Source organism: Mytilus edulis, chromosome 9, assembly GCF_963676685.1.
Source record: "Mytilus edulis chromosome 9, xbMytEdul2.2, whole genome shotgun sequence".
NCBI classification, from domain to species: Eukaryota; Metazoa; Mollusca; class Bivalvia; order Mytilida; family Mytilidae; genus Mytilus; species Mytilus edulis.
This window is the reverse complement of record NC_092352.1, coordinates 17607998-17752176: the sequence shown is the minus strand read 5'-3', so window position 1 is coordinate 17752176 and position 144179 is coordinate 17607998. Positions and strand designations below refer to the sequence as shown.

The following is a 144179-nucleotide window of genomic DNA, read 5'->3' as shown; positions in this document are numbered from 1 at the left end:
TGCATTGAAGAAAATTTTACTTATGGCCCCTACAGGTAAAGCTGCCTACCACATCAAAGGAAATACAATCCATAGTGCCTTGAAACTCCCTGCAAATCAAAAGCTGCAGCACAAACCGATGTCTTCTAGTGCACTCAATACACTAAGAAACCAAATTGGAGATGTAAAACTAATCTTCATTGATGAGATTTCAATGGTAGGTTTTAACATGTTTAATTGCATTCATCAACGGCTTGTGGAGGTAACTCAGAAGAAGGAACTTTTTGGTGGCATATCGGTCATTGCAGTAGGTGACCTCTTTCAACTCAAACCTGTAATGGATAGTTATATTTTCTCAACTCCTAGGACAGGATATTTACCTTTATCAACTAATCTTTGGACTGAAAGTTTCAAAATGTTTGAACTTCATACAATAATGAGACAAGCAGAAAATAAGTCTTTTGCCGAGCTGTTAAATCGTGTTCGTGAAGGAAAGCAGACTACAGAAGATATAGATGAACTTAAAGGTCAAGGTATAGCTGTGGATTCAGAAGATTATCCATGGGATGCTCCTCATCTTTTCACAACTAATGAGCGAGTTGATTCCTACAACTGTACTATCATTCACAGAAGTCCTAATCCAGTTTACTCCATGAAGGCTAAGGATAAGTTTGTTGGGTCTGCACCACCTTCAATGAAGACAAAAATATTGGAGATATTCAAAAATAGTAAACATCAAACAAAACAGCTCAGCACAATTCTTGAAGTGTCAGTTGGTGTTCATTATGAAATAACAGTTAATTTGGACACATCTGGTGGATTAATAAATGGGGCTTCTTGTAAAATAGTTAAAGTGGAACTTACAGATGCCTCATTCTTTGCTTCTGGCAAACTTTGGGTTCAGTTTAATGATCCAGAAATTGGAAAGCAACTTCGTAAAGACAGCAGAAGATTTTACAAGTCTTGTCACAAAAAAGAATGGACCCCTTTAGAACCTATTGGTAAGACTTTCTGTGCAGGCACAAAAGGCCAATCGCAGATTCAAAGATAGCAGTTCTCATTGAAAGCTGCTTATGCCAAAACAATTCATCGCTGTCAAGGAGATACTATGCAGAGAGCTGTTGTTGATTTAACAACCCAAAGAAAGGTTGACCATATTCACTATGTTGCTATCAGTCGTGTACAAACTCTGAATGGTCTACATATAACAAACTTGCAAGAAGACAAAATTGGCATAGATAAGTCTGTCCGGAAAGAAATGGAACGACTCAGAGAAAACCCGGTTCAACCATCTCTTCAGTTACTATACAAGATTGAACAATCTGACATGAAGCTATGTTTCTTAAATGCATCGTCCATGAGTAAGCATATTGATGACATACGTTGTGACAATAGTGTTTTGGCCACAAATATTGCTTGTTTCGCAGAAACACGATTTCACAAGAAAGATTCCATCAATGAAACAAGTCTGCCATGTTTTAAACAGTATAGACAAGATGAAAATTCTTCTGATGTAACTAATAATACAAACAGGCTTGCATTCCAGAACAACAAACAAAAGGAAAACTCATCTGGTAAAGCTACTCGACCGGTGCATGGTTTAGCTCTTTACAGTAAAGAAGACTTTGTAAAAGAGTATCCTTTGAATAAAACTTACAAAACCATAGAGGTGACTGTTGTGAAGACAGAACTGCTACCAAATGTTGTAATTTTGGTTGTGTACAAACCACCAAAAACAGACGTGAAAGATATTTGCCATGTGCTGCTGTCACTGCACCATCAATATGTCCAAGATTCAGAGGCAATTATTCTTGAGGATTTCAATGTCGACTGGCAAAAACAATCTGCCCAACAAGAACTGAGAAATTTAATGGTTGGTAGATTGAAATACAGGCAAGTGATTACAGGACCAACAAATGACAACAACTCTACAATAGATCTTATTTTCACAAACACGGATCAGGACTTCAAATGTGGAACTATGGAAACATATTATTCTGACCACAAAATCATTTGGATCAGTTTGAATTAGTTATTATATAAATCAGAGCGTCTCAATTGTAGGTAATGTATAATTATTGTAAATTGCATATGAATATAAACTTGACTTGTGATGGAACCTACTTAGTACATAAACTGATGATTCTTTATTATACATTGTACATAGAAACTTGACAAATTTTTGATTTGATATCTACAATTGATATTAATTAAATATTGCCTTCAGGGCTATTCCAGCAAAAAATGTATGGCTGGTTGGGTCACAAAAACCTGCCTTGCAACCCTCCCATCATACATTTATTGATGGAATAGCCATTAGAAAGAACCAGTATAGAGAATTTATTTTAGAGTAACATTATACCGTGAACACTGAAACATGATGTAACATTTTTTGTTTCTCTGTTTCGTCAACTTTCTATTTTATGGAAATTTTCAATGTATGTATTGACATGCAAAATTATGAAAAATAATCAGAACCGTATCATATAAAACAATTTTATTGTGAGCAAATTTTTTTCTTTCTCTTATATTAACTTCCTATGGATCAGGAATAAGGTGTGAGTCACGATATACTTAGCATGACTTCCTGTACAACCCTTATGTTATTCAAAAAACATTTATTATGTTTTTTTCCTTAAGACGACGGGCGTATCATGCGCTCTTGGCTCAGCTGTTTATTCTGCACTTGTAGGCAGGTCACCGCCTCGGACCTTGACCTGACTACTCGTGCAGATAACTATCCAGCGACGGTTGTTAACGGCCTGTTTCTTTGTTACTTTTTTATTTTATCTAATACAAAGGAAATAATTTTGTTGTTCATGGTACGAAGAAGTGAAAAGTATAGTCATATCAAACACTTATCCATACTGTACAAGACTAATCTTGTGACCATAGATTCTTACTCCATCTAATAAATAGGAATGCAATAGTCAAAAGTACCTGTTATACAGTTATTTATCCAAAAAAGGTAAACCATAATTTAAGTAGTATGCTTTGCATATTTAAAGGGATACCACAAGGTTCCATCCTTGGACACATCCTATTTGATATTTTTATAAATGATTTGTTCTTTTTTGTAAAACAAATGTTCTTTATATTATTATGCTGATTACAATTCGTTGTCTCAAAGTCTAGATCTTCCTTACAAAATATAATTTCTGCTCCGAGAAAGACAGCAATTATTTTTGATACAGTAGTTTTCTTCAAATAAAACGTAGGCCAACCCTGAGAAATGTCAAGCCATCTCTTTTAGCAATAAAACACATGATATAAAGATTGTGTTTGATTTAAATGGTATTTTATGTTATGTGAGGATGAAGTCAAACTACATGTTGCAACTGATTTTTACCTGAAAAATAAAGGTAGAAAAAAATACACGAACGAGCGCTTCGTATTAGGCAGCAACCATTTGATTTTCTGGGGGGGGCTATGGTTTTTTTTTCTGGACAAATTTTTTATTTCGCCGGTGGCGAAAAACAATCTATTTTTTTCGCGACAAGTCGAAAACAATTTTTTCCTTTCAATTTTAGCATTACATATAGTGGCAGCTGAGGGTGAAACAAACAATTTTTTTTTCTCAGAATCAAAAACAAATTATTTTTTTCTCCAAAAACTGGAAACAAACTTTTTTTTCCAAAAAAAACCATAGCCCCCCCAGAAAATCAAATGGTTGCTGCCTTATTGATGAAGTTCGTCAGATTTCGTATGAAAAACTCCTGCAGATGTCATACTTTCCATCGTAGAATGGGCTCAACTGCCTTGTACACCTTTAAAATAATTGATAAAAAAAATCCATTTCTTATTCAAGATCTAGTTGTTATAAAAATTCAAAAATAACAATTCATATAGGTTCAGGTATGTGTACGATGCTGACGTACCTCAGGAAAGAGCCTCAAGTTATGGTAACAACAAATTAAATGTTAAATTATTCTTGTGATGTGATATTTTTTTGTATGAGGAACATTATTAAAAATGCAACCTGTCATACTAGAAGTTCTAAACCAACTCGTCTTGATGTTAATTAAACTAACCAAGATAATAAATGTGGTAAAATGTGTAGGATTGATTTATGTTCACAACTTGGGTCAAGATTAAATGTGAGTCACCTAACATCACCTAGTTTCATGCCGAATGTATGCATATGTCCACCCCTGTAAACATGTCTCTAAACAACCGTTAATGGAACTGCCCTAACTGCGGAATGCCAAACTTTACATCCAGTTTATTTGACTCCACAATAATATCTACACACCACATATTTTCAACCTTTGATAGCAGTGACATCAGCGATGTACTTACACACAGTCCTGGGCCACTAACATCCTGTTCTTTACCATCTAAAAACCAACAAAGCAAAATATACCACATAGCTCGCCAATGAAAATTATTCATCAACATTCAAAGCATAAAAAGAAAAAAAGCAGAGGTAAATATGAACCTAATCGAGCAATCAAGTTCAAGTTTCAAGTTTTTTATTTCTCAAAGACCCCAACAGGGGTATGTGAACAATAACAAATACTACATAAGTATTCATAATATAACAAATAACAAAGTATCAAAGTAATGCAGTGAACATTATAAACATTCATTAACATATATACATTTGAAAAAGTAATGCATTTAAAGGAAGACAGTAAACTTCAAACGGACATATTAATGGTTGAAACAATATTAGTTTAATTAACAACAGATAGTACAATTTTACAAAATTTTGCAATTTTAAGAACAACATTGTAAGAGTCGGAATTAAATAATTCATAAAATTTGTCAGTATTATGATTGGTAATAAGATTACAAGGTAATAAAGATTTCCTTTCATTATTGAAAAAAGTACAATTAAATAAATAATGATATTCATCACCTAATTGGTTTTTGTTACAAATGTCACAAATTCTGTCGTCACGTTCTATACCCCAAAAGCGACCCCTTTCAATAGGGAGTCGATGATTTAGACATCTAAAATTGCATAAGGCTTTTTTCAAATCATCTGGTAAATTAAGTAAATAAAATTCTAAACCATGATTATATTTAAAAATTCTGTAGTTAATATATAAGACATTTTGGTGAGTTAAAAATAGTTGTATACCAATTCTGCTTAAATTGATCACATAATCTCTGTTTAACAAGTTTTGATAAATTTATACATTTTGGTACATTTTGTGCAATCCAATATTCAGAAAAACCACAATCATTCAAGATATTTTCAATATATGTTATCCACTTAGAATGGAAAAAATCTTTCTTATGCATATTAAACAACAATTTGTACAACATAGCAGATATCTTGTCTTGTTTATTACATACAAGCCTTTTCCACATACCTATCATTCTGCTCTTTATAAATATGTCAGTAGGATATCTACCTAATTCTCCATATAAAATACAATTAGGAGTAGATTTTTTAACACCAAGTATAATTTTGTAAAATTGTAAAAACAAAGATTCAACAGCAGCATTATTCTCATAACCCCACACTTCACAACCATAAAGTAGAATTGGAGAAACCATAGTATCAAACATTTTAAGTTGGATATCAATAGGTAAACCTAAGGATCTACATTTTCTCAACATACTATACATTGCTTTTCTACCCTGATCCAACAATTTAATTCTGTTTTTGGAAAAAGATCCATTTGACATAAAAATTATACCTAAATACACAAAGTCATCTACAACATTTAAAATTTCACCATTTAAAGTAAATACAGGTTTGTCAATAATTTTACGTTTATTAAATATAACAACTTTTGTCTTTGAAGCATTAATTTCTAAATTCCATGTCTTACAATACAAGTACATTGCGTTAAGAGCAGTTTGTAATTCTACCTTGGATTCAGCTAAAATAACAGTGTCATCAGCATATAACAACAAGTATAATCTTAAATAAACAGAAATTTCATCAGTATCAAGTACTAGGTGAGTTGCATCACATACATCAGATAGACCATCATAAGCTTTGGAAATAAACTCTACCAGGTCATTTAAAAACAGTGAAAAGAGTACAGGAGACAGATTTTCACCTTGACGAACACCAATATTACTTTGAAAATATTCAGATAACTTTGAACCTTGCCTAACACAGGATTTAGCATTTTCATACATAGCATGTATAATAACAAACATATTTCCATCAACACAGTTTTGCAACAATTTACGCCATAATGCTATTCTATTAACAGAGTCAAATGCCTTACGGTAATCAACAAATGCACAATACAATGGTTTTTTACGATACAAATATAGCTCAACTAAGCATTGAAGATTAAAAATGTGATCATAAGTACCATAATTTTTCCTAAAACCTGCCTGTTCTTCGCAGAGAACATTCATATTTTCTAAGTAACAATTTAATCTGTTATTCAATACAGTTGTAAAAAGTTTACCATAACAGCTCAGAATAGTTATACCCCTATAATTATCAGGGTCGGCCATGTCACCTTTACCCTTATAAATTGGACATATAATACCAACTGACCATAGGTCAGGAATTTTTCCAGATTTAAAAACAATGTTAAACATTTTTACATATATATCAATCATTTTCTGACATGAATTTTTCAAAAATTCATTTAATATCAAATCTGTACCACTTGATTTATTATTTTTCAATGACTTAATTGCTTTGACAACCTCGTCTACAGTAATGACAGAATTCAGTTCAAAATTCAAATTAGTTACAGCATTACAATCAATATCATCTGTAAAATCACCATTCTGATCATGTTGTACATTACTCAATTTCTTAAAATGATCATGAAAACATTCAAGTGATATCTTCTCTAGTACATTTGTCTTTGTATTACTTGATTTGTTAAGTAATGACCAATAAGATTTAGGATCACTTTGACTAAGATTTCTTAACTTCTTAATGAAGTTTTTTCTATATTCATTATATTGTAAATTACAAACTTTTTTATACGCTTTACTACATCTAATCAAATTATTCTTGCTCTCTACAGATTTTACCCGCCAATTGTAACTTTTGGCTTTATGATAATCTTTCCTTTTAGTATAACACTCTTGATTAAACCATGGTTTTTTAACCTTACCATTTTTAATATTCCTATTACAATTATTGTTTACAATATTTTTTTCTTTTAACATACCACATTCAGAAGCAGCTTGTATAATAATATTATTACATTCTTCAATTAAACTGTTAATTGAATCTTTACTTACACTTGCAATATCAATGGCATCCAATTTATCATTCAAACATACAATATTTTCATCATTCAAACAATCATTAAAAGACTGAAGATTTTTGCTATCCCAGACTGCTTTTACAATAGTAGTACTGGGTTCACCAGAGTTCATACATTTATTAACATCAATCAATTTACACAATATTTTAACATGCAAGGCATTGTGAACATCACTTATCATTGGGTCAAATGGTAATACTTCAAATTCTGATATATAAGGAAAAAGTTCAGGTGATAAAATACAGTAATCAACAATAGTGGTGTTTTTACAAGTTAAAGCACCTATACCTTTGTCTTTACCTAGTCGTAATCAGAAGACCTAAATATCATCATGGGAATAGAAACATGGCTACTGCCGTCAATATGAAGTGCTGAAATATTCCCACCTAACTATGAAATCATCCACAAAGACAGGAAATATGGCTATGGAGGAGTTCTTTTGGCAATAAAGAAAGAATACATCGCTGACTCTATTGAAACCACAACAACATCTGAGGCAGTATTTGCTAAACTAAATTTTGGCAAAACTTAGTCACTCATTATCGGATCTGTATACAGACCACCATCAAGCGACACCACTTATATGGATCAACTTTGCGAAACTATTTAACATGTACACCAAAGCAATAAAAATTCAGTGTTATAGGTAGGGGGTGATTCAAACCTTCCTGATATTAACTGGAACTCAACATCTATTCAAGGAAATAAAGTAAACTCTGGTATCAACAAAAGATTCACTGGACTTCAAGTTGTTTCTTACAAACCGGCCAAGCCTAATCAATAGACGCTCTCCTTCACTGGTATATCAGATCATGACGAGGTCGTTTTTGAATCATCAGCAACTGTAAAACGAGGGAAACCGGTAAAACAGAAAATACACCTATGGAAAAGAGCAGACAATGAAAAACTAAAAAAAAGAATGTTTAAAATTTAAACAACAATCCCTAAACAAATACACCATTCAGTCGTCTATATCAGAAATGTAGCTAGACATCAGCATCACATTAACGAACATCCTAGATTCCTCAGTACCATCAAAGATGAGCACCAGTCGCTTTAGCCAACCCTGGATCACAAAAGAGATAAAAGCACTATCACGGCGAAAGAAAAGATGCTTTAACAGGGGCAGATCCTAAAACAGATCACGAGACAAGAAAAAGTACCAACAGCAACAAAAACAGCATGCAAAAAGACAATGATTATATCACCAACATAATCTCACCACATTGCACTTCAAATCCAAAACGCTTTTTGAGGTTTATCAACAGTAAAAACAAGGACAGCAGTGGAGTGGCACCCCTTAATGCAGATGGCCTTACATACTCAGAACGAACAGCAAAAGCTAACATCTTGAACAAGCCATTTTTATTTGTATTTAACTCCAACGAACCAGAAGACAACATCAAATCAATTGGTAAACAGACGTTCCCGAATATAAGATACTGGACCAGATGGACGACGTACCATACTAGTACCTTGTCTTTTACATTATGTAGGAATTCTGGAATTGACTTGATAATTATACCAAGATTCTCATTCATCTGATATTAAGTGCTGGTAGCTTAGACTGTTCGAGGAGTGTATCTTAATAATATTTGTAGTCATCATAAATGAATCTGACTTATTTTCTGAGTGCTCTTTCTTTTTCTTTTTCTATTTTCTTTATGTTCTGTTCACTGCAGCAGTGCCATGTAAGTGGAAAATAGCTGAGGATTGACAAGATAAATGAGTGTTACATGTATATTGAAAGTTTAGAAAGGCTGATGAGATGAGTGCCGATTCTTTTTTGTACGTTTAGTTGACGTGCAGCTTGTTACATATATTTGTGAGTGTTGAAATCCAGTTTAAAGTCTATTGTTACATAAAGACGTTTTACCTTGAAAAGCTTTGGTTATGAGGCAGCAAGACAGGAACTCCTTGTCTCATGAGGCAAGAAGCTTTTCAACTTTTTGCCAGTTCAAAAATGTTATCTCTACGTGGTGGATTTTCTGAAAATTGTACCTACAGTTCTTGTTCCAGTAAATAATCTTGAATCCTGTTGTATCTATGATGAGTTTATCTACTATGTGTTGATACTTGGCATTTTTTTTAATATGTATCGTGCCTAGCTTTAATTTGAATGTGCTATCTATGTATCAATACATAATGATACATGTGTGTGTGTGCTGTTTGTCTTTATGTTTGTGTTGTATATGTATCTGATGTTATTACATGTATGTATTGTTTATTAATACCTGTCGGTTCAAGAGCTCTTTAGTGCACATTCCTTCTTAATATGTATATATGCAACCCGACTTTAAAAAGAGTACTTTTCTTTACTTTTAACACAAATTGCGGCTATAGGATTCACCACTATGAATAAAAAATGTTAATTTTCAACTTATTGATCTATAGTCGATTAGTGTCCTGCCAAGGCTAATGTTAAAAATTTAAAACTTTAGTATCGCTGGAATTTATACTCTTGTCATCCCATGCAGACTGTACAAACTATATTTAATATTACCGCCTTCGTATTGTAATGAAGCTTATGAGTTTGAGTTCTTTATCTAGTTACATCATTTGTACGTAGAACTGGAAGAAGAAGGCTACAAGTATAACCATGATATTTCAAATTTACTTTACAATATGTTTCTTCTATGCATTTAAACAGTCATGGATATTCCTTATGCCGACAACATGTTCCAAAACACACAATAATATATACCTACAAGGGTTTTCAATTGATTTATAAGGTACCCCTAAACATAAAATGCAAAAGTGAATCAAACAGATGATACATGTAAATTTTTTGGGTATCAAGGCATACACCCCCTTAAATGGAGAAGACTTCATAAGTCTCATCTATTTGTGTTTGTGAATATAAAATATGTTTAACAGAAAATCAGAAAACCTTGTTAGGCGAAAGTTTCAAACTGGTCGTCGAACGGGTAAGCGTTTTTGTTGTGTGTACTGATTTTGTGTCATGGATGGATGCCTCCTATCCTTTCTTGTGGATTAACATATATTTTATTACATACTTGACTAAACTTTTATTTAAATTGTTTATATAAACATATAATATGTATGTTTCGTATATAAATCAGACATTGCTTTAAGGTATTTTGTCATGGTGAAAATGTATACAAAAGACTTTTAAAGTAATAAAAAATATTTTAAAATACATGAATTTATTTTGATGGTATTGTCTTATCGCGAACAGTCTATATACTCCGATTTTATTTGTTTTTAATTATTTTATTTGTTTTACATTTTAATAAAGTTGAGTAAGCTAAGTAACCAATATATGAAGTCATTTACTTCTGTTGTAGTTTTTAATCATAGTTTATTAATAATACACATCACCTTTACTTCGATCCACTGCCGTTTTGGATTTACAAAACAGGTCTACCATTGTCTTCCAAACTTGTTTCAGAATCTTATATTTGATGTATAAGTATAATTATAAATGTTAATTTTTCATTTTTCTTTAATATTAAAAACTTAAAACGTGACCAAGTGCACAAGAACACGAAAAATTGCTGATATATACTGATAAATCGCACACCAACAAACGGAAGCCCTTAAGGCAAGGGGTAGAATGCCAAACAGGATACCTTTCTACATATGTTTCCTAGTCACCCATTGATGTCATGTTTATCCTTGTATTGTAGCCTTGAGCCACGAGTAAAATTGTCTATTTCCACGTCCGAATTAATAGTCAAAAGTATTTTTATTTTCAATATTAGTTCAATTTGGAAACGACATATATGTTCATCCAAAAAAGTTTACTCTGGACGAAAGATGTTTGTTTCGTTTTTTCGTGTGACCCTTTACAGCTTGCTGTTCGGTGTGAGCCAAAGCTCCATGTTGAAGGCTGTATTTTGAGCTTTAATTGTTTACACATTGTGACTTGGATAGAGAGTTGCTTATTGGCTCTCGTACCACATCTTCTTATTTCTATATAAACATTTCATTACATAAGATGAAGAAATTAGGGATGAAAATACCGTATAAAAATCTTTTAAACAAAGTTCTATTGAAAATAATTCTTTTAGTCCTATACTTATAATCAAGAGATAGATTAGCCTCTTTCGTCTAAAACATCTGTCCCATCAAATTGTTCGTTAAAATTGTTTCTTTTTGTTTTGGATCACATGTTTTCGAATATATTTTGCAATATCCAATCAACGTAGTTGTATACTTTTGTGTAAACTCCTGGTTGAAGTGGTTGTGCGCATTCTGTGTAAGTTATTCCTCCCCAACTTATTATTCCTTCAAAAGAAACTATAAAATGTTAATACTGCTTACTAGTATATCTTTATCACAGATGGTTTCAATACTTTGCGTATGTATTATGGTGAGACATCAACTGTCGAAATGCGCTTCTGGTGCATGGAAATTGGTATCGGTTTTTATAATATAGTATTGGTGAGATATGTCTTGTAAATTGAATATTTATCTCTGATCTTTATTTCGAATTTGTAGTTTCTGAATATCCTGTTATTTTAAATACTTTGATATATATTTATTTTCAAATACTCATACATGAAATGGAAACTTTGTCTTTATCGCGATAACTATTTGAGTGCTAAAAGACAAATTTTATACCTCGAAATATATTCCTGTGTCAGTCCTAGGCCAGGAGTGTCGTCAGTGCTTGTTTGTCATATTTTCATATTTTTTTTTTATGTAAATTTAGTGATAATTCGTTCTATATAGTGCTTGTTAACTGTTTCGCCATTTTTCTAGAATCGAGGTGACATAAAGCTTGAAATATGGTATAGACATTTAACAACACATTTTGTAGAATCCTATATTGATCTCTAGAAGTCTTTGTCATTATACTTCACCATGCATATATCGTCAAATAGTAATGCGTACCTCTTAAGCACCAGCGTCCATCTTCCTGACATTGTAAGGGCCCACCACTGTCACCCTTCAGAGAAAATAATACTGCTTAGTTCAGGAGATTCATTCAAAGTGTTCTGGACTACATATACATTATCAAAGGTTAGTTTTTGTTACTTCGAAAACAAAAGGCAGACATGATACAAATGTTGATTGCTGAACGACTAGTGTCAAATATATTATGTTTTGAAAAATTCAAGAAAAGAAAAGAAACAATGGTAGTGTTTGTATAGTTGAAATTGCTATGAAAAACATCACTTTTTGAAAAATCAAAATATTGACTAGAAAACTTGTCACATTCAATCAATTTCTGTACAAGACGGGCAGATTTTTTATATTCATATTTCAATTAAAAAACATCAAACTTACTTGACATGCGTCGACACCCCCTTGTTCATATCCGGCACAAAACATATTATCTGTGACTTTATTTTTATAGTTTGACATACATATCTCCTGTGGAAGTATTGGAACACGGGTTTGTTGTAACATTTGAGGCCACGCATCTGGGTCCGGTGTCTTTTTGGGTTCTTTAAATAATTAGAAATAAAATCATGTATTTGAAGAAGAAAAAAAGTGCGACTGCCTTAGTAAATTTAAATTATTGCAGCAGACCTCTTAATCAGAAAAAAAATCTCATTACATTTTTTTAAGTATCATGGCTCCCTTTTAACACTGAGTTCTTTTAATAGCACTTTTCAGTTTTGTGAACCTTAACCAGTGAAATTTAGAGCTTAAATGATAAAATGGTGTTAAAGTTGAAAATATATATAAAATAATATTTACATTGTGTGATAGATCAAATTTATTCGTTCAGTGTATGTTCTCTTGTGTTAATATGTCTTTTGATTGAGTGAAGTCATTTCAATTGATATTTTATAGTGTTTCTTTCTATGTCGTGATGTTACACTATTGTTTCAGATAAGGCTGAAGGCTGGTACCTATTAAAACGTGTAAACCCGCTGCATTTCTTTGCACATGTCCTAAGTCAGGAATCTGATGTTCAGTAGTTGTTGTTTGTTGATATGGTTCATAAGTGTTTCTAGTTTTTTAAATAGCTAAGACCGTAGGTTTGAATGGTTTCACACTAGTCATGGTTTACTTTTACAAATTATGACTCGGATGGAGAGTTGTTTCCTTGGCACTCATACCACATATCCTATATCTATTTAGATCACTGTGTATTCAAAAGTATATGTTATGAAAACGATGTCTGTCCATCATTTCTCACCTTTATAACGTCCCCATCCACTGATAGCACATACTGTTTGGTCTATGTTTGCATTATCTGGTAAACACACCGGTCGAACAGCAGAATTGTATGTCACAGTCCGGTCAAGTTTGAGTAAAGCAATATCATTGTTAAATGGAACAGTACTGGCTTCAATTCCTTGGTGTTTTATTACTTTAATAATCTTAAATGCTTGCTCATTCGGATCTTCAGCAAACGCCGAAGCATTGTGCAGGCCTACCCTAGCAGTTATAAACGTTTCGTTGTCAAACATCCTGCAATAAACGTATTAAATAAAACTCATCTATTTACACACCCTGCCAGTGAGTTACATCCTTGCGAGGAGCAACCTTTTCACTGATTAACGGCCGTTGGTGTTATTTTAATTGCCTGGGTTTTTTGTTTATGTGCTGTTGACGTAGAGTTGATTATGGTTTATGGATCTACAGTGGTTAAGTATACTTGTCTTTGTAAAAATCTTGGAGGAGGTTCCTTTTTATGTATGATTCATGACATTTTCATATGTATGTATATTTTTTTTTCAAAGAAGGTATGGCATGAATTGAATTTCGTATGTTTAATATTTTATTTTGACCCCTGTTGACATGAAAACCATTCAAGCAACATTTTGCATAAATAACCTTATAACATACAAATTAAACTCTCAGTTTCTTTCAGATCCCTTAGTTTTCACGGAATCATTCTCAAGGATGTAACAACAGTTTTAGTGAAGTGTCTATTATGTTAATGTAAGATGCCTTTAATAGTCTACTATTCAAGTTTTTTTTTTATTTACATGAAGTAACATTGTAGAAATTAACTCCGAATTGGGTGCTTTCTACCAAAGTTGGTTAATACTTTAAATACAGTGTTATGTTATAATAATAACATTCTATCTAGTTTGAATTATACTTAATATATTAGCATAAACAATATATATAGAATGCAGGTACAAGAGTTCATTACTAGAAAAAGGTTATGCTCAGTCGAAGTATGTAAAATATTTTCAACTTTCTTTAATATGTAACATTTTAGTTATTTTGGAAAGACTTTTAAGATATAAAAGTACCTCGAAAAACAGTGACCTGCTGTTAATGCCCACTGTTCCGATATTAGTACTGCTGCACATGTTGGCTGTCTGAGAAGGTTGTTGAACAAGGAAATCTGTGAAATAATTCGATTTTAGATACTCAGAAAACGATGTAATAGAACCAAGAAGTTTTAACTTTAACTATCTACACATAAAAAGTTTCTGGTTATACGAAAAATCATTATATGGTTAGAAAAATTATTGTATTATAAAACGTACAAATTTTTGTTGGTATGCAATCACTTCTTGCTAATATGTTTGAAACTGATTTTGTGATGTCACAACAAATTGATTTTTCTTTTAAAATATCTAATTGTTCTAAACGTGATTTCGTTTATTTTGGACCGGTGTTTTATTTTGTCCACGTGTTGCTTATGCGCCTAAATAATGGTTCTATGTATAAAGAATGTCTTACAAGCATGTGTTCTGCTCTACATGTTTTTCGTTGGTTGATCAATTATAGAAGAAAACAACTAAACCTTTAACCGAGTAAGTTCTGAATATGTATGGCATTTACATCTTATGTCGGCGTCACACATTGGCGTATAGACTGGCGTGTACCAGACGTATAGAGAAAATTGACCAAGTCGGTATACGTTAGTTGCACGCCAGAGGAACGCTAATATAAGTTATATGGTTCGCTACTGACCCCATACGGATCCATAGAGGGTTAGTAAAATCCATAGGGGGGAGGCCGGAGGCCGAGTCCCCTATGAATTTTATTCACCCTCTATGGATCCGTAGGGGGTCAGTAGTTAACCGTATAACGAATTTATCGGACGCTGGTCTTTTTCTGCGGCGTTTTGTTGAAAAATAAACAATGAAACACAACAACATTAATAGATGACGTCGCCATTAACGCATCATGAACCCCCATATGAAACTTACTAACCCCCTACAGTCTCATAGGGGGTCACCACGTGACGGCGTTTAACCAATCACAACGTGATAATTCATTTGTGGTCCGATAAGCGATCGTTAAACGCGTGTTGCATAAGTTTGAAGGGTATACGCTTGGTAAACTCTATAACTCCAGAAAATTTTTATGCAGCATAAAAATCTTCATCCAGCTCAAGCGTTTGTCAAGCGTATGTCTGTACGCTACACGCACGTAATACACACGCTACAAGCGCGTTGAAAACGCTATAGATAAGTTTGAGACATGTTTAGGGCACGTTGTATACGCTTCAAGATCGTTTGACTTTACTAAAACGTATGCCGGTATGTTTGTAACAAACTGCCCATAGTAAAACGTCCCAGACACGCCGAAAGCACTGATTATCGTCCGAGATACGACCGGGACGCGTCTCGAATACATTCAAGAGACTTTTTTCTTTCGTAGGTTGTTTTCCATCTACGTCAGACAAACGCCAGGCATACTCCAACATACGTTACTTGAACACCCAAAAAAACGCTTAGGTACGCTTCTCGTACGTCCAATACACGCTTAAAGCTCGTTGTGCACACGATACAGAATATGATTGACAGGTTGAATGCATCCAAAATTACTAGCATACTGGCAGCGTACATGAGTTTTTACCCACGCCCGGCGTACGACGCAGCAATACGCTGATGTGTGACGCCGGTATTAAAGCGATTCAAATTAAACCCAAATAAACACCAAACTTAAATTTATTCGGAGGTACTGCGACCCAGAACTGAGCATATGATCGCATGATCTATATTTCAGTTTATTTAATACTTTGTGCTTGCTTTCTTAAAATGTGAGTATTCTTTGAAAGGAAAGATGTATATTGCTTTTCTAGCACCTATAAACTTTATTACATATCCATATTATAAAGCTTAGTGTGTCTTTTTTTGGAACTGACACTCTTTATACATTTTATATCTAATTGAAATTCGAACATTAAGGGGGGTTAAACTGTCAAAAATCTCACTTAACCTACCACATTTAGATATATGCATCTAAAGTCAGGAACCTTTCCATTGGTTGTATTGTTAAGTTATATTGTGTTGTCCTTTAAGGAATTTGATGTTGGTGGAAGAAATTTGGTAGTCTCAGTTAGATTTAAGCACAACTTGTCTAGACTCGAGAAGAGCATGGCATTTGGTATGGTTATGAGTTGAAAAGCTTATGATAACCTCTAAATGTCTTTTAAGTTTTTATTGCTGGGTCGCTAGCTCATTGACTTATATTCCTCATTTATCTATACCACTGGATCAGGACATTGAAAGATGAAGTATGCTAATTTCTGTTTTAAATCATCAATTTAGTAATATGAAAATGCGAAAGGTGTACAGACTACGAGCATACAAATGCAATATCAATGCGTGATGTCAATATATCTTTAGTGCTTACCATCCATGGCCAGCTTCCTTTTATAGCTTCTCTTCCACCTATTATTCTGCTTAATGAAAACCGTGGTTCTACTTCTTGTTTTCCACAGATTTCTGAATGTGCATTCCACCAATTAGATTTCCAACTTTCAAAATGATTTGTGTTTTGCTGATGAAGGTGTCTTTCTGTAGTAATTGACTGTTTAGTTGTTTGGTGGTTTGGTAAATTGTGGTTTAATGGCACATTGTAGCCATTTAGTAGGTGACCGAGGTTTGAGACTTTATGACCATTGATGTGACCATGCCCATGACCATTCGAATTGTGACCTTTGTTATCTTGGTTCTGATTATGACCTTGACCCTGTCCAAATTGCGTATGAGAATGTCCGTGTCCATAACCATGTCCATGTCCATAACCATGTCCATTTCCATTTCCAAAGTTATGTTCTTTTGAACTATGGCGTTTACAATAAGCAATATCTAAAAACAAAGAAAAGTGTTTTAAAACTTTGAATACATAAGTTTTAATAAATTATTTAGGATCAAAGCTAATTTGTTTAAAAAAAAGAAAGATGGAAACAAAAAAAATCATTAAAACACAGACAGTGAAATTATAAAATGTTTTAGACTAAAGACATATATTAATAAATACCTGTTACTGCCACGAGAAATAAAAAAAATATACATAAACATTTTGAGTTTATATTAACCATTGCGTCAGTAGCTCTCGATGATGACCAAAAACCCTAAAGTATGTTATGCCAAAGATTTTGTATGTTTATCTTTACAGTAATTGTAAATAATCGAGGCTAAATTTGAACATAAATACACTCATATTGAAGTTAATAAATATTTCATTATGAATAAATATACAGAATTCAATACTTCTAACTGATAATTAGAATCAGTAATGTTATAAATAGACGTCAGTATACTTGATTAGAAATGAAAATGTTAACAACACTGAAATGTCCACAAAATGTTCCATATGACGTTGTAATCGCGTACCAAAGCTGATTATTCTAATAACTGGTCCAATGTTTGGCCAAAAATAATATCAACATGTTTGAAAATTTCCATAAGTGCATGATAAATATGTTAGCATCAAAATGGAACTAGATATCATTAGTCCATGGTGCATCTCTTTTATTTATTTTTTATGATAAAATGTAAAAATAAATTACTTATATTACTAGATTAGTGGGTCATCCATATGATTTTCTAAGGGAGAGAGGATTTTGAAATAAATAACACAGCACAAGACAGGACAAAAAAATATTCTGTACAATAAATATGTTAATCTTTTTGTTTTATGATTTGATAAATAAAAAAAAATGATTTACGACATATGGTCGAGAAGTTGTATTATTGTTTTGTTTGTTTTACACCATATGGTCAAGAAAGGCAAAGCGGGAAAGGTTTATATTGGTTTTATCCACGAAATAAAGAGAAAAGCTAGTTGGGTCGAGATCATTTCAATTAACTTTGTAGTATGGATGTGGAATGAAAGTTTGAGTTAAGATTTTACGAAAAATCCTTTCATTAAAAATTTTACAATTGTAAAATATTTAATTCTCGTCAGTAATACTATCCAGAGGAGTAAAAGCCGATTATCTTTTATCCCTATCAATGGTAAAATCTTACTCGCCTCATGAACGGTGATCGTGGATTTTCGTTCGTTTCAGACTTGATGTTTAAAAACACCAATTCATTATACCTCTCTAATGCAAGGCAGCTAATTACAAGTAGCTGTCTCTTCTTTTACAATTATGGTGTTGTGAGATTGCCAATGAATCAATAGTTCTCTCAGACTTAAGATCAAGAAAGCAAAATATCTAGTTGCATTCCATTTTTACAGCGGATGACTGTGAGGGCATTCCGGTGTATTGCTATCGCCTAGATTTCCATTACGATACTTTCGTTTTGGGTTTTTAACCAGTCTATAAAAATGATGAATACGTAGGCATCATCAAGTGCAAACTTACATTCCTTATCGCTTGTTATAAAAATGTTTTGTTGTATGTATATACACATAAGTAAAACAAATCATTAATATATATGCACACGCATGCGGAAGAATATCTAAGAACGTTTGCAACCTCAAGGAACGATGACTGTATGGATGATTAAATATTTGTTGCGGGTAAATACGAATGCCTAATCAAATCCATTCTAGTAGAAAAATCAAATTATTACGTCCACCATGCACTGCACTGTACTATTATTGATAAAGTAGAATAGAATGATATACAATTGCATGAACATATATATACATGTAACTGTAATATGCAAGAACTAATATAATATATAGCAATAAACCAGAGTATACTGATTTGTATCACTACAATATAATAGGTATTACGGTGAGGTTGGATTTCCTGTCATTAATTTATCATCCACGCACGAACTTGTACCAGAAAAAAAAATATCTGTACATTAAACTCACTTTCAGGTATAGAGATGTGATTTTTTCTGAGAAAAGTGCTTGTCGGACCATCCACAAGAACTTGCAGTCATCCAATGTTCAGTACTTGAGTAATTTGATTAATTTAGACATACATGGAATAGATTTTGTTTGACAGATAATCTGGGACATATCTGTATAAACATCCATGTCCATATAATGCCCCATGATAGACTAAACGTTCCGTCAAGCTAAACTAAAATAATCTTTCAAACAGTATATGTGATGGGGTGTCATAAGGAAGTTCAAGAATAAGAAAAATCTTGCTGCCCTTTTTGAAGTTTATCTATTCTATTTTTTAACAGTGAGCATTGATGTTTCACCAAAGTGTACAACCGTCAATATTGCAAAAAGAGGAAAAATGTACCCATTTAGTACAATGACCGTGTTTAAAGTGAGAGTGATTTCTGACCATCCCAGATTGTTAAAAGTGAGAGTGATTTCTGTCCATCCCAGATTGTTGTCAATAAACCCATAGAATCTTTTCCCATTTACATCCAATATTTTTTAATTACCAACTCTCTCGCAGAAAAAAAGTAAAATCACAAAAATACTGAACTCCGAGGAAAATTAAAAACGGAAAGTCCCTAATCAAATGGCAAAATTAAAAGCTCAACCACATTAAACAAATGGATAACAACTGTCAAATTCCTGACTTGGTACAACCATTTTCTTATGTAGAAAATGGTGGATTGTACCTGGTTTTATAGTTTTTTGTGTAGCTAAACCTCTCATCTGTAACACAGTCGCATCAAATTCCATTATACTGACAACGATGCTCCATGGAAAAATAAAGATCATTTTTTTTTGTGCTTCCTAAATTCTGTTTATAGAGCCAATAACCATATATGTAGTTTTAGTAAGATTGATATACACAAAAACTTTCTGACGCCTTTCTTCAATTTAACTTAATCACACAAACACACTTGCACACACAATACTGTTCTGTTCTGTATGGCATTGGATTTCGCTACAAAACAACCAAATATAAACCGATTGTAGAAACATCCCAAAATAGTTTATTGTCTCAACTAGGTCGATCACAGATTAATGAAAAGAAGAGAAAACTAAGGATAAAATAAACAATAATCGCTGGATTACATGCTAAAGGAGCAGCAGGGTTAGATACGTTTGTTAGAACTCAATTGTCTCACTTTCTTTGGACAGTAGTGTTACAGGGAACCGAAGAAATATACTAAAAAAATACTTGTTTACCGGATTAGTACTTAGATCAACACTACCACAGGAAATAATATGATACAAATAAACTTTTCAGAGATTCAAGGATAGAAATTTTGTATTTGCGCCAGACTCGCGTTTCGTCAACAAAAGACTCATCAGTGACGCTGGAATAAAAAAAAAGTTAAACAAAGCAAAAGGCGTACTTCTGAAATTAAGCCTCAAGTTAAAATTGTGTATATCGTGTTTAATTTCTTTTACCACCAATGTTGGTTTCGCGATCGACTTTCTTTTCTTCGTGGGTATTTTCCCATGAGTTGCCAAAGAAAAAGAAATATTTTCATCCAAAACTTTTTGTTTCGGAATGTATTCGGGCCATGTTAAAGTAAAGATGCGACTATTTCACTGTGGAGTGTTTAAATCCGTTCTGAATTGGTATGTTAACTCTGTTTTAAGAACGCTTGGTGCAACTCCTTAAGAGTTTGGGTTATGACATGTCACAAGGCACATTTTTGCGCTAACTTACTTGTCCTCATTTTCCGTTGACAGTCCAAATTTTCTGTCCTTTATATTGCTTGTTGCAGAGCATATTCAATGAACTGATTTTAAATCTATTCTTGTCCTTAACAGAAATGCATGAAATACTTGCCACTGTTCATTTAGCAACACACTTTAAATAAATCAAGAGTTGTATGGTTTTGTTTTATGTATGATTAATTTAAATGAGAATTTAGTTAAAATGGAGAAAGTAGCGGCAGTAAATTCGTCAATGTATGGTTTGACGAGAAACAAATACCAATTAAGTACTCGTTAAGGGCATACGATACAGTTACAGGGGAGGTAATGGCGTTGCCAATGTAAATTGTTATTTTCGCGACGTCAAACTATGACTTATCGGTTTCGACTGATTTTTATCACTCCAACTCATTTAACTTGAAAACGAGTTCATGGACCCCTCTTTCTTTAAAATGTCATTGGTTTGATTACGTGAGAAGATTATGTGTTCCAATTTTCATGAAAACGTAAATAGTGCATTTTTTTAAAATATGATAAATATACAGCAAAACATGATGTTTTTTTTCCTACATTCATGAACATTTGATAAATATGAGTTATTTCTGAATAAAAAATGTATAAATGTTTTGGATACTTATAAAATACAGACTGAATTAAAAATTATTTAACAAAAAACAATTTGTGTTTATCTTTTTGAACAAAATAGTTATGTCTTTCTTTCGAAAGGGAAAATGCGGCCACAAATCCGAATTTTGAGCAAATATACAAAATTTCGACCTCATTTTACTCAAAAAGTAGCGCATGAAGGTATATTTTTTATTACATATTTAATTTAATCAGGTAAAAAATAGTCTATATAGAAATTTTTATCAAAATGTAAATACGGGATCAAAACTGTATCGTATGATAACGTCATTCCTTTTAGACATACTACTTTTTGATATAAAGATTAATGTAATCAATTATATAGTACAGTTATTTCACTTATCATAACAATGATAAAAAATAGAATTATCGGGTTTAATTAGTAGAGCGATATATTTTGTTGACAGTTTTTTTAAGATATTTAAAACCAAAGTAATCAATAATTTTAGAAAGTAACATGTCTGAACTAAAATTGTTCTTAAAAGCGTGACATTAAACTCTGTTAATTGAAAAGACTACTATACCTTCTGGTCATTTTCATTAGATAGTATCTATTGAGAAATTAAAATAATTTGTGACCGGCGATGAATTTTACTAGATAAATTGTCCGTCCTCGGACACCTATTGTCAAAAGAACTTCGCATGTTTTTATATTTCACGGTCACTTACTTTGTTCAGTTTGTAACTGTGAAACATGATCGTTTGTGTTTACATTGTAAATATGAAAGTTATAACGTCATCAAGTTTGCACATCCTACAAGCTACTTTATATTATATTGAAGTATTTATTTTAACAATGCTAAAACAAAGTGTGTTAAAACAGTCAGAAAATTTTTACTATTGGGTTTGTTGTTGTTCATACTATATAATCTTTTAGTACAATTAATTACTGTTTAGTCTTTAGTTATTTGATTCTGTATTTAGTTCAGCCTTGCAAGAGGTCAAGAGGAACCTTTAAGATTTTTTAATGTACTTAGGAGCAGTACCATTATATATTTCCGATTTTAACTTAAATTGTTATCGCATGCATGTGTTCTTCGCTTATAGTTTACTAAAACTTACTTTACAGCTATATAATGAATGTGTTATGGCATCTATATATTGTCATTTTCTTTCATGGTATGAATCTACGAAACGGTGATCTTCCAAGTCTACAATCCAGTGCCTTCTGTGCTTTTTCGCTAAGACGTTTCTCCGCTGTTGCATATGAACCATTATAACTGAAAGTTAGTCCTAAATATGGATAAAAATCTATAACTTCAATAGACTGGTTAAATATTTGAAACTTTGTGGTAATGTTCGCGATTTCAGTTTGTAGAACACAACAACCTTTGGCTTCGAAAAATTAACGTTTAACTTTATCTGACACAGTATCTTTCAAAAACAATTAAGGCTTGTTGCGTCGATTCGGCCGTTTCAGATATAATTATAGTGTCATCGGTGTGCAAAAGAACGAATAGTTTTATATAGATATGCAAATAATTGCGGCAAATATGGTCCATCACTTGCAAGTTCTGAACCTCATTTTCAGCAAAGAAAGACTCAAGATCGTTTAGATAATCAGAAAATAAAAAGGGGAATACATCTTCTTCCTGTCTCACCCTAATGTTACAGTTAAAAACGGCCAACACTTCCTTCAATTCCTAATGCACGAACGAAAAATACAGTTGTAAGCAAAATAATATCTATATATATCAGGCTTTACCAAAGCAATATTGTTCAATTTACATAATCCATTTTTCTGTAAATTTGCTAACTTTTCCAGATTCACAGATAAAGTGCGTTTCGATTTATCTTATAAGAACACAAGATCTATAAATAAAATGATTTGCTATGGCTGGTTCCATTCAAATAAAAGCTGTAGGAAAATTTGGAAATCTCGCAAAACACACAAAAAAGTGACTTTAAAGGACGCATGTTATGTACAAACACATTTGACATTAAGCGATTCCGTCAAGTTTGGTTCAATTTCAATATGGATTAAAATTTTGTGGTGACGATTTCTACAAAAAAGGGGCGAAAGATACCGGAGGGTCAGTCAAACTCATTGATCGAAAAACTGACAACGCCATGGCTAAATATGAAAAAAGACTTACTTACTTAAAGATACTTAAAGATGTTTTCCGGTACAGGATCCTCACGGCTCCTCTTCACCAGACTCATATATTAGGTCGTAATTACTGCTGCTTCCGGTTATAACTGCGCGGTAATCAGAATAATATAATTCCTCGTTTTTCCAGTGATTGTCAAGTCTGTTTTTAAAGGCATTAACAGACGGTGCCTTAACCACTTTTTCTGGTAGTTTGTTCCAGGTTTTTGATATTCTCACCGTAAAACTATTTTTCCTAAGATTAGTATTAAACCTTTGATGAACGATTTTACTGCTATTAGTTCTAGTATTGTGCCTATTCTCTGTGCTCGACATCAGTTTTAGGAAAGTACTAGTTTCCGGGTCATATTTATTGTGTATGATCTTATAGGTTTCAATCATGTCCCCTCTTATTCTTCTGTACGCTAGTGTTGGTAATTTTAATTTCTTTAGCCTTTCTTCGTAGCTAAGGTTTTTAAGTCCCGGTATTTGTTTCGTAGCTCTCTTTTGTACACTTTCAATTTTATCGATATATTTTTTCTTAAAAGGTGCCCATACTGATCTAGCATAATCTAGATGTGTTCTTACAAGTGTTTTATATAATGGAATAAAGATTTCTGCATTTAGATTTTTGAATGATCTTCTTAATGCCGCAAAAATTGAATTTGCTTTATTTACTTTCTCACATATATGCTTTTCAAAGGATAATTCTTCATCAATGACTACCCCTATATCCTTCTCTTCTTTGCATCTGCTTATTTCTTTTCCTAGTAGATTATATTTTTCAATATCTTGCTTTGATTTTTTGCTAATGTTTATATGTTTACATTTTTCTGGATGAAACTTGAGTAACCATGTATCACTCCATTTTTCTAGTTTGTCTAAATCCTTTTGTAATGTTTCATGGTCTCCGTCTTCCTTTATTATTTTAAAGATTTTTGTATCATCAGCAAATAAGTAAGCATCTGAGTTAACTCCTTCCGGTAAGTCATTGATGTAGAGTACAAATAAGAGTGGTCCTAGTACCGAGCCTTGCGGTATTCCTGAGGTAACATCCTTCCATTCTGATGCTTTACCATTTATTGAGACTCTTTGTTGTCTATTTGATAGAAAATCTTGTATCCAATCTAGTATAGGGTTTTTTATTCCATAATTTTCAATTTTCTTTAGTAGCCTTTTGTGTGGTACTGTATCAAATGCTTTCATAAAGTCTGTATATACACAATCTACCTCATATCCATCGTCTATCGCCTCTGTCCATTTGTCAATTACCTCTAGTAATTGCAATGGTGTTGATCTCCCCGAGATAAAACCATACTGCTTATTTGAGAATAACCTGTTTAGCTTCATATGCTTTATTATGTGTTCTCTTATGATTTTCTCCAATATCTTACAAACAACTGATGTTAGACTCACTGGGCGGGAATTTTTTGCTTGCGATTTGTTTCCTTTTTTAAATATAGCGCTAACAAGTGCATTCTTCCATTCTTTTGGTACTGTCTTTTCATTCAATGATTGGTTAAAGATCAAGCTCAAGGGTTCAGCTATACTTTCCATTGTTTCCCGAAGCAGTCTGGGGTGTAGTTTATCAGGACCTGGTGATTTATCAATCTTTAGCTTTTTTAAGTGTTTCATTATCATATCTTTGTTGATTTTTAATTCAGTTAATTCATTTGCAATATTTATTGAATTTGGTACAGGGATTTCGCCATCTGGTTCTTGTGTAAATACACTTGCAAAGTATTCTGATAATATTTCCGCTTTTTCTTTATCGTCATCTGTTTTTGGAGATTTAGTATCGTTGGGATCAGTGTGTAAATCACCAATACCTTCCCTTGTCTTGGACTTTGATTTTACGTAACTCCATATAGCTTTTGGGTTTGCTTTTGCATTTTCTGATAATCCCTTCTCAAATTTCTTCTTAAGTTTATTAACTGATGATTTTGTTTTATTCCTTACTCTGTTATACTCAGCTCTAATTTCCGGGTCTTGGTTGGTTACAATTTTCTTTGACAGTATATTTTTCCTCTTAATTAATTCTCTGGTTTTTTTGTCTACTGGGAAAGCGTTTTTCTTCTTTCCAATTTGTGTCATTTTTTTTGTTGGTACGAATCTTTGTTCTAATTCATTTAGAGTGGTTAAAAAGTATTTCCAGTTTGTGTCGACAGAAAAGTCATCTTTAATTTCTTCCTGCCAATTTATCATATCCAATTCTAGTTTAAAATCATGGTAGTTCCCATGGTCATACAGCTTAGCTATTCTTGGTTTGTTCTTAATGTTTATATAACAGTTGTAGTCAAAGGATAATACACAGTGGTCACTTTTCCCTAGAGGGCTCATGTATTCTAGATTACTAATCATTTCTTCTTCGTTCGTCAATATCAAATCAAGATTTGAGTCTATATATAATAGTAGTCCTCTTCCTTCATCCGTTTCTAGATTTTTCTCATACATTTTATAGTTTCCCACCTCTGGTAATGAGTATTCTGCCTTGGATGGTTTGTACCTATTAACCTTTGGTTTAACTTCTGTTATTCCAATTATATTTGGTTTATTATCCCTTGCTCTTACTATTAATTCGGATAATTTGTTGAATAGCTGGTCTGCATTTGTATAAAAACAGTTCAATTTGGGTAGAACTGCAAAACTATTTACATTTTCGCCGTTAAAAACCTTTCCCCTATTTTTTACAGTTTTATTTACATCCTTTGAACCTTTTTTCACTACTTCTTTATTCTTATCACTTTTCTGGCCCAGGGTAGTCCTCTTACTTTGTATTGGTATTCCCCCGATATGCATTGTTCTTGTAGCTTTTTTGCCTCTGCCCATAGTACTTTCTCCTGTTCTCTTTCACTTTGTGTTAGGTCATTACTAACGTTGACTTTCTCATATTTTGGCATACCTCTGATATAATACATATTTTTGAATAGAGTGAGTTTCGAGTCTATGCTTTTAAGATTAACCAATAAGGGTCTACTATCTTTCTTACTATCGTACTTCCCTAGCCTTTTGGTTTTCATTATATTTCCTTCCTCCAGATTTATTTTTGCATCATAAAAAAGTTCATTTATTTTCTCTGTATCATGGTCTATTCTTTCTTGTTTAACCTCGGATTGATTTTCTGTAATGCCAAATATAATCAAGTTTTTCTCTCTTGCTTTTCTTTCATTCATCTCTTCTATCACTGTTGTAACTGTTGCTTTCTTTTGCGGCCCTGTTCCCTTATTTTCAGCTTCCTCCATTTTTTTATGTACAGCGTCCCCTGTTTTAGTAGCTTCATCTTTAGCTATTTCTCTGATCATTTCTTTATCACAGCTATTTTTACTTATTGATTCTTCTACTATTTCCCTAACTCTTGTCTCGTCACATTTAGTGTCAACAGCTAATTCTAAAGATTGTATTCTGTGCTCATAATTTGCCATTATCTCCTTACATCTCGCCTCTATCTTTAGATCAGTAACTATGTGTTCTTCTACTGTTTTCCTACATGGGACGCAGAACCACATTGAGTCTGTTTTGCTTAGTAGGTCATATTCTGGTTTTGATTTGTTAAGGCACTTGATACAAAACAGACAAACAGACAAATAATAGTACACATGACAAAACATAGAAAAGAACAGACTAAGCAACACGAACCCTACCAAAACTGGTGGTGGTGGGGGGGGGGGGGGGGGGGTGATCTCGGGTGCTCCGGAAGGGTCGTCACCACACAATTTAATCTTGAAGTCAAATATGTCACATGAAACTACACATGCATGCAGAAAGTTTTTTCTTCCTCCCTTATCTAAATTGAAGGATGTTGTGTGTGTTGTGGCGGACTGACGGACAGGCAAACATAGGTGTAAAAGCTGATAGTGTTGATATTGATATGATCTTCCCAAAGATGATATAAAGCATTAACTGTAATAATACCCCACAGTGATTGCGCCGAAACATATGCCTAATACAATATTTTGCCATAAATATTTTTTTTAAGAGTCTAATGGTGTATCTTATTTCAGTGAATGTTCTTATGAAAGAGTTGAATTGTTTTATTCAGCTAAATAAAGACACGAAGAATATACAAACATTAATTAAATCATACATATAAATAAGGAAATGTGGTATGAGTGCCCATGAGACAACATTCCATCAGAGTTTAAATGAGGTGAATTTTAGCAATTATATGCAACCGTACGGCTCTCAACAATGAAAAAAAATCATACCGTTAAGTCGCCTATAAAAGACTCCGAAATGAAAATGTGAAACAATTCAAACGATATAACTGTCAGCTTTAATGACAACAAAACAAGATACAAAAACAAATACGACAGACATGAACCAACGAAAATCTCTGAACTACAAGCTCCTGACTTGGTATAGGCAAAGAGTTTGTGAAGGGTTGTTATAAAAAAAGATGTGGTATAACTTTTAACTTTTTTGGATTCGAGCGTCACTGATGAGTCTTTTGTAGACGAAACGGGCGTCTGGCGTTTATACGAAATTTAGTCTTGGTATATATGATGAGTTTATTTCCAATGAGACAACTTTCCACAAGAGACCAAATGGCACAGAAATTAACAGCTATAGGTCACCATACGGCCTTCTACAATGTGCAAAGCCCATACCACACAGTTAGCCATAAAAGGCCCCGAAATGACATTGAAACGAGAAAACTATTTTGTATTCTAATTTTGATTCTTCCCAAATCTTTTTTTATAACACGATCAACGTAATAAAAAAAAGTCCTGAACATGTTTGCAAGATGGTTATAATTAATCGGACAAAGTTTATGTTATACCGTTATTAAAGAGTTAAGTATTTTTTATAGTATTGATTTTGGTCTGTCTTTTGTTACTTTTTATGGTCAATATCAAAAGTTGATGGTTGACTGATCTTTAGATCACACGATCATATACAGAATCGAATAACGTGCAACCAAGACATAATCAGTAGATGTATCTTGTATTATTACATATCCATTGATATATTAGGACAATAAATAATATCAGTTTAATGCGAATAACTTAACACTTTCATATGTTTATACACCAAGATAAGTTCTACAAATCTGTCATTTGTAATTCTATTGTATGCTCCTAGAAAGTAGATACTGCATCTTAGTTGTTCAGAAAACTTGGTTATCTCCCCACCACGTGCGATTGCTCATGTACAAAGAGCAACATTAAGGGTCCTCATTATTTGTTTTTATTATCATATCCTCCTTTTGGGGAGGGGGAGGGTCGTATGTATAGAAAATTTAGGGTTGGTTATGGATCTTTTAATAAAGAGTTGATAACGTTATACGACCAGAAAGTAGAAGATGTAGACAAGTTCACATACCTGGGAGCAGTCATGGACAAAGAGGGAGGAGGCAGTTGTGACATCAAAAACAGAATACAGAAAGCAAGAGGGACATTCCATCGCCTAAGAAATATATGGTATGCAAGAGGAATTGGCCGAAAAACAAAAATACACCTATATAAATCATTAGTTAGACCTGTATTATTGTATGGATGCGAAACATGGAAACTAACAAACATTGAAGAAAAGAAACTAAATACCGTAGAACACCAATGCCTAAGAAAGATCCTAAAAATAAGATGGCAAAGTAAAACATCAAACAAAACAGTAAACGAAATAGCTAACACCAGAAACATCAGTTGTGAAATCAGAAGGAGACGGTGGACATAGATAGGACATACATTAAGACGTGAAAGAGACAACAACAGCTATGTAGCTCTACAATGGGCACCTGAAGGGAAAAGAACTAGAGTAAGGACAAAAACTACATGGAGAAGAACAACAGAGAGAGAAAGGAACCAACAAGGATGGACAAGTTGGAACGTAGCCAGAACAGCGGCAAAACATAGAAAAGGGTGGAAAAGCAGCGTGGAGGTCTTATGCGACTTCTGGCGCGGAGAGAATTAAGGTTAAGGTAAGGTATGGATCTTTTATTGAGATTTTTAACTAATCGGCGCGATTAAGAGTTTGGCATTCTGTTTAGACATATGTCTGTTTTTAAAGATAGAATGAAATTCAAAACAGTGTGGCTGTGGCAATTGATTGACACATTAAATTCATCCGTTGACTTGGACAATTTAGGTGAACGTTTGTATGTAACGACCACTGCTCACTATGTACTTTTTAAAGACACTTAAACTATGGGGTCACCAAAGGTTCTCAACACCTTAATAAAGTAATTCGAAAAATTAATCAGAAATAGCACGATGTTTTGATTTATATCAATTATATAAATCAAAACATAAAGGTTATTCCTGATTAATTTTTCGAATTATTTTATAATTAAAGGCGTTACGAAACCTTTGGTGACCCCACAGTTTAAATGTCTATCGTAGGTACGTCGTGAACAGTGGTCGTTACAGACAAACGTTCACATAAATTGTCCCGGTCAATGGATGAATTTAATGTGTCAATCAATGGCCACAGCCACACTGTTTTGAATTTCATTCTAATATAACCGCTGCAAATTTATAGAGTTTTATATGTGTTGTTGGGTTGCTGTCTCATTGTCCAATATTACCTGATATATTTTTGTCGTTAATATGACCACCTTTAGCCATTTTTCACTGTTTAATTCTTGAAAAGAATTGTCACGAAGTTTTATTTTCTTACCAAAATTGGTTATATCTAGACTCTAATTAGATGTCAATTCAATTGGAAAGCCATTTAATATTATTCACGTCAAGGATAAACAATACGAGATTTTGTTCACGCACGAAATACGTTCCCCAAATCCTTCATATCTTTATAAAACGTGACGTACATTTTATTGTTCTTTAGACTCCCAACACCGAACTATTTTTGCTGAAGGGTCTTAGCGGAAGAATCAGAAAGTATATAAACTAATTTTATGTACCCGTATTCAGAATTGTTCAGTATAGTAAAGATGAAGTATCTTGTTTGCTGTGTGATCTTTGGTGTAGTTGCTGGTGAGTTTGTTATATGTTATGTGTGCATGTATGTTAATTTTATATTCTGTCCATATGCTATGCGTGCAGATGTGTTCATTATATATTCTGTCTATATGCTATGCGTGCAGATGTGTTTATTTTATATTCTTTCTATATGCTATGCGTGCAGATGTGTTGATTTTATATTCTGTCTATATGCTATGCGTGCATGTGTGTTTATTTCTTTCATATTCTGTTCATTTTTTATGCGTGCATGTGTGTTCATTTTATATTCTTTTCATACGTTGCGCGCTACATGACAATCGACGAATCAAAGATATTGTGGTTTTAACTGTCTTAATAAGCTATTGTAAAACAATTGAGTGAAATAGAATAATTAAGTCTGCACTTCATTATCTTACTTTATATACATTAACTAGTCTTCGCCTCATCTAAATAAGTAACATTATCAGGAATATACAAAAATGGAAATACATATTTTAAATATGAATTCATATTTTGACTTCTTACACTGGGAAACTAATAAGTTTATTTTAAAAGTAAATAATATGGCACTGAGGAAAATATATTCACTTGCTATATACAACATCAATTATAAATGTAGGGGCAGTTTTGCATATGATTAAGAAAATGTTTCTAATTCCCGATTTTTCAAATAACTCTTGCTCACTTACTGACTTAGCCAAAATCTTCAATTACTGATACTCGTAGTCCAACCTCGCGTTAAAACAGCTCATTCACTTGTCAAATTGAAAGAAAACAATTACATTTGATTATATAATTTATCACAGATAACCTTGTCTTGATTATTTTGTGTTTGAATTAATCTCATTGCATTGAACCTTAGTACTTTTTATAGTCTTGATTTTTATTCTGCTTGGAGAGTTTTCATTAAGGAAATAAAGATTTAGAATTGTAAATATTATTTTTTGAATGGCAACATGTAATTAAACGGCCTTTAATTAAGATTCATTTAAGGGCGTTTTTCAATAAAAACGTATTTTCTTGTCCTATCCACTTTAAAAAAAAATGTGTTTGATCTTTGCAAGTAATTTTTTTGCAGTCAGTATATTGAATTAGATTTAACATTTTTAAACAAAGAAACAGTTTATTTTTAGAGGGATCGATAAGATATTGACTCCTGAATGGTCCAAAACAACCAAAATGGCATGTCCCTAGACCGCCTGTTCAACATTCATACTCTAAAATATCGTAAAAAATGAAGAAATAAATGGGTTTTTTACTTTACATAAGTTCTTTAATAATTCAAAAGTATGTTCAGAGCTAACATATTCTAATAAACACATTTCAATATAGGTTTTTTTAATTTCAGAAGGTGTGTCCCTCACAAAATGTCCACTACGAAACGAAGTCATTAAAATTTGCCAATAAACAGTTTTATAAAATCAATGTAATTTTTGTTTGCAAGAGATATATACATTAGGGTTTTACAAAAGAAGTGATGCTTTTATAACGGCAATTAAATTGTTGGTAAGAAAAATTGAGCACATCAAATGGACCAGAGTGATACTGTATTTTTGATAATGTCCCCTACGAAACGGGTCAAATCTCCTTCAGTGTCTGGTTTTAAAATTATGAAAAAAATATCAATGTACAGCTTGATAAATGCTTTGATGAATACAATCAGTCTTGTTACTATTTTAATATAGGTATTCAAGGAAAAAATTAAAACATGCGAATACGTCCCTTACGAAACGGTCCCCTACGAAACAAGTATGGGAGAAAAACGTTTCGTAGTGGACACTACCACTACCATGGAGTCTTTTTTTAATCTTTTTTCAATTATATTCGTGCAAAACAAATAACAAGGGCTAGTTTCATGTAATTTTTATTATGTTTTTATTAACATATAATAGGGTTGATGTCAACTACGAAACTTTTTGTCCACTACGAAACGGTTTTGTCCACTACGAAACGCACCAAAATGTCCACTACGAAACGCACCAAAATGTCCACTACGTAACATGAGTTGAGCCTTCATATGTGAAGTACTGTCTAATCTTTATCGATAAAAATGGTTTTCCAATTCAGAAAAAAATTATATTTTCCTAGTATTTAAAGTAAACAAACTGGAATGTCTATAGGAAACATTTAAAATTGCAAAAAATATGTGTGTTTAGAAGAAATTTCGTAGGGGACGAAAGTCGGACTTTTATTTGTTTGTGAGTGAACTGGTCTTTCAAAGGGACTTTTATTTGTTTGTGAGTGAACTGGTCGAGTTTATACACCAATAAATTCCTTTTAAAAGGCGTTTAATCCTATAGTAATAAAGAATTCTATAATATTTTTTCCTGTTTGAACAAATATTTTATTTCCGTTTTGATAAACTTACTGTAACTTTTCTTTCATTGGAAGTAATATTCAATTATAGTTTATCCATTTTGAGTAATTATAATTCAATAATTTAATTTAGGATGTAACGCGTCTTCTGATTGGCTGACGTTATTTTGTTATCAGCCCATAGACATAATTTAGTCATTTGACCGTGACGTCATTAACGTTTTTTCATGGTTTTCTACGGTTTAAAATGGAATTTAGAATTAAAAATTATAAGAAATGACTAATATTTTTTCTGTCTATTCGAAATAACATAAAAAATGTGGTGCACACTGTTGAATAACCCGCTACGCGCGTTATTCAGTGTGCACCACATTTTTTATGTTATTTCTTCATAGACAGAAAAAATATTACAGTTATTCCTAATTAACGACTGAATGTTTCAAAAATAATTTCATTTGTGAATTTGAATTTCCCTTTAGTATCTTTTACCTCTCTTTATACTAAACAATGCTCAGCTATATGTTCTTGACCTTTTTGTGTAAATGCATTCGTAAAATATATTTTTTTAAGAATTTGTTTCGAGCACTATTATAAATGAAAATATTTTATTATCAACTTTGTTTGGTCCAGCTTAAAGTAAGAACATATTTTTCGTATTTGACTTCAAATGTCTTAACTTCACGGGTGTCATTTGGTTTATCGAGAGAAATGGTCGTGAAAGAATATCTAACGGCGGTCAAGTATTGAGAGACGATCGTGAAAGTTCTGGTAACGGATCGTGAAAGACATTTAATCGAGAGGACAAATGAAAGATCAGTAAATATTCTAATTTAATTAATTACACAGACAAATTTACGACAAAATAAAACTGTCTGTCAAAATTGTTTAACATTATGATCAGTATGTGAGAATATCCACTTTCAAAAGTACATAGTTTTTACAAAACAACAAAAGGCAGATTGCTTCTCGACATTTCAATGACATAAAAAATGTAAACAAACACGATTTTTTTCACAAATTCGACTAGATAAACTACTTTTATCCGAGTAAGGGCATTATATTTGAATTAATCAAATGGTTCTCATAGTTATCTTGTATAAATATAATCTGAAACTTAGTAAATAAAGAACTATTTACACAAAATTGATTTTTCGGATCGTGAAAGATGACGTACCGCATTTTTGAAGATCGTGAAAAGGATCGTGAAAGATCTGATGCTACGAAGACGTTCAAATTATTTTTCAATTATATGATAGTTAATATTTGTTATTGGTATTGAGAAAAGCTAGATAGGTCAACATCCTCAATAGGTTTAAGCATTTCAAAGTATTAATATTTTCAGAAAATGAAAAGAAAAAGAAATAACAACACGGCAATAATAAAAGACAATGGGTGACAAAACGCCGAAAAAACAATCCAGTGTTGTTGTTATGATTGCAAGGTGTACATTTTCGACTTCTGCAAGGTTTCAACTAACATCAAACTCATTATCATGCATCATTCGGCAATGTTTGTTTTATGTTGTTTGTCCTTTTGGATATATACCTGAATGCTATAGCGCCAAGGTATTTCGTGTATGGTATACATGTCTATCTGCGTGTTTCATATATGACAATGGTGATGTCAATTGTATTTGATATATTGAATGATAGTAAGATGTCTATGTCTGGCTGTCGGTCAGGGTTCATATACTTTTGACCTTATGTTCCGAATTAATTGGCCAAACATAACTTTTACATTTGTCAGTTTCTTAGGCACTGTAAGGATCGGAACACATTTATTTGGTGAACTGAATATTTGTAGAGATCTGTATGGCATGGTTCATCTGACCTTGACCTCTTTTTATGAACCAATGACAATCTTAAGCGCATTTGACACTTCTAGTAAAACCCTTGATATTATAGACGTTAAACAAATATACTATCATAAGTAAAGCAGACATTACAGCATTTGCGATCTGGTATTCTACAGTCTGTAGTATATAGTTAAAGCAATCCACATCTGCGTTGTATATAAAGAACTTAAGAAAGTACTGTTGCACAAAATGTTGGTTATCGTTCAATCTCAAATTACACATGAAAGATGACGTTTTTGCTGTAATTTTTTGTTTGATGGATAAAATTTTGGTTTAAACGTTGTATATCCTTATTATTGGCTTAATAGTATCGGTCTGCCTGAATTGCACTAGACCGATTTACAGAGCTGAATCTTTCACACTTATTTAGACACGTTTTTAGTTGTTGTTTATTTTTAACTTTCGAGGTAAAGTGTTGAATAGAAAAAAAAATAATAGCTTTAATGTTCATCCTTATCAGAATAGTTACAGGCTTCAACCAGTTGCAGGTTAATCAAATGGTAAAAGAAATACTGATTTCTGATTACTAGTATTAAGTGTGGTCACGCATTTTCTTTCACGATCAAAATAATACGTTGGCTGATCTTTCACGATCAAGTTTGATGGAAATTCAACAAATTCAAGGTTTTCATAAACAAATTAACGCTTTTAAGGGAAGAACATACTTTAATTTTACTGTACTATCAGATACACCAAAGAACAAATTTCAAATATATCATGATATTCTGAAATATGACCATTATAGGTACAAAAAGCGTGTTATTTGTAATTAATTTCATAGACACGCATTGCGCCTTTTGTGTTTTTTCAAAAAGTACTTCATATTTTCTTTATCTTCTTTCACAGTTATGTTGAGGAAGTTAAACCATTTTGACAGACATATTTTTTTGTTCGGATTTTTTCCGCGTTTTGAAAATTAAGCGATTTTTTCAAAGATTCTGAACTAGAATGTAAATTAAATGTCTTTCACGATCCGTTACCAGAACTTTCACGATCGTCTCTCAATACTTGACCGCCGTTAGATATTCTTTCACGATCATTTCCCTCGATAAACCGAATGACACCCGTGAACTTGAGCACACATCCTACAAAAGTTGGCAAGTAAGTAGGTTTGAAAATTTCCAATCGATAATCGTCCAAATTTCTTATTTCGGTATGCATTTCCATACACAACCGACTGCTTCCATAAAAATACCATTAGCTTATATGTAGTACTCACTGCATCTGTATGCATGTAAGGATACAGAGTTTTACATAGTGTTGATATTAATCAGTTCTAAGGATATACTGTTCATATTCAACGCGATAAATTGATTGTACAATTGTATTTCAGCTTCCGGCAATCATGGAGGTCCAATGAGTATAGTTGGTGGAACAAATGCTTCACCCAATCAATATCCTTATCAGGTAGGATATTTATAAAGAGAAAGTTAAACATTTAATTGTTTGTCTACTTAAGGTCAATTTCAATGTCATCAAAGTGGTTGTTGTTTGTTGCTGTATATGTTATTTGTGTTTCGTTCATAATTCAGGCCGTTTGTTTTCTCGTTTCAATTGTTTTGCCTTTGGCATTTCGTGGACTTTAGAGCTGACTGCAGTAAGGATTTACTCATTGTTGAAGGCCGTATGGTAACCGAACGTTATGTCTATGTCATTCGTTCTCTTGTAGAGAGTTGTCTCATTGGCAATCATACAACATCTTCTTTTAAAGACTGATTTTACACGTTTAAACATAAAATCGAATGTGTAATTTGTTATATTAATACAAACATCTGATAAAAACAAAAGTAACTAGATTTTGTACAATGTAAAATTTCATGCATTTTTCGTATCTCATATTGTCAAAACTGATGGTATGCCTAGTGAAAATATCGACATCATGCCTATGGTTTGTGTTTGACGAGTGTTATGAACCTTCAATGGAAGTCATATGCGTACGCCATACCTAAATTACCAACTTAATTCACCTTTAGTATTGCTATTCTAATTTTAGTCAAAAGTGATTGCTGAAGCATTTCTTATTTCTTATTACGTTTTATATTATAGTTAACTGCGTCATACCTATAAGTCCTTCAATATTACATGATGTACGAATATTATGTTGATTATTGTCGATACTCTTCTCTGTATGATCTAGTAAGGGGTTTTGTTAGTTGATATTATATGTTGTTTTTTTTACTTGTGTATACAATTTATTCCAGATTTTGTGTTGCTGATTGTTCATTATCTTCCTGTCAGACACAATCTTTATGTTTTGGACTTGCCAGGCCAGAATTTTCATTTTCAAAATCCTTCTAGGATCCTTTGCCCCTCCGAAAATCAAACGGTTGTCCCCTAATGCAATATTAATATTCACTTAGTGAAAATTTAAAGTCATAGCACATTCTTCAACACGAAGCCTTAGTTCACACCGAACAGCAAGCTGTAAAGGGCCACTCAAATGACTAATGTAAACCCATTCAAACAGGAAAAACAACGGTCTAATCTATATAAAATACGAGAAAACGAGAAACACTTATGAACTACATCAACAAACTATAACCACAGGTTCCTGACTTGGGACAGGAGCACCAAATGCAGCGGTTTGAAACGTTTTAACAGGCACAAATCTTTACCCTAACAAGTACATGTATAATCAATTGGAAACTTAAAATATATATATATGGTAACAACTATGGCTCATAAGTTTCATAGACATTTTAATCATCATTATCACGAATTCTATATTTTTTAGATTTCAATGAAATCAGCAGAATATAACCATTTCTGTGGAGGGTCTCTTGTTCGAACTGGAAGCGGTGAAATAGTTGTAGTGACAGCTGCACATTGCTTAGAGGGGTAAGAGTTATGTCCTGTTCTATTTGCAAAAATCTAACATCGCTAGACAACTCACTATTAACGGTTATTGCGTTTAAGATTGCATCAATAACAAAAGGAACTTTCTTGGTACATTGACAGGGCAGACATCTTCTGCCATGTTATAGTTGTTATTGTAAACTTTACAGTAGAGACAATAACAGCTCAGGGCTAATACATTAAAAAAAATAGTTACGTATTGGATCAAATATCCCGTACTTGTCTCGCGTCGAAAAGCGAGACTAAGGCGTGCTTGTCCGGCATCGGTATTAGTTTGTGATTAGTCCAGTTTATGGGGAACCACTTGTTATAGATAAATGCTATTTAGTATGCAGTTGAAAAAGCATTAGCACATTTCATTTACATGGAGATTATTCGGCCCGACCCTCAGTCATGGTCTTTTGACCTTGACATTTTTCTTAGTTTAAATGCATTATCATAGTTTACAAGTTTGTTTTGTTTTGGGTTTTTTTTGTTAGTTTTAAAGGAACTAATTACGATGAGTCAATGGTATGCAGTTCGAAAAGTATGGGTATTTCTCTTTTCCATAGAAGTTATTTGGCCCCGCAACATAACACATGGTTTAAAAAAATTACTTGATTGATTCACATGGTTTACATGTTTAGATATCGCCTTTCAATATTTAACAATTGCATTATACTATCAAAATTACAAAAAGTAAGATATATCTCTGTGTCGACGGTTTATTCTAAATTTCTTCTCCATATATTTTGCTAATTTTCTGGTTTAAATTACAAATAAAAAATCTCTGAACTGTTTTCTTAGATAATCGTTCATCATATACATTTCCAATTCACGTACCGTTCCATGGAACTTAATGCAGTTAACAGAGGCCATGTATTTATTGTATTGGGGTTTTCCCCTTTGAATTCGTGAAATTATTGTCAATTTTTGGTACGCTTATCACTATGTTCAGATTTGTTGTGCTAGAATTATGAAATGTCGGGGATCGAAATAAGGGGGACATGTCTATCATGTGCTCACGACACAGTTGTTTATATATTCTTTTAGTAGTGAGGAACCTCCCCCTTTTTTCCACACTGGTATATCCCAATGTTGTTTTTAGATTTATCAGCTTTTACTTAGAACGATACTTCCAAGTCCATGTATTTTTCGTATAATGATTTATCCTTTTACATTTTCAGTCTCAGTCACATATGCATGTATGTTCTGAAGTTTTTTTTTATCCATTTGAATTTTGTAGTGAATCGGCACCTAACGTTCAAGTTGTTGTCGGTAGACATACCATTGATGGCAGCTCAGGAAATCAGTATACAAAGGAATATAAAGTTAAGAAAATAATCCTGCATCCTGAATACGATAGCGAATCAGTTAACAATGATGTTGCAATCATGTACCTAGATGGCACTGTGGAAATCAATGCTGGAGTTGAACCAATAGAACTGTCAGATAAACCAACAGTTCACTATTTTAATAAGGAATGCATTATCACTGGATGGGGTGCACTAACTGAAGGTAAGCCGTTCGGAACATATTCGCTCATACAAGTTGCAATGTCGATCGTACCGGATGCAAGTTGATCAGTTCATAGAACACGTGTCAATAGCAATGTAATCAGTATATTACGTTTATATTTAAGTAAGAGTATCACTATAGCGAAACAGATCAGAAACATAGTACTTTGTTTTGAGTCGTAGGATATTTCACAACCTTCACAAAAGTAATCAATCTATTTTGTTTTGCACATACCCATAACCTCTATTACTTTTGTGTTAGTTTTGGTCATTGCCTGCTCATATAAACTTTATATGAGCAGGCAATGACCAAAACTAACACTTTATATGAGCAGGCAATGACCAAAACTAACACACATGTATTAAACCACTACTTTTAAAACATATAAAACGACGCAAACTTTACCTATTGTTGTTTAAATCCTCGTCACTTGGACTCATATGCATATCTGTCTCATTGGCAACTATTCCAAATCTCCTTGTTCTTATAATAAAAGACAAAACTAACAAATTACTATAATAAAAGATACAATATATATGTGTGAAATAATGACAAAAATTCACCAATCACACAGTTAACTTTAAATGATTACAAGATTGAGAGCAACAGTGATGCAATCTGGCGCCAGAGTTGTAGTTTCATTCATTAGTGATTAATGTGCTATGGGTGTCTTTTGCCATCTTGGATTGTAAAAAACAGAGAATTTAAGGTTCATATTTTCAATCAAGTTAGCAAAATTTGATGCAGGAATGAAGAAAACTATGTGAATTTTTATTCAAAAGAACAAGAAAAAGATAATAACTAATAAAATTGAGAAAGGAAATGGTGAATATGTCAAAGCGACAACCACCCGACCATAGAGCAAACAACAGCCGAAGGCAACCACTGGGTCTTCAATGTAGCGAGAATTCCCGCACCCGTAGGTGTCCTTCAGCTGGCCCCTAAAATATGCATAATAGTACAGTGATAATGGACGTATGTACTAAACTCCGAATTATACACAAGAAACTAAAATTTAAAATCATACAAGACTAACAAAGGCCAGAGGCTCCTGACTTGGGACAGGCGCAAAATTGCGGCGGGGTTAAACATGTTTATGAGATCTCAACCCTCCCCCTATACCTCTAGCCAATGTAGAAAAGTAAAAGAATAACAATACGCACATTAAAATTCAGTTCAAGAGAAGTCCGAGTCTGATGTCAAAAGATGTAACAAAAGAAAATAAATAAAATGACAATAATACATAAATAACAACAGACTACTAGCAGTTAACTGACATGCCAGCTCCAGACCTCAATTAAACTGATTGAAAGATTATGTCTTCATCATATGAATATCAGGTACAATCCCTCCCGTTAGGGGTTTAGTATCATACTATCATAAAATATATGAGAAGAACATAATACATATTAATATTTTGACAAATGTATTTTTGCTCGATTTTTAATGTTTTTTTTAAAAAGTGGCATTTTAAGGGTAGGTAACTCTGAAATAGTGCATTTTCTGAAGGAATCTGCATGCAATTTTCATATCTTTTATTTCAGCTGGAACAAATGTACGGTGACCCTATCTTTTCTTTTGATATTCTCAAAGCATTTTCAAAAAGCTATCTTCTCGTATTTTATTTTACAATTCTATCATTTAGTTTAGGTTCTAATAACATAATGATGTTTTTTTCCTGTATAATCAACTTTTTTCAGTAGATCAGCTGCATTTCATTTTTAATATTTTCAGGCGGTGAAAGTCCAAATATACTTCAGCATGCCTCAGTCGATTTCTTCCCTGATGTCAAATGCGCAAAAGATTACGATGATGGTGGCTATAACAAGAAAACAATGCTTTGTGGTGGAAAACGAGCTGGTGGTATTGATGCATGCCAGGTGAATATCTTAATCCAGACTTAAATTATTCGTTCATTGTTTAATCATACGTTTTTTGATTGAGTTAAGTCTGCCAATTGATATTTTATCGTATGTTTTTCTTTGTTGTGATGTTATGCTATTGTTTCAGAAAAAGGGAGAAGGTTTGGATCCATTAAAACGTTTAATCCCGCTGCAAATGTTTGCACCTGTCCTAAGTCAGGAATCTGATGTACAGTAGTTGTCGTTTGTTTATGTAATATATACGTGTTTCTCGTTTCTCGTTTTGTTTATATAGATTAGACCGTTGGTTTTCCCGTTTGAATGGTTTTACACTAGTAATTTTGGGGCCCTTTATAGCTTGTTGTTCGGTGTGAGCCAAGGCTCCGTGTTGAAGGCCGTACTTTAACCTATAATGGTTTACTTTACTTTTTAAATTGTTATTTGTATGGAGAATTGTCTCATTGGCACTCACACCACATCTTCCTATATCTATTGTTAGATTTAGCCTGTCCCTAAGGTATGAGCAAGTTGTACAGTGGTTGTTGTTGGTTTATGTATGGCATACTTTGTCTTTTGCAAATTGTCTTTCTATGAAATAGGCCGTTTTTCGTTTGAATTGTTTTACATTTTTCATGTCGGGACTTTTAATAGCCGACTTGACGGTTTATTCTAATAAATCAGCCGTTATATTTCGCTACTCTGCGACGGCTTTATTAACTGCATACCGAGAACACCGATACGATTAAATGGAGCTATTTAGAAATGATGTGCACTATGTAAAATAGCTTTTCTACTGTTTAATATGTTAATTAAGAAGTCATGTTTAGAAGACTTTATAACAATATTTGATTATGAAAATCCTAAATTTTATATTAAGGGGTGCTCTCCTGATAATTAGCAATTAGACACAAAATTGGTTGTAATCTTACTTTTAATTTTTTTGGGGAGGGGTGGATGGGGATAATGTACACCTGTTTAAATCGCCACATGAAGTCGGATTTCTAAACAAGTCTATTTATGTGTAACAATTCTTCAAAGCTTTTTTGGAAAATGACGCAGTCATTGTTCCATTACTGGCGACCTGAACTTCGTTACATTTCTCTGCCTACCGCGCTTGATTTCATATTTACTATTTTCTATACAAACTGGAATCTGCTTGTGTTATCATTAATTATGCATGAGAGGTCATTGTGTAGTAATCAGCCAGGAACCAGTTTACAAACTAACTGGTTTCTGCTTGTATTCGGACAAAGTGTTGTAGTTTGACGGGAACCAGTTTAGAATTTGTAAACTACAAAACGTAATCGGTTATTGTTCATTCCGTTTTGGTGTTTCATACCGACTTTTATGGTTTGAATAAGCTTAAGACCCTTCAAACATTAATGTGATAGGTATATTAAAGACTGTTTTACAAAAGGATGGAACTGTTTTGCTTTCAAAGTCGTACTATAGTGATATCTGTTATATACGGATTTCCACTCATACCGGTTAATTTCTTTTTTTACACGTGCTTTTGAAACTTCCTGTTTAAACATCGCAAGTTTTAAAATTGTTTTTTGAGTGAATTTAACTTATTTTAACAATCATGAAGCGTTCCAGAATCATTTTCAAGCAGTTTCTTCTTCTCTTTGATGATGGAAAATAGGTTTTTCTCAAGAAAATAACGCAAACGATCGCAGAGGAATTGAAACGTACAAGTCAAGTCGGCACCTGGTTAAATTGGCATCTAGTCAAATCGGCACCTATTTGACGTCAATTCGGCATCCAATAATATTTGTTATAATATTTTCTATTCAATTAATTAATAACTGTTACCAAGTACATAGTGAATATGTTGTTGTGTATTTAGGTAAACAACGAAACCAAAGTGAAATTATGTTGTTGTGTATAAAGGTAAACAACGAAGCCCTTACCCAAGCTGTTGTTTTAACAATTAGACAATTATTAAAAAAAATGGAAAACTATGAGTCCCTTTCAATAAATCAAACTTTCATGCCAAATAATAAGCAAATTTAAGGTGTTTTTTTCAGTAAAGTTTAAAAAGCATTAAACAAACAATCCTGTAAAATGCTCAACTGGTTTAAATAATGCATAAAAATATCCAATATCTCATGTATTAGTCCAAATAATCATGACGTCTGGCAAGGCTATTTTATTTTTTTTCTGTGACGTCTTCCTACGAAGTTCGTAGGAAGGCTTTCTTAGGAAGGCGTCCCAGAAAAAAATTAACATAGCCTTGCGGTCATAGAAAGGTGTCCCAGAATAAAATTAAAAAAGCCTTGCCAGACGTAATAATTATTTTGACTACTCATATATATATCATTAAAAATACACCAAAAATGTCATTTAGTTGAGAAAAATAAATATATACAAAATGTACAATGAACACCCAAAAATGTGAAAGTTAGTATTTAACTCTTTTTGCTTAAATACTGAAAAAAATTCTGGCAACCCCTTACTTATTTTTACTCTTTTTGCTTAAAATACTGTTAAAATATATATTTAACATGGGTGACGAATTGACTATATCAGGTGTCGATTTAACCAGATGCTGATTTGTCCAGGTGCCAATTTAACCAGGTGCCGGTTTGACTAGAATTCTTTGACAAATGTTTGAAATTACCTGAGTTTCATTAGACCTTTGATAACAGTAACAAAAAGATTATTTACTTAATATTTTGTGGTATCAGGTCTGTTCGCGCCCAATACACTTTCGCACCTTGCAGGTTCGCACCTCGCACGTTCGCACCCAAGGTCCGTTCGCACTCTACTCATTCGCGCTCAATTTTAATTCAAATTCAAGTTGAATAATTGGAAAATCATGATTGTTGTTTTAAATTGCTTTGGTGTAAATACTGAATGTATTTATGAGTAAAACATTGAAGATTTTAAAGGAAAAACACAAAAGATAATTGTTTTTAACAGCTTGGTTCCTTTGATCTGAAACAACGAAACAATAAAATATAGGAACCAAAATATAGCAATCCACTATTATAACCAAAACATGATAAAATCTAATCAACACACAGAAAAAAACATAGTCAGAATCTCACTTCATTTTGAAAGAAGTCAATGAAACAAAGTTATAGCAATACACAAACCAAAACATGATTAAGAGTTATTCAACACAAAATAAAACGTTGACAAAATACCACTTTAATTAGAAAGGATTATTATTATTTTTAACAATACGCTATCCAAAACATCATTAAGATTTATTCAACACAAATACAAATGCTGTCTCACTTTATTTTGAGACAATGACAACAATTATACTTATAAGAAAACACTTGCTTACAGAGTTATTAAACACAAAACCAATTAAGATTGGGTGCGAACATTTAGGGTGTGAAAGTGAAAGGGGGCGAACATGAGTGGGCGCGAACGGACCCTGATTCAGACTATGTACCAGTGAGAAATATACAAGCCTTTCTACGGTATTTATTTGTACAATTCAGGTAGTCTTGACCTATTCATTTGTCTTAAAAAAACAGCCAGTTGTCACCTTCACTTCACACACACACATATATACGAATATCAATTATATGCTTACGAGACATGTTGCATTGTTAAACTAATTACGGTATGTGAAAATCAAGATTTGCATAAAAACTATCCCAATATTAGAGACAGTGGCGTCATTTTTCTTCAGAGCTTTCAGCTCTTTGATTAACTTGTGTAATTATGAAAGTACAACAAGAAATGAAATAGTATTCTACATATAGAAATAGGGAGATTTGTTCTGATGCATAATCATAGACAATGTTTCAATAATAAAATAATATTTTGTTTGCAATATTAGAAAAAAGACAATCATCACAATGGTAGACTTGACAAAAGAAATACAAATAAACTCATCATAGATACAAAGAGACCGTCATTAAACTGATTGGTTTTCAACCTTTCCATTCAAAAGTTGTGTTTTGTTTGTTGTTGGTCGTATTGAATTTCTTAAATGAAACTCGATACGGTATGTCACGTGTGATACCTCTACCAATAAAAACTGACTGCTACATCATAGCCAAAAGTGCTGAAAACGGAATAAAGAAACAAGTCATTAAATCGTTCGTGTCCATCTGGAAATGGATAGTCATTGACCATCTTTTGAAATTTACTGAATTTTTGTTTTCCCGTCTTAATAATTACAAGAGTTTTAGTTTTTACTTTATTATTATTATTATTTTTAAATTAGCTGCAAATGTCTAAAAATATTCTTGTATAATTAGTGCTTAAATATATGTTTTTGTATACGCAAGATAGATGTATATGCTAGAGTCAAATGTTGTGCTGTTTTATTACTATTTATTGCATGCTGCATGCCTTGTTTTATTTGTTATTGCATATGTTTTTGTATTCGATGAATTGCTCTTTAGAGCTTATGTTGTAATATGTTTGTCAATATGCCGAATCAAAATAAAGTTGTTCTTACTCACTTAATTAATTACTTATAACTGTTGAAAACTGCTTTACTATAAACGCGTATTCTAAGTTTAGGCAATATTTTTTTGTGGCGAAATTTAAGTACTTACTGGAGATAGAGTATAAAAGTTTGTTTTTCAGCAGAAATCTGATTGTTAATGCATGAAATTATTTCCATGTTGTCACCTTTTGTGTTCAAGCAGATACATAAAACTATAAGAATGTTTATGTATGAAAATAAGAAGTCTTGTATGATTGCCAATGAAGAGCATATGACGTTAAAGTTATAGTTTCTATAAAGTATATTTCTAAATTTAAGTCCGAATACAAAAAAAAATCCAATATTTATCTGTTTAACAGGAACCAAAATTTGAGTGAGACAATAGAGCACAAATTTTAATAAAATACAAAATAACCCATTAAAAGGGAAGTTGATGTGGCATCACGGACTTATACAGATGGAGTATGTAAATAATGTAGTAGCAATCCATTAACTACTAATACCCAATAAATTTGGATGAGGAATCAAATGAGAAAACCGACAATATTAAACGAGGAGTTAACCATCAAGATATATTCATATAATGGTGTTAGTCCTATTTATTATATACAATTGCTGTTTCAATTTGAAAAAATAACGTAAGGGCAGTGTCAGTTAACTTGTTTTCCAATGTTTTAGGGAGATTCTGGTGGACCATTTGCCTGTAAAGAAAATGGAAAACTGGTATTAAGCGGTGAGTACTATCGTTCTTATGTTACTTTAACTTAGGTTTGAAACGCAGCTTTGTTTGCCTTTTTTTAAACATTGCAAACATACATACCTCTACTATTTGTAATAATATTTTTTTCAATTTTGCGCAATTATGACGTTCTTATTTAAGTCTAAAATAAATTGAGAAATGGTGATGGTCATATATATATATACACATGGAAAAAAGTATTGCAACACCTTGATTTTTAAACCTTGAAAAATCAGCCTCTTATTTTTAACCACAATTTTGATAACAAAATGAAGTGTTTTTTGTACCATAAAATGCATTTTACACCTTTTACTGTAGTCGAACTTTACAATATCAGACATTTCAAAATCAATCTTAAGATGATTGTTAACATCATCGTTATACGCCAAAGAATTAGAACTTGGTGCAACCTTCATACAAACGGATAACCGCCTCTTGCCACCAGTCGACCATTCCTGATGAAGGGCATTGTTTATTTTATGACGTGTTTGAACTTGGGTGTCTTTTCGCGCACTTTACGCCCAATAGTGTCCCATAAATGCTCGATATGGTTCAAATCCGGGCTACGATCGGGCCAAGGAAGATAAATCGAATTCCATTGGAACAATGGATCTTCCTCCACGATGCTAATTTCCAACTTTGACAACCTCTGCACTACATTTGATACGGTATGTCTGTTCGTAAGCAGAGGTCCCCGAAATGGTCTTATCGCACGATACCCAGTAGCGATGAGTCGATCTCGAACAGTTATTGTTTAAAATCTCCTGTATGGCAACCACTATCTTTATAGGATTGTATTGTTTGCAATGAGTTTGCTTCTGACCAACCTTGATTATGCTTGATTTTCCCTAGCAGATGTTCTAGGGGGTCTTCTTGATCTCGGAAGTTCTTTTACTAACATCGTGTGTTGCCTGATTTTTATTCTCAAAACGACTTATAGTGGAATGGTGATGACCAACAATACTTGCAATAACATAACTTTATAAACTTGGTTATTTAAAGTGTTGAAAATAATTGAGGATAAAAACATGTTTTATTGTTTACGGGTACAGTAGCTGCATGTGCAGATAAAAACTTATCGAGTCGATATTTATTGATTAAACTCGGATGAGATTTAAATGATGTATATATAACTAGTTCTATTTCAACAAAATATATCACAACAAAATAAAGAGTGTTTTTTTTAAATTTGAATTTCAATTCGGTGTTGCAATACTTTTTTCCATGTATATATATATATATAAGTTCTGTGAACCTTAACTATTACTAATGTCATATAAAAACAACACATCACAGATACGCAAAAATATGTTATAAACATATGATGTAATGACACGTAGATCATATGTCGCATAGAAAATATCATATAATGACACGCAGGTGTTATTAAAATATTGTGTAATGACGAGTAGAATATATGTTGCGTAGAAAAAATTATATAACGACACACGGGTGTTATCAAAATATTGTGAAATGACGCGTAGATCATATGTTGGTAGAAAATATTATATAATGACACGCAGGTGTTATCAAAGTATTGTATAATGACACGTAGATCATATTTTGAGTAGAAAATATTATATAATGACACGCAGGTGTTATAAAAATACTATGACTGTTATGACACGTAGATCATGTCGCATAGAAAATATCTTATAATGTCATGCAGATGTTCTCAAAATATTATATAATGACACGTAGGTGTTATCAAAATATTATGTAATGACACGTAGATCATATGTCGCGTAGAAATTATTATATAATGACAAGCAGGTATTATCAAAATATGATGTAATGACACGAAGATCATATGTCGCGTAAAAAATGTTATATAATGACACGCTGGTGTTATCAAAATATCAAGTAATGACACACAGGTGTTATCAAAATATAAAGTAATGACACATGTATTCCGAGTAGGGGTTGTCCAAATTGCTATTATCCAAGTAGGGTTGTCAAAATGTCATATAGTGACTCGTAGATGTTATACTATAACAATTTACGAACATTTAGGTATGTATTGTTCTATATTCGTTTAATAAAAGGTTGTATAAATTGTAGGAGTTACAAGCTGGGGACAAGGTTGCGCCCAAGCTGGAAAAGCTGGCATCTATACCGATGTATTTATGATGAGAAGATTTCTTGATGGACGACTTGGATTTTAATCTGTCTAGAGAAAGCTGTGGCCTCTCTTATTTTCTATAAATAAATTTTATGTTGCTAATATCGCTATGATGTTTATATTTGTGCATTAATTCATCATAAAAACAATGTACTTGTGGATTTAAATACAAAAAATCATTTGATTTTATATTTCAAATGTTGGCGTCTACAATGTGTTCAAGTCTTGCATAAGCATGCAGTAGACCATCATTTTGAAATTCTTTATACACAAATCAATTAAATGTGTGATGACCATGCAGTATCTTCCAAACCAATTGGCACTAGTTTTTGGTATAAAAAAAATCACAAAAACACTGAACTCTGAGGAAAATTCAGAACGGAAAGTCCCTAATCAAATGGTAAAATCAAAAGCACAAACAAATCAAACTAATGCATGAACAAAAACTGGCATATTCCTGAACAATCTCCGTACAGCGCTTGTTTCCTTTCCGTATACTTAGTACACTACAATACATATTTAGTGTAGTGATACGAAGTAAGTACGGAACGGATGTGAACTCTGCGCCGGAGATTGATTCCTGACTTGGCACAGGCATTTTCTTATGTAAAAAATGGTGGATCGATCCTGGTTTTATAGCTAGCTAAACCTTTCACTTGTATGATCGGTTGCATCAAATTGCATTATATTGACAACGATGCGTGAATTTAACATAAAGACAAAAAAGGTAAAAATGTCAAAAATAGGTACAGCAGTCAACTTTGTGTTATAATCTTAACCAAACAAATATGTAATAAAAGTTTCGAAGCACAAAATGGCCTATGGACCAAGCATATAAACAAATATTAAAGACAAAAATACACACATTTACCATAGTTAAATATCACAATGACGAGATGTATAAGTACAGAGCCACGGCATATATTTATCAAAGAAACATAAAAAGGTATATAGAAAAAGCACGTAAAAAAATGAAAGACTAGCATATACACATGTTTTACAATAACATAATAACGGGATTTATAAGAACAGAGCCACGCTATATGTATCGAAGTATCACAAAGAGGCATAAAGATACATTAGCAAAAATGAAAGATAAAAAGACGAAAATTATCATAAACAATAACATAATGACAGGATGTACAACTACCGCAAATATATATTTAATCATAACAAAAAACAAATATTTAACAAAGAAGCACAAAAAGGAACACATCAAACCAAACAACCCAAACCATTGCTTTCTTATCTTTAAATTTTATTTATGTATGTGAAGGGCATAAGATACAGTTATAGGGGAGGTACTGACGTTGCTAACGTAAATTGTTATTTTCGCGATGTCAAACTGTGACTTATCGGGAAAAGATGCAGTTTTCGACTGATATTTTTCTTATTCAACTTAAAAATGAGTTCATGGACCCCTCTTTTTTAAAATGACATTTGGTTTGATTACGTATGAAGATTATGTGTACTAATTTTCATGAAAAAGTACAATTTTTTTAATTTGAAAAATATGCAACCAAAAATGACGTTTTTTTCTTCATTCATGAACATTTCATAAATGTGAGTTATTTGTTTGTAAAAATGAAATGTAGAAATGTTTAGAAAATTTAAAGTAAGAAAAGAAAATAGTCTAAAGTTCTTTAGACAAATCCACTGAAGAATCTCAACTAGTTTTTTTACCTTTCCTTCTTGCCCCGCTTGTCTAAATTCTTATGAGTATTTCTTCTAAAAAAAAAAGAGAGCCACGTCACTAAGTATAAAAGAAACACAAAAAGGCATATAGAAAAAGTATTAGCAAATACGAAAGACCAGCATACAAAATTATAATAGATCAATAACTCAATAGCGGGATGTTTAAGTACAGAGACACGTCATATGTAACGCAACAAGTGACACGGACAAAGCAAAAATGAAAGATAATACAAACAACACAATGACGGGATGCATACGACGCCATAGTAAAGATTTCCAGTTTACTAGCAACGCTTCTAGTACTATTTCAACACAAGACGGATGAAATATAATACATATTTAAGGTGTGCTTAAAGTCATAAAGAAAAAGACCAATCTCTTTGCACATTCAAAACCTCTTGCAACAATTCTTCAGTGAATTGTTGAATGAAATAAGATTTGTTTTCTTGTCTCACACAAAATTTAATTTTCCATGCATAATGTATACAAAATCTGACAATTTTGCACAGCATTTAGCGTGAAAAAAAGTCCGGTGACCCATACTTTTTAATATATTTTGAAAAAAGCATAATAAAAACTTCATTTTGACAAGTTATCAAAAAGTTCTATAAATTTTAATTAAGACTCCCTAGCCACCATAATGCACTTTGCAGAGCTGATATAAACCTATAAGTTGTAATGTTAATTGTGTATTCAATTGTAGACGAACTTTATGCTTTCCGGTTAACATTGAAGTTATAAACACATTAACTGGAAATTGGTACAAATGTTAATTAGGGCCTACTTGACCCTTTTCAACAAATTAGGATTTTGAAACAGATTTCTCGGTTCATATATTGGAGAAGTTCTGTTGTATGGTAGTTTCAGTTTTGGTTTATGGTAGATAGGGTCCCATCAATTTGAAACTTAGATTATATGAAGAACTTTCAATATATATATATATATATATATGCTTTATAAGTGGTTTTATTCATATTTTGTGGTTCAGTTAACTTAGACTCCTAAAAAGTCTGTTACAATAATATAAATTATATATTATATATAAATTATATAAAAAGTAATTTATAAGACTGCCTCCTATCTTGTTTAAAAATTTACAATGAAGGTTGGATGAGGACAAACTAATATGAATTATCAGTCTGTCTCATATTGACGTACATCAAAAGATTCGCAAGGTATATTGAGAACAATAATAACGACGAAAGATAAATTTCAGCTTCCCGATTGGGAACTTTCCATTTTAATATAGGAACATTCCTGCAGCGCCCGAGGTTATATATCCCAGCTAATACGTTATTCCAGAACTTGTTTTTCTTATAATAACTTCCTTGATAGGTTGCTGCTCAAAAATGGCAAGTTCAAACCATTCCATCAAAAGTTATGTTATAGGACGCCTGATCACGAGCTGGTTGGTCGTTATGGAATATCGTTTTACACATGACGACAAATATGTTCCATTTGTCGTGGCGACACTCCCGTGCTCTTTTATCGAATGTGACATATGAGTTAAGACTTATTACATGATTTGTAATAACACGAACAACACGATGGATACCACATACAAAGCAGGATCCGGATCATCTTAGACCACCCTATATTTTGGTTGGGTTGGGTTCGTGTTGTTCAGTCTTTAGTTTTCTTTGTTTGTTGTTTTGTTATGTACCGTAAAAGGTTGTTTTTCGTTTTTTGGCATGGCGTTGTCGGTTTGTTTTCGACTTATGAGTTTTGATGTTCCTTTTGTAACTCTAGACTCTCATTTGCTAGAGTGTCTAAATAAATAACTTACTTAATAAAAGAAAAGATGTTTATTCAAAACACCAACAACAAATCAGCGCAATAATTATACGTTGACACTTCTGATACAATTTTGCTGATTTTATATTTTATATTTAAAAAAATAATCTGAGTTAAAATGTCAAATTACCTCAATTTGTATCTGTACGACCACCCGTGGATTTGATAAAAAAAAAAAGATATTGGTTAATTCCCATCTTATTTGTGTAATCAAACAATCAAAAATATATTGATATTTGTAATATTGTGAGTTTTGGGTAATGTTTAAGGTACAGGGTAAATTGGTTATGAAGTTATGTTTCCTATGCTGCAAATAGAAAATATATGCAATGATAAACAATAGGAAATGTAATACATACTAATAAATATGAAATTTTATTTTCAGAACCTCGTAACAAAATAAATCTCAAATTCTTCATATTCTATAAAAGGCTTTTTGAAAATGCTATCGGGTAAAATACATTCAGCGGACTTACTAAGATAAAAATTATTGTACGAAAAAGTCGTCATCGCTGCCAATTGAGCGTTTGGTGGTTGATGGTCTCACTAAAACAAGAATGTGTCCAAAGTACACGGATGCCCCACTCGCACTATCATTTTCTATGTTCAGTGGACCGTAAAATTTGGGTAAAAACTCTAATTTGGCATAAAAAATAGAAAGATTATATCATAGGGAACATGTGTACTAAGTTTTAAGGGGATTGGACTACAACTTCATCAAAAACTACCTTGACCAAAAACTTTAACCTGAAGCGGGACGAACGGACGGACGAACAGACGGACGAACGAACGGACCCACAGACCAGAAAACATAATGCCCCTCTACTATCGTAGGGGGGGGCATAAAAATGACAATGAGGTAATGACTTGGAATTACAATGATGACAAATAAACATCAGATGTAGTACATCAACAACAGACCGATCGGATGGAAATTCAAATTTTGTCAATTATAATTGTTTGATCGTTAATTTAAACTTCCTTTTGGACATATATATCTTCAAAAGGGGGGGGAGCGAAAGATACCAAAGGGACAGTCAAACTCATAAATCTAAAACAAGCTGAAAACGCCATGGCTAAAAATGAAAAAGACAAACAAACAACAGCACACATGACACAACATAGAAAACTAAAGAATAAACAGCACGAACCCCACCAAAAAACTGGGGGTGATCTCAGGTGCTCCGGAAGGGTAAGCAGATCCTGCTCCACATGCGGCACCCGTCGTGTTGCTTATGTGATAACAAATCCGGTAAATGGTCTAATTCGGTAGGTCACATTCATGAAAGGGAAGGGGATTGTAGTTTCGACGTAAGGAAAATCTAAAACAAGCTGAAAACGCCATGGCTAAAAATGAAAAAGACAAACAAACAACAGCACACATGACACAACATAGAAAACTAAAGAATAAACAGCACGAACCCCACCAAAAAACTGGGGGTGATCTCAGGTGCTCCGGAAGGGTAAGCAGATCCTGCTCCACATGCGGCACCCGTCGTGTTGCTTATGTGATAACAAATCCGGTAAATGGTCTAATTCGGTAGGTCACATTCATGAAAGGGAAGGGGATTGTAGTTTCGAAGTAAGGAACATATCCGATATCATTTGTGAAACGGTTATTCCATAACGGTCAACCAACTCGTGATGGCGTCCGTAAAATTTACGAAGGGCTGATTTCAACTTCACCATTTGGAACTCTTGGTTTAATAGCTTCCTTGTGAGCAGCAACCCTCTATCAAGAAAATCATGATAGGAAATGCAAGCACGGGAATATCGTATCAATTGGGAGATATATACCCCGTATGCAGGTGCTGCTGGAATGTTGCTACTTATAAATGGAAAGTTCACAATTGGAAAGCTGAAATCATCTCTTTTGTCGTAAAGTTTTGTTTTCAACCGACCCTCATTGTTAATTTCTAGATGTAAGTCAAGATATGAGGCCGACTTAACTGTATCTGTAGTATCCTTTATCTCTAGCTCGATTGGATAGATGCGTTCCACATAGTCACCAAATTTTGAATTATTTAGTGAAAGAACATAATCTATATAACGAAAGGTAGAGTTTAAGGATATTGCTAACTTCTTATCTTTCTTCCTAAGAAGTTCCTGCAAGTATTCAGCTTGTATACAACATTGACTTTCAAATATTTGCATTTAAGAATTTCTGATTCAGAAAAATCTAACGTTAAAGTTTTGAGGAAGCAGAACGAAAAGAAAATTAAGCGTGGAAACTCAAATGACTCATATAAAATAAGTAGTTTAATGTAACGTAACGTATAAAAAAACAAGTCAACAAGGGAACGAACAAAACAGTATTTTTTTTAAAAACACATACCCACTGGACCAATTGATACCATTCAAATCGTATTGTGCTTTTAAACTGAAGTCATAAAACTTAAAGCTGAGTATATAATAGTATGGTTAAAGCTCAATGTAAATGACAAATCAGTATATCTTGAAAATGTAATGATATGTAACTATACATGCAAAATACAGACAATATATATTCATGTTATTTAAAAAAAAATATTTGCATTTAAATTTTTAATAGTTCTGCCGCTATAGTTTTACTCATAACATAACAAATTTCAGAATGCTCTGATTTGTAAATATAAAATATTTTCATTCCAGCATTTTTTCTTAAAGGGACAATAGCTGTCAAATTAGTGTTCAACGATTTGAATCAAATTTTCATATTTCATTTTTTAGTGTAATATTCTTAAACTAGTATTTAAATTATAAAGAGTCTTAAATGAAAAAAAAATATGATGCATGGACTCGATAATATGTATCAGCAATTCGTGTATATTTTAGTCTAGATGCCATCTAAATAAAACATCTATGTGACCGCCAAAGACTATCAACGGTCATATAACCCGATAACAACAAAAACAATGATGTAAATAGACAGCGAACACATGCCATTGGGTCGGTTTGATTTCATAATATAGGTTTAAAAATATGTAGATGATCGTTTTAACCTGTATACAAATGAGTTTTTGTGGATCTAATCATTCAACCAAATGGTTAAATCTTGTTTCACGTTCAATGCTGACATTATTTTCCTATTAATGGATAGTTTATGCATAACCAATCTCTAGCTAAGGAGTAAAATTGAAAATCAAATGCATACGAACTAATCACTTGACAGTGAATGATATAACAGTAATTTTTTTCAGCTTATTTTGTCAAAACTAAAAGCGAATTTATATTTCACGATTTCACTTTTAATTTAACAAAAATCATATTTTTTTTTTATATCTCACAGCTAATGCCCCTTTAAAATTTCTTACACATTAAATTATTATAATAATCGATCATGGATTACTTTTTTCACCATCAGTTTCATAATTCTATATCTGTGAATAGGAGACAATTGTTTCGATGAATTATAATTTCTTTCTAGTTGAAGGATGCAATCTCGCACGATTGCACAGTCTCGTTTCAAGTCTCGAATTTGGCCACGTAAGACTCTATTTTCGTTTGTAATTTCTTCTTTTGTCATTGCTGTAAATAAATAAAAAATATAAGTGTTATAAAACTACATACAAAAGATTACTTTACAGGAAATACAGGACCGTTTTCAATTATAAAGTCCACAAGGGTGACTAGGGAATACCTGAGAAGTATGATCACCATTGGTCTTCCTCCGACCGGCAGCAAAACCCTCGCCAAAGGAGTTTGACTGTGCAGGATGTTTACATTTGCCGTCACGTCCGGTCAAAATGTAGACTTTAATAAAGAAAGTGCCACACTCTTTGCGCGTTAAGATTCCTTGCAACAACTCTTTGATAGGTCCGTATGTGACCTGTTGAAAGGCTGAATTTCTGTCCCTATCCAATATACCCTCATTTCCAGTCTTAATTTCTCCGAACGCCTCTATTACAGAAACTACCTTTTGTATTTATTGTTAATTAGTTCTCGTCCTGAATACGCATGAAATATTTGCCAAAAAATGGGACTCATCTGCCGCAACTTTGCACTTGAAACAAAGTCTTTGACGACGTGGAATATCTTTAATGTCTTCTTGTTTCAAGCGATGGTATACTCACTTATTCTAAATCTTCATATACGTTTTTTTTGTATCCAGATTAAGGTATGTTAAATAATCTTCTTGTTTGTATTCAGTTTTTTCATGTTTGGTTAATAGAAGTTGAATATTTTGTTAAAAAGGTGATATTGTATAGTCATATACTTCTTTATATCTAAATTTGTATACATCTTAAAAATGTAGATTATTTGAGGGAGAATATCCCTCTTTAAATGTATCAGATAACTTTAAGAATGTGGTCCACGTACAAAAGTATTATACGGATTTTTTTTTTATATCTTTCACCTATCACTCATAGTTCATGTTTACAAAAAAAAACTTGTAGTTAAGGTATCATTAGCAAGCTCCAACCTGATCGTACTGTTTTGCTTGTATTTTTTTTCTGAGAAAAAAATGCTAAGAAATTCGATGTCGATATCTTTTTAATACATAGAGTTTAATCTCAACTTTTATTGATATGTCGAGATTGTTACTTTGACTCACCGTGAAGACAAATGTCTTCATTGGAATGGCATTGAATATGAATGAATTTTTATCAATAGACGCTAAGTAAACTCTTAATCCAAAATTAATATTTTGTTGAAAATAGTATATTGAAATCGAAATGTCTTAGCTTCTAAGTTCTATGGTTTTGCTAGAACATTGTATAATTCAAGTATACAATTCATCTCTTTCCATTAAATATTCAATCCAAACCTACTTGCATTGTACTATACGTTAAGGCTGAATTAACTTTTTAGGAGATTTTGCAAATTAAATACTTTTCTAAAACTATGCATCAAGGTCATCCAGTTTATCTAGTTCAAAACTAAACATCATTTATCAGAGGGAGAAAACATAAACAAGATAAACATTCGATAGAATTTTGTGTTTGAGTTGGAATTTCTTATTTTGTATAAGGACCAAAAATGTTAAAATGTGTATCAAAATTATTGCATTGGGTCACGTATATGCAAAGACTAGAGATACTACGAACATTAAATAGTTCTAATGATTCTATATGGCTTTGAAAAGAGATATCAACCCAGTTCTAATAAGAACATTAATTAAATAGTACTGTTGGTACCCTTTCGGACTAACAATAGAGATATCAAACAAGTAGATGGGAGGACTAGATGTACAGCAAATGTTATTTGTGGTTCTCGTTGGGACGAACAATAAAAAAAACATCGAACCAGTGGTAACAAGAATATTGAATTGTACTGGTGGGGTGTTTCTCTGTAGACAATAAAAAACAAACATCGAACCAGTGATAGCAAGATAATGAATTGAACTGGTGGGTGGTACTCTTTGTGAATTACAATGAAAATGTCGAACCAGGGTAGTATGCATACTGAATGGTATTGGTGGTACTCTTTGGGGACTAAAACAGAGATAACTAACGAACTAATAGCAGTGTAACATTTTATGGTACTGGTGATACTATTTGGGGTTTGCGTAATAGTTAATAATTACATTAGATGTATATTTCATAATGATACTTTATTCTGATTGGCTAACTGCACATCACGTGTTATTCCTTAAGCAATTGCATTACTCAATAAAACTTTTCATTCATGATAACACGTGGTCCCACAATAAAGTGCACAGGTGTATTAAATAAAACAATTATAAAATTCGTGTTTTCATGATCATAGCTTAAAAATGTAATTATAAGTATTGAATGCTTCTTTTTGTAACTTCATAGGGTTGTAAAAGCGTTGACCGTGCGCACATTTTAAAATGAACTTCGGTCAACGCTTTTAGACCCCAATGAAGTTACAAAAAGAAGCATTCAATTCTTAATTAAAACAGTGGTAGCGTAAACATTTAATGGTACTGATGTTACTATTCGGGGTTATTAATAGAAATATATAACCAGCATATAATTTGGAGTTTAGTAGGTCGTTCATTATCACTGAACTAGTATATATATATATATTTAGGGACCAGCTGAAGGACGCCTCCGGGAGTGGGAATTTCTTGCTGCATTGAAGACATATTGGTGATCTTCGGCTGTTGTCTGTTCTATGGTCGGGTTGTTGTCTCTTTGACACATTCCCAATTTCCATTTTCAACTTTATTTAGTATGGGTATTAGAAAGAATTGGGATACTATTTTAGGTTAACAATGGGAATAATAATAGAGAAATCGAATCAGTGGTAGATATACCGAACCATGCAGTGGTAGTATGAATATTATATAGTACATGTGGTACTCCTTCATACTGACAATTGTATAGTAAACCAGTGGTAGCATGAACATTTAGTGGTACTGCTGAATTATCCTAAAGGGCTAATATTAATAGTAAGATCGTACTAGTGGTACTATGAACACCAAAGGTACTAACACCGTATGTAAACACCACATGTACAAATCTGCTGTATAAGGAAATTAAAGAACAATCCATAGCAAAGTAGAAGAGTAAAACATTAAAATTAAAGATATCTTCTAGCACAATCCGACGTCTTTCACTATCATCAGATATAGTAATGCAAAACTAATCACTTAATGTCTTATAACAAAACTCGGTTATCAATTTTCGATTGTTGATTGGTATTCCTATAGTCACGTTTTATCCCCTTCTCATTGATTGCTTAAATCATTTTGGAACCGTCACCAAAGTAGTTATCCAAGATTGAATTAAATTCACTGGTTGTGAAAATATTAAATATTTTGTCATATCTGTGTTTAATAATATTTTAAAGTTTTGTGAGCATTTTCTACACCTAGAAAGCTAATCGCTTTGCGTGACGTCATCAAATGAAATGGTGTTGTATTAGCTACTGAGGTGCCGATCGAACTGGACAATTCCTAATAAGTCATCGTCTATCTTGTACTTAGTTTGTTCTTTACACAATATTGAAATGCAAACTGCCAGATTTGTCTTGATTTTGCAATTGAAAATAAAAACCAGTAGTGGACAAGAGGAAGGGGTATAACACGATAGACTTAATCGACAATTGTCTGTCAAACACAAAGTTTTCCAGATATATAGTAAATCTTTAATTTTTATTGTTTTTCTTTGAAATTGATTAATACTATTTTTCCCTCGTTTTTTCTTCTTTAAAGTGTATAATAACTCGACTAAGTCAATATAATCATCCCAACAAACACATGTTTTTGACATTTATGTACGATAGAGAGCGAATTGGATTTAATAATCTTGTCTTATATCTGATATAAATATACGGTGACAGAAATTTACATTTTGTCATGGATGTAATTTGTCAATTCAGATGAAGACAATGATTTAAGCAAAGCAATCAAGCAGAAATCACATTTTGTAACACATCAATCAATATAGAATGTCGTTATAGCCCACTCACTTCATAGCCTTTTAGATGGACGATTTGCAGTTGAAATGAGAATTTTATTAGAACCAAAATTTTCATCATGGTAAGATATAAAGCAGACTTAAGTTATTAACAAGTCCGGACAACATACAATATTACTTCGTCAAATTGACAATTATTATTACTAATTTACACATGTTGAAATGGAAATTGTTCGGTTCAATTTGTTCCAATTGATTACAAAACCTGGTAAAATATGATTCAATGCTATATTCTGTACTTTTTTCCTGACTACCCTTGAAATATATTACCCAAGCTGCATCCGATTAACGAAAGGATAGTATTTAAAGTGCGCTCTAAATAATAAGAAATATGTATGAATATATAACATAATACGAAGTAAAATACACGAAAACTTAGGACGTACGTCGACGATAATCAGGACCTCTATCTGACCCGTGAAGCGGCCTAAAACCTTAAAGTTCCTCAACTTTATCACCAATCCTCAGCAGTGAATGTTAAGTCACCAAGTTATGTACTTTCAGCTTACTTTCAGTTCAGCAAACGCAGGTGAAAAAGAATGGAAGCTAGTATGATTTCTATAGTATATCATCAAGTTAGGCACATTAACAAGCTTTCAGGGGTTTTTTTTGCATTTTTTTCTTAAACTTTAAAAAAAAAAACAGTGCTTTGTCGTTTTTATATGTCGTTTTTATTGAGTCACGTGTTAGTTTGTATTTGATTTTTATTGTACATTCTTCTATATATATTTCACCTGTTATTGTACTTTCGAATTTCTGGTAACCAGTGCGCTCTTTTACACTTACAGTGTAATGTTACTTATTTTTTGAATAACTGAGACATTCATAGAATAATGACAATGCGAATTCAAAAAATATACCTGAATATTTTCCTTCTCTATTTTTGGCTACCTCTAAGTTGTGGGAAAACTCTTTGCTGTTTTGAAGGTCATCACTTGATTCATCTACTTTAATATGAAGATGAAGAACACATCTTTTTACCAAGCCCTTAAGTTCTCTGTATCGTCGGAATGGATCCAACTCCTTCGAATGTTCATATTCATTTGCTAAATGTTCTACTATCTGTTTAAGTCTTTTGTACTCTTTCTGTAATGTTTCAGCTTCTGCTGACAAATGTTCGTTTAATTGTCTCGGGTCATTTTTTGTTGCAACTCGATTACTACACGCTGAAAAAGTAAAATACAAAAAATGCCTTTAAAGTGTTTTTTTTTTTAATTCTTAGTTTTTTACAAGATGTTTTCTATACACTGTTTTAACGCCTCGGTGTTTTCGTGTGAGCGTGTTCGCATTAATGCCAGGTTAAATCAAAGACTTTAAAATGGTGTATTTGCTGCTTCTCTTCCTTAGCACTCGGCATTAAGGTGTACGAGCAAAGATTGCTCATCTCAAAGTCAGAATGTGTCCAGGTAGAGTGACATTTCTGCTTGTGGTTACATTATAAAGCACGTAAAATATGGCTTAGTGTGTCGGTTAAGTACAAAGCAGTGTCAATACTCATAGTAAATTAACATGTTCCTGTCCTGAATATGCATTTGATTTGCCGCAGGTTGTGCAATCATTTTTTATCACTCACTGCTGAAAATATCAAAATTGTGTGTTAACTGATGTAAAGTATTTATTTTTTTAACAATAATCGTATGATATCTTTACAAATAGTTTGTTAATCGTATTAATTGAGACGAACCAAATGATTTTTAAGAATAATCATCTTACTGATAAAATCGCAGTTAACCATCAAATCTCGACCAAATGGGTTAGCGAGAAAAATACTTTACTGAAACTTTCTGTTGAGATTTTCTGGTATAAAATATAAAAATTATAGGTAGTGAAGGTAGAATTTTCATCAATTGATTGTCAATCTTTGATTGTTTTGTTTTATAGGAGAATGTCATGCCATAGATAACTAAATGGCAGCTTAAAATTGTCTAGTCTATTACTATTTTAAATTTTTATTTAAGATGACATCGGAATGACTTTCCTCCTGCAGGTTAGTACGACCAGCACAGTCAGTTATTGACAAAATTATAGTAGCTAACATTTATATAAGTTTATTGGTATTCTGTTTAATCAATAGTCTTTTTTTCTATTTCTTTTTCTATCATTTTGTAATTTTTTAGGAATCACTACTTTCAAAAATGATATCGGTGCAACTTATAAAAACATACCATTTCATCTATATTCCTGAGCCACATTTAGTGACACTGAAGATAGTAGATATGGTATGATTGCCGAAGTAATCCATCAGATTTCAAATGAAGTTGATGTAAGCAATTATAGGCCACGTACCCAGTCAGTCATAAATTATGTGAACGTCACTTTCTTACTGTTTTTTTCTCTCTCTGTTGATATGTATTTATTTCCTGACAGAAAAATAATTCAATTAAGAAATTCTTCCTAAAGGCCTTGTATGTGTCACTTATCTAAGTCAATATAATTGACAGACGCAAGACAGATTTGTTGTCACGCGGGAAAAAACAGGAGACAATCAGATTTTCTCTTGAAACCAATTATTGCTCCTTAGCAAAATTGATAGATTGTCAACAATCAATGTGTAATAAGTTCGATTAATGAGAACGTCATATTTACGATTCAATGATGACCTATGATGCAAATAATACTTGGGTTCCGGCATACTCACAGACAGATAGAAATAAACCTTGCCAAAATTTGAATGCTTCGTTATTGGTATGATTTCAAATAAAACATATATGACTGCAATTGTGAAGATTATGTAAATAAGAAATTGAACGAAAACTAAATTATGGCGACAATAGTTGTTTACCCATGTTCAAATCTTGTAAATCGATCAATAAAATACAGACCAAGGTAAAAAAAAAACAACAAAAAAAACTGAGTGAAACGCACTAAGACGGCAAATCTTTCAGGCAAAATTAGAATATTGCTGCGTGTTTGTTTATTCTACATTGGCTAGAGGTAAAGGGTGATGGTTGAGATCTTAAAAATAGTTATCAAAGGTACCATGCGTATAACTTAATACGCTTGACGCGGGTTCCGTCTACATTAGACGCATCAATGGCGCTCAGCTCACAATAGTTATAAAGCCAAACAAGTACAAAGTTAAAGAGCATTGAGGACCCAAAATTCCAAAACTTTTAGCCAAGTATGGCTAAGGTAATCTATGCATGGGATAAGAAAATACTTAGTATTTCGAAAAATTAAAATTTTTGTAAATTGGAAATTTATAAAATGACCATATAATTGATATTCATGTCAACACCGAATTGCTGATTACTGGACTGGTGATACACTCGGGGTCGAAACGTCCACCAGCAGTAGCATCGACCCAGTGGTGTAAAAAGTTATCAAAGGTTCCATGCTCATAACTTAATACGCCAGACGCGCGTTTCGTCTACATTAGACTCATCAGTGAAGCTCATATCAAAATAGTCATAAAGCCAAACAAGTACAAAGTTGAAGAGCATTGAGGACCCAAAATTCCAAAACTTTTAGCCAAGTATGGCTAAGGTAATCTATGCATGGGATAAGAAAATCCTTAGTATTTCGAAAAATTCGTAAACAGTACAAAAAATAAAATAAAAATAAAATTACCAAATAATTGATATTCATGTCAACACCGAAGTGCTGACTACTAGGCTGGTGATACCCTCAAAACATTTTTTAACCCTGCAGCATGTTTTCGCCTGACCCATGCAAGTGAGGCGCTTCTTGTCTTTGTTAGTCCTGTATGGTTTTTTTAAATTTTAGTTCATTTATATGTTTTGGAGTTTAGTATGACGTCTATTTTCACCGAACAAGTACACACTTTTATTTAGGTGCCAACTGAAGCACGCTTTTGGATGGGGGATTTTTTTCATTGCATTAAAGACCTATTGGTGGCCCTCGTCTGTATTCTGCTCGTTGGTCGGGTTGTTGTCGCTTTGACGTATTCCCAATTCCCATTCTCAATTTTATCTTACTTTCCAAAAATAATTTCTGCATTCAAACAAGGCGTGTTATTTAAAATGTAAATCTTGGGGCAGAAAATTAGCCATTGCTGAAGATTGCCAACGTAACACTGTATATTCTGCCAATACAAAATGTAATTGGTGTTGATAGGAGAGATGACCTCGAACAGAAATTACAATGGCTTGTATAAAACACTCTTGGTATATCCTGGAAGCCAGTTCGATAAAACGATTTTATGGTAAAACATATTTGAAATGTCTTTACTGATTGAAACTTATGTCATACAACATTTTCAAATTACCATATTAAAATACATTACATCTATGTCATCTATGGAGTTGTTGTGTTATTGGTGTATACAAATCATTTCTAGTGATATAAAATCCATGAGTTAAAATAAGAAAGATACTTTGTTTAAAAAACAGTGTCCGAATAAAAAAGGAGTTTCCAAAACAAAATACTAAAAGACAAAGACCAAGTTCACAAAACTCAACTAAACATTTAGAAATATGAGCCTCTACAAAAACCAGTCAAGACATTAGGTGCTCCAGACCGGTAAGTAGTTTCAAGACCACTAGTGAAACATGACAATTAAGGTAGCAATACACAGTTAGGAAAAAAACTTAAAATTGACACTCATAATTTTTAAACACCCTCTTTCCCCTCCTGTCTAACAAAGAAGGCTTTATATGTGTGTTATGCATGTATATACTTATAGAAAGAGAATCTTCCATAGATTTGATTTCTAATGGTCATAAGGGTGAAATATAATCCCTCTTGGGTGTAACCATGGCAACAATCTGCATTTCTTAGATACAAAATATAGCAAAAAAGGGGGGTGAACATGTCACAAAAGTCTCCAAAATTTGGTCTAAAGGAAAATTTCAATCAATTACAGTAATACCTTTCCTGAATCCATAGGTTTATATCTATCAAGTGGTCCCAAAAAAATCATATGCTTATCTGCTCGTTTTTCCATAAAATTGAATTGAAAAGATCGAGCGCAAAATCTTTGTTGATAAACACTACAATAATGTATGGACCTATGAACGGTACGGATAGGAAAATACGGACTGTAAATCATATAAATGGCCTATTAAACATGTTAAAAACAATCTTAATGTTCATATAAACCCACTAAGAAGGCTATATTATTCTTCAATTATCTAAAAATCAATTTTATTGTACAAAAACTTTCATATTTAAAAAATTCACAGGGGCCATAATGCGAAACTAAACTTCTAACTGTGTATTGCTACCTAAGGGCATACGATACAGTTACAGGGAAGGTAATGACGTTGCTAACGTAAAATGTTATTTTCTCGACGTCAAACTGTGACATACCGGGAAAAGATGCATTTTTCGACTGATTTTTATCATTCAAACTGATTTAATTTGAAAACGAGTGCATGGACCCCAATTTTGTAAAACGACATTTTGTTTCATTTTGCAGGGAGATTATGTGAACCAAATTTTATAAAACTGTAAATAGTGCAATCTTTTAAATGTTGATAAATATACAGCAAAAAATTACGTTTTTTCTCAATTCATGACTATTTGATAAATATGAGTTATTTCTGAATAAAAAAATGCATAAGTTTTTAGGATACTTATAGAATACAAAAAATACAAATTATTTAACAAAAAACAGTTTGTGTTTATCTTTTAAAACAAAAAAGTTATGGCTTTCTTTCGAAAGGGAAAATACGGTTACAAATCCGAATTTCGAGCAAATATACAAAATTTCGACCTCATTTAACTCAAAAAGTAGTGCATGAAGGTATATTCTTTATTACATATTTGATTTAATCAGGCAAAATTAGCCTATATGGAAATTTTCATCAAACTGTAAATACGGGATCAAAACTGTATCGTATGCCCTTTAGCAGCTGGTATTCGATGATGTCATAGATGAAAAACTTTGGCTACGATAAAATGAACATGGTCATGTGCAACAGTTTAACGTAACGTTCAATAAATCATAACTTTCAAAAAGATGACTCCAGTTTAACCATAAGATCATGTGGTTAATACGCATCCTAGTAAGCAGTAAACCTTTAATAAGGAAAATATGGGAGGGAACAAAAGCCCTAGAAAATTATAGCAACTGGGAATATATACTTCGCTTGCAGGTGTCGCTTGAATTATAAGATAAGGTTATTATCCAATCATGGTGCCAAAATTTTAGCTGAATTATACTAGTACATTGAGTAAAACCTATACTGTATAGTCAGCTAAAAAGGCCATAAAATGACAAAATGTGAAACAATCCGAACGAAAATTCAATGGAAAACAAAATTAACAAAAGCACAAATATGTCAGACGGCACTTGGACAAGCATAAACAATTGAATGTGACAGGTTTTAACATTTTTGTAAGCGACCAACCCTTCCCTAACCTGAAACATTGGTGTTACGGTACACAATATTGGAACAATCCTTCATCATAAAATATATTTGTATCGCCGGCCGTTTGAATTTTTCCATGTGCTAAAAAAAAATGATGAAAAATTGTGAAGAGGGTGGGGAAGTCAAATATGTTTATTATTGTAATAGAAGAGGAGTTAATATTGATGCTTTGATATAACTAGAGTAGGAGGTTTACAGTAACTCTGAAGCGCGATTGTTTTACAGCTGATATAATCTATGTTAGTAATTAGAAAGGGAAGTTTCGTTTTGCCTTTTGGCAGATCCAATTTTTTATAACGTTGTTTGTTAAGGTAACTTGATCAAGCAAGGTAATTATATCATGTATAAAGTGTTGAAAGCAATACGATAGTTGTGATGAAGATGAAGCGTACAATACCTTTATCCTGGTATTTAAATATCAAGAATAGATAGATGTCCTATCCATTTGGATGACATAAGCTGTGTATCTAGTCATTTAAAATTGGATCGATTTATTTTTCTGCAGATGCTGGAAATGCATGCTAGCTTTTTTTGTCACGATCTGATAAGATAGTCTCTTTCACTTCACTTTTTTCAAATTCTGAGAACAGTAAATACTTTTGAAATCACAATCGAATTTCAATCGAATGAAATATAAGAAAAAGTCAAACACACGTAGTATAAAACATATGAGGGGTTAGATCAACTACGTGCAGAAACTGTCAAAATTAAAAGTTGCTCGGTATGTATTCGATCTAAATTCAATATAAATGTGTACTTCACAAACTACCATTTCGCAGGAATTTGCTGGTTTAAAATGCCAGATATATCCATAGAGAACAATTGTTCGCGAGTTATAATAAAACTCTCTAATTTTCAGTATTAAAGTATCAGATATTATCTTACTTTCCATATATGCAATTTTGTAGTAGTTACAGTAAATTGTAAACCGCAGACACAAACATAACATTGAAATTGTCAGGTAATAATTGGTTTGTTTCCAATAATATCTCCGATGTTCATGTTTCAATCTTATTTGTGTTACCGTGTCAAAAAACAATTATCCTTTTTTACATTCACAGTAGGTTATGGTCCAATTAAAATCTGTCTGTTGGAGATTGTCGTCACAAGATTTATGACGTATTGAGTGAATGACGTTTACAGAATTACAGATCTTTAACGAATTAATAATAGCATCGAAATGTATATTCTTCAGTCAAATCATTGTAATTTTGACTCTTCCCAAATAAAGTAAATATCATGATCAGCGTAATCAAAAACCAACAAATACCATTACATAAAAATATCGATATCAAAATTTCCATTATAGATTTAGAAACATTAAGTTGAATAAATAGATCGATTTCATGGCCAAGGTGACACCTATTAGAATCTATCAAATTTTACGCAAGTGTTGGGAAAGAGTTGAATTTAATTTCATAGTAAATGAATTGGATAATTTTACAATTGTTCCCATAGGCATCATAGAAAGCAATTCAAGACACAAAGTACATGTCGCTTCCATTGTCGATCTTCAGGCTCTTTCATCTATTAGAAACCAAAAGTTTCGGTCACTCTAAAATTGGAATTTGAATGAATAGGGTTGTGTGGGATGGGATTTGCTTATTGTTGAAGGCCGTACGGTGACCTATAGTTGTTAATGTCTGTGTCATTTTGGTCTCTTGTGGACAGTTGTCTCATTGGCAATCATACCACTTCTTTTTTATATGGTATCAGTCCACTGACGGATGTCTTCATTGAGTTGTACTTTAACAAACAAGAAGCTACTCACTTATCCTACACGAGGTTATCATACTTCTATACCTAATGCAATGTAACCTAGGCCTTGAGATCTGAACATTTAGACAATAATGAAAGTGATAGCAGGTGATGGTTAATCAATTTAATTTCTAAAATTATAGATAATAAGTTTAAAGCAATGCTGTATATTGTACATAGTGTTATTTTACTTGTATGATTTTTACAAGAAATTATTTCTATTTCTAACAAATATGTTTCTAGTCTTTTGAACACGGTGCATTTGAGGAATCGCAGATTTGTACCTTCGTTTTATGAATTAGTGGTTATCAAAACATAAATACCATACAAAACACCACTAATTTGCTATCCATTTTTGTCAACTGGTTTTGTGTGTGTGTGTGCTTGTAATATAGAATTAATCATTAATCCTTCTTAATTTATTTCCCTTGTAGAAAACGATAATTATCAGTTCAGATGGATTTTGTCCGTTTCAATGTTGACAGATTTCAAGCCTTAACTTGATACCACTTTAGTAGTCATAGTGCTTTTGGGAATACTCCATTTCCTTTCGATTAAATTGTCAACTAAATGTTTGGCATTTACAATTGTTGACAAAAATACATCACAACAAATCTAAGATGAAAATAAAATGATTCAGTCGAACAATTCGCTGTATAAAATGGTATATAAAACGATAAAAAGCATGTCTTAGTTATATAGATTGTATTCATAAAAGTGAATGACCAACATAGATACAAGTATATGTTTGTCTTAGGAATGAAGAAATCATACTTTGTAAAAGAAAACATTCTGATTTAAATAAAAAAATTGAAACTGTCATTTTCAAGATGCTTCATTCTGTTATCATCCAACATGTTTGTTATGTTTGGAGGACGTGTTTTTTCATTAAATAATAAGCATTCCCTTATGAACAAACTGTGCTCCTCTTCTTGTCGACTTGTTCTTTCATTCAATGAGGCTGAATCCATGCAGGAACTTCTCATGAAGAAAGAAAAGAAATTACCAGTATCATTCAGCTTAACTTTCCGCTATACAGATGGTGTTTTCTCACAAAATTATTCGAAATTTGGTCACTTTGTTGAATGCATCTATCCCTTAAAACTTCAGATTTAAATTACGGATACAGTTAATTCTGCCTCATATCTCGTCGTGTGCTTAGAAATAGAAACAAACCTTTACGACAAAACAGATGATGAGTTCAGCTTCCAAATTGTGAACTTCCCAGTTTTGTGTAGCAACATTCCGAAAGCGCATTCATACAGAGTATATACCTCCCAGTTTAAATGATATTCATAGGCTTGTATTTGCTATCATCATTATATCCTATATAGAGTGTTGCTGCTCACAATGAAGCTATTTAAACAAAGATTCAAAGTGGTTAAGTCGAAATCTTACCTTCGTTAATTTAACGAACGCCATCATGAGTTGGTTGACCGTAATACAAATATGTTTCGCAGATAACCATGCATATGTTTGAATTGTCGTTAATTCCCGTTCCCTTTTCCTCGAATTAGACGTATCACCGGGTATGTACTTACATGAGCAACACGACGGTGCAGCATGTGAAGCAGGATCTGATTACTCTTCCGGGCACCTTAAAGCAAGTATGCATTGGTACACAAAAAAAGACATGGGACTAATAAATATCAATATACTGTCTCCATTTATACACAACTTTACAAGCTCTTATTTTGATAGATTAAATTTAATACTACACTCCAACAAAACATGTGCAAAAGAAATTAATCGTCATTTCAGGGTCCGTATCAGTAGAGATAGTTTTACGACAAAAGTTTCCTAAACCAGAAAGTCAAAAATTCTACTGCTTGGTGTATCTTTAAGAGAAAGGTACCGACAATTCGAAGATTTTTTTCAAATGTAGAAAGGATTGTTATTAAAGTGTCAAACAACTTTGAACTTTCTGATTCTAAAAGGTAAAATAACAAAACTACCAAAATTCAAGGAAAATTCAAAACGGAAAGTCCCTTATTAAATGGCAAAATCAAAAAACTTAAACACATCATCCGAACTGAAAACAATTGTCATTTTCGTGACTTGTTTTTTTCATCAAATTATTGTCGATAGGTTTAATCCTGTCATGCTAAAAACGCAATTGGACAACATTTATCGGACAACTCAGTTCCAGGATGTTCGTGATTATTGTAATAGATCAGAAGAATACGATGGAGGCATTCAACATTCTTAATTAGAATTAATCACAGATCTACATACCACACTAGTTCCTTAAAGACAACATTAAATGTTCACGATTTCATGTTTCTTTATTTAGATCCTTATTTTTATCCAATTAGTTTCATTTCCTTAATTTCCTGTCTTTTTTATGAAATGAGACTTTCTCAGCATCATTTTCCCGCGATAAGGGTAAAGGTAATAGGAAATCCTATATGCCATAATGGTGAAGGTCATAGCAAATACTAGAGCGTTTTTATTGACATTATCACTCTGGCCATAAAAAAAATGATAAAAATGAAAACTGATAATGTTTGTCATTTTCATTTTTCCAATATATTTTTAGAAATGCTGTTTTTATCCTCGTGGTTTTCTTCTAAATTAAGCTTTGCAAACAGGACAATTCAATGGTTTGTCAGCAGTTCAAATACCTATTTCAATTAAAAGTCTATCATTGGTAACATGAAGGCTATCTCTTTCTGTTTCGTCTTTTTGATTTGAATGTTTCTATCATATGTTTTGTGACTGTTGAACAGCGGTGTACTACTGTTACCTTTTGATATGGTTACCTTCTATAAATTCATCATTTTCAATCAAGGTTATGAATTTATATCATAAATATGAGAAATGAAAAACTTTAGATCATATGTGGCTAAACAGTGTTCAGTCACGTAAATTGTTAAAAAAAAACTACAGATTTTCAGAACAAAACAAGCGTCACCATGTTTCCTTGCTCATCGAAAATTGCTGGATTGTTCACTGGAACAATGTTATTGCATGACAGGTAACCAGTTTTCTTTAAAGTTTATCGATGTCTCGTGCACAGTACATATTCCATTTGGCTCTTTGTGTAGGAGTGGATGAACTTTTAAATGCCATTAAGACAATATCTGGTTTAAGCATCAAGAATATAACATTTTGAAAATGGAAATAAAATATCAAATTTCTGGATTAAATAAGACAGTGGAAAGTGAACATGCAATATATTAAAATCTCGTTATCAACTCCCCCCCCCCCCCCCCCTTACAAAAATCAAATTTATTAAGAAACGAATGTCTAAAGAAAAGATTCTGTAAAATTACGTCCTGTGTAATATTAAAAATCGGGTACGCATAGAAGTCTTGATTTATATGAATACATTTATAGAAGAATACCATATCAATTGAAATGATATGGGAGTTTAATTTCAGTATAGAACAGAACGACCTAGCTTTCAAATTCCCATACTTTTTACATCTTTACCAATTATTTCTATTTGTTTTCATCATATTTTGTTGTCAATATAATGAAATATTGTGCGACTGTCATACAAATGAGAGGTTAAGCTAGCAAAAAATCCAGGTTTAACCCAACATTTTCTACATATGTAAATGCCTGTACCAAGTCAGGAATATCACAGTTGTTTTCCATTCTTTTGTGTTTGAGCTTTTGACGTTGCTATTTGATAAAAAAAAAAAAAAAACTTCTGCTTTTGAACTTTCCTTGGTGATCGGTATTTTTGTTATTTCACTTTTTTCTTGTAACAACGGTGATCTTCCCAATTCCCTATGAACTAAATGCTCTACAATGGGTATAGAAATTAAAAGTGGAATAAGGTCGTCTAAGAAAATTTATATAGGGAATTTGACCAAAATATAGTCTTGGAGTTAGGGTATATGTACTTATTTAAAACGAACTTATTTATATCGATGGACCAGAAAAAATTGCAAAAAATCTTCTAATCCGGATATAGTCCCAAAACACAATTATTTTCCTAATATTTTCTTCCATTTTGTGCCCATTCTCCTATGTATATATTCAATCTATTAATTTGTGCAGCTTATGTACGGCGATTCTAGCCAAGTTGCTTAAGTGTTATTTTTCATTAAGTTGATAATTAATTCATTTTTTGACTTCAAGCTGTCAACATCAACGGATTCTTAACTAGTATTTCCAATAATAAACTGCTCATAAAAAATGAATATGTCAGAAAGCTACGTTTGATTTTTATAAATACTTTTAACATAAAATACACAAATGTATATACGATGATGTTGTTTTGCATAATGTTCACGTCTGAAGACTCGTAATTTATTAATCTTGCACTTATTTGGAATAGAAACATAATGGTGATATGCAACTTATAATGTCTTATTATACATAAAGTTTGTATACTAGTCCATATACATGTATAAGAAATGAGTAATGTTGCTTCAAAATAGGAAAGTTCATTATGGGAATAGTGAATTCATCGCTTTTTGGTGTTTTTGGAAGTGTAAATTTAGACGGGGAAAAAGGCAACAATACCAATACCATGTCAGCAGCCTACATTTAAATGGTTGTCGTTTCTATATCATATTTGTTTTTCGTTCCTTATTTTGTAAATGAATTAGGTCATCAATTTTTTTTAATTTTTTTAATTGTTTTACATTTGTCATTACAGGGCTTATCATAGCAGACTATGTGATATGGGTTTTACTGATTGTTGGAGGCCGTACGGTGACCTAAAATTAGTAACTTCTGTGTCATTTTGTTTACTTGTGGGGAGTTGTCTCATTGGCAATCATCCAACATTTTAACAATAGTTTATCGATGTTCTTATCTCATAATTCTCATAAATCAAGGTATAGCACAAATTTCTTGTCCCTTGAAATTAACCCCCCAAAAAAGGACGAGCAACTGTACGATGACACGAAAAGATGAACAATTTTGATATCTTAGAACGTTTTGTTAAGTTTTAACAACTTTTCTAATACAAGAGATGTTTTTATTCTTGTTTGTCATTACTTTTCATGAAGAAAAAAACTCAACTATTATGTTTATTTGTCGTGTACTGGGGGAATAGTTGTTTGAAACGCAGAATTAAAGCAAAATATCTAATTTGCCTTTCAAAATTTCTACAGTTGTTTAAAAAGCTGCAATCTGAATAAGATAAAATATAAGAATATCAAGAAGTTTGTGTAGAAATAATGTGTACCATCCACTCGAGTATCTAACAAAATAATATTCTATTTTTTTCAACCATACACCGGGGTAACAATTAAAACGGTAACAAACTGATCGACACAAAGACACATACATACTTTGAGTTCATTTCTTTCTATCACAAACGATGCAAACGGCTAAGCGCGCACATGTTTTGATCATTTGTTTCCAACATACGTTTGCAAAGTTTACATAAACTTTTACAAACTACGCACTCGCTAAAAATGCGTCTACCGGGGTTTTTTTTTGTTTATCGTTTGTTTCTAACTTCAAACTTGAAATTTAGGAAAATTATAAGAAAACATTGGAACTATCTGCAAAAAGACAAACAACGCAGTGAATTCTTCACCCCAATGCCCATCATATCATAAACACGTTTCATAAATATAAAAGAATAAATCAAACAGGGTCAGAAAATTAGCGATGTATTTGTTTCTACTTTTGTAGCGTTAAGCAAACGATAACAAACGCAACACAACGTTTACAAAATTTTGGTTAGAAATGCACTATTTGATTGATTTAAGACGGTATACAAGTCTTCATTTACTCAATGATAACTGAACAAAGTGTACGCGATGAAGTTAACCTTTATTTATGAACTAAATTCGGTTTTTTAGTTTGCATATATTTTGTTTGACACCTACAATATGCGCTCCTAGGTGATTTAAATATTTTATAACTGGTACGAAAATTATAGTTATATTTTGTTTTATGTCTTGTTATTTAGAGTTGTCATATAATAATATTATCTTTAAGACCATACTTGAAACTGTACATGTGTGTAATCCTGCTTGATTGTTTTCTGTCTGTATGTCAAAAATAAACAAATTACCAAAAAAATACAATATGCGCTTTCAGTATTCTCTTTAAACCATCCATTAAAATTTCAAAAAGATTTCAATTTTATTAAAGTCATATGAAACGAGTGACTGGTGAAAAAAATGTTTATCAAATTCTTGAACCAATGCATGTATATATTATAAACTCAGTCTTCTGTGCAAGATTTTAACATTTTTCAGGCAAACATTTCGTATAATCGTCAATTTTTTTCTCTCTCTGTCTGTTATTGTGTGAAAATATGGCAGCTACTTAAATGTCGTGTTTTAAATGCGGAGTTTACGGATTGTTAACTTATAGTAAACAATCAACAAAAAAGCATGGATATTTAGCACTTGTATAACATGTACAATCAGTTAATAGTTTATTTAAATGACAGATCCATGCGTATTGCAATAACCGGATTTTTACGAGTGTCACGCTGAGGTCACATCCATACTAAAAATATGTCGGCGAATTGCTTTCTGGAAGCAAGCAATCAAATTTTCTTCAGAAAAAAGTAAATGTACATAAGTTTTATAATGAAAACTATTCATTTAGTTATAAAAAACATATGCATCATTATTTTTTTAATAAGAGGTTTCATATGACTTTAATAATTGCATCACTCTAACAATAAGTATATTAATTAAAAAAGTTATGCGGTATATGTCCATGAGACTTCAACCCAACGACACTATATTAACTTAATAATGAATTCAACATACGGTGTTCAACACGAGACAAGTGTTTCTACAATTAAATCGACTACAGTCTTATAATGTTATAACAGACTTAAGAATATTCCATTAAACTGATATATTCCATAGAGAATTGAAAAACAAATTTGAGATAATACGATAGAAAACAAGGACATACTATAGCAAACATGTTGCGGGAAAAGCTGATTTTTTTTGTTTATTCAGATCTCAAACTGTTCCCTTTTAATTTCGATAAGTGGATTAAAGAAATGTACGGAGAAAAACGCATATGACAACAAGTTAAGTAAACTCGTGTTAATCTACACTACTGGAACAATTGACAGCAAAAACATACATACAGATCAAGAATAAAGTATACACTATCAGAGAATTATTAAATGCAAGTTCGATTAAAGTATTTACACTGCTGACATACAATCATGCCACCCTATAGTGTAATATTGGCAGTCGTCCGTCTGAGTAGGAACCATGAAGTGTCGTCACAAGCTGTACACAAAGACACGATCACACACAGACATAAGTAAGGCAACGTGTTTCAACCTACGGATAAACGAATTCATGTTTTCCAAAACAAAAATACCAGATTGATTAATAATTGTATATAATAATCATAACCTTCATCAACAAGTCAATTCAGCCGAAAGGAAAGAAAGAAATATGGACAATTCCTTCACTTGTTTATTATGTGAACAATATTACTGTAAACGGCTTGGTGTGAAATACCACTTTTTTTTTAAATAAATTCATGCAAGTGGAGTGGTAATTTCACAATGAGTGCCTGTTTTCGTGTCAAAATTTAGTAAAATGTTCTAACAAATTTTGATATCTGTACAGAATCCCTGTTGATTTATTTTAATTATGAAAATATTACGTTTCTGATCATCTAATACACGATCATATCGATCGAACCACTATGAAATGGTCTCAAAGAACAAGATTTAACGTACCTCCATTATCGAGGAAAGAAACACTGACAATAAGAAAAAAAGAATATTCCCGTTTGTCAGAAAAAAACCTACGATTTAGATTATTGACTCAAATCATGGCGTCATCATGTTTTCTGATAAATCTAGAACCGAAACCTCTTTAAAGGTGTCTTGATATTAATATCACATTACATTTACATATGCATGCAAACTTATCCCCGGTGGTATCACCAGCCGAGTAGTCTTGTGAAGACACGAATTATCATTGATATGGTCATAATTATAAATTAACTGTTTACAAAACCTTGAATTATTGAAAAGGTAAGGCTTTTTTTCCTAAGAATAGATAACTTTAGATGCAGTTGGCAAAATATTTAGGAATTTTTGGTTGTCAATGCTCTTCAACGGCCTTTTAACCTGTTTTGATTCGAGCGTCACTGGTGAGTCTTTTGTAAACGAATCGCGAGTCTGGCGCAAATACAAAATTTCAATCCTTGTATCTATGTATCTTGACAGGTAAAATATGCATTGGTCAAACATTTAGGTTCTAAAAGTCAATGACTTAAAGAACTTTTTCGTAAGAGTTTTGATATGGGTTTTCTTCAGCGAATATTTTCATTCTCGACTCATTTTTATATATTAGATTAGCCGTATGTCTTTATTTAGTATTAAAAAGATTTTGAAAACAATGGAGTGGGTTTAAACTGAAAACCTTTTACATGTTTTATCAGTTGATACTTTGTAAATAATTATCGAAGATATCTATTAAAATGACAGCAAAATAAGTTTGAAATGTCTTTTCTTTATCATATTATTTTTCTCCTATTACTGAAGTCGCATTATAAATTGAAAAATTAACTTGTTATTTTCAATTTGTATTCGTGCATGATAGCATTATCGGTAAAACAAAACGCTTAATTCTTCACTGTATTGACGCTGATGTAGTAATGTTTTGCACAATTTAATATCATAACACATTATGTAAAACCAGTTCGGAAATAAAAGTGCAAATTTAGGCAATTTATAGTCACACACATGATGGATAATGAAGGAACTGCTTTTAAATCGCAGGTTGGTCATTTAAGTTGCTGGATTTCCATCCAAATTAATACAAACTTATGTGAAAGGTAAAGCAACAAAATACCGAACACCGAGGAAAATTCAAAACGGAAAGTCCCTTATCAAATGGCAAAATAAAAAGCTCAAACACATCAAACATTAAATGGATAACAACTCCCTTATTCCTGTACAGACATTTTCTTGTGTCGAAAACTATGGATTTAACCTGGTTAAATAGCTAGCTAAACATCTCACTTGTACATATGACAGCGCATAAAGTTCCGTTATATTGACAACGAGGTGTGAACAAAACAAACAGTCTTAAAAAAGTTAAAAATAGGGATACAGCACCATTGTGTTTGAATCTTAACCACTATAAAAACAAACAAAAAAGGTCAACAAAGTAAAACAAAAAGGCAACACAGCAGCAAAAAACGAAATTACCGTAGCACACAACACAATGACGGGATTTATAGGTACCAAGCCACGTCAAATTGACATTACTAAAAGTTAATTGACTGAACAGTTAAAGTAGTATTTACAAAGATAAAGAAAAGAATACTATAAAACGTTATTAAGATGATATACTACCTCAGTACCTAGAATCTACATCTATGATTTATATCTTATCGTAACGTATGTTGCGTTCTATAAACCCAGATAGTAAAAATAAAAGCACAAATTTAAAGCGCATGTTGAATTTTTAACATGAGCTCAATGTTAACTGAATTCAGTTAAATGCCAAATTCCGAATTGAATGTTATGTATATCAATGCCGGGTTATGAAGCAGTCTAATTTGACTTTAGTTCGACCAAGTATATTTCATTTTAAAAAACACAGGTGTGCTTTTTTGTATTGCTATTGTATTTCTTACGCTTTGCGTTCTGAATCTAAATCTAAATCATACCTTGCTTGTTTGGACATATAATTAGTGTATATTGTTACCAGTACGAATATAAAGTGAATCAGAGAAAGATCAGCAATTCGTTTCTTTCTTTGAATGTGTCAAATTATGGAGAGGTTAACTGAATTTATTTCATTATCAAATTAATAATTATTAGTAGAAAAAAATCTGGACCCTAATGTAATTTTAGAACATTTTATGTGCAGGAGTAATTTATTTTTCAAGTGGCATTTTTATGTTAATTATTCAATAGAATTTCAAAATCGATTATTTATGCTTATTGTGCAATTAAAATGGGACAGGAGAAATGTTTCTTGTTGATCCTAAGTTTATTTGAATATCTATTGAATTTGTTGTTTTCATCAACACAATACTTTTTTGCAAGGTTGCATGGTCGCGTCAATGTATAAGATTGTGAATATATTACCTAGACTGGCTATGTTCAAAACTTTGAGGAATTTTGGTCCTCAGTGCTCTTCCGGCAACTTCGTATACTATATATGTGTGCTTTTTAATTTAACTTTTTTATTTGAGCGTCACTGATGTAGTCTTTTGTAGACGAAACGAGCGTCTGGGGCAAATACAAAGTTTCAAACCTTGTGTTTATTTGCAATTCTTTCATCAGGATATATACACTATTTAAATTAACAAAAACAGGAAGAGCAAATTTCCCTGAATTTGTTTCATTCCAGGGTCATTTTTAAAAAAATCAATATTTCTTTAAATTCACAGTATCACAGCAAACTGTATGATTCGTAAAATTTTATCAATAAATTTGTTTATTTCTAAACAGATCACCTACTCTAAATTACAGGAAGATAACCGAAAAGCGCAATTTTTACAGATTTTGGAAAATTAAGATTATTTATCCCCCACAAATATATGAAGACATTGTAAGCCCAAACCCAAATTATTTTTGAAATATTTATAAAAGCATGTGTTTTCTTTCAAGGACAGTACTATAAATTACTGTCAAACAAGTGGGAGGTTTAGCTAGCTATAAAACCAGGTTTTACCCACCATTTATCTCGGAAAATATATGTACCAAATCAGAATTATGACAGTTGTTGTTAACTCGTTCCAATAGTTGATAACGTTTTATTTTGTCCGTTTTTTATGGACTTCCTCCTTTTTTAATTTACCTTGAAGTTCAGTATTTTTGTAAAAACTTTTTTTCATCACTAGACTCTGCAATCTAACAACATCTTATTCTTATGACGTATGCAACAACAGGTCGCAGGGAACCTGCATCGCTCATCTGGTGTTACCAGGTTTGGTCCAGATCTAACTGGAGTATATTAATAAAAATAGTAAAGTCATTTAAGGATAATATTCCATACAGCTGATTGGTAATTCAACACTTTGTTTTCTAACATCTGTCTCTGTTTATTACAGTTTTCACGATTCTAACCAAACAACAACAAAAATGTGGGAAAACTGTCATTGAGGGCAATAGTTCCTATAATGAATCGATTGACGATTTCGTCGTATTGACTTACTTTATAGATCTTATTTTGCTTATCATTTTCTTACGTTTAAAGATTTCTCTATCTTCTAGAGTCTTTATGATTGCAACTAATGCAGAAAAAATGTAAAAATCACAACTGAGCGACGATAATTCATAATATTATAGGGTATTAACAGTACGGTTTGACCATTTGACTTATTTCTAGATCAAGTCAAGCTGATATCATTACGATTTTTTCCTTTTTATCTATTTTAGTTTTAAGACTATAGCAAAAATTCAAAGAGCAAAAACATGTTTTGTACATCAAGATTTGGAGGGGGGGGGGGGGTGACTAGACCGATGCATGTTGGTATATTTGTATAGCTTGCCTTACTTGATATGTTTGCCTAAAACTAAAACTTGTGCATTTATCTTGTATATAATAAAATTAACGGTACCAATTTTGTTGCACCAGATGCTATTCAATTCGGAATTTGGCATTTAACTGAATTCAGTTAACATTGAGCTCATGTTAAAAAATCAACATGCGCATAAATTTGTGCTTTTATTTTTACTACGCAACATACGTTACGATAAGATATATATCATAGATGTAGATTCTAGGTACTGAGGTAGTATATCATCTTAATAACGTGTTATAGTATTCTTTTCTTTATCTTTGTAAATACTACTTTAACTTTTAGTAATGTCAATTTGACGTGGCTTGGTACCTATAAATCCCGTCATTGTGTTGTGTGCTACGGTAAATTCTTGTCTTTCGTTTTTTGCTGTTGTGTTGCCTTTTTGTGTTACTTTGTTGACCTTTTTTGTTTGTTTTTATAGTGGTTAAGATTGAAACACAATGTTGACTGCTGTATCCCTATTTTTAACTTTTTTAAGACTGTTTGTTTTGTTCACACCTCGTTGTCAATATAACGGAACTTTATGCGCTGTCATATGTACAAGTGAGAGGTTTAGCTAGCTATTTAACCAGGTTTAATCCATAATTTTCGACACAAGAAAATGTCTGTACATGAATAAGGGAGTTGTTATCCATTTGATGTTTGATGTGTTTGAGCTTTTGATAAGGGACTTTCCGTTTTGAATTTTCCTTGGTGTTCGGTATTTTGTTGCTTTACCTTTCACATAAGTTTGTATTAATTTGGATGGAAATCCAGCAACTTAAATGACCAACCTGCGATTTAAAAGCAGTTCCTTCATTATCCATCATGTGTGTGACTATAAATTGCCTAAATTTGCACTTTTATTTCCGAACTGGTTTTACATAATGTGTTATGATATTAAATTGTGCAAAACATTACTACATCAGCGTCAATACAGTGAAGAATTAAGCGTTTTGTTTTACCGATAATGCTATCATGCACGAATACAAATTGAAAATAACAAGTTAATTTTTCAATTTTTAATGCGACTTTAGTAATAGGAGAAAAATAAAATAATATAACTCACGTGAATAATATCTAAATGCATATTATTAATTATTGTCACAACTTTCAAAAGCTTGAAAATGCACAACAATGCAACAGATAAAGTCTGCTCGATATGAGATTTCTTTCAAACTAGAAGCACAAAGAAAATCGACATAGACTGTCTTAATTATAGATAATAAAGATACTCTATCATGCAAGTCACTCCAACACGAACATTACTACTTGTTTATAGTGATAGCTTGTAAGAAGAAAAGCCACACTACTTGTCAAACTGTAAATTAAAGTACTCACAAATGTAACACCGCATTGTATCTTTTAAAATATTAAAAATTACATAATAAAATATAAATAATTACTGTCTGGAAAATATAAAAACATACAAAATTATTTACTATCCTCCACTATAAACATGATAAAGAATATTTAGGTAAAGTGTATTTTGCTAAAATGAAAATTACGACAAATATATCTTATTTTAAAATCTGAAATACGAATAAGTTTTAAGATAAACGAAGTCTGTCTTACCTTGGACAGTGGCGGCTAAAGACAGCCACTGACTGAAAACTTTAGTCTTCCTCATTCCAATACAAATCTGAGTCTGTTTGTTTATTGATTATGGAATGAAAGTCGTTCTTACATTTCTATTTAATATAACTGAATTGTTTCTCGTGTTGATTTCCACCAATGCTACTTGTCAAATCGTCAATAATTTTCCAATTAGGTAGAATCGTCTTTTAATTTGTTCTTCTCTATTGGTAAATTCACAGCACTTTAGGCAATAATTGTATAAAGATTTTTTCTGTTGTAAACAAAGATGTGTCGGGACAGATTTACATTGAAAGTTTAATTTAGAAGTAGTATGGTTCCTATTAGGGTGAAAGTTGCTTAACTGTTGACAAAACATATGACGTTAATAGACCAGACAAATACAATAGGAGAACAAGAACTCATTACCTTAATATAAACATGCAGGAGCCTGATTCTTTAATTATGTTTCAAGGTTTAATGTACTTGCTAAATCATGACCTGCATTAGAATTACTAGCAATCAAATGCATGTAACTATTGATGCATCCGAACATTGGTGTATTCATAATTCCGTTCATGAAGACCAACTAAAACGAGATAAATACCATTGTCATTGATAAAACACAACAACAATTCGTTCTTTATTATTCAAAAGACTTTAACGAGGCTTTTAACATTTGTATCTCAGAAAAAAGATGGTTTATAGCTTGCATTACGTTATTTACAGAAAAATTGGTAATTTCAAACAAAACACGCAATAATTTGGTATTGTTCATACATTATACAAATTGCATATTTAAAAAGTTGTCAGTGCTTAAGATGAAAACCATGTTAAAGTTATTAAACACGACATTTTAAGCAATTGAGATCCGCTAAGGATAATTTAAATGGAACTATTTTGCTTGTTCAAACAAGATATATACGAAAACAACAATGTACTTTACTAAAGTGCTTTCATATTTGGAATTAAAGTACAAATCTGAGCTTATTATTGGGCAACTAGTTAAGCTATATATTTTCCATTGCAATTTAATTTTATAACTGAACAAAATGATAAAATAAAATGATCACACCACTTATTTCTCTCAATTTTAATTTTGTAAATGATGAAAACAATGACAAAGTGGTATTTTATTTCTGTCAAGGGGAAATCTGCGTCTAACAAAGCCATTTCTATATAAATATAACAAAATATAAAATTAACTTCGAAACCTGCTCGTTTCAATTTCATTAATTTCAATTTCATTTTCAGGTAAGTGTTAACTGTACGTTGTTTGCTGGTGTCGTTTTTAGTGGACATGTTATTTTCCAGTTCTTGTATTCTGTAAGTGTACTATGAATACGGTTGTATACATACTAGTATCGTCCTCACACAACGTTAAAGTTAGCCTTCGAGGGTTTTGGCTGTTCTGTTTAGGCCCTTTTTGGTCAGTTTATGCCTTCAAACGTTTTATATTTTCTAATTTTGAAAATTGGGTTAATTTGAAGTAAATTATGTATGTCATGAATCGGTATAATAATGATTTTTCATGACCACTGACACGACTGTTCACTATGACAAACACACCAAAACGCAAATTTCCCGAACACTTGACCCTTCACGATTTTATTTCAATGGGTGCTACAACAAAGGGTACATAGAGAAGAATACAAATATTGTAAGATAAATCTTCTACGGTAGATCGTGTAAGGTACATCTTATACGGTAGATCGTGTTAGGTACATCTTATACGGTAGATCGTGTAAGGTACATTTTATACGGTAGATCGTGTAAGGTACATCTTATACGGTAGATCGTGTAAGGTACATCTTATACGGAAGATCGTGTAAGGTACATCTTATACGGAAGATCTAGTTATAGGTAGCCCTTATACGGTAGATATTGTGAGCAATACATAATTTTCATATGGTTATACTGTATACAATAATTGATAATGACAAAAGTTAATTTGAAAGCATTAAACGGATACCACATGCACACATATTTACTAAAAGTTTTACAGAAACTACCACGAGTTGGGTGACCGTAATGAAAAAGCTGTGTGACATGACAGTCAGAATAATTATGTCCCAATTGTCGTAACCACAATATCATCCCCTTTTCTTCAATTGTTACATCACTGAGTGTATACTTACAACGAGGAACATGACTAGTGCAACTGGTGGAGAACTTACTCTACCAGAACACCTGAGATCACTCTCAGTTTTTGGTGTCGCTCAGTCTCATGTAGTGCTTTGTGAACTTTTTTGTAATTTCTTTTCAAGGCTATATATATTGGTTTCTCTCCTCTTGTGAGTTTTTAATATCCCCTTTTTGTCTTACGCCTCTTTTATACAGACAACTGGTTGGGTTTTCTTAAATTCACGTTTTAAAACATTTGCTAGTTCGACACAAAAATGAATTTACATGTTTTGGTCAATGAGGTATATCTCCTGTTTGTGATAAAATATCTGATAAATTGAAATCAAATATAACTGTTGTTATTTAATTACAATACTAAATTGATTCGAAGCATAAGTATCAATGAAATTAGAATTGGTTTCCTATTATACATTTCGAAAGTTCATGCTTTGTTTATTTTTAAAAGATAACAAGTGAACGGGTTTGTGAAGTTATAATTGGATATCCTTCTGGTCAAAATTTATTTCGTCAACCGTTTCCTATTCGTTAGATAGTTAGCTACCAATGAAGTGACTTTTCGAACTATATATTTACCCATGCCGAATTCGGAAAAATGAAATTTAAGAATATCGTAACAAAAATATTAAGTGATAAGCTTTATCACAGTCATTGAAAATATTAAATCGTTAATTTAATCATCATTTCTACAAAAGCAACCGACGAAACAAAGATACTGCAAATCTAGAACTTGAGGGTTTAGCAAACATTAATTTAAAACAATAGAATGGTTTAGTTCAACAAAACGGCTTATCTATTGACACAATGACATTATTACTAACACTCAAGTCATTATACGAATGATTATCTTTATTAGAAAGCTTATAGAATCGATTAAAATGCTAGTTTGGGATCTCCTTATTTCCTTCAATTAGTCCGAAAAGGTAATTTATTTGTTTCCACCATTAGGAAACAAATAACAGATGATCCCGGCGTAATTTAACGTTTGTTTATTGCTTTTCAGGAAGGGTTTTGTACCGAAAAAACATGATTCAAATCCGAGAACAGAAATTTATGACTTTACTTAAATAGATTTCTGAATAATATTGAAAGATCTAACACAAACAGGAGCTCTTTGTCATTCAATGATCAAAAGACATTTTGCAGATGTACACAATACTTTTAAAAGCCATGAGTAATATACTATTTAGTTAATTCCCATTTGGTTATATGTTTGGTCAACTATAGTTACATTATAAGTTTTATTCTTGATAAAAACTTTATGATAATATGTGAGTAGTTAAAAAGTTTCGTTAGGCATTTTAAAAACCCTTGCTGACTTGCTGAATAGTGGTAGTGGGTGTCAGTTGGATAGTACGAAATGAATAAATAAGTAGCCATATTCCAGAGCACCTGACATCACCCCAAGTTTTTGGTGGGGTCTGTGTTGCTTAGTCTTTTGTTGTGTCCTCTGTACTATTATTTGTCTGTTTGTCATTTTATTTTTCGCCATGGTGCTGTCAGTTTATTTTCAATCTATGAGTTTGGGTATTTCGTCCCTTTTTCATTCGTTCGGAATAGTTGGTGTTGTTACACACATATGTAATGGAAACGTAAATTAAACTTGCCAATAACTTTTAAAGGAGTATTTTTGGTGACCTACCGCAGGGAAAAGTTTCCACTCTATAATATATATTTTTTTACATTGAAAGTACACCTTTTTCACCCTTTGTCGCAGTCAAACAATATGTTTAACACCAACCTAATTTATTGATTTTCAGTCTCCTTATTTTATATATGTAATGTTTGCCATTGGACATTCAACAAACAACGCAGTCAATCAATAAGAAGCTTTTATTTTGAATGTGTTTCAATCGTCTAAACTCCCATTTTCTTTGATGAAAAATGGATAATAGTGGTTTTTTTTATATTAATCTGTAATACCTAAGCACATAAAGATCAGGAGATGTGGCATAATTACCAGTGAGACTATTATCCACCAGAAATTAAATGAAGTTGATGTTTGTAATTATTTTTATAACTTTAAAAATAAGAACAATTTTAGGATTATAGTTTTTCTTCGAAAAATAACTTTAGTTTACCTTAACGAGCAAAACCACAAAGATGCAACTGGTCACCCACGTGAGATAAACAACTCCTTTCAGGCTGACCTACACAAAAATTCTGCAGTCCTTTTCACGAAAACATATATTTTGCTATATAATGATGATTAAAAGGCTTGATTTCAGGTCATAGGACTGGTACGGTACTAGATTTTAATAGCCATTGACTCAATGCGGTAGTTCTTCCATATATAGATATAAAGAGATATGGTATGAGCGCCAATGAGACAACTCTCCATCCAAGTCACAATTTGTAAAAGTAAACCTTTATAGGTCAAAGTACGGTCTTCAAAACGGAGCCTTGGGTCACACCGAACAGCAAGCTATAAAGGGCCACAAAAATTACTAGAATAAAACCATTCAAACGGGAAAATCAACGGTCTTATCTATATAAAAAACGAGAAACGAGAATCACTTATGAACCGCATCAACAAACGACAACAACTAAAGCCTATATGTATTCAAATTAATTGTTAAGATCTTACACTTTTGAAAAAAAGTATAATTTTGAATCTTTGGTTCTATTTATTTAATCTATAAAGTATAATCGCAATAAGAAGCAGATTGTTTCACTAGACATTTATTGACCCTTGCAAGATTTATAAAGTAGGATATTTCTATAGTGATATTTTTTTCAAATAACTGTTTTGACTGCATGAGAATCGATTGGTGGCTGAATTTACCAAATATATAGGGATATAAACTTTCAATTACGATATAGTTACGTGCTTTTAGCCGAATGTAAGCGATAAAACATTTTCAGAACTAAAATAAAGGTTGTTTTTTATACATGCGCTAAAATTAAAAGAAAGAAATCTTGTGGTTCCTATAGAAACCTTTCTTGTTGTTTCGATGTTTTTCTTCGAAACAGCTGATTTACAGTTTTGTTTTCAAATATGTTTTGTTGGATTTGTAGGAACCTCTTGTTTGGTGTTTGTTTCTATTTTTCAACTTTTAAATAACAATACCATCGTACGTTGTTCCTGACATTAACAATATGAAGCAGCTATCGAGAAGAAAACTTTGACAGTCAAAGACTTCGCAATTGCAAAGGTTGACATAGAAATCCTGGCTTTTTTCTAGTAACTGCTTTTGAGAAAATGTGCAAATTAATTCCGTATTCTGTAGATAATGTAGCTTTTTATGTAAGATTTGGAGAGAAAGGGCCAATTAATGTATTCACTGTTTAAGTTTGTACTAAAATGTTTAATATGAATAAGATAGAATAAACTCGAGATGATATGTGCTATTATAGCGACTGTATTTTTACGCATTCCTGGTGAATTAATAGAGTTTCGTGACGACCGTGTCAGAGACAAATATCGAAGAGTCGATATATATAATAAATTATCTAAAATAGCAAAGTTGATAGCTAATGTTTACAACGATTTAAATGTTTCATTAATATCTTATTTACCAACATAAAGTAATAGTTTTGGAGTCAGTATGGTGGACATAGATAGGAAAACTAACCGATATTATAAGCAACATTTTCACATCAAGTTCTATTCAAGCACATATGGTATATAGAAGTTATCAACCACAAATACTATGCTTTTTGGGCGAACTATTTAAGAGTTCTGTATCAAAATGCTTTATCGTTAAATAACATTTCAATTGATTGAAAATAAAATTATTGAAAAACGTTTATTAAGGATATGAGATAATGACACTCCGAAATACTAATTCCAGGAGGGTTACAAAACTTTTAAAATTTGACTTATTGCAAATATCTTTAGGGGATCTGTTGGTACATTTTGTAATGTTTTTTACAATTGAAGAGTAAAGTATAATTCTTGCAATCGAAATTATTTCCGAGGGAAGAGAAAATTATTTCAAGATTATATAATAATATCATTTGCAGACAAAATATATTTTGAAGAAACAAAATAATATGCGGATTTTTCTTATCCTAACCTTTGTAATGTTTCGTAGTCCATATTCGATGGACTATACCAGTTAGCAATATCAATTATTCTAAATTTACAAGGTTTCATTGAAATAAAAAAAGATTGAATGCGACAGAAAAACTTATCATTGTTTCCAGAAATTGTGTAGACTATAGATTAAAGGAAGGCCCACATAAATGGAGATCTTGAAGAGATAATTATGGTAATTTCCTTACAGATGCATGCACCAGCATTGAACATCGCAGGTTTCTTTGGCTGGCAAATGCATATTATCGGATAAGTTTCAATTAAACTTCGATTTAATCCGTTAAAAAATTTCAAATCATTAGACACAAAACTAGTTATCTTGTTTCACAAAGACTGTGTGATAATGAAGAGATCGCATTTTAAAACGGATTAATTTCTCAAGTCTCAAGCTTGAAAAACTTCTGTACTCTGAAATCAATTTTTACTTTTTCTGTCTCCGAAACATGTCGCTTTCTTAATGAAGCGTCATTTTGCTTTCGATTACGATTACTTGTTTACAGCAAAAACTTCAGAGGTAATTAAAAATAATCCATTTCCTTTGCTGTTTTTATATGTCATAATGTGATTAGATAGCAATTCCTGTTTATATCTTTTCGTCTTAATTTAATCAACTGTTAAATAATAGACTTGAATTTGATCATCTGTAGATACATGACGAAGAATATTATTGGATCTTAAATTGTAATTTTCATCCATATTTATTCTCAATATGTCTCACAAAAAAACAATGGACAGAGGCTATATTTCTGCGGAATTGCTCTGTGGACTTCTGTATGCCATCGTTTGCAAGGCCGGTAGTATATATATGATTATTATTAAGATCGCTTCGTACGCACATGTTTCTGCTTAATAAAAGTGAATACTATAGAGAGAACATGTAATATAATGTATACCCTTAGACATTGCAGGAATGTCAAATATAAAACAAAAAAATGTTGTTGTTATTATTTTGTAATTCATGTCACATTAGAGTTTCATAACAAAATTACAAAATTAAGTTGTGCGTTTAGTTGGTTGCCGAAAATTTGCTAAAACGACACATTATGATTGGTTAGAAAAAACACTGTGGCTCCCCCCTCTTATTATCAATACATGTATGTAAAATAATTCTGCGTAAAAAATGATCAGAATGAAAAGAGGACAAATATTTTGGATAATAGGCTGGGGCTTTCAATATAAAAAAAATATTCTTGTCAAATATTCCATGATAACAACTTCTACTGATTTGCATCTGAGGTTGAAATGGGAAAGCCATAAGAACGCACAACATGATAATTGAATTCCCTTTCCTCTTCGAGTACTATATACTCCGGTCAATACATTTGCATGTGACTGTGAGTTTGGTTCGTTCATCAAAAAACTGAAAAGGTAGATACAAAAATAAGAGGATGTGGTATCATTGCCACTGGAAGAGAAATATCCATACCACTTAGAAGTTAACAACAATAGGTCACCGTACCGTGGCGGCCTTCAACACTGAGCAAAACCAATACCGTATTGTAAGCTGAAATGACAAATGTATAAAAATTAAAACGAGAAAAATTAACAACCTGATTCATGAATTAATGAAAAATAGCAACAAACGACAATCAATGAACTACAGGCTCCTGAATTGATACAGGCACCATGATACAGAACTTAGCGGGATTGAACATGTTTATTTGTCAAAATCTGCATTTTAACATGGTAATTTGGTGTGGCCGTACAACATAAGAACAAACAATAAAAATCAGTTGAAAAGGGCTTATATCATCAGATCGATACAAAGCACAAAAAAAAACACAACAAAAACACAACAGAAACAAAGTACAGATCTGAGAGTAGTCGCTTTTACTGAAAGTTTGACAAACGCCATTGTGGTACCGTTAAAGTCCACAGTTCCTCTAAAGTCCACAACACCGCTAAAGTCCACAACGCCGCCAAAGTCCACAAACCTTCCGCTAAAGTCCACAAAATAACCTCCGCTAAAGTCCACAAGAAAACGCCGTTAAAGTCCACAAGAACAAGTTCCGCTAAAGTCCACAAGAACAAGTTCCGCTAAAGTCCACAAGAACAAGTTCCGCTAAAGTCCACAAGAACAAGTTCCGCTATATATATAAAGTCCACAAAAAGCACCGTTAAAGTCCACACATTCAAAACATCAATTCGGGGTTTTTTCATCCCGTTAGTGCAGTACACTCTTCTCGGTAGTTTTTTGTATATAAGTTTGATAAATGAAAAAAGTACAGTATCTGTAGATGATTTTGTTCCTTAATTTTGATCTTTGTATTATGATGAGGATGGCCAATTTGGACATCATTTCTAAAAAGTTCGTAAATTCGTTAGTTATTATCTTATTACTGCATTCTTTAAGTACTGGGGTTTTTTTTCTTATTCTTTGCAGATAATTATTTTTTGACGTAACTAATGTATAAAGTAAAATAGAAAAAAAAACGTGCCTCCTAATTTATAACATTTGAACGGCATTCATTCGGACAGCAATCTTGATTATATCATTAAACAAAAAAATACTAAACGTATATGAATTCCCAAAGGCTCCTGTCACAAAACTTTTAACCACTATTTACGTTTTTAATTTTGGTGTTCGTTATAGAAAACAACGAAAAATAATGTGTTATGATTTTCAGAACGGAAAAATGAAGTCAGTATGATAAATTTTAAATAAAAAAGACGTATTTGTTTTTATTTATTAGCATCGGATATCGATGCGTTGAATGGGTGTATACCAAAATGTCACAATAAAACCTGATTTTAGAACATTTCAATGAGACAGCAACTCAACAATAAATGTAATACATATTTGCACCACTCTTACGGAAACCAAATTTGAAATTTAATTATTACTTGCATCATCTGTCGCCGGGGAAATGGGGTGACTTGTATGTTGTGTAACAAAAGCCTGACTGAATGGCCTCTTGTTACTGAAACTATGTGATGCACCTGATCACACAACAAACGATTGCTCTGAATAGCAATAAGAACTCTGGAACTGGAACTCTGGTGAAAATTAACTACGGAGACTCTGGAACAAGCGATGAATAAACCAATACTCAGCATGGAATACTAATTCTTTTATTACTGATGGACTGTGTTCAGTGTAAAGATCCGAGTCCAGATCTTGTGTGTAAAAATTATAAATAAGTATTTATGCACAATTGAATTGACAAGTATAGACATAACAAATAACCATTAATTTGAGTAATATTGTTCACTGAAAAAATTTAAACTATTTTTAGAACTTGAAAAATAGATATTAAATGATAATCTGATTATGACAATTAAGAACATACATTATGAATAAGGTAAAATGTCACTAATTAGCTAACCGAGTATAACATGTCACTCTATGTCCAAACTGAGAATTTAATGCATATCAAAGCATGTTGATTTTAAGTCCTTTATACGAAATGTAAATAGAAACGAAAATATTAAATAAAACAAGAGGCTGTCACAACGACAGCAAACCGGATTTATTAACATTTATTTGTGTCCTGGCAATATCACAAGAACCATTACTGATGAATGGTGAAAGTGAAAATCGTCAATATCAAATTTGACCTCCATTTTGTCATCAGTATCAACATATTAAAATTTGAAAAGCTTAGATTGAATGGTTCATGAGTAAATGCAACAACCTGAATGGAAACGCCATTTTACGATCTTTCAAGAACCATAACTCCTGAACGGTCAAAATCGTCATTATTGAACTTGACCTCTATTTTGTCATCAGTAACAACATATTAAAATTTCAAAAGCTTTGGTTGAATGGTTCATGAGAAAATGCACGGACACGACGGGAAAAACCATTTTTCAATCTTTCAAGAACCATAACTCCTGAACGGTAAAAGTCAAAATCTTCATTATTGAACTTGACCTCCATTTTGTCATCAGTAACAGCATATTAAAATTTCGGAAGCTTTGGTAGAACAGTTCATGCATAAATGCACGGACACGACTGGAAACTCCATTTTTCAATCTTTCAAGAACCATAACTCCTGAACGGTAAAAGTCAAATTCGTCATTATTGAACTTGACCTCCATTCTTTCATTAGTAACAACATATTAAAATTTGGGAAGCTTTGGTAGAACAGTTCATGCGTAAATGCACGGACAACTCCATTTTTCAATCTTTCAAGAACCATAACTCCTGAACGGTAAAAGTCAAAATCGCCATTATTGAACTTGACCTTCATTTAGTTGTCAGTAACAACATATTAAAATTTTAAAAGCTTTGGTTGAACGGTTCATGAGTTAATGCACGGACAACATTTGATTGCCGCCCGCCCGCCCGCCCGCCGTACATCCCCAAATCAATAACCGACATTTTTGTCACAAAAATCCGGTTAATTAATTATAAAATACATAGAATTAAAGTCTAAAATATCAAAATTACGAATTTCATATCAAAGTCCAAAATATTAAACTGAATCTGCTTTTTCCCTGGTCACAATACTTTGAAACATTAATACAGCCCGTAACAGAGAAGTGATCGAATTGATGTTTCTTTACCGTCAAAATTAGCTACGTTATCGACAAACTTAATTGAGTAGTGGCCGAACTATTGGTACTTTAACGTTAAAAAGATTGACAATGCTGACAAACTTCCATGTGTCGATAATCAAGTTTAATACCCATACTATTGAAAATAATTCTAATAATATGAAACAAAATATGTCCATGCACCATTTCGATTGGGCGAAAAGTAGTCATTTCTTCAAAGTCAGAACAGAAAAAAAAAGATTTATGGAAGGACGTCTTGATAGTATCATTTCCTTTACAATTTTACCCAAAACTAAAAGAAATATACTGGTAAACAATTAAAAAGGTGTTTGATAAGAATGAAGTCCTTTTTTCGGACTACAATGTGTACCGTATGTGTGATGGATTTGAATTCAATCAATAACTTTGAAATGTTTTCTCATATGTATACACAAAAGGGAGGACTGGTATTTGTACTTCTGTTAGAATATGTCTTCGTCCGTTTCACATGCCAAACTTTTTTCTAGTACTGTATGGGACGATTCTGTACTCATACTTCACGCGTAGTTGAGTACAAGTGTCCTCGTATTGAACGCACCCGACTACGCGTGCAGTAAAAAGTGTACTCTTACGTCGGATACCGGGCAGTTTCTTTGTTATATCTGTATTTTATCAAATACATGTACATGTTAATATTTACTTAATATTAAATAGGTAAAAATTATTGCTGAGAGCCTGTTCAGGGTTTCTTTCTTGTGTATGATTATATAATTTTTCACATGCCTGAACTCATTGACGATATTAGAAAAAAATAGATTTCTAGTTCGGGTTTGAAAAAGAAATTTCGCCTTTTCTTGAGCCTGTTTTGTACATTTTGTTTAACAGATATGATCCAATGGAAATTTTCACATGGAACCTTCGGTAAATAGGAAAATGAAAAGATAAGGGGTAATTTACAGAGAGACCACATTCCATCCATGAGAAAAACGGAGGGAATTTAAAAATCTAGAGGTCTCCACAAGGCTTTCAACAAGGGTGGAATCTCACTCCTTCTGAAAAGCTCTAAATCGCCCCAACGTGTACATACGTTTGGTCATCTAGAGATTCTGGTTTCTCTTTTTGTGTGTCATAAACATTCAACATGTTCAATTCGGATTTGAATTTAATTTACCGAAACATTTCCGTACATTAAATCTTAGGACGGTCAGAACATTTTAAGGACGCAACAGATCGAAGTACAATTTTAAGTAGTTCATAGGTGTGCAATAATTCAGCTTCCTGTACATGTTCATGAAGTTCTAAATTTTGAATGTTGATTTCTTTAAAAAAACACCATTTTTTTTACAATAAAATATCTCAAAATGTCCGTTAACAATGAAAAAGTTTGACCATGAAAAATCACATATCTGAGAAAAGCAGTCGTTTAATTGATTATAAGAAAGTTTCAGTATATCATTTCAAATTTCTTTAATTTTAGAGTTTTCCTTTAGTTACAAATGTAGCTCCATGTCTGATGGTGAAATAAAAATGAATATCTCAGAAAGTGGTGAATTAGTTTCCATAAATGACAGATGAATCGGGCCAAGCTTAGTAACTTACAGTAAACAGACTACTGTAACATTGACGCACTCGTCGAGCTGTTTAAAAGATTTGTGTGTATGACCAAAAATTTATATACAACTTCATCTATAAAAAATCTATAACCAGCAGATCTATACTTCTATAAAGAAAGTATTATTGTACAAAAGGGTATTTATTATAAAATGGTCCTAACTATAGAATAGATAGTTTACCACAGAAATCTTAAACGGAAGTTTCGACAATTTTAAACAGAAGAGATTTGAAAATAAATTTAACTTTAAACAAACACTGAAATAATTTTAATACCTCGAAGGTGTGAGGAATAAACCAACAATCTCAATCTTTAAAAGTGTCTTCATTGCACTAACCGACGAGTTCATGTTTACAGTAGAAATAGTGGATGTGACTCCAATAAATTCATTATCATTGTAGTCATGAATATTTATCGCTTATATTAAATTGATAAAGATTTTATCGAGGTCGCACCAACTGTTTCTACAGCTAAAGCTAGGTTCACACTGCCGATCAGATCAACTCGATCAAGCCCGATCAAGACAAATTACGTGATCGGGAGACTGGTCTGACTCAATCGACAAGGATGTTCGGGTAATTCTACCCTACTCATCATCGATCTGACTACATGTCAAAAACTCTCGGGTAAGGACCGAGAAGCAAGTCACTCGAGAAGAAATCGATAATTCGTCGAGTACGTAGAGATCGAGATTGATCGGGAAAGGATCGTGTAGAGATCGAGATTGGTCGGAATACAACGTAATTTTTGTTGTATTTCGATCCACGATCCTTTCCAGATCAATCTCGATCTCTACGTACTCGACGAATTATCGATTTCTTCGATCTTTCTAGATCTCTTCTCGAGTGACTTGCTTCTCGGTCCTTACTCGATTGTTATTAACATGTCAAAAACTCTCGGGTAGATGGTCAGATCGATGAAGAGTAGGGTAGACTATCCCGAACATCTTTGTCGATTGAGCCAGACCAGTCTCCCGATCACGTAATTTGTCTTGATCGGGCTTGATCGAGTTGATCTGATCGGCAGTGTGAACCTAGCTTAAGATCAGTTACATGTAACATGATCTCGTCGATTCACACGACGAAGCCATTGTTTATGACAGAACACACATTCTAGATTATGTATTTTTGTTTCCGTCAGTTCGAAAGTATTTGATCATTTCAACTCCTTTGTATTTCATAATATGTGTCATGAACAAAGACCATATTATGTTCGATTGAATAATGATTTCCCCGTAACAAATGATAGAAATTTCGGAGATCCCGTATTTGATCCTTTACCGTTAAAATACTAGTGTGAAGCTAATGAAAATGCCAATGACAGAGGTTGATTATAAAAAATGTTTTACTGTGTTAAAAAAACTGCGACTTAAACAATGAAAACTTACGCGTTGGACAAGAAATATTTTGTCGATGAAGAAAATTAAATTATGTCACTTCTGAAATAAGTTTGTCGATAACGTAACTTATTCTGACGGTAAAGAAACGCGAATTCGATCACTACTCTGTTACGGGCTGTATCAGTTGATAGAACATTGATTAGTTTTTGACCTAAAATGAATTTACACAAACTTTCGCACTATAGTGTACTGTTTCGTCACTGTTCCAGGTTAGGGAATGGTTTGGCGTCAAAAAATTGTATATGCCTGTACCAAGTAAGGAACCTGTAACTCGTTTGCGGTCGTTTGTTGCTGTATATCACATAATTTTCCTGTTTATTGTTATGTAAATTGTGCTCATTATTGAGGGCCGTACGGTGATCTATAATAGTTGTTAAATTCTACAGCGTATTTTCCTCCTTTCTTTGCCTTACAAGAAACTTTCCTAGAAGCCGTAGATTGCGGAAAATCGTCCTCATATTTCCAAATTGTTCACGTAAATTGATGACGTAATGTGTAAAAACAGTTATTAACCAATCAAATCGGCATATATGGTTTAATTTGCACGGCTCGGGATGACCATTTAACCCGAATTCCTACGTCGTTCGAGTTAATTAGGGTCACCCTAGCCGTACAGAATAAATCATATATATACCGACTTGCTTGTTCAATAACTATAACATAAACCAGAATGTGTCCATAGTACACGAATGCCCCATCCGCACTATCATTTTCTATGTTCAGTGGACCGTAAAAATTGGGTAAAAACTCTTAATTTGTTATTACAATTGGAAAGATTATGTCATAGGGAACATGTGTACTAAGTTTCAAGTTGATTGGACTTCAACTTTATCAAAAACCACCTCGACAAAAACTTCAACCTGAAGCGGGACAGACGGACGGACGTACGGTACGACCATCGAACGAACAAACGGACGCACAGACCAGAAAATATCATGCCCAATAATCGTGAATAAAAAAAATATACATACACTAGTTGTTTAACTTGTTTAATCACACTCAAAGATTAATACCGGTATGTATAAACTCGCAAAACGCTAAATATGTTCTACAGTCACCAATAACATTGTATTAAAAATAACAAAAAACATTCCTTGATAGTATACAATTCGTAACAGTTTCAGCTCAAAATTTCTTACTAGTCTTTTCAAAATACTAAAAAAGTATCTTAGAAAGAGAATTAAAAAAGGAAATTAAATCTGAAAGCGATACCGTGAACTTTGATGTGACGTACATTATATCAATCATTATGACTATGGATAGTTCAACAATTGTTAGTGTTCGGGCTCAATGCAAGATGAACGTCCCTATTGCCTTTATCCTCAATGCTCATATACATATATGTTTTATTACTTCTGGATTTCTCAACACATAAATACATCGGTTAGTGATTGTAAAAAAAATACAAAACTACATGTGACGGCATTTACAGTTTGATTTTCACAAACCATTTGTTGAAAGATGCAAATTGTCTGTATATATATTTGTTTTTTTGGTCATAACTTTTTTCGGTTATTTTAGTTTTTTTCCTGATGCAATTTTTGGATAAAATATAAACTTTCAAAATTTGAGTTATATCATCAGAAATTGATACTTAAGGCTTCAAAAAAAATATATTACCAAATAAACAAACTAACCTATGAGAGTTCCGCTTCTTTTGGTACCAATTTTGATAAAAATCTTACATGAAATAGTCCGTAAATTTTCATGATATATATAACAACAAATTGTAGGTGACAAATCCTTCTGACCATTAAATTTTACTGGCTTGACGGGTTTTGAAGTAACGTTCCTAAATATTCAAAAAATTTATCTTCCAAAATATACCTGTATGTACGTCTAATAATTTTCATTTCAATGAGCATTTTAACTCTATTTCATACTTAATACATGAGATTAACTCATACAATTATTACAATTATTACAATGTAGCGTCACTTTTGTATTTTGTTATTTTAAAAGTTTTTATTTTATTTTTTGACTCTTCATAAATTTGACAAATGCACGTGTATGACTGAGCTCGTACTAGACTGTACGAGCATACTTATACGGTACGAGCATACGTTCGAGTATACGTATACGGTATAGACCGTACGCGTATGGTCCAAATACTCATATTGTCTGTACATGTAGCATTGTTGAAATAAAATCTTTTATACTTGTACTCATCATGGGTAATAAATACACAATACAGAACCGCATCCGTGTATAATTTATTCAATTCATCTTTCATTCTTAAACAAATGCAATTTTTTTTTGAAAACAAAACAAACATGCAAACCAATGAGTGACGGAAATCGACTGAGCACAACAAAATGCATGAAGGTGTGGAATTCTTTATCATTATTTTGATTTCAAACAAGAACATTATGGTTCAAAGTCTATTGTGGAGCCTAAAAGACACTGAATGGAAATCGTTCTTTAGATTTTATGGATATTTGCAAAGGAAATTTAAATGTCAAATATAGACTCCAAATAATGTCAGTGTCTCCAGCTTATACATATAGAGAACGCTATGTTGGAGTTTCTTGTGGATGAACAAATGTTTACTAAAGAATTAAAAGAGAACCATATAGGTAGGTAACTTTTCAGAAATGTTGTCTGTTTGATTGATAGAAAATCGCAATACAAAGATCAAATTAATGGGGATCAAAAGCAAATACTATAATCTTTTCATTTATCAAAAATATAATTCAAGCTGATAAGAAATACTTCCCAAGAACAAAAGTCCATGCTTTTTATTTGATCTATACTATCGGGAATAAAAAACAGAGAAAATTTAACGGAAACTTTTTAAGTATCAGATTCAATCAATTTGTGTTGAAACTATGATATTTTCAAAACGTAGTGAAACAAACATAGTTCACGGCTGGAATATGAAATGAGAAAGAAAACATATATAGACAATGTCAAAGGGCCTAAGGTTGAAATGCAAAAATACAGAGACAACCTTCGGTCTCCGATCGGTTTGGTCAAACAAATACTTGAAAATTATTATGTGTTGCTTCTCTGAAGTATGCGGTATTTATGAATATGCCGCATAACAACTGGTCAGTTCAGAGTCCGAGTAGAGTAACCATGCCAAGAAATCCTCGCTAAAAATTCCGGTCGACCCCCTACGGCAGTCATTAGTAGCTAAAGATTTGATTTAATTGAAGAAATTAATTTATGACCTTCATGTACGTGTCGCTTAGAACACAGCCATATACCAAATGGTCAATATTACAGCTTTTACATTAATGCTAGCAAGACAAATCTTTGTTTGGCTTGCTTGCTTTGTTTGTATCAGTGTTTGCTCAAGCATGGTAATTAAGATAGGCGGGGCTTCAGCTTGTATACATCATACTTTTATTGGACGTTATGTCTGAGGTTAAGGACACTTAATTTTAAAACATCACATGACAAATATTCTCACATGTTTTCTCATCTGTAAAAATACAATAATTTGTCAATGAAAGAAAAATATAAACTTTTTTCTTGTATGAGGCTGAGAAACTGGCCTTCAACATTATTGACCTAATAGAATGAAATTCAAAACAGTGTGGCTGTGGCCATTGATTGACACATTAAATTCATCCATTGACTGGGACAATTTACGTGAACGTTTGTCTGTAACGACCACTGTTCACGACGTATCTACGATAGACATTTAAACTGTGGGGTCACCAAAGGTTTCTTAACGCCTTTAATTATAAAATAATTCGAAAAATTAATCAGGAATAACCTTTATGTTTTGATTTATATAATTGATATAAATCAAAACATCGCGTTATTTCTGATTAATTTTTCGAATTACTTTATTAAGGTGTTGAGAACCTTTGGTGACCCCATAGTTTAAGTGTCTTTAAAAAGTACATAGTGAGAAGTGGTCGTTACATACAAACGTTCACCTAAATTGTCCCAGTCAATGGATGAATTTAATGTGTCAATCAATGGCCACAGCCACACTGTTTTGAATTTCATTCTATTGTTTTATAACATATCAATCTATTAGTTCAGTCAGTTATTTCCATATCTGTCCTTCGATTATGCAACTTAAGAAAATATTCAAAAAAATGGGAAACAATTGTATCGAAAAGAGAAAATCGAATGCACCTTTTTTATGTTAGGGTGTGTTTGAGATGAATATTTTGTCTTGAAAATGTACAAAACAAGAGTATTTGATACATCATCTCGCTTCAGACTCTATCATTTTATATAGCAAAGCTACAGGTTGACTTGATAACATAAAAAGAATCACAGTACTAAAAGATGAAATATAGGGGTCAAGTGAAATACCTATCCAATGGATCACAAAATCAGAGTAGGTCTGTTCGAATAGCTATTTTACTAAAAGTGCTTGACGACAGTCTTTAAGTTGGATCTCTGAAAAAAAAAATTGTCTTCCGTTTCTACGATTATGAAAATGAAGTGGCGTAATAGGAAGATAATTTCGACGAAGTAGAATCCTGCCTGTATTGTTTATTTACAGGTAAGGAAACATGTGAGAATATGTGTCATGTGATGTTTTAAAATTTAGTGTCCTTAACCTCCAACATAACGTCCAATAAAATTTGAGTATGATGTATATACAAGCTGAAGCCCCGCCTATCTTAATTATGATGCTTGAGCAAACACTGATACAAACAAAGCAAGCAAGTCAAACAAAGATTTGTCTTGCTAGCATTAATTTAAAAGCTGTAATCATCCATGTAATTCGCTCTATGGGGTGTTTGCAGAATTTCAACGGAGGCAATTTCTTGGCATGGTTTTTTCCTGCAGACTTGCGGTTACCTTATGTGAACAAGCACCGGTTAAAACCCCGACTCAACGTGATGGTTCAGATCAAAGCAAAGCTCTTATTCATATCACAACTGAAAATGTTCTCGTCCCGTGATTATTTCCAATGGACACTGATTAACCACCAATCTAACCATCCATCATCTCAATGAAATGACTTACAAACAGTTTCCATATTTTCTTAGTAATTTGTTTACGCACTATAGATTTATGCAAATTTTCATGACTTTAGAGCACGTTGAATTTTTAGATTTTCTTCTTTTGAAAAGAAAAGACATGATTAGTTTCCGGAAATTTGTATACCATGTACGATTTTGATATTTTCAAACATTTAAATGATATCGATTTATTATTGTTTACATGGGAAACGAGTTTTGATACGTGTTCTTTATTTATTAGATCGGAATAATCATAAGGATCATACACTGCAGATTATTAAAAATGGATGTCTTAAATGCTCTGTTGTTGTTTTCTAGCATTCTTTTTGTAGTATCAGGAAATAAGAAAGAAGAGGAATTGTCAAAAGGTAAGTAAAGTTCTGATAATGTATGGTTTCAATTGTGTCTGATAATTGAATGTATAGATCCATTATAATAACAGTTATTGTATGATGACATTGTTGACGTAATACATTATTTTTGTAATTTTAATTGTTTGGCAAATAAAAACGGACTGTGCAAGGACTGATGTTCTTAGCAGATTTATTCTGACACCCTTTTAATTTTATATATAGATGGACGTACATACGGTACATTTACATATTATAATAAATGTGTGGCTTATTGTTTGTTGTGTCTCACTATGTTATTTGCTAGTCTGACATCCTTACCCAATTTTATACTTCGTCGACAGGATACTGGCAGTGTTGGCAATCACTGAGTCAGGACCCAGGCTTGTTTATGTGTATCCCATTGACGACTCTTTTAAATAGATTTTATAATAAAAGATATAGTCTATTCTTTTATTTTACATTATTAGTAAGAAACATGCATTTGGTATTTATTTTTTCATTCAGCTGTGGTTTTTTTTAAATTTTAGATGTAGTATGTGCTGGATGCGAAGCCGTTTCGAAAGGTGAGTTAAATAGTCAAATGTCGATTCAACCTACATGTATGAGTTGGTGCTTAATGAATTGCTCAACATAAAAGTGATTCTTATAGTCTTGAAAAAAAACGTTTGTTCAATAGTTTAGAAGTCTAGTGAGAGAGAAAAAAAATACCCGCCCCACTTGCATGATAAATAAATAGCGCATGTCTTAATGGTCCTAACTGAATAGCAAAAGGTCCCGCAATTTTTTGCTTAACCAACATGACTTTATTGATAAAATGTCCACATTGTCATTAATGTAATAATATCTATTTATTTAATGACAGTCTTTTAAGATCTTTTAACACTGTCTTCTTCTTTACACATTGATCGGTATATTTCGGTAACAATAGTCGCAAACGTGTCATACCAATAATACTCATGGGAATCTTGATGTCCAGAATGCTCGTTTTAATTTTTTGACAAGAACCAATCTTGGAAATAATTGATTCTAAAGTTACAACTATGAAGTGCGAGTAATTAGGCATATCAAGTACAACATTTCCTGTACATGTAAATAATCCTATGTAATAAAATAATGGATGTTCTAGGAAAAATGAGAGCTGCATTGCTGTTGCTGAATTCCATGCATATAAATATAAAATAGTGACACGTCTGGGACTATTGCACAATCTTGTTCACATGTCGTACCTTTAGAGTTTTTAAACAATTCCATTATATAAAAAAAAATGCTTATATTTGTTTTAAAACTTAAAAACTGAATTGTAAATCATATGAAATATAGAGGTATGGTTTGATTGCCGATGAAACAATTTGGCTATCCATTTTTAGACAATAAGACAGAGCTGGAACCGTTATATGTCACCATATGACCATCGACAATTAACACAACCATACCGTATAATAAACTATAAAAGGCAACGGGATGCAGAAATGTGAAACATTGAAAAGAAAAAAATTTATGTCCTCATTTTATATTACATAAACTTTTCAAAAACATAGCAAAAACCAAGCAATGACAATCACAGACTCCTGGCTGTCGCATAGAAACGTTTTTTTTGGGGGGGACTTTAGGACCTTCAGGCTCCATCCTGGCTACCCATGTAAACGGTCATCAATTATAACCTTTAGTTTACGACTAACGATACCAGCAACAATTCACCACAAATTGACAATGTATCTAAATAGAACTCTGCTCGACTTAAAACAACGAAAAACTACAATTAATAACCACCACCTTGTTGAAACCAGTTTGGGCCTGAAATAATAAAACCATAAAATAAGGAATCAAACATGTGCATCAATCATGCATCGCAACTTTCTGGTACATGTATAACATAAAATTAGTCTGAGATCAACAAATTCTCGAGTCTATAAAACGGAATGAGGACATTAATTTTTACGAAAACAGTTCGGTTACATTATCAATATTAGTAACTACTACGTGGACCTATCAGTTGAGTGCGAATTTTGTAATCAAACATCGTAATAATTAAATTATTATGCCAGTGAATTCGTTCTTCTCATAGTTATATTACTAGATATTATGTATCGCTTTTGTTTGTATAAAATTTGGGCACATTCTTTGATATTATGTTTCCATGAAGTCTCTACTGGTAAACTCCAGGTCTCACAAGCTGACGATTTTTCTTAAAGAACTGTATTAAGTGTTTGTATAAAATTTGGGCACATTCTTTGATATTATGTTTCCATGAAGTCTCTACTGGTAAACTCCATGTCTCACAAGCTGACGATTTTTCTTAAAGAACTGTATTAAGATGTATCCCACTGTCAACTTCTAAATATAATCTTGTCATTGTAGAACTTTCCAAACGATTAGCCTACGATTCTAAACAGAATTTGGAGAAAAAAGTACCAACAGTTTTACGAACAGTATGTGATGAAGATAATTTCAAAGATACAGAATTCAGCCCATCCAAAGTTAGAGCCGCATGTAAACAGCTTCTTAGTAAGTCAATAGGAAGCTTCTATTAATTCATAAAGTTTGTTGAAGTTTTCTCATACAGTTATTATAATTGCCTTCTGTCTTAAGAAATTACAACATTTGACTCTTTGCAATTATTTTAAGTAAAATTTATGAAAAGATTTCTTCTGGTGATTTTTTATTCCTATTTGAACAATTTTGTTGATAGTATTGTATTAATTTGAATTGATTTCCATGTCAATAGAATAAGGTTTTCCCCTTTGTTCCTCGATTGTATTTGCTATTTATCTCATCGGTTAGTAGATCAAACAACAAATATAACGCAATTGATGTTCTTATTGATTACGCTAAATCATACATCTTCTTATATCTATTTTGACTTTTTTTTCTTCTTTTTTTTTTTACAATTTTCCGTGTTTAATTCAGTTGTTCGTTGTGAAAAAATAAATATGTAATATGTTATGTATACGCCGCGAAGTCTGGCTTATGATACGGATAAGAAACAATTCAAATGATTTATATATTGGAGTTGGTATTTGTAACTTTGAAGAAGACAATTTATTATCCATTTTTCAGAAAAGCAGAAGTCAGATATCACAACAGGCTTAGTTGAACATTACAGTAAGAGGAAACAGTCAGGGTCTTACTTAGATCTGTTACAGAAAATCTGTATCGATGTTACTGGTGTTTGTGAACGTGACACGGAGACGGGAAAACCAGCGGTAGGTTCAAATTACATTTTAATGACGTATCCATGTAACTTCGAAATGTGGCTTACTTTAGTTTCTCTTTAAAAAGAATATTTAAGATTTAAAAAAACAAAAACAAAAAGTCTTTCTAGGCAACTTGGAAAGAATGCGGATTTCCATGCATACGACATTTATAACAGAATAATAATTCATTGGGTACGCTAGAAAGTAAAGTTTTCGAAATCACATCACATTTTGCATAATCAAAACATGACCAGGTTTCTTTGTTTGCGACCAAAGTATCCTTTAAGCTTTGAAAAAATGTTTAAATTGAGAATAGAAATGGGGAATATTTCAAAGAGACAACAACCCGACCAAAGAGCAGAGTTGTACCTAGTTTAATAAATAATTTAATAGTCTATCTTGCTCTGTGCACAAGATATGCTGCAGTTATTGTTAATGTATAATTGTGTTCTTATTTTATATTTATAGGAGGGTAGAGTTATTTTTAATGACGAAAGCCAAGAGTTTGAGGTTATAATGGGTGATAATGTACGAATGCCTCAGCCGGTCATCAAGGAAAAGGATCTAAAATATTCACATGACAATCTTGTAGTTGATGAAATACACTCAGAGTCAGTTAAACCATTAAAACCGACTATGGGAAGTCACGATGAACTTTAAGATTTGACAGTTGTGAATTTAAAATATTTCAGAGTTACAATTTTATTTTAAACAAAGGCATTTAATCAAACAGACGAACTATAAAGTGCAATAATATAAGTTGGTATTCTAATGAAAATAATGAATAAAGTAACAACGGATATGAATGGGTTTCTGAAGTGTTTAATAGATTTTCTTTTTTTGTCCCTTAAGAAATTCCAGAGTAACATTTTACGAAAAATAATGTTCTTATATGGACAAAATGTGTGTGCTTTTTTTTTTTTTTTTTTTTTTTTAGTTTAAAATCAATTAATGTGCATATCAATTTTTTATATCACTATTGGACATGTACTAAAATATATCATTTATTTCAATGATCATGATTTTTTTTTAATTATAGAATGAAACAGTTATAACCATTCCAACGTTAACCCGTAGTTTTGTTTTATTTAATATTCCTCCAAACCATTGAAATGTATTGAATTCACTATGCAATTTTATGTGATTAGACATTTAATTGTGATTACATTGTATTTACATTAATGTACTATCGTTTTTGTTAAGTTTTGTATTTAATCTCTCACAGATTGTATACTTGAGTCTTCTATTTTCTAACTGCATTTTATAAATAATTTACATTTTTCTTACCAATATTTTTTGTACAACTTTTATACTTTATTAATAAAAATTTATCTGAGTATTTGCTTTGTTTGTTCTTAATTCATATAATTGTAAAAAAAAAAAAGAAAAAAAAAAGAAGAGTTTTGTTGACTCGAGAAAAATAAACCACGGATGCATGATGCCTACTGATTTAGCAGTAGAGGTAATCATTGTATATACTTACACATGAATTCTATATATGAAAGTATAAGAATTACCACTTTTATTTTGTTTAACCTTTTTAACAATATTCTCTTTCGAAGTAATATCTCAAGATGATAGTATACTGTTCTTTTTCGGGGACATTAAAAGCATGTGTGCTAAAGATAAACCATTTCAAATGGATGATACTAGTCAGTTTAAATTAACATGATACTATTGTTCATTGACGGAGCTATATATCATGTCCCATATGTCTTTGCAGCACAGACGGCATCCACACACATTTTCATGGATTAATATGTCCCACAATCATTACATGTTACTTTTCCAGTTGACCGAGTTGTCACGAACAGTGGTCGAGAACCCACATGTTTATGTAAAGAGTGTTGTTCAAAGTATCTATCGAACCCAGGGGCATTAACTATTGATCTAGGTTGCAACAGCAGAACTTCTGCAATGTCCCATTTTTCTTCTAAGAATTCTTAAGTAATCTCTAACAAATTGAAAACTTTGAATGAAATTCAGACTTAAATGGATTTTTTTTTCATCTATTCTATTTTTCAGATTTAGTGCAATAGAATATTGCCTATTTTTCCGATTTGTGCCTCATTCTCGCTCTTCGATTCGAGCAGTAGTGTCTTCATTCCTCCGATTACTACACTTAATACTTTTCTAGTGCATTTTGACTTTAACACGTTGACATTCCATTCTCTATATGTCGCTTGACTAAATGTTGAAAAGCAATCAGGAAGTTTGTAATACCCGCTACAAAAATCCACATTGAATCAAATCATTTATTGTTCGAATTCCTCTATCAGCACCTTTATCGTACTGTTCAGCTTTTAAAAAGCTTTTGTTAGATGGGATGTGAAAAAAAATCGTTACATAGATTACCGTAGCCGTATTTGACACAACTTTTTGGAATTTTGGGTCCTCAGTGCACTGCAACTTTGTACTTGTTTGGCTTTATAACTATTTTGATCTGAGTGTCACTGATGAGTCTTATGCAGACGAAACGCGCGTCTGGCGTATTACATACATTATAAGCCTGGTTCCTTTGATAACGACCATTAACTGTAAACGCGGTTTAAAACCGAGGAACCAAACAATCCCATATATATTCCAAATCAAGGACACTTCTGTCAAACTCCTGGGTATCTTCTGAGTCCATAATTATATACTAATAATGCCACTCTGATATATACTACCTGTATCTCTGCCCCAGTTACCTGATAAAATATGTTTTGCTGCTGCCTTGATCTCAGTTCGCTTAGCTTGGTTCTGTGTTACCATCTAGATCATCACTATTACAACTGCATTTTGTATTGCAAAATAACAATTTTTCCATTAGCTTGGGTGTGCATTAATTTTCTTCCCCCTTTTAATAGTAAAATTAAATCGCTATTAAATTTTTTACTACGCCTGTGATTGTGAACAAACTCAGGTCTCATTTCCAATGGATATTCACCCCTATATCACGGTCTGGCTGGTGTGCAAAACAACGCAAGAATGAATTACATAATTGTTTCCAATTTAGCAGGTGGAATCAATTGAAATGGTTTAAAATTTTAAATCATTTAATTGTTTGTCATTAACAAGAATATATTCAGAAAATCCCGAGTCCTTACGAAGAAAATAATAATTGTCTAACCGGCAAATAATTTAACGAGTTCATCTGTCTTCTGCTTTTGTGATGATTGCACAATTTATATCTGTTTTCATAGCTTAGTTATTTAAGGAACACGCTGGTGATGTATGAAGGGGACCGCCTGATTTTTCAACTCAAGTGTTAAAAATGGTTTGATACTTTTTATGCAACAGTATTTCATGTCAGCTGGTACAAAAGTTTGAGTCTTGAAGAACGAAGAAGGGATTTTATTGTTTGCTTGACTTACTGTACTGCTTTAAGCCTTCAACACACTATCATCTTCCATACTATCACTTCAAGTGAATCGACTGTGGAACCGCATATCGGGATCGTTAGTTGTTTTCTGTGTGAATGAAGAAAGTTCCCCATTGTTTCTGTATGAATTGGGTTGGGTTTACTATGTTACAGATTAATGCAGTGTCTATCTCTCTACGTTCTAATGAAAATTGCTTTTGGAACCCCATTATCATCCGCATAATGGGACTTCATGTTACAACAAAACAGCCTTTGATGTGTATTAACGAATGTTTTTACTTTTAGATAAAATTCATCTTGTACTTCCACAAAACACAACTAAGTAATTTCTTTTAATTCTTTGAAGCTTTAAGTAAATTATTATGGAACATATGTACCTTTATGCATTTCTATACAAATATATGTCATACTGTACGATAACGACAGTGTAATCGGTGAAACATCCTCATCCCCTGCATTCCAGATGAACCAGAGGATCGATACTTGACTGATCTTTAGGCCTGAGAGGAAAGCCGTCTTGGAAGATGCTTATATTCGGTGTCTGAATTTTCAAATAAGATGCTTGCTTTTATCGGGACTACTAGGGAGAATATCTTTGCTTGTATCGAGTTCTTCAGTCTTATTACAAGTTTATTTTTACCCTCAACAATATTCATGGGTCGCCATACTGGACCTTCTCACTGCATGAGGAGACTCGTTGTCCGGATCAAAATCTTGAATCTTTGTGCAAGGTTACATTATCACGGATGGAGTATTCATGTGATAACTTGTAAGTCTGTTCATATGAGAAGACGTCAAAGTTAAAATTGGTAAAAAAAATCTTTCTTCGAGTATGAACAGTCAACTTTTATATACTTTGGTACAGATGGCGAAAATCTATATGCATCACATTTCAAGAAACGAATAACATTAGATCCAAACATTATTCTTTAAACTTTATCCTTACAAAAACTCCTCAACAGATAATGTAGTGTTTATACTATACCGAAGCCGTACATAAAGTAGTAGAAAAGTTCTGACTGAATAAAAGATAAATAAAGGCAACAGTTGTATACCGCTGTTCGAAATTCATATTAATCGATTGAGAAAAAAAAACAAATCCGGGTTACAAACTAAAACTGAGGGAAACGCATCAAATATAAGAGGAGAAATACGACACAACAGGAACACAACATTAAAATTTAACACACACATAAACGAACTATGATATAACAATGACCAATTTCCTGCCTTGGTACTGGACATTTTAAGAAAAAAAAATGTTGGGTTGAACCTTGTTTTGTGGCATGCCAAAACTCCCGCTTTTATGGCAATGTTAAATATAATATTAAAATGACAACATTACATGAAAGTACTACAATACAAATAAATGGGAGAACATATAGGACAGAGAAACACACGAATAATAGCTAACAAAAGGTATCAGGTTTTTAAAATTTAATACGCCAGACAAGACAAACCAGTGAAGATCAGATGAAAAAAGTTCGAAAGCTTTAAATTTTAACGAACGTAATCAATGCATCACTGGTAAATTATTAAGTCAGGGATTTCGTTACGTCAATATTATTTCATTTCTCATTACATACTGTTCTTGCATCTGTACAGGAAGTTTTATCTAGCTCTAATTGTATTGTTTTTATTGTTGATATTCACCCCATATGTACCAAGTGTTAGATAAGTTTTAATGATATTAAAGAAATTTCTTGGTATTCCTAAACGAAAGAGTACTCTCAAATCATACGTCCTTGTCAATTTGACCTGTTGATACTATTTTTAATGCTTTTTGTTATTTTAGGTTAATATGGATCTTGTCTATATACCAGCTTTGATTATTTGGAATTACTACCAATTTTCACTTCTTCGTACTATGAACGTCAATATTATTTCATTTCTCATTACATACTGTTCTTGCACCTGTACAGGAAGTTTTATCTAGCTCTAATTGTATAGTTTTATTGTTGATATTCACCCCATATGTACCAAGTGTTAGATAAGTTTTAATGATATTAAAGAAATTTCTTGGTATTCCTAAACGAAAGAGTACTCTCAAATCGTACGTCCTTGTCAATTTGACCTGTTGATATTTGGAATTACTACCAATTTTCACTTCTTCGTACTATAAACGTCAATATTATTTTATTTCTCCTTAAATACTGTTCTTGTGTAACGGTTTATTTCTTCCGCTGTGATATTTTATCCTGAGGATAATTTGTCCCAGTATTTTTTTTTCCAAGCATGGAATTTCACAGGTAGATTTTTTCCAGAGGAGTGAAAATCTATCTGTGCGGATAGTATGTACCGGTAAATATTTGCCGTGCCATATTTCACAGATCCTTGTGAAATAGAGTCCCTTCACTACTATGTAAGTTACTCGCAATTAATATATACCTGACCATAATTTTAAAATGTTTCACAAAGGTAGAACAAATTTGCATAATTTATCAATCAAAGGGAGGTTATTATGAGCAATTTATATTTTAAAGATATTAATATAATATATTTTTGAATCTATTTCATAGTGAAATTTTTCTTTGAATCTTATTTTTTATATGTTCATTTATTTTAAAAGATGACTTAAAACATGATTTAATAAGAAAGATAATATTTCACAGATAAATACTATCCAGCTGTTGAAATTGCTTTTGTTCCAATATATTGTCATGCTATGATTTATCTGATTTCTATATAATCAACAACTACATCTTTGTCTCCAGACAAATCTATTTATATAGTTAAAAATATCATCAAACTCAAATTCTTCCATTACTGTTAACAGTAGTAATGCAAATATATTTCTACCTTTACTTTTTAATTTATACTTGTACTGAGATCTGAAAACAACTCAATTTTATCTGTGTTTGACTTACCTTATTTAATCATGATATTATTTCATAATTATGATCTTTGAAATTACTTCTGGTTTACTTTCTTGTGTTTCATGATAATTTTCTTTTTAAAAGAATGATATTTACTTGAATATTTAGGGATATTATTATTATTTTCAATGATAACTTGTGAAATTATTTCCCATTATAATACATTTTTTTTTTAACAATTTAGCTTTAATTCAAATACACTATTATTGTTTCATAGCATTTGTAAAGATTAAGTTTTTTCTAATAACTATGCAATAAGTTAACTACCCAGATAGAATTTCACGGCAAATGTAATATCCCAGGGAAATATTTTCCTCGGGATAGAAAAATAACAACAACTACTGTGACATTTTTTCCACCGGATCAAATTTCACCCGGATATAATTTTGCTTTACACTTGCACCTGTACAGGAAGTTTTATCTAGCTCTAATTGTATAGTTTTATTGTTGATTGTAACGAAGTAAGTTCTTTGGGAATTGTCAGGTGGCCAATGTCATACAAAACCAAATTAAAATATAAATTTAATTAACAAAACAAAATAAAGTAAATTCAACAAAAAATGTAATATGAAATGAGAACACAAATGTAACTAAATAAACACACACGGAACAAAACAAAATGTCATGAAATAAACATAAATCAAACAAATTTCGGCCTGCACACTTTCCGCACACTGCCCGGATACGTTCCTCGTTGTACGTACTGTAGATGTAAATGATGAACTGGGTTGTTCCCCTTTAAATTTCTCTTTATAATTAAACGGACGAATTAACTAATTTTCACATATATCTGGTTGCTTCTAAATTGATTGAAGAGAACACTAAATTTGTATGAATAACTATAATGCTGAATAACAAACTATAACTGCTTTAAACTGCATAAATACTGCACGGACTTCTCGATTTCTCAACTAAAAATGTATATAATTTTACGGACTTTTTGCTCCAAATAAATAGAAACGGACTATAAATTTATCACCGCCTCCATGCGTTGTAACTCCAACCAATATATCACCGAGTTGTTACCATTTTTAACCCCGACACCATTAATTCATCGACACCATTATCTCCGACCAGTCGACAATTAGCAACGTGCCAACGCACACTAAAACCGGGCCTAAAAACCCCTGCAAAATAATAATTGAACCCAAAAATTACTTACGTTATCTATAAATATGAATAATATGGCAATTATCCGTACATTTGGACCGCGAGCAAGAAATATCATCTCGACAGCAAATTGACCTCAATGTACCATAAAATATAAGTAAAATAACTTACCTGAGTGTTGTTTCAATTAGCCTTTGGACATCCATGTCCTGTCCTGACAATTATAATGTCCAAATTGCTATCTAAACCACAAACCCAACTGCACAAACGTGTGCTACTCTCAATGATCATGTGCCGACTGATTTGAGACTCACCTGTTAAATTTCAATAGGTGCGTAATCACGTGATAAACAAGGTCTGCTTGACTAGATTACCGGTGTTAGTGAAAATAAGAGATAACATAAAATATAGTCCTAGGTGTAAAATAAATCATATAAATAATTAACTGAAGTTTGTTACAAACGTCCCTTTCCAGGAGACTAAAGAACATTTAGTCCGACCAGAAACAACAAACTTCAAAATCTAATCTGAAATTAAGCTATATCAGTAAAAAAAAAAAAAAACAAATATGTACACATCAAACATAAAAAAATTCAGTCCTGTAACACTAAAATAAAACCAAAATTAACACAATAACGCTGTAATAACGTCACACTCAGGGGTTATCTAAATATCGCCACATCTAGACAAAACATCTGCAACAATGTTTGTCTTGCCTGCAATGTAAAAAACTGTATAATTAAATTCCTGAAGTATCAAACTCCAACGGAGTAACCGTTGGTTACTGGTTTTCATCCTCTGTAACCACTGTAAAGGAGCATGATCAGTATTAATAGCAAACTCTTTACCCTCTAGATAGTTTCTCAAAGTTTTAACCGCCCACACTATGGCAAAGCACTCCTTTTCTACCACTGCGTAGTTGCATTCCGCTCCAGAGAGTTTCTTGCTGATAAACATAATTGGACGCCTTCCGTCATCAAATTCTTGCTCTAGTACAGCACCTAGACCCTTACCGGACGCATCAGTCTGCAAAATAAACTTTTTAGAAAAATCTGGACTCCGTAATACAGAGTCACTACAAATACATTCTTTAAGCTTGTCAAAAGATTTTTGTGTTGTGTCTGACCATTCAACTTTATTTGGTTCGTTTTTCTTTGTAAGGTCAGTCAAAGGTACGGATATGTCGGAGAACTGTGGTATAAACTTCCTGTAGAAACCTATCAGACCGAGAAATGATCTCACCTGTTTCTTCGTGACAGGCACTGGAAATTCATGTATAGCAGATACCTTGTCCTGAACAGGCTTAATCTTGCCACCGCCGGCAATATGTCCTAAAAACTCAAGCTCATCGTAGCCAAATAAACACTTACTCGGTTTTGCAACGAGGTTTGCCTGTCTCAGTGAATCGAATACTGCCCTTAAATGCTCAATATGGTACTCCCATGTATCGCTAAATATACCAATATCATCAATGAACGAGTCAGCAAATTCCTCGTATCCTGCCAGAACTTTATCCATCATACGAACAAAAGTAGCACCTGAGTTCATCATACCAAATGGAGTAACAGTAAACTGATAATGTCCGAACGGCGTTATAAATGCGCTCTTCTGTCGGCTATCTTTATCAAGTGGTACCTGCCAATAGCCCTTAGTTAAATCAAGTTTACTGATATATCGTGCTCTGCTGACTTTATTCAGTACCTCATCCATGCGTGGCATAAAAATCGGGTCAAAGATAGTCTGTTTGTTCAAGGAACGATAATCGGCACAAAATCTAAGTGTGTTGTCTTTTTTCTTGATCAGTACTATCGGAGCTGCATACGGACTGTCAGACGGCTCAACTATACCTGCAGCTAACATATTGTCAATCTCTTCTCTGACCTTATCTCTAAGTGCGTATGGTAGTGGGTACGGACGTTGGTAAATCGGTTCATCTGTTTTTGTAACTACTCTATGTTCTATAATATTTGTTACCTTAGGTACGTCACTAAAGATGTCTTCATATTCTGATAGTAATTCTTTAAGCTGCTGTTTTTCGACAGTTGTCAATTCTGGTGAGATCGTAACGTCATCTACATTTTCTTTGCTTTTCAACACTGGAGTTATATCTGTAGTCATCTCACTATCATCTGTGCCTTCATCTGTGTTAAGACCTGAAATTACATTTAAGCACGCAGCAATATCTGTTGTGACATTATTATCAAGATCATTATCTACCCGCTCATGCCATAACTTCAACATATTTACATGAAATACTTTGTCTTTTCCTCTAACCTTGACCTTATAGTCAACAGGACTAACTTTATCAGTCACTATAAATGGTCCTTTCCAACTCGCTAACAGCTTTGATGTATGTGTAGGCAATAATATAAGCACCTTTTGACCAACTTCAATCTTTCTGTCTCTAGCTTTTCTATCATAATAAAACTTCTGTCTTTGTTTCGCTTTTGTTTCATTTTCAATGGCGTACTCAGCCATTGTTCTCAACTTTTCTCTAGTGTCTAATAAATAACTCAACACAGAGTTTTGACATGTACTAGGCTCTTCCCACTCTTCTTTAAGTACTGCTAGAGGTCCTCTAATGTGCCTGCCATATAACAATTCAAACGGTGAGAAACCAGTACTCTCATTTGGTACCTCCCGATATGCAAATAATAAGTAAGGGATATATGCATCCCATGTTTTTGGTGTCTGTCGTGCATATGCCTTCAACATTTTCTTCAGTACACCGTTAAACTTTTCACAGAGTCCATTACACATAGCATGATAAGGACTAGTGCGTAACTTACTTATCTTTAATAGTCTACATACCTCAACCATCAGCTCTGACATAAAGTTACTGCCTTGGTCTGTCAACAGCTCCCTGGGTATGCCAACTCTAGAAAATAAACTTATAAGAGCATTAGCGACTGTAGAAGCTTCTTGATCTTTTAAAGGAATTGCTTCTGGATATTTAGTGGAATAATCGACGCAAACAAGTACATAACGGTTTTTGTCATCAGTCATAGGCAAAGGGCCAACAAAATCAATAGCAATGCGCTGAAATGGCTCATCCATAGGTGGTATGCTAATCAATGGAGCACGTGGTACTCTACCCTTCGATGTACCTATCTGACAATCTGGACAAGACCTACAGTATTCGGCAATATCATTAAATATACCTGGCCAGAAAAAGTGCTGCATGATTCTGTCTCTTGTTTTCTTATTCCCAAGGTGACCTGCCAACGGAATATCATGTCCCAACGAAAGAACTGTTCCTCTCAACTTGCTTGGTAATACAATTTGCTGAATAACTTCACCACTTGGCTTAGTATACACTCTATATAGTAAATCTGAATTATATATAAAATAAGATGCTGGGTTATCATGCACATCACTTACATAAGATTTTACCTTATCCAAAGTCTCATCTGTCTTCTGTAACTCAATCAACTGCTTCCTATCACAAATCTTAAAATCATGGCATACGTCTGAAAAATCTATAGAATGAGATATAGGTATATCGCTACTACGCTGAACATTCGTCTGATCAATCATAATATCTGCTTCATCCTGCTTCTTCTTTCGAGATCGAGTCTCAACTGCATGACATGGGACTGAGTCACCTGAAACAAAAATATCTTCTCCACTAGTCACTGATAAACCATCGACACTATGTGGTACTGATGTGTTCACATAGTTTCCAACAATCAGATCTGCAAACGGTGTATCTAAGATCAATGCAATAATATCACCTGAAATATAAGGAGTAGAAATATTAATACATACTTCTGGACACTGCTTCACTGAACCATCTGCTAAACATATGTCTCTAGTCTGACCTGTAAGACAATCTGGGTTAGTAAACCTACTATGAACAAATACAGTAGAACAACCTGTATCTCTCAAAACTGAGATTTTATCACTATCGATCTTACCTTCTACTATATCAAGTCCATGTACCTGTACCTTGTCGCCATTACATGAAACACCAGGCAACTTAACAGTCACACCACTAATATAATCATCTACTCTATACTCCTGTCTACTCTGTATGCACAAACCAAACTTACCTGGCTTAAAATTATCCTCCTTTGACCGGTTCGTCCTTGTAGGACAGTGCGTAGCTATATGACCAATGTTCTTACAAATAAAACAAGTCCTAGTGTCAGGTTGTCTTCCTTTTGATTGGTTATATCTACCTTGTTGTTTAGATTGGTCGGTGTCAATTCTCCCAACTGATTTAGAACTTACCTGTTCATCTTTATGTGCTTGCTGAAAAGCCTCAGCTTTGTCTACCAACTCATCAATTGTTTTCGGTTTCTGTTCCTTGATCCAAAGTTTGAGCTCTTTATTACAACTTACCATTAACTGTTCTCTAGTAACTAAATCAACAAATCTATCAAAATCAGTGCCTATCAACTCACGCTCCAACCAATGTCTAAGAAAACCTACTAGTCTGACTGAAAATTCCTTAAATGACTCATCCGAAGACTGGCGTTCACTTCTGAACTTCTCCCTGTATGCCTCGGCAGTAAGCTCGTATCTACATAAAATAGCAGATTTAATTTTATCATAATTTTTACTGTCCTCTTCAGACAATCTAGAAAATGCCTCTAAAGCTTTCCCACAAAGTAAAGGGACTAATCTAAGGGCCCACTCAGACTTGGGTATTTTATGCAAAACCACCAATTTCTCAAAGGACCTTAAAAATACATCTGGGTCTTCACCTTCCTTAAATTTAGGAAGTTTCGACTTCAAACTTGAATGTGTCTGTGGTGGTGCAACACCTTGAGCCATTTCTTTCTCTCTAAGCTCTAACTCTTTTAAACGTACCTCTTTTTCCATCTCTATCTTTCTCATCTCTCTCTCTTCCATTCTAGCTTCTCTCTCAGTAGACTGCATGTTTTTCAACATTTCTAAACATGTCTCCAAAGTTTCACCCTTCTCTAACATCTCCGGAACCCAAGCGGGTAATACACTTCCTGCCATACTGTACAATACAAATAATAATAAAATGATAATGTAAACAAATAATAAAACATAAAAGTTCAAACAAAATATATAACAAAAAAAAAATCCCTGTTGTCTATCTGACAATATTTTCTAATATAACAATTGGCACAGTGACAATCCCACCGCTGCCACCATTGTAACGAAGTAAGTTCTTTGGGAATTGTCAGGTGGCCAATGTCATACAAAACCAAATTAAAATATAAATTTAATTAACAAAACAAAATAAAGTAAATTCAACAAAAAATGTAATATGAAATGAGAACACAAATGTAACTAAATAAACACACACGGAACAAAACAAAATGTCATGAAATAAACATAAATCAAACAAATTTCGGCCTGCACACTTTCCGCACACTGCCCGGATACGTTCCTCGTTGTACGTACTGTAGATGTAAATGATGAACTGGGTTGTTCCCCTTTAAATTTCTCTTTATAATTAAACGGACGAATTAACTAATTTTCACATATATCTGGTTGCTTCTAAATTGATTGAAGAGAACACTAAATTTGTATGAATAACTATAATGCTGAATAACAAACTATAACTGCTTTAAACTGCATAAATACTGCACGGACTTCTCGATTTCTCAACTAAAAATGTATATAATTTTACGGACTTTTTGCTCCAAATAAATAGAAACGGACTATAAATTTATCACCGCCTCCATGCGTTGTAACTCCAACCAATATATCACCGAGTTGTTACCATTTTTAACCCCGACACCATTAATTCATCGACACCATTATCTCCGACCAGTCGACAATTAGCAACGTGCCAACGCACACTAAAACCGGGCCTAAAAACCCCTGCAAAATAATAATTGAACCCAAAAATTACTTACGTTATCTATAAATATGAATAATATGGCAATTATCCGTACATTTGGACCGCGAGCAAGAAATATCATCTCGACAGCAAATTGACCTCAATGTACCATAAAATATAAGTAAAATAACTTACCTGAGTGTTGTTTCAATTAGCCTTTGGACATCCATGTCCTGTCCTGACAATTATAATGTCCAAATTGCTATCTAAACCACAAACCCAACTGCACAAACGTGTGCTACTCTCAATGATCATGTGCCGACTGATTTGAGACTCACCTGTTAAATTTCAATAGGTGCGTAATCACGTGATAAACAAGGTCTGCTTGACTAGATTACCGGTGTTAGTGAAAATAAGAGATAACATAAAATATAGTCCTAGGTGTAAAATAAATCATATAAATAATTAACTGAAGTTTGTTACATTGATATTCACCCCATATGTACCAAGTGTAATTTAAGTTTTATTGATATTAAAGAAATTTCTTGGTATTCCTAAACGAAAGATTTTATACACACAAACGATCAAGTATACGTAATGACAAAGCTATTTTCATGTACCTGTGTAGGATATGACGCAGCTTTTTTCAAAAGTGATGAGTTTCTATAAATTGTTCAATATTTCACAGTGGTATCTTACTTTGACTTTGTTTAAACCTGTTTATTTACTTTTGACCTCAATTATTTATCCCTTATAAATTATATTAACTATGAATTTGCATTCACGTATCGAAGATCAAATTTTATATTCGTTCATTGTGTGTTAATTTGCGTTTTTTGATTGAGTTAAGCCTTCCAATTGATATTTTATAGTGTGTTTTTCTGTGTTGTGATGTTATACTATTGTTTCAGAAAAGGGAGAAGGTTTAGTACCATTAAAACGTTTAATCCCGCTGCAAATGTTTGCACCTGTCCTAAGTCATGAATCTGATGTACAGTAGTTGTCGTTTGTTTATGTAGTTCATACGTGTTTCTCGTTTTTATATAGATTATACCGTTGGTTTTCCCGTTTGAATGGTTTTCAGCGGCATTACACATTTTGGGGGCCCTTTATAGCTTGCTGTTCGGGGTGAGCCAAGGCTCCGTGTTGAAGACCGTACCTTGACCTATAATGGTTTACTTTTATAAATTGTTATTTGGATGGAGTGTTGTCTCATTGGCACTTATACCACATCTTCCTATATCTAGCTATGGATTCGTGTCTAGTCAGGCAGAAATTCCCGAATTTCTGAGCATGTTTCACTCAATCTTCTTGTTGAAATGACAGTTTGAAAAGGTCTCTAGAAATACAATGTATCCTGGAAACTACTGAATTAACTTTCCTTAACCAAGTAGAAAATCTACTTTAAATATAATCTTTTATCCTGCATTGACAGGTCAAAGGTCAATAACAACACAATGATCATGGAAATGCCAGACTAGAAATGTTATATAAAAAAACAGCAGCGCCTACATACGGATTATCATCCAGCGCTTGCATTTTGCCAACATGATTTCCTTGATAGAGGGTTGCCATTTACCAGGTTTAATCCACCGTTGTCTACATAAGAAAATGCCTGTACTAAGTCAGGAATTTGCCAGTTGTTATCCATTCGTTTGATCAGTTTGAGCTTTTGATATTGCCATTTGATTAGGGACTTTCTTTTTGAATTTTGGGATTTTACTTTTTACTAGGAAGCAATAAACCAAGATTTTAAAGTTGTGAAGTTTTAATTATCCCTTTAAAAAAATTACGGACGCAATTACAAGTTGATTGGCTGTTTTTTTTTGTATATTTGTTTCACAGATGATTATTGACCTGTTAAATTTGTCGTTACCACAATCCCTTTCTCTTGTCATCGAATACGACATACCAAATTAGATATATATAACTATATATACTAACATGAATAACAGTGCCAAATGTGGAGAATAATCAGTTAAACCTTCCAGAACAACTGAGATCACCTCTAGTTTTGTTTAATGGGGTTCGTGTTGCTCTTGCTTTATGTTTAAGTGTTGTCCTGACTGTATATATATCCTTATTGATGTCTATAAGTAGCTTTTGGTTGCCTTTAGATAATCAGGAAGTATGGTGAGAATCCAGTTGACGTGTGACGTATACAATCAGAAGCATGGACAAGACCTTCAACATGTGACTTCCAACCTTTCGTCTGAACATTTTCTAAGGTACCTAACATGCCAACTTTCCAAGTAGTATATATGTTATCTACTAATTATAAGTATACGTCGCTGTCTTCCGAACATCAAAAAGTGTGGTGAAAATCCAGTTGACGGATGACGTGTACAGTTGTTAGCATGGACAAAACCTTCATCATGTGACTTCCAATCTTTCTTCTGAATGTTTTCTGTACACTACCAAGCTTTACGAGTATTTATTTTGGTAACTTTCAGTGATGTCCATTTGATGAGACGGTGTTGTTCGTGACTTCGTCATACTAGTGATGTTGCATATTTCCTTGGTAATTTTAGAACCAAAGTTTGCACCTTGAAGTGGTCTCATTAAATATTATATATTTATATATACAGTTTAATTGCAAGGTATTCAATACACACTAACTCAAGGGGTTATGTCGTCTCGATGTTGATTAGAAGCGCTCTGTGACTTGTAGCCTGCTACCGGCGAACACATCTGTCGCAGTGCAAGATCTAGTTTTCAATATTTAGATCCATGCTGTCACTGTTTTTGTAGTTACATTTTTGGTGTGTATTGGAATGCTGCTGTTGTTTCTTTACTGAAACAATATTCACGATGCAGCTATATTTAAGTCAGATGGTATTGCCGCTCTATCAGTTGACTATAGAAATCCAAACTGGATGATATGGTAGTTCTTTGATAACTATTAGCATGTCGAAATGTCTTATTGCAATGTTTATTTGTGTATTTCTTTGTCCTGAATGTTCTTGCATTTATTTGTACTGTAGTCCTGTCATATAATGCTGTCATTGTAATGTTATATTTAGCATTGCCATAAAAGCGCGAGGTTTGGCTACCCGCAAAACCAGGTTCAACCCACCATTTTTTCTTAAAATGTCCTGTACCAGCTCAGGAAAATGGCCATTTTTATACTATAGTTCGTTTCTGTGTGTGTTAATTTTAGTGATGTGTTTCTGTTGTGTCGTAGTTCTCTTATATTTGATGTGATTCCCTCAGTTTTAGTTTGCAACCCGGATTTGTTTTTTTCTCAATCGATTTATGGATTTTGAACAGCGGTATACTACTGTTGCCTTTATTCAAGGTCCATGTATCTCTGTATAACAACATCTTTGTTAGGTGTTAGATACACAACTATAAGCGACTGACATGGCTATCGTCCCGCGGAAATCTACTAGCTCCAATACAAAAGAGACTTAACTTGCGGACCGCGAAATAATAACAACCAATCAGATACAACGATTCAAGTAAATGTATAGTGGATATTCATAGAACAATAGAGTGAACACCCGAAATAAAGGTTTACAAGTAAAAATTTAAACTCATAGATTCAATATTCAAAATATGAATGCATTCATGTAAGTATATATAAAAATAAATGATTATTACAATATATCAAATTATAAACATAAAAATAACTCTGCTACATATATCCATATATATATATGGATATAGATAAATTGCCTTGATAGGCAGCATAAACATGGACATAAAAAGCTTTGATTTGATTCGGCAAAGCAAAAAAACCACACATAATCTTTGATGAACACTTTACGGAAATAAAAACTTATACACAAGATATGAAATAAGGCAACGTAGCACCAAGGAATTGTATATTTAAATATACAATTCCTTGGTAGCATGTAATATATAAAACAGCTAAATAATTCCATGCAGCAAAAAAAAATCACATTTCTTGTAATGATGATTAGATGTTGAAACCATTTTAGTCCGTATCAAGGATTTGTATAGTAAGAAATATGGTAAAGAAGTTAAAAAAGAAATCTATGAAAATATATTTTTTAGAACGCTGTTCTGGGGGATCAAAAAGTGCTGATTTTTGGGAAAACTGTCAAACCTTTCTTTTCAAAAAAATGCCAATCCCAAGGGCAAAAGACTATTTTATTTGAAGAAAACAAAATTATAAATAATTCAAAAGATGTAATACTATCAGATATTTTTAATAAATTTGTTGCCACTGTTGCTGAGAAGATAGAAAATGATGTTATATATGATCCATTAAACAATCATAGCATAAATGCCATACATGAACAAAATCACTTGAAAACAGATGCAAATTTTAAATTTCAAAAGGTGACATCAGAAAAAGTGGAAAAAATCATAAATAAAGTTAATGTCAAAAAAGCAACTGGAGCAGATGAGATATCAGCAAAAATAGTTAAAGCAAGTAAATCTGTCGTTGCACCTCAGCTGACCAGTCTTATAAATTTGACTGTGGACACGGGCATATTTTCAGACAAACTTAAAGAAACCCAAGTTACACCCTTACATAAAAAGAGCGACCCACTACTGAAATCAAATTACAGACCAGTCAGTGTGTTACCTATTTTTTCAAAATTTTACGAAAAGATATTTGAAATACAGTTATACGATTTCTTTGATTCCATTTTTAATCCTTATCTATGTGCTTTCCGTAGAGGACATGGATGTCAGACTACGTTGCTCAGATTACTGGAAGACTGGCGTAAAGCCTTAGACAAAAACTTATATAAAGCTGCAGTTCTTATGGATTTATCAAAAGCTTTTGACTGCTTACCTCATGACATTTTACTAGATAAATTACTAGCATATAGTGTTTCTCCACATTCAGTATCTTTATCAAAATCATATCTTTCTTTTAGAAAACAGCAAATTAAAGTAAACGGTGTTCTGAGTAGCTGGGCTGACATCCAAAAAGGTGTACCCTAAGGTTCTATATTGGGCCCCTTTTATTTAATATCTTCAAAAATGATATATACTTTTTTGTTAAACATAGTACATTATATAATTATGCGGACGACAATACTCTGTCTTTTAGTAGTCCGGATTATGACCATCTCATATCCATATTAGAATCTGAACTCAAGTGCTTATTGATTGGTTTAAAGAAAATAAGATGCAGGCAAATCCTGATAAATTTCAAGTTATTGCTGTAGGGAAAAGAACCTTTGCAAAAAATCCATCTATACAAATTCAGCAAAATCTTTTTTATCATGTGAAGAAACAGTAAAGTTACTTGGAATTGATATTGATTACCAACTAAAATTTGATGCACATATAGTAACTTGTGTAGAAAGGCATCACAACAGCTGAATGTTCTCAAGAGAATTGGATCATTTTTAAACAGATTAAATAAACTTACATTTTTTCATACTTTTATTTTGAGTAATTTTAATTTTTGCCCTTTGGCTTGGCATTTTTGTACAGAGAAAAATTCTAAAAAAGTTGAAAAAATATAAAAGAGAGCATTAAGATTTGTATATGACGACTAATTATCATCCTCTGAAACTCTTCTTGAGAACGCAAAGGTTCCAACCCTACAAGTAAGACGCATCAGGACAATGGCACGTGAGACTTATAAAATTTTAAATAATTTGGCTCCTGTATGTTTACAAAATTTACTCCAAATTAAACACACTAAATATTCTTTTAGATACAATGATATTTGGAAATACCACAGGTAAGAACTACCTCATATGGAAAAAAAATCTTTCAGTTTTGCTGCTGCTTCTTTATGGAATAGCTTACCAGAACATTTCAGGACTGTTAACAACTTCTCACATTTTAAGAGTCTTGTTCAGTCCTGGAGTGGAACAGAATGTTTTTGCTCTGCCTGTAGATAATTTGTGTTACAATATTTATGCTTTCTATGCTGCATTAACAGCTTGCATTGCAACTGAAATGTTGTTTTTTACATTTTAAAATTTGAAAGATTTGAAATTTTTACTTTATAAATCATAATTTTTTTTTTAAATAATTTTTAAACTGCAAATTTAAAAAAAAAATAGTGCTTCATATATATGTTTTGGTATTTTGCAACATACATGTACATTTGTATATGCTATTTGCTTAGAGTTAATTTTTTGTGCTGCTTTTTATTATTTATTGCATGCTGCATGCCTTGTTTTATTTGTTATTGCATATGTTTTTTATATTCGGTGAAAAGCTCATTAGAGCTTATGTTTGTATTGTTTGTCAATATGCCGAATCCAAATAAAGTTTTACTTACTTACTTACTTCTTACTACACAAATCCTTGACAAATCATTGTCCGTATAAATAAGATATAGGGGGGATAGGACCTTTATCGGGACTCCGGGATCGGGTGTTTTTAAGCTCGGGATTTCGGGATTGACCCTTTCGGGATCCGGGAATCCTTTTTTTCGGATTTCGGGATGTCGGGATTTGCTTTATTTAAATTCGGGACCTCGGGATTTCGTTTTTTCAAGTCCGGGATTTCGGGATCAAGACCCCTCCTATCCCCCCTCAGATATGTATTAGTCCCAGATTTCATGGAATGAAAATTTTCTCCACTACTGTAACTTTAAATATTTGATTTTAAACTGAGTATTATATTTTCTTATACATTACTAGAAGTTTGTGTGTAGGAATTTAACCTAACATTATGTTCGACTAATAGTATTAAAAGTACGAGTTGGAAAAGATACGAGTTGTCCCCCTACTCCGATGTCCGACTTTGTTTTCTTTTTCTTTTCGTTCTTCTAGGGCAGACAACTCTATCGGAGATTTTTTCCAACATGTGGAGTGACGAACCACCAGCATCTTTTGCTCCTCCTGAAGTAAATATGAATGTTTTTAATATGAACTTTTGTATATAGAATCTACACAAGTCGTTTGTATATGTTATATGTTTTTCAATGGCATTCCTGATTCGATCAATACATGATAATCCATCATATTGTTGAACTCATTGCCAGACCAGTTGACAGCCCGGCTTCTCTATAAATCTATAAATAGACTCGATCTGTTGACCAGAAGATAATCCATTATTTGTTCCAGCTTAAACTAGTGATTTCCATTTATTGGTTTTTAGAGTATTTTATTATTTTTATTCATCCCAAACATGAGAAATTGACATTGTATATCCTCACAAAGGATTACAGACACTTGTCTCCGAAAAAAAATTACCTACAGTACATTTATATACATTTGTACATGTACTTTATATAACACAAGGTACCCAAATCATTTTTGAGAAATGAAACTTGATCAAGAACTTTCATTTTATTTTGCTTCTGTGGTTGTCCATCCCCCTTAAACTTGATATATGTATATCGTAAATCTACATTAATTACCTTCAAAATGCTGCCTAACACACCAATATCTGATGTCATAATCATTCATAGCTAGCTTTCCAAGTTGGGCTAACAGTAAATTCTATCATCCTATCACTGAAAAAGTGCACTAATAAGGTTCATCTGGACCATTTTGCTGAAATGGCTGTGTTTTAAAATCAAAATTTCTTCTACAATTACAAACGTCCATAGACTACCTCTATACACATAAGACTAATAAAAACCAAACTGAAGTTCAAATTGAATACCCACACGATAGTGCCATGTGCTGATTTTAATTTCACATTATGATACATAATATCATGTCGACAAAATATAGTCAGTAATTTATAAATACTACTGAAATTAAAACATTAAATATAACATCAAATAAATTCACCTAAGCAAGATAAAAAAAAATAACTGGGAAACACGTCTAATCGAGTCGGCCCTGTCGTACTGAATGGCTATATCCCATGAAGCGCAGCAATACAAATAACGGTCTATGGGCAGACAACTAGAAGAAATTAAAATCTAATTCAGTTCCTTCAAATACATGTAGTTGAAATTACATTTACTCTCAAGTACAGACTAAATGACTAAGAAAAGTTTTAAGGCATTGTAAGTTTGATTAAAATGGATTTTATGCTTTAGAAAATTTTAAAGATAACTATTTTTTGCAATGCACTTTTTTTCGTCCCTGCAGAAGATGATAAAATTAATAATAAACACCTGAGTTTCATTTGGTATGGTCCACTCAGGTTCACAGTTTATATCGCCAATTATTGTCAAGTACTGTATCTTTCCCCCCTCTATTGCCCATGGCAATCAATACAGTTCACTTCAATTATTACTTGTGAGGGAAGTTCTTAAACCTCTTTCTGAACTTTGTTAACAGTCATGACAGTGGCACCTTCTGGAGAAATGAAAAGAGTGCAGTGCAAAATCCAGTTAACTTAACTGTTTTTAATTTTCTAAAAAATGAAACACAAATGTACATCTGAATTTTATTTATCTAGAGTATATTAGGCCTTCAAAAAAATCCAGATACTCAGATATGTCGGCACCCAAAATAAATTTTAAGGTGAAAAGGCAGCCATTTTAGCCAAAGGGTCCACATGAATCTTGCTGTCTTGTAAAGTAAAGTAATCTTTATTTAATGTTGGGTTGCATATATACATAATAACAAGGAACATAAGATAAGCTCTTTTAAGAGCTCTTTAACCAACTGATATTAAACAAAACATTCATGTCTATACAATGCATAATTTAATTTAAAACTGATTATTTATTGGAGTGATTACTCAAAAAATTTCTTTTTATTTCAGTATTATCCAGCATATCCTCAACCAGGTGCCACTGATTATGATGCACACACAGGTATGTTACTATGTTAAACATGTTAAATAGGATTTCTACATTAAGTGTCCCCCATGTGTGATCATTTAATAATTAAACTATATTTAAAAGATTCTTAAACTTTGGTGACTGATATCACTATGGTAAATAAAATTGTACTCATGTCTTGAAGATCAGTCAAAATAAAGAATTTTATATATTTATTGCACTAACATTGATGAACATTTGTCCTAGCAGTAAGTAATGTTGGATGAGCTTGAAAGTGTTCTATGATTTACTGTGAGGTACACTATTCCTCTATGTTAGTGCAATTTTTTTTACCAAATTTTTTTCTAATTAAGGTAAATGATTTGACAGAACAATGTTATATTTTTTATAAAGGTGATCCACGCCAAGATTTGGAATATGAAAGACAGTATGCCCAACAGACGTCCTCGTATATAGTACCAGATGTCATCAAGAATTTCCTTATGGTATTCCAGAAGGCTATAAATGACCAGAATCTATATGAAATTCAAAATGCATATGAAAATGGGTATGTCTCTTACATGTCTTACTGCATATAAACCATGCAGGTGTTAAGCCAAATTCTAGCTTCTTTCTCAACATGTTCAATTTCAATTCTATTTTTAAAAAGATGTAATTTATCAGTTCAGGTGATGAAATGAAATTAATTCATCTTAAACAAATGTAAATATAAGGTAAATATTGATTTGGTACTTTGCAATTGTTTAAGTAGATGGACTTTTATCACCATTATGTACACCAATTATCAAAGCTATCCTGCAGTTTATCGCTTAATTTGCCAAGTTAATACTGTACTTATATGAGGGATGTAAAGGGGGGGTATTTGCACGGAAGAAAGAACAATTTAAAATTTCTTGCACATTGATCTTTTTACCAATTTCACGAAACACAGTGAATAAAGAACTTTTTTCACGGCTGCACATGAAATAAAAATGGCAAAACATGTTGCACGAAAATAACCCTTAACCACCCTCTTATGTCTAGGAACAGTTCATAAGGCCAAACAGCTATGTGCTTATTCCTGCCCAAAGCTTATTTTGAGTGCTAACCATCATTAAAGTTTTACACAAAAGAATCTTCTTAATATACAACTGATTTGATTTATGTACAATTTAGATTCAACAAGCTGACAGACAGATTCTTCAAGACAACTCCTTGGCCAGAATCAGAAATAATTGCTCCCATAGTGCAAAATGGTAAAGATTTGTAGAAATAAACTGTATGATGTTGTTTTTAGTATGCTTGGTAAATCATGTATGCTTATCCAGTGCAATTAAAGATGTTATGATTCATGAATGTCAATAACAAAACGTTTTTTTTAAATACATTAGACAGTGTTGGTGGATTCATTGGCAAACAGAAGTTTATATTTTTCATTCCTTTGTTGTTAAACTCTTATGCAGAATAAGAACCTTGTTAGAAATAACATATCTTTGAGCTTGATACATCACATTGAAAAATATGTGTGAATGTTTAAAGAACTCCTTATTTACATTTCAAACGTAACAATTGTATATAAAAAAAAAATTAACAACCAAGAAAACATACAATTTAAAATGTTAGTCTACAGCAGTATAAAATTCTTGTCAAAATCGTACAAAGGAGTAGGTCCAGTGAGACCCCTTTTTGGCCCCAAAATATAGCAGTTTTACAAAATTGTTAAAATGTAAACTTTTAGTTATTTATTGGACAATAGAATACTTCTGCTACATAAATATGGGCTGTTTTTTGAAAATACAATGCACATATATCGGGCACTAGCACCATTAAGTCATGCTAAGTTACTGAAATCTTCACAATTCTAGTATTTTAGTTAAATTTTAGATGGTTTTCGTGTAAAACGAAAGTGGCGGCATTCGTGTTCATCCTTAATATTGAAATATAAGTTTTATTTGATGATAATACATAACATATATAAAGGTTGAGGATGAACACAGATGCGGCCACTTTCATTTTTGACAAAAAAACATCTGAAAAGTGACATTTTTCGGCATATTTGGTAGCTTTTTCATATTTAAGCTTGAATCAGATCGTTTTCAATGACTAAATCAGTTAAAATCTTTCACCTAAACTAATTGATTCAAATGAAATAGACACTTAAGTGTTTTAAAAGTGGTGAAAATCTTTCGTCAGATGAAACTGAGATTTGAGGCCAAATTCGGTCCTTTCATTTACAGTGAACAAGCACTACAGAATATACCATAAAATTGAGAATGGAAATGGGGAATGTGTCAAAGAGACAACAACCCGACCAAATAAAAAACAACAGCAAAGGGTCACCAACAGGTCTCCAATGTAGCGAGAAATTCCCGCACCCGGAGGCGTCCTTCAGCTGGCCCCTAAACAAATATATACTAGTCCAGTGATAATGAACGCCATACTAATTTCCAAATTGTACACAAGAAACTAAAATTAAAATAATACAAGACTAACAAAGGCCAGAGGCTCCTGACTTGGGACAGGCGCAAAAATGCGGCGGGGTTAAACATGTTTGTGAGATCTCAACCCTCCCCCTATACCTCTAACCAATGTAGTAAAGTAAACGCATAACAATACGCACATTAAAATTCAGTTCAAGAGAAATCCGAGTCTGATGTCAGAAGATGTAACCAAAGAAAATAAACAAAATGACAATAATACATAAATAACAACAGACTACTAGCAGTTAACTGACATGCCAGCTCCAGACTTCAATTAAACTGACTGAAAGATTATGATTTCATCATATGAACATCAGGCACAATCCTTCCCGTTAGGGGTTTAGTATCATACCATCATAACATATATGAGAAGAACATAACCCGTGTCATGCCAACAACTGTTTTTAAAAAAATAATGTGTTTAGTTCCGATGCAAAGACCTTATCAGTGACTCAATATTAACGCCAAAATATGCAATCTTTAATGACTTGACAACAGTATCGTAATTATATCCCTTCTTAATAAATCTATTCAAAGGTTTTGTAAGTTTCTGAGGTGAATACTGACACCTTTGTGCTTTATAAAGAATATTACCATAAAAAATTGGATGTGAAATACCTGAACGTATTAGAAGTCTGCATGTTGAGCTATATTTACGAATGATGTCTTTATACCGATGATAAAATTTAGTAAATGTTTTGACTAGTTTGTGATATCGAAAACCCTGGTGTAATAATTTTTCAGTAATACATAAATTTCTCTCGTTAAAATCTAAAACATTGTTATATACACGAGCGAATCGTACAAGTTGAGATATATAAACACCGTAAGATGGTGACAAGGGAACGTCACCATCTAAAAACAGATAATTAACGATAGGAAATGAAAAATCATCCCTTTTATCATAAATTTTAGTATTCAGCTTTCCATTAGTGATATAGATATCAAGATCGAGAAAAGGGCAGTGGTCATTGTTAGTATTAGCTTTATTTAAAGTAAGTTCAACAGGATAAATTTCATTAATATACATACTGAAGTCGTCATTATTGAGAGCCAAAATATCATCCAAATATCTGAAAGTATTATTAAATTTGTTTATCAGATGTTGTTTCGATGGGTCTTTGCTTATTTTTGTCATAAATTGTAACTCATAACAATACAAAAACAGGTCCGCAATAAGTGGTGCACAGTTAGTCCCCATTGGAATTCCGATAATCTGACGATATACGGAATCCCCAAAGCGAACAAAAATGTTATCTAGTAAAAATTCAAGGGCATATATAGTATCAAAGCATGTCCAATTAACATAGTTTTTTTGTTTATTGCTACTAAAAAATGACCTAAAAGAGTTTGAACATATATATTCACATTCTGATTTTTTGAATGCCCATTTAATTAGGTGTGTGAATTGTTTCTTAATGAGAATGTGAGGCAATGTGGTATACAGGGTAGAAAAATCAAAACTTTGAACAGATTCAAAATCACCAATATAAGCATGCAATTTATCAAGTACTTCCAACGAGTTCTTGACACTCCAAAAGTAATTTATTCCACTATTTTCAAAGGCCTTATTTGAACAATTTATTATCAGGTTTTTAATTGTACCAAGTGTGCTGGTAAGAAGAATAGACAATTTAGTAGTTGAACAATGGCTTGAAGACGAAATAAATCTATATTTGTAAGGGGTTTTGTGTAGCTTCGGAAGCCAATACATAGTTGGAACTTTCATTGTATTTGGCTCTGCTTGTAAAGCGGTGGCTAAAAGTTTATGTTTGTTACAGATTTCGTTTTCTGAAAATGGAGTCAGTTGGAATGTTGGTGAATTGGTGATTTCCTTTTTCAGAACCTCAATGTAAAATTTACGTCAAACAATAATAATATTATTAGCAGCTTTATCTGCCGGGACAAAAACAAATTCCTTGGCTAGTTCTTTTAGTTTATGTTTGATACAAGAAATAGGTTTATTGTGGTTATTGTTTATAGTAAAATGTTCTTTAAAATGTTGAATACGTATATCAACTATCTTCATTACTGAATTAAAAAAACAGTCCAAAGATTTTTTGTCAGCTTTTTCCCGTTTTATCCATTTCATACAGTAAGTATGGAGTGAGTCGTGGATGATATTACGACACTCATTCCAATTAATAATTGACGGGGGACGATATTTAGGTCCTTTACTGAGGAATGATTTTAACTCTCGGTCTTGAACGATGTTAAGATCTCCTGTTATAACAACATACAATTTATTAGATATAAGCTGCATAGAACTACAAAGAAATTATTTCAGCCCAATCACCTCTTGTAATGTATGTCAGTATTTAGAGAAACCTTCCTTTTTCAGACCACACATTTCTGGTATTGTACAAAGAACTGTATTACAGACATATATATGCCAGAGTACAAGTAAGTGTAACTTGTGCCAAATTTCACCCATCATGTAACCTGCTTTACATCATCCTATAAATTATTCTTTTTCTGTTTGTAACCATAGCTATATAATTATATTAACTTTGTTTTATGTTTTCTACATATTCATAGTTTAACAAATAACATGGAAAGATTTTAAGACAGTATCTGAGCTAAGTGAGATTACCTGAAATAGATTGATTGATTATTTGTTGGTGATTAACACTACTTTCAACACTTTTAGCTGTTTTGTTGCAGTAAGTTTTTATTGAAGTTAGTTAGTTAATTAGGATTGGAATTGAAATGCTCCTGTCATTTATGGTTTCTATGTCACAACCTCAATTTGACAGGCTAGTGATACCGTAGATGAACTACCATATTAAATAGTTTTAAATCCAGCTGAAGTCAGCAATTATCTTTGACAAAATGCCAGTCTAGTGACAGGCACATATTGTAAATGAAGAATAAATGGTAAAAATAAGGAGATCCATCCAGTGAGATGTGGTATGATTGCTATTGAGCAACTATTCGGTAAAGACCAAAGGACAAAGATCTGCCAGTGAGATGTGGTATGATTGCTATTGAGCAACTATTCGGTAAAGATCAAAGGACAAAGATCTGCCAGTGAGATGTGGTATGATTGCTATTGAGCAACTATTCGGTAAAGACCAAAGGACAAAGATGTCAACAAGAACAAAAAGTCCCAGCATGCATGCACACTAATTCTATGTACCATCATGACCATAATACGCTAAATAATCTTTTAAAAAAATGATTACGTTGGAATTTTAAATTTAGGATAATAAAAAAATGTTGAACTTCACTCTCCCCTTATGGTATTCAGAATGTCTCCTTAAATTATTTGATTTTTTTTTAGGAAAAGACTTGTTACACTCAATGTTAATTTCATATTTTTTGTTTCAGACTGGACCTACACTAGAACAGATGTTTGAATCCTACTACAACTACTGTAATCTGTTCAACTTTATCCTTAGTAAGTATTGTGCTGCTTTGTTATATGTGAAAAGGCAATTGTGTTATGAACTCATTTAATTTTCAGGGTATTATAGCATTTTTTAAGTTACATTTCAAATTCTTCATAGTATTTGTATTTTATCTATCTTAAATTGAATAATTTTCAAAAATTCATGTTTTTGAAATGCATTTGATTGTATTTTAGTCCCTTTTGCTTTTTATATACTTGGTTTCCTTAACTTCTTGAGTATCCTTAATACCTGATTATGGTTATTCATAAGCATATGATGTTTGTTCCGAAATTGTTTACTTTACAAATACAAACTCTTGAAAAATAAGGCACAATTAAAAACTAATGATGAAACGTGTTTTGTATAATAGATGCAGAGGGACCTGTGCATTTAGAGCTACCAAACCAGTGGTTATGGGATATCATTGATGAATTCATTTATCAGGTTTGTATAGACTAGTTAAGGGATGTCACCAATTACTATAATCACCAATAACTTTCTTTTGCATATTCTCAAAGATATATATAATTGTTTGTATTACAACATGTAGAGTTACCTTCAATGTTTATGAGATGCTATAATATAAGTAATACCTTTAATGTAGTGGCTACAAGCTGAAGTATTTCAAACCCATAAGTGAAATATCTTTAGATGCTAAAGGCAAAGGTTGATATAATTTTTTTCTTTGGTTAGTACACTTTGTGTCCCTTGAAAAAAAATATCATTTATTGTATTATTATATGACACATTTCTAAATCATTGCAGTGGTAATACCTAGGCCACCTATTTACAATGGGATAAAGAACTTGAACATGATAAAACTGATCCTCATCTTAAATATGCTTTTGGTAAATAGTAATGTTGAACATCAAATAAATAAATATGTAGCATTTCAAGAAACCAATGCTTTGTTTCTTTCTTAGTTTCAGTGTTTCAGTATACATAGAAGTAAAATTGGTAAGAAGTCAGAAGATGAAATCAATGTACTAAGAGGACACCCAAAGGTAAACTATATTGTGGAAACTTTGTAGGTTGTGAATTCTGTCAGTTTTAGGTTGCCATTATATTATGCCTTAGAGTTATTTTTATGCCCCACCTACGATAGTAGGGGGGCATTATGTTTTCTGGTCTGTGCGTCCGTCCGTCCGTCCGTCCGTTCGTTCGTTCGTCCGTCCGTCTGTCCCGCTTCAGGTTAAAGTTTTTGGTCAAGGTAGTTTTTGATGAAGTTTAAGTCCAATCAACTTGAAACTTAGTATACATGTGCCCTATGATATGATCTTTCTAATTTTAATGCCAAATTAGAGAATTTATTCCAATTTCACGGTCCACTAAACATAGAAAATAATAGTGCGAGTGGGGCATCCGTGTACTGTGGACACATTCTTGTTGGCTTATACTTTTTAGTTATAGATATATCACAACGGTCATTCAACGGTATTTTATACTTCGTGAAATTCTTGAAATTAGTTTGATATGAAAATGACCAAGAGCTTCAGGCTAAACCTGATGTCTTTGACGTTGATATTATTTGGAATATCGAAAACTTGCAATAAATTGTTTTTAAGTGTTGCATTATAAAAAAATTGTCTTTCAAATAGTGCTAGAAAGGAAAATTTTATATTTGAATAGTACTGTCTTGCTATGTATTTTTTAATTTGTTTTTAGATTTGGAATGTACATAGTGTATTGAATGTGTTACATTCTCTAGTAGAAAAGTCAAGTATCAACAGACAGCTAGAAGTCTATACTAGTGGAGGTCAGTCAAATTGTAGTAGTATCAAAGTTAAAAGTTTTTCTATAAATGTCTGATTATTATCTTTTGTTCATTTTATCTTTTCATCTGAAACTACTAATTTTATCTGAATCTGACTTAGAAATAGGATACAAAATCTTTTATTAAATATTCCTCATTTGATTGACTTTTAAATATCTACTTTTAGACTCAAGATAAAATCTTAGGAATTGTATATATATAAATGTTGACTGACAGTCTGACAAACCCTTCCTTAATTCTCTACTTAGGTGATATTCTTAAATCTGCAATGAATGATCTGCAAAAAGATGTGTACTTTCTATATGACGTCATCAGGCATGGTCGCCTTTTTTCATGCCATCGCAATAGGAAATTCACAGGAAAGCAAGAAAATTCGATGTCATAATCGGATTTTAAACAATGCTGAACTGAGATTAAAAGAACCACATGTTGATTCAATTTGTTTATACAATCGGTGCAGAAAGGGATAAATTCACGAAGAATTAGAGAAAGTATTATATCTATTTGAGGAAAGTATCAATTTTAAAGTGATCTTTACTGTTATATTTACAGGTGATCCAGAAAGTGTAGCTGGAGAGTTTGGACAGCATTCTCTGTATAAAATGTTGGGATACTTCAGTTTGATTGGCTTACTTAGATTACACTCCTTATTAGGCGATTACTATCAAGCACTTAAAGTTCTGGAAAGTATTGACTTCAACAAAAAGGTAATTACAGTAATGTTATTAGCGTATGGTAAAGTAAGTCTTTTTTTCAGACATAATATTGATTTCTAGCATACTGTCTTTTCACTACTATTGGTTGAGTACTGATTTTATTGGTAGAGATAAATTTCCTAAAGGCCTGTATGCAAACTTTTGATTTTATTGGTAGAGATAAATTTCCTAAAGGCCTGTATGCAAACTTTTGTGATCCAAGAAATCAAGTATCCACGAAAATACAATGTTGTTTCTACTCAAGAAAGTTAGTATCCAGAAAAATAAAAATTAATTAATTCACAGTATATGAAAGAAACATCCAGTACCATAACTACAGCATAAAAATATGAAATATTCTACAGAAATATAAGCCTCTCCTCCTTTCTTAAGAGAAAAAAATGCAACATGGATTGAGCTCAATATTATTATAAATAAAGAATAAGAAAAACCTTACAATGCATTTTGAAACTTTGATTTGATGAAATTGCCTGAAGTCCATCTTTTAGAAAATTGTCATGCCACATAACATTTACAGCTCTATTCCAAACACTGTTTAAGATACAAAAATGTTTATATTTATAGAACATGTATTCCCGAGTACCAGCGTGTCAGATTACTACTTTCTATTATGTTGGGTTCTGTTATATGATGATGAGGAGATACCAGGATGCTATCAGGACTTTATCAAATGTATTACTGTACATTCAGAGAACCAAACAAATGTTCCAGTCTAGAGCACAGCTGTATGATCAGGTAAAAACTACTACTGAATATAATTATATTATATAAGACATAAACTATGCTTCTTAAGTTATTACTTTTCATAGTTAATTGGTGCTTTCCTTGAACTGATCATAAGATTGCAAAACATCAATGTGTAGTTTGCTTGATCTGAGTTGAGCATTGGCCACAATGCAAATTATCTTGCTTTCCTCTGATTTCATTTCTGTGAGATCACATAGAAAGAACATAATCTTTTTTGCAGATCATTGAAAAAGAATGATAATAGTAGGTGTATAAAATACCACATATACAGTTTTTTTTAAGATTGTTTTTACAGAAAAGATCTTTTTCTGTTTATCAATAAAACCTTTTACACATTTATGGCGCCTGCTTTGTTATAAATGTATAATATCTTGAATGGGCCTAATTAAATAGTGTTTGGATTTTTATGCCACACCTACGATAGTAGAGGGCAGACTTTGGGTCAATTACATTGGAATGTAATTAATTAAATTACACATTACATTGCAAAAATGGTCAATTACACTAATTACACATTACACAGTTTTTGAAATGTAATTAATTAAATTACAATTACTTTACTAAAGTAATTAATTAAATTACAATTACTTTACTAAAGTAATTAATTAAATTACACATTACATTTCATCATAATATTTGTTAACCAATATTATACATGTATGTATAATGTATGTGTAAAATATTCATGTAAACAGTTTAAGCGTTGTATTTGATAATCATGAGTAATTTAAATGTTTTGTCATTTAGTCTGAACCTCTCTGGTCTGTACACTTTGACAGCCATTCTCAAAAGTATTTCTATAGGAGCAAATGTGGCATATATCACTTGATTAGAACATGGATGTATTATACTTCAATAATCAGTAGATGTGTTGATAGAAGAGGAAATTAGTTTCTATTAACTTGCCAATACATTAAGGGGTATTTTGACATCTCAGAAATGAAGTTATTTAAATAAAACATAGCATGAATATAGAAATTATAAATAAATAAAAAAAAAGTCACTTAATAATTATTAAAAGGTATGCTTGTCACAACATTGAAAATAATTTTTAGTACAAACAATGCATATAATGTCGGTGTCTTCCCGATTGTCCCACTTTTTGAAATTGCAGGTAAACAAGTAATGAAATTTTGCGGGACAATCGGGAATATGTTTGTGGGACAATTGGGAAGTATAAATGTCATAATGTGGGACAATTGGGAATTGTTTTGGTTGTGATAAATTTGTTTTTGTAGTATGTTGAAGTTAATTAAAGGTTACTCATCAATGTAACTTATAAAAATATATGATGGAAAAAAATGAACAAATGATAATATTTACCTATTCTATTTTGCACATAGTAAATAAAGAAATTATTGTGTATTGATTTTCTCGTTTTAGACTAAAATGGGATTTAAATTTTTACAATATTGAGAAAAATCCTGTTTGCTTCATATAAAAACTTTCAAAAAACGAGTTTAAATTTTTGCTATTTTAACCCTGTTGCATTTTCGTAAAACTTTCTGACTTTTCCAGTATGTACTATATTGAAGTAACATCAAACATGGAATATAATATAGTCATGCTGAAATTTAGACTTCGGTGTATATTTTTTAACTAGCTGTCAGTAACTGAAAGTACGCTCAGAACTGTCACTTTGTTGTGGTGAAGTATAAGTCCACTCTGTGTCAATTTTTGTAAGATGTATTTCTGTATCCATCTGATGAGATAAAAGCCTTTTTCTACTCATTTTTATAGTTAATTCTAAAGTGTACTTTTTCAACACTGTCCAATGTTAATGGGAGGGTTGGCGACTTCAAATAAGTTTAACCTAGCCACATTCTGTATGTGCCTGTCCCAAGTCAGGAGCCTGTAATTCAGTGGTTGTCTTAGTTTCTGAATGACATATTTGTTTTTGTTCATTATTTTGTACATAAGATATGACGTTAGTTTTCTCGTTTGAATTGTTTTATATTTGTCACGTTGGGCCTTTTATAGCTATGCGGAATGGGCTTTGCTCATTGTTGAAGGTCGTATGGTGACCTATAGTGGTAAATGTTTTGGACACTTGATCTCTTTGGGAGAGTTGTCTCATTGGCAATCATACCATATCTTATTTTTGAAGGAAGTCTGGTGCTTCTTTATAGTTGATGAAGAGTCCTGTTGGCAGCAATATTGGAGAAAACAACCTTTAATATATATAGTGATTCTTATAAGGGTGATCTGCCAAAATTCTAGACAGCAGCTTCGTTATCAAAAAAGTTGTTTGGTTAAGGTAAATCTGACATTGGGTGTTAGCAGTATTCAATCGTGAATAAACCATAATGTCTATATCTTAGCAAAATTTTGCTAATTAGATGAAATACATTTAATAGTGGCATTGCCCCTGGAAATTTTAATCTGATTAATTGCTGTTTGTTTTTACAGCTGTTAATTTTTTTATCTCTATAATCCTTTTGTGTATACTAATTTTACAAAATGATTGTGTACAGTAAATTTAAATTCTAAATGAACTCTCATAAAGATTTTTCACACATTTTTTTGTTTTTGTTTAACATGGTGATTTATTACTTTTCAATTTATTTAGTTAAAGATCTTTCTTAAAAACATATGTATTTTTTCAAATCATAAGACTATTCAGAAAAAAATCTGTTGGTCAAATAAGTAATATAAAAACTTTAGAATAAATTACAGAAAGTATGTGACATTAATATTTGAAAAATAAATATAATTTTACAATTCATATTATTAAACATAAATCTTTATCATAAACACCATAAAAGTACATGTAACTGAAATGTAATTCAAAAGTAATTGAGCATTACATGCTTTTTTCATTGTAATTAATTAAATTACCATTACAAGTAATTAAAAAAATGGAAAATTGTAATGCATTACACTTAATTACCATTACATTTTCAATTACCCCATCCCTGGTAGAGGGGCATTATGTTTTCTGGTCTGTGCGTCCGTTCGTCCGTCCGTTCATCCGTCTGTCCCGCTCCAGGTTAAAGTTTTTGGTCAAGGTAGTTTTTGATGAAGTTGAAGTCCAATCGACTTCAAACTTAGTACACATGTTCCCTATGATATGATCTTTCTAATTTTAATGCCAAATTAGAGTTTTTACCCCCAATTTCACGGTCCACTGAACATGGAAAATGATAGTGCGAGTGGGGCATTCGTGTACTGAGGACACATTCTTGTTTTATATAAAACTTATGTTTTCAAACTGTTACTTGGTCAACGATATGTTATATATACTTATATATTTAACTATGAAATTTATTTTGTACAGATAACAAAAATGAACGATAAAATGTACACTTTGTTGGCACAATGTCTGGTGTTACATCCAATGAGAATAGATGAAAGTGTTCACTCACAACTCAGAGAAAAGTTTGCTGATAAAATGTTGAGAATGCAAAAAGGGTAAGATCTTGTGGTGATAACAATGAAATTATACTGAACTTAAGGCTGTAGCGCATGTCCAAATCAAGTGAGGCAAAAACAAATTTGAGCCGAGCAAAGTAAGGCGATTTTTTTTAGGGGGCTTGGCCTGAAACGGGAGAAGCTTATTTCAGCTTATTTCAGCATTACTATGGGAGAGGTCAATGTATTTATAATAAAAAAAAAAAATACAACAGAAATGCGTTTTTTTTTATTAGCTAGCCTAGTAAGTACCAAATCAAGTTTCAATGTTAAAGTTAATCTCTGTTGGTCAACCAAAACTTTTTCCAATTCTCCTATGACCTGTACTATCGAAAAGCTACAACACACGTTCTTTTGTCAACCATATTATTCCTATGCACATGGAGCATGGCAAGCCCAAAAAGCCTGTCACCACCCATTATAGCCCGTTCCCAGGTTTTCAAACGAATAGGTAAAGAGAAGACTAGACGTACATTGTTACTTAAACAGATTTTTGACGTGCTAATGTCACAAGTGATCACAAGTTACCTGTAAACATTTGGCTTGAAGACATGTCAACCTACCTGGACACATTATTCTACCAATTTTCAAGTCATTGGTTTGCCGTGACCTACCAGACTTCGAACCCACGACCTACCACACTAGAATAAATGGAACACTACCATACAACCAGACAATGCTGATCATAATCGGAAAAAGAAACACTAAAAAAATATTTTCAAACAATACCAAAAATATATATCATACTTTTAAAAAGATAAATAATAATTATATTTTTGGTCAATGAATTATTTTATCGATTAGCATTTGTTGTTTAGTGAGATGATAGTGTAGACATTGGTAACTATAACGTTATCCATTTAAAAATAAACCAAGGAATAAGCCAGCATACTTATAGGGGGTGTTTATACTCATGGGTTACCTTTTTCATCTTTTTTTCTCTTTAAAGAACCCGTCTTCAACCAGTTTTGTAAGGACATTAAGATTTGTTTCCATTTTTTTTATTTTGATTTGTATTCGGAACACTTTTTTTTACCGTCACCGCTATGGTAAAAGCTGCAATTGCTGCTGCAGATTGGACACACTGTATGTAGTGTGACGGTAGATAATTTGAAACTCGAAACTCGCATATTGATAATGTAAAATACATAATTGAAAAAAAATTACACTTCTAAAGTTTCGTCGTTTCAAAAGTGAGGCAGTTGCCTCCATTAATTAGCTATGGCCCTGGAACTTCAAGTCCACATTACATCTGCAGTATATGAACTGTCTGTCTGTTTCTTACATGTATATGATCCCAACACAAGAGTGCAGTCTGCACCATCAGCCATCTGTTACCAAAGACTAGTAAAGTATCTGAAAAATTTTGTTAAGGCACATAATATTGGTATTTTGACTGGTGATGTTCATGGTGCAAACTGTGAGTGTTGTTTCATTGTTCATTTCATTTCAAGTTGAAATTTAGACAGAGACACAAATGAATTGTCCATGTCTACATTACATTGAAGTTTTATACTATTCAGTTATTTTGGGTGGCCAAGGCATTCCAAAAGTTATATTTGATTTCGCTTAAAATGCAACATCTATAACTAAACTTGTTTTCTCTGATCACATTCGGAAAAAATGCAAAGAAACAAACAAAAGGATTTAACTTGTAATTTCATGGTTGTATAAAATTGTTATTATGATTATGTTATGTGATTGTTGGACTACTCAAATTTATTTTCATTGTAGAGACATTGAAGAGTTTACATCAAACTTTTCCTTTGCTTGTCCTAAGTTTTTGTCACCAGTACCACCCAACTATGACACACCTTCAGTAGTAAACCATAAGGTTTGTATTTATATATATAAAAACGAAGTTTATGTTACATTTTTCAATTCTTAAATGTTTTTTCATGTGCCAAGTTCTTTCAGGATATTCTAAAAGAAATATTTTAAATGACTTTACAAAGTTTTTTAAGTTAAAATTATTATTTGGACATTTATTTTATTTTTGCATGACATGTCATGCATTTCATGAAAATATTAAGAATAAATTCTAACAATGTATATTGGCACCTAAACAATAGTGGCAAATGCCTCATCTATCATTTACTGTGGTCAGTTGTTCAGATTTTAACAGAAGCTATACAGCAACTAAATATAAATGTGTAAATAGTGAGCACACAATAAATGTGTAAATAGTGAGCACACAATAAATGTGTAAACAGTGAGCACACAATATTACAAAACATTACAAGAATCATAAAACAAATCAAATGATCTTTCAAAATTAAATGTTTATTTTTGCATTTTTAAGCTCCATTTAATAGCAGTTATACTTGCTGTCACATATTTGAACTTCAGGTTTTAATTCTTTAATATATGAATCATAAAACAAAATTGCTTTTAATACTAATTTTGGGAACCAGTTCTGGAACAGTTTATGATTTTATTATTTCAGGAACCATTTATGCTTCAACATAAAGTATTTATTGATGAGGTCCAACAACAGATTCTTTTGCCAACCATTAGAAGGTAATTGACATACTGTAATAACGGGTTTTTTTTATTCCCATTTATGGGCATTATGTTTTCTGGTCTGTACATCCGTCAGTTCGTTCATTCGTCCGTCTGTCCCGCTTCAGGTCAAAGTTTTTTGTCGAGGTAGTTTTTGATGAAGTAGAAGTCCAATCAACTTGAAACTTATGTTTCCTATGATATGATCTTTCTAATTTTAATGCCAAATTAGAGATTTTATCCCATGTTAATGGTCCACTGAACATAGAAAATGATAGTGCGGATGGGGCATCGCTGTACTTGGGACACATTCTTGTTTCTTTTAAATTAAGGTCAAGTTATGATAAATGGATGATGTGACAGATTTTATTCTATTTTGTGTACAAACAGTGACTAAGAATAAAATAACATAACATAAAAATTCATTTATCTCTTTCTTTATTGTTAATATAATTGAATTTATATTCCTAAAAAATATACATGTTTGTATTAAATGCACAAAGAATCTAGACAAAAATCATCATAAAATTGTCTTAAAATTATAATTTTTCTTTTAAAATATTTATCAATTTGTTTAAATGAATGTATTTTTTTTTTATATTACTGTTTATAGAATACTTAACAAAATGTATTTTACCATTTCAGCTATTTGAAGTTATATACAACACTCCCATTGTCAAAGCTTGCAGGATTTATGGAAATGGTATGTAAAATATTAGACTATATTTTTACAACTAAAATGTTTCTTTGATAATTTTTTCAATTAAAAAATTAATAGACCTGTTGTATCATGGATACACTCGGAAAAACTGATCTGAGATAACACCTGACCAAAACTATCAAATCTCAATATAAATTGTTGGTAATTGCAAAATGTAATAATCTTACTATAATAGTCTAAGACAATTTGGTTTGTCAATTTAACTTGTGTGGATTATTATTTGAGCGATACCAATTTCCTTGGGTAAAGGTTACAAAAAAACAAAACAAAATTCAGAGAGACTTTTTTTTTACATGCTTATTAGTTAACTTAATCAAAAGCATGAAATCAAATAATTGATTAATGATGTTTCATTCAATAATCAATCGATATAAATGCAGAGGTTCTGTTACTTTTTTGGTAACAGGATTTGATTATCTGTCAGAAATTGATGCCTATTATACAGCTTTGAAATGATACCTGCATATTTTGGCAGCCAAACTTAAATTCTATAATCTATCCTTGAATTGATAAGGAAAGAATACTTTTTGAGAAAAAGAGTGAAAAATTCTAGAATAAAAATTACATGTTATGTTGAAAGAATTATTGCCAGCTGCTATATAAAAGTTTTATTTTTATTTGACAAATTTTGCTAATAGGATTCATAATGTAGAATAATTTTAGTTTTACTGAACATTCAGCTAATACATGTATATGAAAATAAAATATTTATGAGAATGAAAATGATTTTTTTATGATATTTGTTTTCCTTTTCAGCCTGTTGAGGAGCTAAAGACACATTTAATGTGTTTCAAAGTAAGTAGCTGTATTGTTTAGCCATCCTGTAAATGTAATATATTTTTGTTAAAATTATTGCTAAGTAAAAGGTAGGTTAGTAGGAAAGCAAAACAATTTATTTTAATTGGAACAAGTTAATGCATTAGGAGATACAGATACAATTTTTAAAAGTATGCTTTATTAATATTTCAAAATATGAAGGAAAGATACATTAAAGACTTAAAAAATCTCAATAAAATTATTAGGATAGTTCTGTAATGTTTGATGAAACAGTCACGACATTTAGTGCTTATAAGAATCAAACTTCGAAACAGTTATTTTCATGGCCAAAAGTTTGAGAACTGCACACCTTAAATATTAGAATCAATAAATATAAAAGGAACCAAGATGTACTGCTATCTAAATTATACCCCTTCTATAAGTACCTGTAAGCAGAAAATTGATGAGCAACAAATGTGAAAACACATCACACATTTTGTTCATGGCCATTTTGTGTAGAATATATAAGTATTTATTTAACAAGAAACAATATAAGTTTTAGCAGAATATATTGTTAAGAAGTAACTATGGATGTGCATCTGTTTTTGAAGTACCTATGCCAGAAGAGAATCAACAAATGTCCCTGATAAACTGCCCTTGTAGTCATGACAAAGTATAAGATAACTTTAAAAACAAAGTTCTTGTCATTTTAGCATAAGATGAAGAATGTAGTATGGACAAAAGGAACAAGTGGTTTGGAGGGAGAATTTCAGTCAGCATCGGAAGTAGACTTCTATATTGATAAGGTAAAAATAATATCTATACTCTGGCTTCCAAATTTCATGGGTACAGGTTAAGGTAAACCACAAGTTTAAATGTTCAAATTACAATGAAGTATAAAATTGTCTATATGCAAATTGTGCATAACTGTGAAATCAAATACAATTTTTATATGCCTGTATCCACTAGAATAATTCTAGAATACACCACATTTATTATGTATGTGATTGGACTAAATTCTCAGCATACCTATTAATGAAACCGCCAGTCACATTACATTAGATCTCTATATTTATTGCTTCTGACAATGAAATTATCTAACTGTTAGGAATAACAGAATTTGTAACAGATTTACTTTTTGTAAACAGCAGTACATATTGTTTTATTATTTCTCAAGTGCAGAATAACTGCCTGATAATGAGTTCAAGTTTATTCATTGTCTAAATAAATGTTTAAGTAAGAAATGTAACCTGAGACTTGTTTTGTAGGACATGATACATATAGCTGATACTAAGGTAGCCAGACGTTATGGAGATTTCTTCATCAGACAGATACACAAATTTGAAGAGGTAAGTCAGTGCAATAGCCAATAGTTTTTTTTTAATTAAGGAAACCCTTTATTTACTCACTGAAATCCAGATACCTCAAACAGCTATATGTAGTTGTATTTTGATTTAAAATTAACAGTCTTTGGCTGCATTTATTTTCAGAAATTGTAAAGATAACTAAAAGTGAAACCAATTTCATTTGTGTAGTGTCATTATATATGTATGGGGATAAAAAAAAAAAGAAAAGACACAACAAACTTTTGATATAGCAAATGTGAATGAAATTACTGAATTTAAAAATAAGAACATGTGGTATGATTGCCAATGAAACAATTTTCCACTAGAGTCAATTGGTGTAGATTATTGCACTACTGTAGGTCCCCTTATGGGCTTTAACAATGAGCAAAATCCATACCACAGAGTCAGCTGTCCAAGGTCAATGATTGACAAAAGTGAAACAATTCAAACGTGAAAACTAATGGTCTGATTTATGTACAAAACAAGAATGTGTCCATAGTACACAGATGCCCCACTCGCACTATAATTTTCCATGTTTCAGTGGACCGAGAAATTGGGGTCAAAACTATAATTTGGCATTAAAATTAGAAAGACCATATCATGGGGAACATGTGTACTAAGTTTCAAGTTGATTGGACTTTAACTTCATCAAAAACTTCTTGACAAAAAACTTTAACAAAAACTTTAACCTGAACTTCTCACTATCATTTTCTATGTTCAGTGGACCGTGATATTGGGGTCAAAACTTTAATTTGGAATTAAAATTAGAAAGATCATATCATAGGGAACATGTGTACTAAGTTTCAAGTTGATGTGACTTTAACTTCATCAAAAACTACCTTGACCAAAAACTTTAACCTGAACTTCGCATTATCATTTTCTATGTTCAAAGGACCATGAAATTGGGGTCAAAACTATAATTTGGCATTAAAATTAGAAAGATCATATCAAGGGGAACATGTGTACTAAGTTTCAAGTTGATTGGACTTCAATTTCATCAAAAACTACCTTGACAAAAAACTTTAACCTGAAGTGGGACGGACGAACGGAGGCACAGACCAGAAAACATAATGCCCCTCTACTATCGTAGGTGGGGCATAAAAACAAATACGATTAGAGCAACAAATGCACAACCACTAAATAACAGGCTTCTAAGTTGGGACAGTCACATACAGAATGGTGTGGGGTTAAACATGTTTGCTGGTACCAAATCCTCCCCCTTACCTAGGACAGTGGTGTAATAGTACAACATAACAACAAACTTTAAAAATCAGTTGAAAAGGGCGCAGCTCATCTGATAGAAACAAACCTAAAAATCTGAGAGTACTTCCAGTTACTGAAAGCTAATTCAAACCCATTTATAAGTAATGAAAAAATCATGTATCTAAGACTAAAATATCAGTACACATCAAACATTAAATGTAAAGACATCATTAATAGTCATAGAAAAACATTACCTTGCAAAGGATATTGTCAGGCTGTGAATGTTAATGACTGTTTGTTGTTAAAACAAGTATGAACATTTTGAATGAAAAACAGTCCCAGTATTTTAAGACACTTTTTTGATAAAGAAAATTGACCTTAAGATTGATTTATGTTTGATTATTGATCATTTAAATATGATACGAACAGACAACGAATCTATTAAATTTCGGGTGGTGATTAATTTTTAAAATCTGCTTAAAGAATTATAGAATATGATATCCCCTTCTTTAAACTCTCTACCTTCATTATAAATACTGGTAGTTTTAAATTTAAGTGACTACTACAAATTTAAAATATTTTCAAAAACTTTGTCAACACACTGAAAATATCTTTCAATCGTTTTATGTTTATCTTTCAGATTACAAGAAGTTTAAAGCAAGTCAACTGATAGACAGTTCCAATATGGATTATTGATATGAACATCTCTTAAGACTTATACATAGTGTAATAATGCCATTAAAATGAAGTCTGTAAAATTGTCTGCATCTTAGTTCTAACACAATCATTATTGTTATATTTGATGGTGTTTTGTTTTCTGTTCCTGCTATTGGTTTCCCTGATAAATGCAAGCATCATGTCTTTATGTGACAGACTGACAGTATAATTTAGATATGGAATATCAGAAAAATTCTGCCTGCGTCTCTTTGTTATTCTATTTTACATGTCATTGGCTGTCTTAGATATATCTTGTGTGTTTTGGGAAATTGGTGTTTATTGAAAACCTTTGATTTTCTGTTAAATTTTTTCTCAACAGGGCAAATTTCAGTATGGCTAATAGCTGTTGTAACCTATGACTGCTGAATATAGTAATATATGAAATTTAGTTTAGATGTTGATAATAAAACATCATTGACCTTGAA

At 32.3% G+C, this 144179-nt stretch overlaps 6 protein-coding genes across 7 annotated transcripts; 3 read left to right on the top strand and 3 right to left on the bottom strand.

Moving 5' to 3' along the window:
- Positions 1-10403: 10403 nt before the first annotated feature.
- LOC139489843 (trypsin-like) lies at positions 10404-19916 on the bottom strand. The gene is made up of 7 exons (XM_071276690.1): positions 19853-19916; positions 16713-17197; positions 14372-14466; positions 13303-13577; positions 12441-12601; positions 12045-12099; positions 10404-11435 (listed from the first exon to the last, which is right to left on the bottom strand). The coding sequence occupies exons 1-7, from the start codon at positions 19914-19916 to the stop codon at positions 11314-11316; spliced, it is 1257 nt and encodes a 418-aa protein (XP_071132791.1). The 3' UTR covers positions 10404-11313.
- A 10390-nt stretch (positions 19917-30306) lies between these two features.
- On the top strand, positions 30307-48251 carry LOC139487729 (trypsin-1-like). The gene is made up of 7 exons (XM_071272765.1): positions 30307-30515; positions 35987-36060; positions 37388-37491; positions 38735-39006; positions 40741-40886; positions 45967-46021; positions 48089-48251. The coding sequence occupies exons 1-7, from the start codon at positions 30437-30439 to the stop codon at positions 48190-48192; spliced, it is 834 nt and encodes a 277-aa protein (XP_071128866.1). The 5' UTR covers positions 30307-30436; the 3' UTR covers positions 48193-48251.
- Positions 48252-54167: 5916 nt separating this feature from the next.
- LOC139487728 (uncharacterized) lies at positions 54168-80266 on the bottom strand. Its single transcript, XM_071272764.1, has 3 exons — positions 80107-80266; positions 59866-60171; positions 54168-55145 (listed from the first exon to the last, which is right to left on the bottom strand). Exons 1-3 carry the CDS (start codon positions 80159-80161, stop codon positions 54943-54945), a joined length of 564 nt encoding a protein of 187 aa, XP_071128865.1. The 5' UTR covers positions 80162-80266; the 3' UTR covers positions 54168-54942.
- An 18600-nt stretch (positions 80267-98866) lies between these two features.
- LOC139489599 (uncharacterized) lies at positions 98867-103600 on the top strand. Its single transcript, XM_071276195.1, has 5 exons — positions 98867-99082; positions 99595-99630; positions 101426-101572; positions 102125-102270; positions 102730-103600. The coding sequence occupies exons 1-5, from the start codon at positions 98998-99000 to the stop codon at positions 102919-102921; spliced, it is 606 nt and encodes a 201-aa protein (XP_071132296.1). The 5' UTR covers positions 98867-98997; the 3' UTR covers positions 102922-103600.
- A 5410-nt stretch (positions 103601-109010) lies between these two features.
- LOC139487727 (uncharacterized) lies at positions 109011-115854 on the bottom strand. Of its 2 annotated transcripts, XM_071272763.1 has the most exons (4): positions 115571-115854; positions 111586-115416; positions 109783-110637; positions 109011-109628 (listed from the first exon to the last, which is right to left on the bottom strand). In XM_071272763.1, the coding sequence occupies exons 2-3, from the start codon at positions 114580-114582 to the stop codon at positions 110278-110280; spliced, it is 3357 nt and encodes a 1118-aa protein (XP_071128864.1). In that variant the 5' UTR covers positions 114583-115416; positions 115571-115854; the 3' UTR covers positions 109011-109628; positions 109783-110277. The 2 variants fall into 2 exon arrangements, with proteins under 2 accessions (XP_071128864.1, XP_071128863.1); XM_071272762.1 differs by having other exon boundaries at positions 109783-115416.
- Positions 115855-122065: 6211 nt separating this feature from the next.
- On the top strand, positions 122066-143795 carry LOC139487726 (eukaryotic translation initiation factor 3 subunit L-like). The gene is made up of 19 exons (XM_071272761.1): positions 122066-122168; positions 123992-124043; positions 124404-124557; positions 125166-125245; positions 128811-128872; positions 129800-129869; positions 130232-130305; positions 130785-130865; positions 131527-131617; positions 132188-132342; positions 132916-133086; positions 136376-136509; positions 138244-138343; positions 138956-139029; positions 139657-139714; positions 140489-140527; positions 141202-141294; positions 141757-141837; positions 143678-143795. Exons 1-19 carry the CDS (start codon positions 122127-122129, stop codon positions 143705-143707), a joined length of 1641 nt encoding a protein of 546 aa, XP_071128862.1. The 5' UTR covers positions 122066-122126; the 3' UTR covers positions 143708-143795.
- Positions 143796-144179: the final 384 nt, after the last annotated feature.

Bases quoted from the DNA above. Each gene is read 5' to 3' on its own strand.
- LOC139489843 (XM_071276690.1), bottom strand. From the start codon at position 19,916: ATGGAATTTGATGCGACTGTGTTACAGATGAGAGGTTTAGCTACACAA. The intron at 12,100-12,440 runs GTAAGTTTGATG...TTTTCTCTGAAG, and splicing joins GGGGTGTCGACGCATGTCAA to GGTGACAGTGGTGGGCCCTT. The intron at 11,436-12,044 runs GTACGCATTACT...TTTCTTTTGAAG, and splicing joins TGGACGCTGGTGCTTAAGAG to GAATAATAAGTTGGGGAGGA.
- LOC139487729 (XM_071272765.1), top strand. From the start codon at position 30,437: ATGTACCCGTATTCAGAATTGTTCAGTATAGTAAAGATGAAGTATCTT. The intron at 39,007-40,740 runs GTAAGCCGTTCG...TAATATTTTCAG, and splicing joins ATGGGGTGCACTAACTGAAG to GCGGTGAAAGTCCAAATATA. The intron at 40,887-45,966 runs GTGAATATCTTA...CCAATGTTTTAG, and splicing joins GTGGTATTGATGCATGCCAG to GGAGATTCTGGTGGACCATT.
- LOC139487728 (XM_071272764.1), bottom strand. From the start codon at position 80,161: ATGAGGAAGACTAAAGTTTTCAGTCAGTGGCTGTCTTTAGCCGCCACT. The intron at 60,172-80,106 runs GTAAGACAGACT...TTACTTTTTCAG, and splicing joins TTTAGCCGCCACTGTCCAAG to CGTGTAGTAATCGAGTTGCA. The intron at 55,146-59,865 runs GTATATTTTTTG...ATTTATTTACAG, and splicing joins TAGAGAAGGAAAATATTCAG to CAATGACAAAAGAAGAAATT.
- LOC139489599 (XM_071276195.1), top strand. From the start codon at position 98,998: ATGGATGTCTTAAATGCTCTGTTGTTGTTTTCTAGCATTCTTTTTGTA. The intron at 99,631-101,425 runs GTGAGTTAAATA...TTGTCATTGTAG, and splicing joins ATGCGAAGCCGTTTCGAAAG to AACTTTCCAAACGATTAGCC. The intron at 102,271-102,729 runs GTAGGTTCAAAT...TTATATTTATAG, and splicing joins CGGAGACGGGAAAACCAGCG to GAGGGTAGAGTTATTTTTAA.
- LOC139487727 (XM_071272762.1), bottom strand. From the start codon at position 114,582: ATGGCAGGAAGTGTATTACCCGCTTGGGTTCCGGAGATGTTAGAGAAG.
- LOC139487726 (XM_071272761.1), top strand. From the start codon at position 122,127: ATGTGGAGTGACGAACCACCAGCATCTTTTGCTCCTCCTGAA. The intron at 124,558-125,165 runs GTATGTCTCTTA...TGTACAATTTAG, and splicing joins CAAAATGCATATGAAAATGG to ATTCAACAAGCTGACAGACA. The intron at 132,343-132,915 runs GTAATTACAGTA...TTATATTTATAG, and splicing joins GTATTGACTTCAACAAAAAG to AACATGTATTCCCGAGTACC.